The following is a 144,179-nucleotide window of genomic DNA, read 5'->3' on the forward strand; positions in this document are numbered from 1 at the left end:
GAAACAGAACTTCCTCCTTGGGGACCCCATATTGTTTTGGTAAGTGCATTGCTGTAACTGTGTCGTATAAATTGTATCATTCTTAAGTGAGGGCTTCCAATGATTACTGGCAAACTATCATACCAAAAAAGCTAAGCATTCGTGGATCTGTTTTTTTGCTGTACCAGTGTCTAATCTTATAATCTGAAGTTTGGTGTGCTTGTAAAAGTGTACGCAAGTCATCAGGTAGCTTTACTCAGTTGTGCAGAACACATGTAATGGGTTAGATTGTAGATTCAATGTGGCTAATTTATTGAGTTAACAAATGATTTAGTTCACTTATGTTGTTCTTAGTATTAATTATGTCTAATTAATTAAGGATATGTGCACCTGTGGTCTGAGCTACATTTGCAGACTGCCATTCACTTGATACGACAGTAAGAAACATAACTGATGTTTGTCCAGTTTATGTGGCAGTGTAAAGATTGTGGGGTTGAATTGTCCAAGCGATCAGAACTTCTCAAACATTACAGACTAAAACATGGTCATTTTAGGCATGGCCATCATATTAAATGCATCTATTTTGATTGTCCATGTATTTTTAAGACTTGGAATTCTCTTTTGGCACATCTGTCAAATAATTATTTTAAAACTTTAGAGCACTCCGACATATTTGCTACATTTTCCTGTTATTTGTGTGGTTGTAATGGCCTTGGAACAGCATGATTATTTTGTGCACATAAGTCAGCATTTGAAAAACAATTAGACAGTCACTTGTATGTTTAAAGGCTGTGAGTATGTGAAACGTATACACCACCTTCAAGTCACACAAAAGTCGGAAGCACAGCTTGCATACTTTGGTAGATTTTAAGGATGGTGTAGTCCAAGGAACTTTGGTAATTGATACTGAAGAGCCCAGTTTTTTAAAAAGTGTGAAATTTTGTGATGTAAATCAGTTTGGTAATCTTGACATCAGCATCTTAGACACTGCAAAGAATTAGCTAAAAAATACAGAACATAAACTTGCTGCAGCATTATTAAAGCTTAAAAATATTTTTCATGTGCCAAGTGCTGCAGTTTATGAGCTTTTGGAGGAGCTGCAGTATTTGTTGAACACAGTATCTTTGTGCAGTACAACAAAGGTAATACATGATACGCTGAATAATAATACAGAATAGTAACCTTCAAGTTGACAAGTCCGTCATCAAAAAACTTGCATCAGTTCTGGTTATTGCTAATCCTGTGTATAAATCAGTTGCTAAAGACTGCCCTTTGGCAACATCCTTTAAGCGCAAGAAGTACTACAAAGACAATTTTAAAGTTGTGGAACCCATTGAATATATATTGGATCAAAATGATAAAAGAACACCGCAGTATGTTCCAGTCCACTGAACTTGGTTTATCCTAAAGAGCTGAGATACTACTAAGAATTTATTCAAGAAGGTCTTTATGCAAATGGATGGTGACCAGTTGTCCCCCAGAGTCCTTGGAATAAAGAACAAACTTGTTTTTTTGTAGGACTACAGGAATTCTTCAGTCAGACTGCTGTGTTAAGCCAGTTGTTTCTGGCTGGGGGATGATGGGAAGCATTTGATGCACAGGAACATGCAGCTCCAGAAAATGAGAGATGTTACAAGATTTACATGCACAATAACTAATTTAAAAATGACAGTCCATCTTACATAATATATTTAGGTAAATTTAACATAGTGCCAGTTGAAATTACTAAGGAAATTAGTCTAAAATATACCCAAAATAATTTAGCTAAAATCGCCAATGCAATTCATTTAGAAATTTATTTATATTAATAAATAGTCAGCTTAAAATATATATCTGGATTTAGATAAACATGTGTGCAACCACTTACCATAAAAAAAATTAAGTAAATTCAACAAAAAAAATTGTTTTTTAGTGCAGATGACAGCAGGACACATAAGATCAGGTACAGATTCCAACAATACAGACTCATTTACACTCATTAGATGATTTAAACCCTGTGTTTTAAACTTGCTCTACTTGTACTCTTACCTGTTGAACTATCATAGTTACTGAGAGTAGTTACACATCAAACTAAACCCTTCTCATAACAGATATGGATCCACTGATCCACCTGAGCAGTCATGCTGAAGTACACACAATGTCCTAATCACACAATAAGCTCATCACTCAGGACATTCAGACTGCAGATGAACAACTTTATACCCAACACTCACTCTAATGAAGACACAAAGAGAACATTTACTCACAGAGCATCACAGGGAGAGGACTGAGATCCATCCTGTCCTTTTAATGACTGACTGACTGACAGAGCAGTGGTTTGTGTTTAAGCCCTACCACTTCCTGTGTTGCTACAGAGAGAGAGAGAGATGTGAGCTTAAACTACTTCTTTTGTAAACAGGTAATGTGCCTGTTCCTTCACATTTAGAAAATCACAGCCATACTCATAATGAGCACAACAGCACAACGTTGAGTGTGATATTGCTTTTAACCTTTCTCTTGTGTTAGGGTCAGCACCGCCCTTTTTACTTTTTAAATGCATAAAACTAATACCTAATTTTGTTTATTGCATCAAGGCTTTTTGACTTTGTCAGGAATCTGTATTTAATTAAAATAAAACAAACAAAAAAAACAATTGTACTAAATTATAAAATGCTCTGGTGAAAATGATTACCTTTGTGTTGGTAGGGTCAGTTTTGACCCAATTATAATTTAAGGTGATAAAACAATAGTTAGGGTCAAAACAAAAAATATATAAACCCACTTTGAGGGGCTTCTCTCTTTATCTGTGTGTCTCCGTACCTGAACAAACAAAAACAAACAAACAAAAAGAAAGACATGTACAGACATGTAAGGCTTGCATGAGACAAATTCAGTTTAGCATTAGTGACTTGCAGAGTCACATCTCCTGTTTGCAGCAGTCAAATATGAGAAGAAGATTTGCACTAAGCCAAGCTCTGGATCATATCTTTTCTGAAAATGAGACAGAGGACACAGAACAGCATAGTGATACAGATGAGCAGGTTTCCGAGGAGGAAGACATTGTAGAGTATCTACCAGAAGGCACAGACACATCTGATCTGATGATTCCAGGGTGGCCTTTTATTGTGGGCAGTATAAGGTACACCTGTGCACTACTCATGATGTCAGATCAGCATCTTGATGTGGCACACCTGTGAGGTGGGATGGATTATCTCAGCAAAGCAGAAGTGCTCACTATCACACATTTAGACTGATTTGTGAACAATGTTTGAAAGAAATGGTAATATTGTGTATCTGGAATGAATTTTAGATCTTTAAGTCCATTTCATGAACAATCGGAGCAGAAACAAAGGTGTTGCGTTTATATTTTTAAAGATTCAAGATTCAAATAACTTTATTAATCCCAGAGGGAAATTGCTTTTGTTGAGTGTATTAATGTTAAAGGATGCATTGAGTATTGTGTCCACATTAAATTGTCTACATTTATTGGTAAACAATGTGACCACCATTCGTTGTCTTTATTATGTAAACCCTACATAGATTTGGGCGCCTGCCCATCACATGCCCACGGCGTGACAGTGCTTCATATTATTTTCATAATGATGAAATGAGATTCTTTCAAAATGAGTGCTTTTAAATTCATAATATAAAGTTTGTTATATAGTTTTTGTAATGTCCTAACAGGGACAAAACAATGAAAGACATGGCAATGCCTCGGTTTAAATAGTCTTTAAATTAATTTCATTTCCGGATAGTAGGTTATCTGATAGTGTTAACTATGCCAATGTCCTGATTCGTGAATATGCCAACATATCTTTGTTAAAACGTGAAAATGTATCGACATTAAGCACCATCAGAAGACACAAAAAAAGAAGAAGATCTTTTTAGCTAAATATTCTTATATGCACACAAAGTGCTTCAGGCTTTTTAAAATAATAATCGTCATGCTTTTTTACTGTTTGCGTCCAGCATAGAATACTATATAAATAAATACTATATAAATACTATAGTAAAAGAAAAGACAGGAGGCAGAGTTGGAGGTTCTCCTTGGGAGTGACAAGGATGAACAGGATCAAGAATGAGTTCATCAGAGGGACAACCCATGTTAGATGTTTTTTTTTGATTGAGGTGGTTTGGACATCAGGAGAGATGGTGAATATCAAATTCAAATTCAAATTCAAATTTTATTTGTCACATGCACAATCATACAGAGTACAATATGCAGTGAAATGATTTTTTGCGACCACAGAGTCGCGACGGCAGCCACCTAACCGGCGCCATCATAGAAAATAAGGAATAAGATACATTAGGATAACGAGGGGAAAAATCCCCTCCCAGACTGTCCTTCGAAAAGGGCAGTGTGCGATCAGGGGTAAAAAAAATACCTCAGCAACAAGCACAGAAAAACATGTAAACACAAGACATAAACATTGCAACGATGAGGGTACAGGGGATAGGAAATGTCCAATGTAGGCAAACAGCTCCAGTCCCTGCAGCTAGAGAGCGCTGGTCCCGATTCCGCCTACCCACACTGAAGGGAATAAGCACACGAAGGCGTTGGATATGGGGAAGGTAGAGTGTCTATCTGTAGCTGTTCTGTGAGTGCGTGTCAGTTTGCAAGCCTGTAACATCCCGTAATAGTCTGCGCCAGGTGTCCTTGAGGGGGGGGGGGGGGGAGTAGGATTCCAGAGCGTCTTGTTATCTTGGTCTTCGGGGAGTTTGTTATGTCTCCAGCCACGGCCTTGAAATGCAGTAGCTGGAAAGAGAAAGGGCAGCCGAAAAAGAAAATCATATTTTCCAGGTTTCGATCAATATCTGCCAATTTCACAGATATTTAATGTCCATCACTGGTCTCCAGGTCTGTCCAAATCACGTTGCATAGCTGCTAGTCTCACCAAGATGTTATTCAATTTGCGGTCCAGAACCACAGTCTGATTACTGACAGCTCTCGTCACCACTATTTCCCAGCCAGCCAGTCTCTTGGGGTTGAGACTGACTGCTTTTAAGATTTTTCGATATCCAAGTATCCCACCTAATCCAATCAGCAGAATCCCAGTTATCAGAGTTCCGAATAGGTAGATATCTTCAACATCCTCCAGAGGCACACAATGCGCCACTCCTCCCAACCGTCCATCATGTATCCAGCAGCAAACGTCCCAGCAGGACAAGTAGGTTCCCCAGAACCCACATTTCTCGTCGAGAAGATCGTGTCAATTGCATTTAGAGACCACTTGATCAAATCCATATTCCTTTTTTTATTTTCAAGAGCAAGACGAGGAGACTCTCTGAATAGTATTCACTAGACAGACAAGAGAAGCAAGCGGGGAGAGATAAGGGAGGGAGAGCAGATGCGACCGCCTTCGTCAAGAGCAAGAGAGTATATCGGTAGAAGAATGCTGAGGTTGGAACTGCCAGGCAGGAGGTCTAGAGGAAGACCAAAAAGGCGATGTATGGATGCAGTGAGAGAGGACATGAAGTTAGTTGGTGTGAGAGAAGAGGATGGAGAGGATAGAGCCGAAAGACAAAAAAGAAGTCCAGCATAAAATTATTATTTCATTTATTATTTGTCATCGCGTCTCATAATAATGCATATCAAATATAATACAACTGTCCATGAATAAAAAGAAATATTTAGGCATATCGGCAAAATGTATTTCAATTAAATATTACAGATCAAAACAAGGGAAGAAGACGGGCTGAGCTTCAGTACATATACAGTATAAGCATATTTAAGCACTTTAGCAGTGAATCAGAAAGTTGGTCTGGCTTTTAGATAAAGTCCTTACATATTATGAGTGTGTCCTTTATCCATCCAATGTAATTAATACTAATATTAAAAACAATTATTTCTTTAGTAAAAATACATGTTTGAATAAAAATATTGAATAATGTCAAACAAAATATGAAATAGGCCTGGATGATTGTTAGGGATATAAGATGACATGTTTTGAGGTTGTAATATTGAAATTAAACCCAGTTATATAGCAGAAATGCATGTATGCTACATTATCTCTATTTTTATTATAAGGAATTTTATTTATTGAGTTTCTCTTTATCCTTTGCATTAGCAGTATTTGCAGGCTTTAGCTAAACAAATCCAGTCAGAATAACAAAGCAGTCTATAATATTCTGTGCCATTAAAAGCATGACATTAAAGCAACAAATAATAATAATAATAATAATAATAATAATAATATCATTATTATTATTATTATTATTATTATTATTATTATTATTATTATTATTATACTGCATAAGCAATCAAGTATCCTTAAAGAAAACACCACAGCATCTTCTTCTTATACAGAGACTCTGCTCACTCCTCCACAACTGCATTCTCACTTCTCCTTTCATCAGTTTGAGCTGTTAAAGAAAACAAAAGCACAGTTTGTCGTTGCCAAACTGCATTTAATTTCATACTTAAACAGTTTATAGGAAGTTTGTTTTAATGCTTATAAATGGCAGTGAAGCGACAAGTGCCAGTGCTTCAGGAAAAGATTGATGTTAGAAAATGAACAACATTCATTATATCATTGTCAGTAACTGCAACATATAGGTCAGAAAGATTCTTTATCAATTATTACAAACAATTTATTAGAGTGTCCTACTTGGGCAGAAACTGACTCGTGCCTCAGTGGGGGCATTATTATAACCAACTGCATGATCTCAATGTGAAATAAAGTAATAACACAAACGTCTCTTTCTAAGTAAAACATCTATTTTACATTGAAAATGTTTACACTGTGTTTTCTTAATAGAATCTTCAAGCTAGCTTAAAACACATGGCCCAGAATTTTAATCTGCACACTGAAAAATGCACAAAAAGAGTTTATAAAGTACACGCCCAGGTGTTATCGCTTACCTACCTGAAGGCATTGTGTGGCAGCAGACATTTAAAAAGAAAAACCTCTTTACCTCTAAACTCTTTAACTATATGTATCACACACCACTTCACCAATAACCCCTGAACAAAGGCATTGCTTGGTGTGTGGACCAAGGGTTTCTAAATCCTACAGAAGGAGTGACATGGTAGCTTTCCATTTAACATCATTTAACCCCAAAGGTGTTAAAGTCTGAGGATATAAGTTAAAGCAGAATAAGTGGAGACATAAAGAGAACCAGATGAGATTTACAGGACTGTTCACCACCTCCATCACTTACTGTATTCTCCTCACCATTCAGCTACATACTGTAGCTCAGAAAAAGAATTCAAGACGACTTTGAACCCTGTTAATTACACTAACTCTCAATCGCTAACTGTGAGTCACCAGCTCCACCAGTCATGGCTAGTCATGGAAGGATATGTGTTGAAGAAGCAAAATAACTGATTAAATAAACAAACAAATTATGATCTGATCATTCTGAAAAAATTCTCACCTCTGTAACATTTGAACAGCAGAATGATGGTCACCAGCAGGTATGGAGAGGCCGTCACTGCACTACTGATCAGCATGAGCACTGAGGATGGAGCTGATCCTGAATATAATAATAATAATAATAATAATACATTATGCACAAGACATTATGCTTTACAGTGTGCTATCTTCTTTACTGTTTTATCTGATTCGGCTCATGAGACAAACAGCTTTTACACACGAAGGACCTGACATTGAATAAAATAATAATTATAATATATTTAAAAAATAAAAATATATATAGTATATAAAATAATAATCATAATATGCTTAACTATGTGCATATAACAAACAGATACAAACAGTTTCTTTTTCACGCACACACACACACACAGTGGACTTTCCAATTAGAATTTATAATTCATATATTTATAATTTTACAATTATATGCTTAAATGTACATCTATATAAGTAGTGTCATGTAAATGCACTCTGTTCAACATGTTTAGAATTTAATTTTAATTAATATTTACCTGATTTCTCACCTCTGACTGAGACCCAGTTTTTCTCCGACTCTCCTCTCCCTGGGTATTTACAGTGATAGAAACCTTCATCTGACTTTGAGACCTTATGGATGATCATCTCTCCTGTAGTCTGTGTCTGGAGAACTGATCCATCTTTATAGAAATCAGCTCGGAGGATTGAGGGATTCGTGTTGCGATCTAAACAGCGTAGAGTCAGAGGATGTCCCTCAGTCACAGGATGGACAGGACTCTCCAGGATCACATTACGATCTGGATCACAAAAAATAACATGTACAGCACAAAGGATTACAACCTCAATATTTATTTATACCTGCAGTGACAATGATTTAAAATAAATATCATTATGTTGTGTACAATAGTAACTATTTAACATGTAATATAAAGTGGGCAGTAAATATTTTTTACAGACATTTTCTGAAAAGGTCTGAGTTGCAACAGAATAGAATTGGGAGTTAAAATACAAAGTTGAAAAATATTTGGGGCCTCTTTCGTGAATGACCCTGTCATTCATTGAGAACTAATGAATGCTAGGAGCACGGTGTGGGTGTGTTTTAGAACCTAAAATAAAACTGGAATGGTAACAGAGCATCTGGAATTCATGGACCACAATTGATTTTTGTTGTGACACATATTTAAGCAATAACTATTTAATCACTAGTTAACCATATGCCAAATGATGCTTCAAGAAATTAACCTTTTTTTGAACCAATAAGTTGGGAAGCCTTAATGTTTCATGAAGCCTCAATTGGGCATCACTACTTAAAAAGAAAGGTTAATGCTAACACAAGAAAACTAAACATACCAGGAAACAAGAAAGATTTTAATGAAAGCAGATGCAACAAGACCAAGACCCAACTCATCCACAGACATTATATCGACTGATTAATGAAACTAAACAATGGGCAGGTAAATATCATTACATTATGTGAAGAACAGGTGAGACGCAATTGAATCTGTACTTTACTTAAGTAGGTTTATTAGATGATACTTTTTACTTTTGCTCCGCTACATCATACAGAAATTATCTTTACTTTGTTCTTCTGTAACACAGCCTTCTGCGCGAAGCTAGGCAGCCCAGCCATGTTGCCATTCAAAGATGATGCATTACCCCTGTCCGGCAGGTTATTTAAACCCCCAGAAACCAGCACACTATGTGAGAACATTAAATAGCACCAGGTATGAGATCGTTGCTCTAGCATAGGGGAAATAAAAAAAAGTAGTGAAATAAGAAAAAGAGGAGAAAAGAGAAAACTAAAAAGAGAAGTGAGAAGAGAAATAAAAGAGAATGTAAATAAAAGAAAGGTGAAAAGATTAAGAAAAGAAAAATAAATAAAAGAGTCCTGAAAGATGAATTTTATATCTCGGAATTTTGCCACTTGTTGACTATTATGTGCAATTGTGTCATCATTTGCCTTTCCATGGAGACATGGCTAATAATGCAACAGGTGTTTTTTGTACTTTTTCTTTTCCACGTTTTATTTGAGACATGTAATAGGGCAAAATTATAGTTCCTAAAAATATATATAACATATAACAGCTCCCGTAACTTTTCAGCTCTCAATAGAGCTGGATTATGGTCCCAAGGAGGATCACGTCACGGCCCAACTGGGGAAAGACACCGGACATCTGAGAGGACTCCGTCTAAAGCCGCGTCCACGGAGAGAGCTGGGAGGGGCCGGTCCGACCATCACAGAGAGGAAAGTCAGCGTGAGCAGATTGAGGCAGTAGCTGCTGTCCACGCAGGCCCACGCTGCCACTCTGCCCACTTCCCACCGCTCACCAGCCTGTGCCCGCTTGTCAGCAGGGCATTCGCCACCAGACCTGCACGTGCCGATTCATTCCTTCCCTTCCTTTCCATCCTCCCTCCTTTACCCGTTTCCTTCCCTATTTATCCTAAATAAATTACCATTTTTTTCCCGTCAGACCTCACCTTGCGTGCGTGCTTTATGGTGCCGTCTGTGCAACATGGGTCGAACCTGTTACAATGTCATTTGTGTAGAAAATTTTTTTTCTTTTTTTCAGTAATCAGCACCCATGACCTTATACTGTACATACAGTCTTATGCAAAAGTTTAGGCACCCCTTAATAAATAACAGATTTTGGTGATTTTTTAATTAAAAAGATGTTGTTAACATGGTCTTTCTTGAAAATGGAAAGAAAATACAATATTTTCAGCAAACATTGGTCCATAGTTACTTTTTATGTCATGAATTAAACAAAGATAATAAATAAAAACATTATTGTGGCACTGTGCAAAAAATTGGGCACCCTACATAATCATATCTTGCATGCACAGCTCTTTTAAGATCTACCTACAAATTTTTAATCATGTTTAAATCAGGGGACTGTGATGGCCATTCCAAAACATAACATCTAAACATAACATCTTCAGCTTGCATCTCTTGAGGTATTCCATAGTGGATTTTGAGGTATGGATTTTGAGGCAACTTTATTAATAGATGTCACCATGGAGTAGATCTGTTAATGACTTTGTAATGTTAGCAGCAGAGCCTGATAACATACAACACTGCACATTACTATGACTTTATTAGGGACGTAGAGTGTTTTTAGAATCTCACAGTAATTGTGATGGTACAAAGGAGACTTTTAGCTTGTTAGTTTAGATGTTATGTTCTAGGTAACCATAAGTGAATGGCTTTTCCATTATGAACAGTGCAGCATATTTTTTTGTGGCTCTGCCCCTTGCAAGACCTGTTTTGTTACAGTTACTATTATTTTTGGATGGTTACTGGTTAGTGTTACTGTGTTTAGTGGTGTTTGTAAAGTTAAATAAGTGAAATGGTGAAGCTGAAGTCACTCGACAAGGAACAACTGTGACATGATCAGAGTATGTCATCACAGTATGCGTCACCTCACAGTCACTAATGGAGCAAAGGTACAGACTCAACATACAAGCACCATCTGTGACAGAGAATCGCCACCTCACAGTATCTACTATGATGTAACAGTATAGGGTCTGTGTATAAAAACGTGTGTAAGAGACTGCAGTCAGTAACATGTGAGACAGGGAAGCACATCGGCTGCTGGTCATCTCAGGGACACTGATGGTATGATAATACCGCTCTTTACTTGTACGAAGGACTGATCACTTGAATCTTGATTGAGTTACTTGGTATTTAATTAATTCACTATAGTGCTCATGACAAGGAAAAGAGTAACTTACCGTATGCTGTAATTGTTGTTTAAGTTTTAAATGTATTCACAAAAAATGTAATATGATGTTGTGTATTACATGTCCTTTAAAGGATTAATAGAATAGTATGTGTTAGTTAGTTGTGTTAGAAGCTTAGTTGAATAATTTTGTTGGTGTATTTGTTTAAATTTTATTTAATTGTTGTGTTTTAGAAGTAGTGATTTAACTGGTTTTTATCAGGAATAGTGATGTACCCTTTTTTCTGGTTTTCATTTAAGGTTATCGACCTTGCTCTCTCTCCCTCACTCAGTCAAATCTATTTTGAACAATTGTTGTGAAACCTGCAAAGCTGTCAGACACAAGAATTAAAAGTGATTCCAGAGTTGATTCCTGTGTCCCCTGTAGTTGGTTATGGCTTTTTTCGACTTTGAAGTAGAGGCTGATGTGCGAATTCCCAGATAATTCGACAGTGTTGAATTGGATGTAAAATTTTAATAAGGAATGTAAAACTGTGTGGAGCTGCATTACAGCCTTGTTTAGTGTTTTATCTCCTCTACTGTAGCTGATTCAGCTCGCTCAACTGACATTTGGTTGCTGTCTTTAGGTAATACAGTGGAACCTCGGATTACGAGTGTTCCGGAAGATGAGCAAAGATTTTTAATAAATTTTGACTTAAAAAACGAGCGTTGTCGTGGTTTACGAGCTCCGAGTGTCATGTATAACGCGTGCGCTTCTTGTTTTGACACCGAGCGTCACGTCATCACAACTGAGCCAATGGTTTTTCTCTCTCTGGCGCTGCAGGTATTCATCTCTCCTGCTGGGTCTTAGTGCTCGTCTCTTACTGGTATAATCAATCCGTGTGTGTGTGTGTGTGTGTGTGTGTTTCTTTCTCTTGGGAAATTGCACTGCAGAGTGTGTGTGTTATGTGTGTGCGCGCATAATTTGACACCGCCGGTTCACACACACGCTCTCTTTCTCTCTCGCCTTTACTGCGTGTCAGTGTTTGAGTATGTGTCTTGTGTGTGTGTGTGTGTGTGTGTGTTTCTCTTGTGCTGCAGAGTATGTGTGCGCGCATAATTTGACACCGCGCCTGTTTAAACACAAACACACACACACCTCTCTTTCTCGCCTTTACTGTGTGTCAGTGTTTAAGTGTGTGTGTGTGTGTTATGTGTGTGTGTGTGTGTGTGTTTTCCTTATCTTGCGCTGCAGAGTGTGTGTTATGTGTGCGCGCGCGTAATTTGACACCGATGCCAGTTCACTCTCTCTCTCTCTCTCTCTCTCTCTCTCTTGCTTTTAATGTGTTTGTGTGTGTGTGTGTGTGTGTGTGTGTGAGAAACCGAGAGGGGGTGCTTTACTCACACACAACCGGCACGGTGTCAAATTACGCTTGCGCACACACATAACACACACTAAGCAGCGGAGGAGAAAGAAAAACACACACACACACACACACACACACACACACACAGCGCCTGTGCGCACAAATGGAAACACTTATTGGTCTGGATTTATTTGTACTTTTTTTAAGGTAACATGCAGGTTAATTTGTTTTATTTTTACTTTATATTTTCTGTCAATTATTTTTATGTATTTATTTTTTTGAGCTGTGGAATGAATAATTTTTATTTCTATTATTTCTTATGGGAAAATGTGCTTTGATTTACGAGTGTTTTGAAATACAAGCCCACTTCCGGAACGAATTATGCTCGTAATCCGAGGTTTCACTGTATTACCATTGCAGAAGATGGAGAAATTTCAAAACATCTCTGCAAAATAACAGTTAAGTGTCTCTTGTTGAACAGTTCTCCCAGGACAACTCAGAGCTGAATATTCTGAAATGAAACATTCCCTATTCCTTTACTAATAAACAAATTCAAATTGAAATTTTATTTGTCACATACACAGTACGATATGCAGTGAAATGCTTGTCGAAAAACATGTAACATGAAGACTCACCATGCACTGTGATGTTGACAGGATTACTGTTTTCTCCAGATTCAGACTCACACCAGTAAACTCCAGTGTGAGATGTGAAGAGGGAGCTGATATTACATGTAGATCCTGTATCTGATCCCCACCATGAACAAGTTGTCAATCCTGATTCATGTGTGTGTCGTCTCACTGTCCATCCAGTAGAGTCAGTCCGGTCCACACAGGTCATTGTGAGAGAGTGACCAGTAAAGTGTTGAGTTCTGTTGGGATTGATGATCAGAGAGACTGGAGAAGATTCACCTTGAACACACATTATAATTTACATGTGTTATAATAATTATAATTATCATGAATGTGTTTTTATGGCATAACTTACTTACAAAGGTGTTGTCATTTTCCTTACCAGTGATCCATAGCGGCTATGAATTTCTGTGATCTGTCATAACCCGCTGTCCATCTCTCTGTCCTCTGCACCTATAAACGCCTGTGTGATTACGGGCAGCAGGACTGATAGTGTAGGAGCCTCCACATCCTCTCTTGCTGTCTGCGAGAAGTTTTACTTCATATCTGATATCTCCATCACTGTCTCTGTAGGTAACCTCTCTATACCAGCTGAATGTCCAGTCTGTAGAGGAATCTGTAACCTCACAGTTTAGAGTCACTGAGTCTCCTTCAGTCAGCCAGCTCTGTGGAGATACGCTCAGTACGGGCCCTATCCATGTTACACAGGAAATACACATTGTTATAAATCTTTTGGATGCTCCCATTGAGGGGTTGGACCATACAATCCACACAACAGCTTGGCACATGTTTTATGCCGGATTGCCCTTCTGGAAATCTACCACTGAGACATCAATGCTCAGTCACAGGAAATGCACAAATATACTTAAAACTGTACATTTACTTCATACATAAAAAACATCCATACCTCACATATAACACAAAAAGAAAGGAATAGTAAATCAAATACTAAATAGGGGAGAAATTAATAAAGAAAATGTTCATTAAGAGATGTCACCATGGAGTAAATTTGTTAATGGCTTTGTAATGTTAGCAGCAGAGCCTGATAACAGTAATAAATTACCGCATTTATTACACTGCAATTCCGCCTCCCTGTGTCCGTGATTTTCTAGCCCACTAAGGTGAGTTTACATTGGTGGAGAACGCGGGGTGAAAATACGGATCCAGAAGGTGGCTGCACAATGGAACAATACCTGGGACATCTCCTAGAGACCACCCTACATCAACAAACTATATTACAGCAGCTCGCGCATGGGCTGCAAACCGCCACACAAGAGCTTACGCGAATACAGCCTCGCCGGGGACGAGATGTACTCCTCCCGGACCCTAGCAAAGATGCCCAGCATCTACTACCAAAATTAACCCCACACGACGATATCGAAGCATACCTCCAAATCTTCGAACGAATGGCAGAACTGGAGGACTGGCTGAAGCAGGAATGGACCTCCATCCTTGCCCCCCTCCTAGCCAGAGAAGCGCAGAGAGCGTATTTCTCCCTCCAGGCAGAGGACACGGAGGATTACGACCTGTTGAAAACAGAGATACTCGCCCGTGGGTTATCAAACATGCAGGCGGCGCTAGAATTCCACCGCTGGACGAGCCGCAGACTTCCCCCCGTGCACAGTTGGATCGCTTATCTAAGATTGCGACCCGCTGGCTACAGCCGGAATTACTATCGGCACGAGAAGTCGTGAAGCGTGTAGTGATGGATAGAGTGATGCGAGCCTTGCCCAGAGAGGAATGATAAGCCGTGGGCATGCGGGCCCCGGCCTCCCTCCGTGGAATAACAGGAGCCGTGAAGTGTGCATTATCGACCTTGTCCTTGGGTCCAGAAAAAAAAAAGATTCACGGACCGAAGCCCTCCTAGTTACATTCCCCCATATGGACGGGAGACTCCTCCTCCTTTTTTTCCCACACCGGGACTGCCACGAGCAGAGACCCTGCAGGACGAACCAATGCCGACCGAACCGGAACTCAGCAGATCCCTTTCTTCCCGGGGGTTGTGGGCCGACAATAGGCGGTCCGAAGACAGTCTCCCGGCCCCCACTCACTGGGTTCGAGTTGGGGGTGCCCCTCTACTGGCACTGATCGACACGGGAAGTGCAGTCACCTTAGCCCGCCCCTCAATCATCCCGGCAGGAGTGCGGCCGTGCAGGCCCCTCCTGATCACTTGTGTACAGGGTGACCGACGGGAGGTGCCAACGGCCCGTTTTACCGTGGAAGATCGGTGGGGCAAAGATTCAGTGATCATAGGGGTCGTGCCTAACCTGCCCGTTCCTTTCATTCTAGGAAGAGATTGGCCCGGGAAATTACCCAGGGAAAAGGGGAAAAAACACTGGGATGAGACCCTGTCAGAAGAGGGCGACGAGATCGAAACACTCCCTGGCATCCTGGTTAGCGCAAACTGCGGAAGGAGAGGCCAATGCCGAAACAGAAGGTGAAACACCCCCTATATCTGACCCTCTTATACCTCTGTCTCAGCAGATACGGAAAGACGGCAGCTTCGCGCAGCTCCAACATGAAGTGCCTTCGACACTGCTGGAGCCAGGTACGGGAAATCGACGGCATTGCTGAAGGAGAGGAAAATGCGCGGCCGGCATCTTACTTTCTGATAAAGAACGGCTTGTTGTATTACCACGCGGACCGAAGGGGGGAGCCCCAAGACCTCTTAGTATTGCCCCAAGGGAAAGTAGACGCCGTGATGCACCTGGCTCACACTCATCCCCTCAGCGGACATCTGGGAGAGGGAAACACCATTGCCAAGGTAAGGGACAGATTCCACTGGCCGGGGCTGGAGGCAGAAGTAAGGAATTTCTGCCAAAGCTGTCCCGATTGCCAAAAAACATCACCTCAAAAACCGACTCCTGCCCCCCTGATTCCTCTTGCCATCATTGGCGTTCCGTTTAAGAGAATCGGAATAGACCTTATCAGCCCACTTCCAAAATCGCGAAAGGTCACGAATACATCCTAGTCATCGTTGATTATGCCACCAGATACCCAGAGGTGGTCCCGCTCCGAAAAGCGACTACTAAAAACATTGCGAAAGAGATAGTGTTACTTTTCAGCAGAGTGGGCTTACCGAAGGAGTTATTAATAGACCAGGGTACGCCATTCATGTCCCGGCTAATGGCCAATGTATGCCGGCAACTACAGATAAAAAGGTTGCGCACCTCTGTGTATCATCCGCAAACACACAGGCTGGTAGAAAGATTTAATCAGACCCTGGAATGCATGCTCTGGAAAGTGGTGGACGAAACCGGGAGAAACTGGGACCAGCTAATCCCCTATGCTCTATTCGCAGTGCGCGAGACTCCACAAGCCTCCACAGGATTCACGCCATTTGAACTACTGTTTGGAAGACCCGTGGGCTATTACATGTCGCGAAGGAAGTGTAGGAAGATCAACCATCTCCTTTTTGCTCACTAGTGGAATACATAAAGGACCTACAGGAGAAAATCAGAGCGCCTCCCCATAGTGAGCGAACATATGGAGAAAGCCCAAACTAAACAACGCTGCATGTATGACCGGCCTGCGTAGCCTCGCGAATTTCGCCCTGGGGATTGGGTGCTCCTCCTCCTGACACGACCTGCAAAGTCCTCGCGATGGCAGGGACCGTACACGGTCGTCGACCAGGTGGGCCAGGTGACCCTCATGCCGGAAACCAGAGAGAAAACAGCTTTCAGCACAGGACACGGCCACTGGCAGTACCGAGTCCTGCCGTTCGGGCTCCATGGAGCTCCAGCCACCTTCCAGCACCTGATAGACGTGGTATTACGGCGTCATTGCCCCTACGCAGCTGCGTATTTAAATGCTGTGATTATCCATTCTCGCAGCTGGGTGGAACACCTGCACCACCTCTCCGAAATCTTGTGATAAACTGAGGCAAGCGTGCCTGAACGGCGAATGCAAAAAAATGTTTCCTGGGATTAACAGAGGCACAATACCTGGGATATCGGATCGGCTGCGGCCTCTTAAAACCGCAAGAAAATAAAGTCAAGGCAGTGCGTAAGTACCCGCAGCCGACATAGAAAAAACAAGTACGCGCTTTCTTGGGGCTAGCCAGTTACTATAGACGATTTTTACCTAACTTCTCCATTTCAGCACCCCTCTCAAATCTACTAAAAAAGGGACAACTGGAGAAATTGCTATGGACACAGGAGACAGAAACTGAAAGCCAACGTACCAGCTCCCCCATTCTCCGAAATCCTGATTTTGACAAGCCAGTTATACTCAGACCCAGCCTACATCTGCCCCGACTGGACCGACAAACCTCACCGACCGGGCACCAAATCCCCTTCGGGCCTACTATTGACTGTGTGTTTTGCCACGCTGCACCTGATTGAGGATAACAGTAATAAATTACCGCACTTATTGCACCGTAATTCCGCCTCACTGTGTCCGTGATTTCCTAGCCCACTAAGGTGCGTTTATAAAGGGTAAAGGAAGGAAATTTGTTATGCATGATTTTTGTTAGTTAGTTTCATTGTTTTAACATTTAGTTTGATATAAGAGTTTTCTTTGCTAGCTATCTAAAAGTGGACACGTAAAGGAAGTTAATGTGTTGATCTAATATTGTTTTGCTTGTTTGGTAGTTCATTCTTTCCTCAAAACCAAGCAACTGTTGTGTGTGAAGATCAACAGTTTCTTTGAAACACCAAGGATCAACTGTAGGCGTGAATCTGGAGGTCATTGTCTGCTTCAATCAGAAGGAATAAAGCATGGAAACTTATGACCATATATATATATATATATATATATATATATATATATATATATATATATATATATATATATATATATGTGTGTATGCACTATGTGTGCATATGTGTCCTGCACAAGTCGCACTGCACTCAAAGCTCTTTGGCCGGCTCCTGGTACTTTTGCATTCCTGCGCAGAACACACAAGCCGCTCTCGCCGGCTTCCGCATTCCCGCGCTGCTCTCTCTCTCTCTGCACACTCAGCTTCCCGACACAGAGCAGCAAGCGCTCCAGCTACAAACACGTTTATAAAAACCCTGCTGCCAAGCCAGTTTCAAATTTCACATCTATCAATTCGTAACATCATAAATTCCTAGAAGTTGCTCCACTGCACTTGGATCCATCTCGACCTGCTATCCTTAATAAATGTGTATATATATTTTTTTTTTCTTTTTCAACTGCATATTGTGCAAAACCATTAATATTGTACAAATGTCCTATTCGAATTTTTGTTTGTTTGGTGAGAACTCGCAGTTTGGGAGCTCACTGAAAACCTCAGTCTGAAAGACTCTGTTTAAGACCAGAATGGGCTGAAAGGTCACAAACAGGCTTGAACTAGATCTATTTAATAACATTGAGACAATAATCAGCCTTGTACAGTGTTTTACCTGTTCTACTGCAACTGATTCAGCTCATGAGAAAAACTAGACAGAGACATTATGTTACTGCCTTCAGGTAATATTACAATTACAGAACATTCAGAAATTTTAAAACCTTACTGAAATAAACTAGTTACAGTAAGTGTCTCTTGTTGAACAGTTGTCTCATTTAAAAACTCAGAATCAAAAATATTTCATAATGGTAAAGTGCTCGCCCTATCATCCAGAGATCGCGGGGTTCGATCCCCAGGTGATGCTGTAACCTTTCACAGCCGGAGGCCTAGAGAGAGCTGATTGGCTGAGCTCTCTCACAGGGGAGGGATAAGAGTTACTTCGGGCTCCCACTTTAATGACAACTCTACAGCCAATCAGGGGCATCTGTGTGCTCACGCAAGCAATGGTGCGTAAGCAAACAGTTCGGAAAGATGCGGTCGGTCACATCACGTGGGTCGGAGGAAACACGTGATAGTCTGCGGCCCACCTGACTGAGTGGTATTAGAAGCTTAATGTGGGAGCCCCCTAGTGACGAGGAGAAATTGGATACGACTAAAAATCAGGGAGAAAATCGGGGGAAAATCCCCCCCCCAAAAAAAGAATATTCCATAATAAAACATTTAAATTCCCCTTTAACAGTAAACACACTACATGAAGACTCACCATACACTGTGATGTTGACAAGATCACTGTTTTCTCCAGATTCAGACTCACACCAGTAAACTCCAGTGTGGTATTTGGAGAGGGAGCTGATTTCACATGTAGATGTAGATCCTGTAAATGATCCCCACCGTGAACAATCTGACACACTGTTACTGTTTGTGTATCGTCTCACTGTCCATCCAGTAGAGTTACTCTGGTCCTCACAGCTCAGTGTGAGAGAGTCACCAGTAAAGTGTTGAGTTCTGTTGGGATTGATGATCAGAGAGACTGGGGGAGATTTACCTTAAACATAAGTCACAAAACTGTTTATTTATGCAGTAATAAACAGTGCTATGTGAATGAGAATAATCCTCTACTAGTGCTTAGGGCTATTCAACTGCCCTAAACATTCCTCACTCAGGAGGGAGAATATAAAGATTTTTACATGAAACATTAGACACAGATATGATTCTGCATGAATTAAATTAATGCTGTGCAAATGTTTAGATTTTATTTACGCATCTACATTGAACACTCCAACACACAGGTGTTTCATTTTTCCTCACCAGTGATCCATAGTGGCTGTGGAAGACTGTGATCTGTCTGAACCTGCTGTTCATTTCTCTCTGCACTGCACCTATAAACCTCTGTGTGATTACGAGTGGCAGGACTGATAGTGTAGTAGCCTCGAGATCCTCTGCTGCTGTCTGAGAGGAGTTCCACTTTATACCTAATATGTCCATAAATGTCTCTGTAGGGAACATGTCTGTACCAGCTGAATGTCCAGTCTGGAGAGGAGTCTGTAACCTTACAGCTTAGAGTCACTGAGTCTCCTTCAGTCAGCCAGCTCTGTGGAGATACACTCAGTACTGGACGTGGTCTTTCTGTTACACAGGGAAGACACAAATATACCTAAATCTATATATTTGCTTCATACACAACACTCATTCCATACTCAAAGATCAGATAAAAAGCAATACATTTCCGATATAACAGTATCTCCGTTAATGTGTGTGCACACACATTACACACACACACACACACACACACACACACACACACACACACAGCGCCTGCGTGCACAAACAGAAACACTTATCTGTCAGGATTTATTTTTACTTTTTTTTAAAGGTAAAGTGCAGGTTAATTTGCCTTATTTTTACTTTATATTTTAGATACATTTTTTTATGTATTTCTTTTTTGGGCTGTAGAACAAATAATTTGAGTTTCCATTATTTCTTATGGGAGAATTAAATTTGATTTATGAGTCTTTTGGAATACGAACCCACTTCTGGAACAAATTATGGTCGTAATTCAAGGTCTCACTGTATAAGCATTATTAGAGCCATTTGGCAGATGCTCTTATAAATGTTACTTTTATTTAAACATCAATCTATTTCAGGACACTGAGACAATAGTTAGTGTTACTGGGTTTAGTGGGCAGCACATAAAGTAGTGGTTAGCACTGTAGCCTTGGACATCCAGGGGACGGGTTTGATTCCCGGCCAGGCTCGATACCCTTCTCTGTGTGCATGGAGTTGGCATGTTCTCCCCGTGCTTGGTGGGTTTCTCCATAGGTTCTCCGGTTTCCTCCCACAGTCCAAAGACATGTAGGTTAGACTAATTGACATTTCCATAGTGTGTGTGTGTGTGTGTGTGTCTGTGTGTGCCCTGCGATGGATTGGCACTCTGTCCAGGTTGTAGCCCACCTTGTGCATGAAGGCTCCCCTGTGACCCTAAATATGAGGATTATGTGTTATAGATAGTGAGTGAGTGAGGGTTTAGTGGTGTTGAATTGGATGAAAATTCTTCAGATAAGGATGTATAGCTCATGAGAGACACTCAACTGACATTCCGCTGCTGGCTTCTGATAATATTACAGTTAAAGAACATGTTAAAAAAATTTCTGAGATGTACCAGTTAAGGGTCACTTATTGAACAGTTCCCTAAGTAAAAACCCCTGAGTCTTTAATATTATCTCACTCATGACTCACCATGAACTGTGATGTTGACAGGATTACTAGTTTCTCCAGATTCAGACTCACACCAGTAAACTCCAGTGTGTGATGTGTATAGGGAGCTGATTTTACATGTAGATCCGGTAAATGATCCCCACCGTGAACAATATGACACTCCCTCACTCTGTCTGTATCGTCTCACTGTCCGTCCAGTAGAGTTACTCCGGTCCTCACAGCTGAGTGAGAGAATGTGTTTAGTAAAGTGTTGAGTTCTGTTGGGATTGATGATCAGAGAGACTGGAGAAGATTCACCTTGAACATAAAACATCACACATATTATAACTTTATTTAGGGAATAATTTACTCTGAACACATTCAAACCCCATTTAATTAAACAGTGTTGTACGAAAGAGAATAATCTTCTACCAGTGCTTAGGGCTATTCAACTGCCTTAAACATTCCTCACTCAGGAGGCTGAATATAAAGAGTTTTACATGAAACATTAAATCAATGCTGTGCAAATGTTTAGATTTTATTTACGCATCTACATTGAACACTCCAGCACACGGGTGTTGTCATTTTTCCTCACCAGTGATCCATAGTGGCTGTGGACGACTGCGATCTGTCTGAACCTGCTGTCTGTCTCTCTCTCCCCTGCACATATAAACTCCTGTGTGATTACGAGTGACAGGACTGATAGTGTAGGAGCCTCGAGATCCTCTGCTGCTGTCTGAGAGGAGTTCCTCTTTATACCCGATATCTCCATAACTGTTTTTGTAGGTAAAATGTCTGTACCAGCTGAATGTCCAGTCTGTAGAGGAGTCTGTAACCTCACAGCTTAGAGTCACTGAGTCTCCTTCAGTCACCCAGCTCTGTGGAGATACACTCAGTACTGGGTGTGGTCTTTCTGTTACACAGGAAATAATAAAAAATACACTTAATTCTATACATTAACTTCATACACAAAGTCCATACACTAAAAAGTGAGGAATAGTCAATAATAGTACTAAATGAGGATAAAAAAGGATTTGAATAAGGCATTAGACTTTCATTTGTTCTCCTTGACCTCATTAATGTGTGGTTTATTTTTGCTGAATTACTCAGATCACCTGTATGCACTGGTCTGTGTGTCACACATGAGAAATCTCCCTGATAAACACACATCTGTTTTACATTTGACGTCTCATCTTCTACTGATATCAAATTATTTTCATTGAATTATATATTATAATCCTTATTTTAGACTTATAGAAGAAGAATGAACAGTTATGTTATACTGTATATTTATTAAGATTCCTCACATTATTTCAATTGAGTTTTATTTTAAATGAGATGCTAAGAACAGTTTTCTCAGGTCTGAAAGTTATAAGTGTAAAGACACTCATACTCATACAAGCTAATACAAGTTCCTTTAAACACACTTAGCACTACTTTACTTTATAATATGCAGATAGAAAAGAGCAAAGAAAATTAGGGTTTGGGTGGAAATTAAACCTGCCCCTTACACATGGCAGGTGAGAAACCTACTGAGCCACCAATACCCCAATAATACAGTGTAGTACGGATATATCAAAATTATAATTAAATACTGTAATTGCAATGAAATATTTGTATTTGTGTTTACATTTCCTAAATGAAATGTGTAGTTTTACCCTGATACATTTGCCCCAAGCATCTTCATTATTTATTGCAGTTTCAGTTAGTGATATACAGTGGAACCTCGAATTATGAGCATAATTTATTACGGAAGTGAACGAAACACTCAAACCGCGTTACTCGCAATCCGAGGTTTCACTGTAATGCCTGTTTTCTGCTAAGCACCAAGCTCAGAAGGTCTGTCATTATTATAGTACAATCAATGAGGACTGATGATAAGTACCTGCTGCAGGCTCTGGTGCTGACGTTACCACTCCATTAAGAGATGTGACCATGAAGTTGTTCTGTTAACGGCTTTGTAATGTTAGCAGCAGAGCCTGATAACATACAACACTGCACATTACTATGCCTTAATCAGGCATGTGATGTGTTTTAAGAATCTCACAGTAATTGTGACGAAACAACTGACACATGCTTTTGGTATGTAGTTTGTTTTTTATACTTAGTCATAATTGATGAAAGACTTTTTTTTTTGTTGGTTACCTAGAAGTGGACATGTAAAGGAAGAATATCTGTTGGTCTGATGTTGTTTGTTTAAATATTTTCTTTCTTTCTTTCTTTCTTTCTTTCTTTCTTTCTTTCTTTCTTTCTTTCTTTTTACTTTGAATCCCAGAGAGTGTTGAGTGATGATAAACAGTGTCTAAAATAATAGGGAAACCTGTTTAATTTACCACCAAGGGCCACCTGTAGGATCATGTCAGTGCCTGCTTAAATCAGGAGGACCTTATATACAGTGTGTGTGTATATATATATCATCATATGGAGCTCACAGTCCAGGAGAACACTGAAAACCTGAGTTTGAAAAACAGGGTTCATAACTGTTTAAATCCATCACTGACTGAAAAGCTGCAAATCTTACACTTATTTGAACAAAATCTATTTCATGAAACTGACACAATAATTAGTGTAACTGTGTTTAGTTGTAAGGTTTTATAATATTGTAAGATACTGTAATCTAATAAGAAGATTCCTGTGCCTTGAGAACAGACCCCTCACTGTGCTTCCTGATGCCTTCTGTGGTAACACCTTCTCTATCCTGTATCCAGACCAGTGGTGGTTTTAGGCATGGGCATTTTTTTTTATAACACGTGGGGAGCGGAACACGAACTTGAAGGAAAAAATAATAATCTGTGCCGCTAGGTGGTTTTCTATTATCTGTGATGCCTGTGCCGCACCTGCTGCTGAAGGAGCCTCACAGTAACTGAGCGAACGGAAAGGAGAGGGGATGTGCAGAGTACAGTTCACCTCTCCCAAATGAAGCGGACAAGGAGGGGGGCTAAATTATGTCAGTGACACCTGACTTTCTTTAAAAAAACTATGCGCATTTCATTCAAAAGATTATAAACACAGACCAATAATTTGCATTTTTTAAATGTATTTAATTGTGTGAAATGGCTAATAAACATAGGTAATAAAAACGATTATGATGTAGAGGTGAATTGGTTTAGTCTTGACTTCTGGTCGTGAGTGACAGCGTTGGGGGAAATCTGTTGATTGTTGAATCGTCGATTACAAAGTAAACATAGCGATGAAGAGAAAAAGGCCTAAGCTGTCAGGTGCCCAATTTAGGAACAAAAAGAAAAGGAGATGAGGAGAAACGGGCAAAAGATTAAGGTATGCAACAATGTTCTCTCTGTATGATTAAGGTATTTATGTCATTATGTTCATTAGTGGTATAACGTTAACTCTTAGGCCCCGAGGAAAACGAGCCGGTGTCAGGAACAGGCTGAGAGCCCGTGCACACCGCACAGCTCTGCCTAGCATTCTGCTCGCCAACGTCCAGTCACTGGAAAACAAGCTCGATGACCTCAGGGCCAGGATAAAGTTCCAGAGAGACGTACGGGACTGCAATCTCCTCTGCTTCACCGAGACATGGCTGAACCCAGCGGTGCCGGACCACGCCATCCAGCCTGCCGAGTTCTTCTCGGTTCACCGCATGGATAGGACATGGGACTCGGGGAAGTCAAGGGGAGGCGGCGTGTGTTTAATGGTGAACAGCAGCTGGTGCAACAGCGCGAGCATTGTTCCTCTCACACGCTCCTGCACACCAAACCTGGAACTACTGTCCATCAAGTGTCGTCCTTTTTACCTTCCTCGGGAGTTTACATCGGTCATAATCAGTGCCGTTTATATTTCACCACAAGCGGACACGGACACTGCCTTATGCGAGCTGCATGAAGCACTCACACAGCACCAAACACAACACTGGGGCGCAGCGCCGAACTTTTATCAGCACATCACCTGCCCCACCAGGGGCGAAAGGACACTGGACCACTGCTATACAATGGTCAAGGACGGCTACAAGGCACAATCTCGTCCACCGTTTGGTAAATCCGACCACGCCGCCATCCTCCTTATGCCAAAATACAAACAAAGGCTGAAACAGGAAGTTCCGGTTCAGAGGGGGGTCGCGCGCTGGACGGACCAATTGGTGGCCGCGTTACAGGACGCACTCGATGACACAGACTGGGACATGTTCAGAAACAGCTCCGATGACGTCAGCGTGTTTACGGAAGCGGTTGTGGGATTCATCGGGAAACTAGCGGATGATACCGTGGAAAAAAAGACTATTAGAACGTTTCCCAACCAGAAGCCGTGGGTGGATGAAACCATCCGCGACGCTCTGAAATCTCGCACCGCTGCCTACAACACGGGACTCGCGTCGGGGGACATGGAACCGTACAAGGCTGCGTCATACAGCGTCCGGAAGGCGGTGAAAAAGGCGAAGCAGCACTACAGGAAGAAACTAGAGTCACAGCTCCAACAGAGTGACTCTAGGAGCCTGTGGCAGGGATTAAGGACAATTACTGATTATAAAGCAACTACATCCAGTATGACGAACGCAGACGTGACTCTGGCAGATGAGCTGAACACTTTCTATGCTCGCTTTGAGGCTGCAGCTAAAGATGCTAGCAATGCTAATACTAGCGGCGCTAACGGCTGCAGACAGGAAGTCACTGCCAGCACCAGAAGCGCGTTCATCATCACCGAGCATGACGTGAGGAGAGCCTTCAAGAGAGTGAACACCAGGAAAGCAGCAGGACCAGACGGCATCTCAGGCCGTATCCTCTGAGCCTGCGCAGACCAGCTAGCACCTGTGTTCACTGAGATATTCAACATCTCTTTATCTCAATCGGTGATCCCCACATGCTTCAAAGAGTCCATTATTGTTCCTGTCCCAAAGAAACCACATCCTGCTTCTCTCAACGACTATCGCCCTGTAGACCTCACTTCAGTAGTGATGAAGTGCTTTGAACGCCTGGTTAGAGACTTCATCATTTCTTCACTACCAGACACACTGGACCCACTACAGTTTGCATACCGTCCAAACCGTTCCACGGACGATGCAATCTCACATCTCCTCCATACATCTCTCACTCACCTGGAAATTATGTGAAAATGCTCTTCATCGACTACAGCTCTGCATTTAATACCATAATTCACTCCACACTCACCACCAAGCTGGAGCACCTGGGACTCAGCTCATCCATGTGTCAGTGGATCCCCAATTTTCTGACTGGCAGACCACAGGCAGTAAGGATGGGCGGACATGTCTCAGCCTCCATCACTCTCAGTACTGGAGCGCCCCAGGGTTGTGTTCTGAGCCCCCTGCAGTACTCTCTGTACACCTCTGACTGCGTGGCCACTACCAACTCCACCACCGTAATCAAGTTTGCTGACGACACTGTCGTGGTGGGCCTGATCACCAACAACGATGAGACGGCCTACCTGGAGGAGGTTAAAAATCTGGAGAACTGGTGCCAGAGAAACAATCTCCTCCTGAACGTCAGCAAGACAAAGGAGCTGATAGTGGACTTCAGTACAAAGCAGGTGAGGAACTACCAGACCCCCATCATCAACAGGAGCCCAGTGGAGAGAGTGGACAGCTTCAGATACCTCGGTGTTCACATCACGCAGGACCTGACATGGTCCTGTCACATCAACACCGTGGTAAAAAAGGCCCGGCAGCGTCTGTACCACCTCAGACGCTTGAGAGACTTTAGACTGCCCTCCAAGGTGCTCAGGAATTTCTACTCCTGCACCATAGAGAGCATCCTGACGGGAAACATCACGACCTGGTTTGGGAACAGCACCATGCAGGACAGACGAGCTCTACAGAGGGTGGTGCGATCAGCTTAGCGCATCATCCGCACCGAGCTCCCTGACCTGCACTCAATCTACACCAAGCGGTGCTGGACCAAGGCCGGGAAGGTCGTGAAGGACCTCAGCCACCCCAACAATGGACTGTTCACTCTGTTGCGGTCTGGGAAGCGTTTCCGCTCCCTGAGGGCCAACACAGAGAGACTGAGGAGGAGCTCCTTCCCGCAATCGATAAGGTCTCTCAACCACACCACTATGCAAAACTAACACAATATTTTCACAATTCTCACAATCAATCAATCAATCTTTATACATCCATGGACACTATGGACAACTCCACGCACATCACATCTACACTACATGTTTACGTTTACATTCTGGACCATTGCACAAAGACACTTTAATAACCATTGCACAAAGTCACTTTTTCTATGCATATTTGCACACCATTATAGTTCTATGTGTACAGTATATTTCTATTTTCAGGTTCTATTTTTTTCTAGTTAAATTTTATTAAAATTTTTTTATTTAAATTTTCTATTAGTCTCGCCTGGGGTGTAGATCCGCCACTGATCCAGATGAATATACATCCAAATGGCTTTTGTCTGCTAGAACCCTTTTGTTTAATCAGGAGAATGTAAATGTATCTCCTCTCTCCTGTCTGTCTCCGGGTCCCTCTATGACTGACATGTTAATAACTGGTTATTTTGATGTTTAGGACATTTACATTTACATTTAGGCATTTGGCAGACACTCTTATCCAGAGCGACTTACAAAAAGTGCTTTAATGTTTACATCATTGGATACATACTTACACCGGGTTAACTAGGTTAATAACTAAGTGCCATTAGTCCAACACAACTGGAAAGAGGTTTTTTTTTTTGTTTTGTTTTGTTTTGGGGGGGTGGGGGTTAGTCCAAGTACTGGAGAAACAGATGCATCTTGAGTCGTCGTTTAGGACATACTGTAGCACTGTTTAAATGAGCTCTCTTTGCTAAAAATAAACAAAGATCTTCAGACATCATGCCTGCGTGTTTGTGTGTGGTTTTCTCTCCCAGTCGATCGGGCCCGGACCGGTAAGCGCATCAAGGTGCGGCAGACACAACAAGCTAAAGCGTTTCTTCTCTTAGCTTAAAACTTAGCTCGGACACACTTCTTTATTTAAAGCTAACATTAGTGGTGTTGAATTGGGTGTAAAATTTTTAGATAAGGGATGTAAAACTAGAGCTCTGTAGAGCTGCATTACAGCCTTATTCAGTGTTTTACCTGCTGTACACAATCAGCGCATGAGAGCAATCCAACTGTGATATTACACACAGTAATATTACATTAACAGACATTTAGACCTTTAAACATTACTGAGAGAAACTAGTTAAGTGTCTCTTAATAAACAGTTGTAAACCAAATCTTCTGTATTAAACATTTCCCTTTAACACTAAACACACTACATGAAGACTCACCATGCACTGTGATGTTGACAGGATTACTGTTTTCTCCAGATTCAGACTCACACCAGTAAACTCCAGTGTAGGATGTGGAGAGGGAGCTGATTTTACATGTAGATCCTGTAACTGATCCCCACTTTGAACAATCTGAAACTACTTCAATTTGTGTGTATCTTCTCACTGACCATCCAGTAGAGTGACGCTGGTCCTCACAGCTCAGTGAGAGAGACTCACCAGTAAAGTGTTGAGTTCCATTGGGATTGATGATCAGAGAGACTGGAGGAGATTCACCTTTAACATACAACATTATAATTCACATGTGTTATTATGATTGTGTTTTTATGGCATAATTTACTCTGAACACATTCAAACCTCTTTTGATTAAACAGTGCTTTATAAATGAGAATAATCCTCTACTAGTGCTTAGGGCTATTCAACTGCTTTAAACATTCCTCACTCAGGAGGCTGAATATAAAGAGTTTTACAAGAAACATTAGACACAGATATGATTCTGCATGAATTAAATTAATGTCAATAATTGGATTTTATTCACACATCTATATTTAACACTCCAACACACAGGTGTTTCATTTTTCCTCACCAGTGATCCATAGTGGCTGTGGAAGACTGTGATCTGTCTGAACCTTCTGTCCGTCTCTCTCAGCACTGCACATATAAACTCCTGTGTGATTATGAGTGACAGGACTGAAAGTGTAGGAGCCTCGAGATCCTCTGCTGCTGTCTGAGAGGAGTTCCACTTTATACCTAATATGTCCATAACTGTCTCTGTAGGTGACATGTCTGTACCAGCTGAATGTCCAGTCTGTAAAGCAGTCTGTAACCTCACAGATTAGAGTCACTGAGTCTCCTTCAGTCAGCCAGCTCTGTGAAGATACACTCAGTACTGGGCGTGGTCTTTCTGTTACACAGAAAATATACTTAAACCTATACATTTACATTCGTAAACACATTAATGATTCCATATCTCAAAGATTAGGCAAAAATGCAGAATCAGTTAAAAAAAATTAAATATGTTGAAATTAACTAAGGCATTAGAAATGCATTTGTTCTCCTTAACCTCATTAATGTAGATAGAAAAGAGCAAATAAAATAAAGAATAAGCCACTGCATCTAGTGGTTAGGGGTTGGGTAAGAATCAATACAGGGCCTTAAACATGGCAGGTGAGAAACCTCCCACTGAGCCACTAATGTCCCAATAACACAGTGAAGTACAGATATATCAAAATTAAAATAAAATACTGTAATTGTAATGAAATATTTGTGTTTGTGTTTACATTTCCTAAATGAACGTTGTACTTTTAAACTAATACATTTGCCCTAAGCATCTTTGTTATTTATTACACTTTAAGTTAGTAATATAATGCCTGTCTTCTGCCAAGCACCAAGCTCAGAAAATCTGTGTCGTCATCACAGAATAATCAGCGAGGACTGATGCCACCATGTAAGTACCTGCTGCAGGCTCTGCTGCTGACGTTACAACTCCATTAAGAGATGTGACCATGGAGTAGATCTGTTATATCTGTTACATTCTTTATTCATTCATATATAGTAGACACACTCTTACAAATGTGTGTGTATGTGTATATTACATGTATGCATATGTGTGGATATACAGTATGTATGCATGTATGCATGTATGTATGTATGCGTATGTATATATATATATATATTGTGGCGTGGGCGGGGCGGCGGCTGACGACCAGCATGCTTTGCGGGAATGTCGGTGTGTTCACCATGATGGGGAAAGGTGTTTGGGTTAGTGACTTCGGCCCTGTTGTGTGTGTGTTGAGGTGTGTGACGTGTGAAATGTGCTCCAGTTCAAGCTAGTGCTGAATTGAATGTAGGCTCCTGAGTGAAGGTGCTGCTCATGCCTTACATGCTGTGTGCTTAATAAAGTACTCCCAGCCATTGCATTGGGTAGCAAATAAGCTCACTCGTCTCTCCAGCATTCTTCCCGGCGTAAAAACGCTACATTGGTGTCAGAAGTGGGATGGAGAGTAACGGGTTCGAGCGGACAACGGAAGACCTACTGAAAATCCAAGCGGGCCGCCGAGTAGCGGAGCGACTACTCGCGAAGAAGAAGCGCTTTCCCGACGGCGCTAAAGCGAGCACACCACGGCAACCAACGCGGAGCGGTGAGGTGAAAATCCCGGCGCTGGATCTCGGGGCGGAGGCTGGCGCAGCGCAAGCGCCGGAGCAAGAGACAGCTCCGCGCGCCGTTAGCCGGCAAAGCGACCTGCCGCTGCGCGAGGCCGAGCGCGCTGAGCCCATATCGGCGGTACATCACGGCGGAAGAGCCGAGCAACCGCCTGCAGCTCAGTGGCGCTCCGTTCGTGAACCTAGCCGGGGACAGGGCTACCCGTCGCGGCTAGGCAACGAGCAACTCCCCGACGTTTCGCGGCGAGGCCGAGGCACGGGACAGCGTACACCAGCAGCCGCTAGACTAGCGCTGGGAGGACGCGTGGTAAGCCGCGCGGGGCTTTACATCGACTTTGTGCTGGATGGCGTCTTACTGCGGGCGCTCGTGGACACCGGCTCCACTGTTTCGCTACTGCGCTCTGGATTACTGGGGCAAAGCAAGCGTGTTTGCGGACGGCCTGATCCTGCCTTCAGCATCTGCACCGTTGCTGGGGGCTACGTGAAGGTAAGGGCGTGTCGCACAGTGCGAGTCCAGGTGGGTGGACGAACTTATTCCCACGGGTTCGTTGTGGGGGACGTCGAGGAGGACTGCGTTTTGGGGTTGGATATTTTGGAGAGATGGGGTGCGCTGCTGAATTTGTCCAGCGGAACTCTGCGTGGTAACTTCGGGGTAGCCAGGTTGCTCGGACCCAAACCACAGCCGGACAGGTTAGCAGCACACACCCGGGGGGCGGAACTTCCGGTAGCAGACCGAGCGGAAAATCTGCGCGCTAACACCGGCGCTTTACCTCGCCGGACGGGCAGCAAAGCGCGTGGCCGGTACTGCGAGCAAGTGGAGCGCCGTCGCGACGTAGAACCCTCGACGCAGGACGTTCCCCCCGTGCAGTCCTCCAGGTCCTCCGGTGGTGATCAGCCGTCCAAGCCAGCATGCAGCCGTCTTACTGCGTCTCCCAGAGCGTCACCCGCAGTCGCTCCGCCGGTCTCGCCGGTCTCACAGCTGAACTTTGAACCGCTCATCGCCAGGCAGAAGGGCCCCACCCAGCGCTCGCGGGCACCGCTGCAAGACTTTCAGGTGGGGGCACCTATGGGGCAAATGGGCGTGGACACTCACAGCCAGGGGCGAGATTTTGCTGCTGGCGAGCAGGTGTGGGTGTGTTCCTCCGGAAGGAGAAGGAGGGGGCTCTCGGCCGGGCGTGTGTCTCACTGGGTGGGCCCCTGTGCGGTAATAGCTCGGCTCTCCGATGTCATCTACCGGGTGCGGTTGGCGGGGCGGGTACGAGTTTTGCTCCACCAGGACCGTCTTGCGCCTTACCAGCCGCACGCCGATGAAACATCGAACTCTGTGGAGGCCGGACCGCCTCAGGACTATGTTCGCGTTCATCCCTCGCCTGCCAAAGGACGCCGGCGTTCCCACCGCCAGCGCCGACCGCCTCCACGCCTCCAAAACAAACTTCGTCATGGTGACCAGGGACGGTCACAGCTCGGGTGGGGGCAGTGTGGCGTGGGCGGGGCGGCGGCTGACGACCAGCATGCTTTGCGGGAATGTCGGTGTGTTCACCATGATGGGGAAAGGTGTTTGGGTTAGTGACTTCGGCCCTGTTGTGTGTGTGTTGAGGTGTGTGACGTGTGAAATGTGCTCCAGTTCAAGCTAGTGCTGAATTGGATGTAGGCTCCTGAGTGAAGGTGCTGCTCATGCCTTACATGCTGTGTGCTTAATAAAGTACTCCCAGCCATTGCATTGGGTAGCAAGTAAGCTCACTCGTCTCTCCAGCATTCTTCCCGGCGTAAAAACGCTACAATATATATATATATATATATATATATATATATATATATATATATATATATATATATATATATATATATATATATATATATATTTTTTTTTTTTTTTACATTCATTGAATTCATCCTTACAAATTATTATTATTATTATTATTATTATTATTATTATTTTTAATATATACTTGCACACTATTACTGTACTTATTCAAATGCATATTTATTTTCATGCATATATATATATATGCATGAAAATAAATATGCATTTGAATAAGTACAGTAATGAGCATGTGAGTGTATATAATTATGTGCAGTGCGATGGCTTGGCACCCTCTCCAGGGTGTACTCCACCTCATGCTCTAAATTTCCTGGACACTCACATGCTCATTAACACACTACAGGCAAGTTAGAAATGCCAATCGGCCTTAGCAGCATGTCTTTAGATTTCAGGCCCCCCATGGTGCTGTATACAGGGTAAAGCGTAACACATGATGAGTGAGTAAAATTTTAGGCCCATATTTAAGTAAAGTTTTGCTGTGACTAAGTTCATTATTAAGTTTGCAAATAAACTTGAATGAAAACAATTTGTAAGGTTACAGAAATACACATTGTAATTTGAAACTTTAAAATTTGAAATTTTATATATATATATATATATATATAATTAAAATAATAATGTACAAGCATTGCTTCAGCCCGCATTTAAATTAGAAATGCACATATTAATAAACAAATTAATGTAAAATAAAACTATATACAGTATAATTATTACCTTGAGCATGTTGCACTGGAAGAAGTAAAATCAGCACTAAAACAGAACAGAAACAATGAACATGACGTAAATTAAAGAAATATAATGTATTCCATGGTCTGTAAAGTGTTTCTAGATAATGTATGGGACTCTACTGTCAGCTATATGTAACGGTACGCCAAGTCACGCCCTCTGCTCAAGCCAAGCCATGATCTCCAGCGACTCCTTTCCACACTACTATTCCGTTGCTTCCGTTTTGCCGCCTTGGTCATTCATGCTCAAGCACACCTGCACCTTAACTCATTCATCACTTTCACTCTATATAACTCTTCCTCAGACAGCGAACTCTTGCCAAATTATTGCGTGCTCATAGCCCAGTTTTCTCGTGCCTCACGTTAAGTTTGTTCTCGTCTTAACGCTGCTGAATTCTTGTGTGCTCCAAGCCAAGTGTTTTTGTGTCTAATGTTAATAATAACAATAATACTTTTTGGCTCTCACGTTGCTGACCCTTTTTCCCCTTGAGTTACGTCTTCTGCTTCACAAATCTGAATTTTTTGCTACGTTGACTGATAACCCGGCTTTGAACCTTAGCTTCCACTTTCGACGCATACTCTGTCTATATCCGTAGGATCACTACTACTCTGATCCCACTCTGCCGCCGCTTCGTCTTCCCACACAGCTGCAACTCTTACTCAACCTGCACGTTTTCACCTGCACTCACTCTGTTGGCCAACGCGCGCGCTCTGTTACTCGTCCTTAACTCCGGTCTACAGCCACTGCCAAGCCACGCCACTGCCCACTCCAACCTGCCTCACACGGACCAGCCGTGACACTATAATGATTAAGAGAGTGGTAGAAAATAATTTGCAAAACATTTACCATGTGTTACAACCTGCTGGGGGCAGGTTGTTTTTGTTGTGTGTATATATGTATTGTCTCATGTGTGCAGGTCAGTCCCTTCCTGATTCCAGTCCAGGACTTGCAACTCTCCTCCTCGGCTCGTGTGATTGTCTCCGCCCCGATGACATCATCATTGGCCGACAGTATTTAACCACCCCAGAAGCCAGTGCTGGGGTGGCTTTTGACTGCTCAGCATATTCTATGTTTGATTGTATTTGCTATTTCTGGTGGTTGATGTGTGGATTTTTGGTTCATTTATTTGGTCTATGGGTCTGCCCTTGTGGTTTAGTCAGTCTGTGAAACTTAGTATCTTTTGTATGTAAGTAAATGTCTAGTCTCTGTGTAAAGTGTTAGTGTTTTCATGTATATATTTCTTCTTTTTTTTCACCGGTTGTAGGGGTGTGGCTGCCATTTTTGTTGGGTGTGGGAGGAGGTTTTTCTTAACTGTTTATGGATAGGGAGTTAGGTTAGCAAATTGTGTTTTATTTCTGTTTTCTTTTGTAGGGAAGTTAGAGCTTTCCTTAATCAGTTCTTCTGTTTGTTGTTTTGGCCTTGGTCCACCCTGAAGTTCACACCGGTTATTTTGTATAGTACCTTTTCCAATATATAATTTTCAATCCATTATGTGCGTTTCATTTTTTAATTGAAACAGTACCACACTCCTCCTTTAGCTTACCGTTATTTATTCACCTTTAATATCGCTGTGCGGCCCAACCATAGACTGGGTCGTAACACATGAAACACTTTTAAACCACTTAACAAAGACAGAGAAGTTAGCATCCTCATGGAATAACATCAACAATAAAGGTTACACTTAAGGTCCATGTAGTTCTTAGTGAACATTGAGGATAATCTACAACATAATATTGACAGTTAGGAAATAAAGTTTAATATACTGTACAGTATTTCAACCTGTATTTGTGATTCGCATGGGAAGATGGAAGGAGTACTTAAAGGAGTTGATGAATGGGGAAAACCAAAGAGAACAAAGAGTAGAAAAGGTGACTGTTGTGGAGCAGGAAGTAGCAAATATTAGTAGAAGTGAGATGAGAAGAGTGTTGAAGAGGATGAAGAGTGGAAAGGCTGTTGGTCCGGATGACATACCTGTGGAGGTATGGAAGTGCTTAGGAGAGGTGGCAGTAGAGTTTCTAACTAGTTTGTTTAACAAGATCCTGGAGAGTGAGAGGATTCCAGAAGAATGGAGGAGAAGTGTATTGGTGCCGATTTTTAAGAACAAGGGAGATGTGCAGAGCTGTGGCAATTACAGAGGCATAAAGCTAATGAGCCATACAAGTAGTGGGAGCTAGGTTAAGAGCAGAGGTGAGCATTTGTGAGAAGCAATATGGTTTCATGCCTAGAAAGAGTACATCAGATGAAGTATTTGCTTTGAGGATGCTGGCAGGGCAGGTGATAGAGTTGCATTGTGCCTTTGTAGATTTAAAGAAGGCCTACGACAGGGTGCCGAGAGAGGAGCTGTGGTGTTGAATGAGGAAGTCTGGAGTGGCAGAGAAGTATGTTAGAGTGGTGCAGGACATGGATGAGAGCTGCAGGACATGGATGAGAGCTGTAAGACAGTGGTAAGATGTGCTGTAGGTGTGACAGAAAAGTTCAAGGTGGAGGTGGGTCTGTTTGCTCTGGTGATGGACAGGATGACAGATGAGGTTAGACAGGAGTCTCCATGAACTATGATGTTTGCAGATGACATTGTGCTTTGTAGTGAGAGCAGGGAACAGGTGGAAGAAAATTTGGAGAGGTGGAGGTATGCTCTGGAAAGCAGAGGAATGAAGGTTAGCCGCAGTAAGACGGAGTACATGTGTGTAAATGAGAGGAACCCAAGAGGAACGTTGGTACTGGCAGGTTGGAATGGGTGGAGAAACGTTTCAGGTGTGTTGAGCGATAAAAGAGTATCAGCGAGAATGAAAGAAAAGGGGTACAGGACAGTGGCGAGACCTGCGATGCTCTACGGCATAGAGACAGTGGCACTGAAAAAAAGACAGGAAGCAGAGTTGGAGGTAGCAGAGCTGAAGATGTTAAGGTTCTCCTTGGGAGTGACAAGGATGGATAGGATCAAGAATGTTTGAAACTGCCAGGCAGGAGGTCTAGAGGAAGACCAAAGAGGAGATTTATGGATGCAGTGAGAGAGGACATGAAGTTAGTTGGTGTAATAGAAGAGGATGCAGAGGATAGGGTTAGAAGGAGGCAGATGATTCGATGTGGCACCCCTGAAAGGGAACATCCGAAAGACAAAGAAAATACAGTATTCCAACCTGTATAATATGATGTTAAATAAAAATTCTATGTGATTAAGGTGCATAAAACCAGTTAACATGTTGATTGAGAGATGCACATAGGCGTGGGGATGCTTGTTGAATTTGTCCTTGTATTCCTGCATGTTTTCTGGACTCTTCTTCAGTCTATGTTCTTTGGAGTTAGCTTTCTTTTCACAAATCTATTGTCTCCTCAATTCTGATCTTTCTTTCTTTTCCTTCATGTCTCCAAGCACCAACCAAACAAGATGCTACAGAAAATAAAACACAAAGTGACAGAAGACTATACTAAAAAAAACCTGATTCCAAAACAGGACTACAGTACATACATTGTGAGTATATAAATTAGATGTGTAAAATTATTCTATTCAATTTAATTTATATAGTGCTTTTAACAATGGTCATCAATTATGTGCAAACATTGGATGACATTACATAAAAAGAAAACAAAAGGCATAAATAAAGATTAACTAGTACACAGTTCAAAAGTAGATAAAATGCAAAAAGAATTTATTCATCTTCTATACCCTTTATCCTGTACAGGGTCATAGGGCCTTGGAGCTTATTACAGGATACTTTGGCCACGAGGCAGGGTATACCCTGGACAGGGTGCCAATCTATCACAATGCACACACACTTTTACACACTACAAGCACTTCAGGAAGGTCAATCAGCATAACCGGCATGTTACACAGTGGGAGGAAATCGGTGTACCCAGATCAAACCCACCAAGCACAGGGAAAACATGCACAAAGACCCGAGGCGGGAATCAAACCTTCAATGCTGGAGGTGTGAGGTTACAGTGCTAATCACTACACCACCTGTGCAAGAAGATATTGCACTATAGTACTGGCAATCATTAAAGAGAAATGTAAACATTAATATGCATTCTTTTTAACAGTAATTAGTGCAGGTGATGGTTACTGTACAAAACTTTTGGTCATTTATCATCAATTGGCAGCAGTTTAACAGAATTGTGCTTTACACTGTGTGTGTTTGTGTTTGTTGGTTACACAGTTGTGTAGAACCAAATGCTTTGGGTTTCTTACAGATGGGCTTCTACAGGACAGCGTGACAAATAAAATTTGAATTTGAATTTAAATATAGAGTTTTCCTTACATTAGCACCTCTGTGGTAACCCATGGTTTCTGTTTGGGCCTTGTGGTGTTTGACTTGGAAACATGTCATCATTGCAATTGCTGATTTACCTGGTCACAGATGCACTTTATCCCTCCATATTGGTGGATGGTGATCGGATTGGTTGCAGGCTCCCTAAACATGTGCCAGTCTGTCTGCTCAAAAAAATCCTGTAGTGCAGAAAAGACTTCTGCTGGCCAGGTTTTCACATGCCTGAGCACTAGGGATGTGGGCTGAGAAGAAGCTATGATGGAGTGGGTCTCTACATGGTATGCAGCAGAAATGTTTGTGTAAACAAAATTCAGCACATTCCATTCGCTCCTCTTGTTACATTCCTCTTGTAGTCCACATGTAAATAAATTTAAGAAGCAATATTAGCACATATATCCTCAATATCTGCTCTAGGGTCTTGCGGTTCGAGATATCACAATTCCCAAACCAGACAGTGATGCAGCTGCTCAGGATGCTCTAGATAGTTCTTCTATAGGAACTATACTACGTTCTTGTGCAAAGAGCTAGTGTTAAGAGACCAGGTGAGATTCTACACCAGGTGTCCACAAAGGAATTTGGTGCTGCTGACAATCTCCACAGACGAGCCATTAACCCTTAGGAGTCTGACTTTCCGCCGGCGGAAAAAGTGCATTTTTTTCTGGTAACCGTGAAAAGAGTTTAAAATGCTCCGTCATGATTAATCATACACATTAGTGTAGTACATCATTTGAATCTGTAAAGGGTCTACTTTTTTCATGTATTATTTCAATAACCACAAAACAATGTGCTTTTGTAAAATAAAGAAAATAAACAGGGTGCGCTTTCAGTCGTCTCAGTCTCCGCGAAAATCTTTTTGAAACACGTCACTAAAATGAACTGAAACTCCGCAAATACTGCACACACAGACATGAGAAATATATCTATAGAAAGCTTAAAGGGTCTACTTTTAAATGATGCAATTCACATTGAAAGCAAATATTCTCAGTTTATGTCATCCGTATAAAACCAAGGAGAGGCACTGAATTTCTGTCGCACTTCATTATCTGCTAATGACCCGCGGCAGGACACGCCCACACGCCATTCACACGGAAAACAGTCCCGGAGTGATCTACATACGAGGCCACGCCCCCCGGGCAACGGCACGAAAACACACACAGACAGGCTTGAAAACACTCAGATTCAGTGAGTTTTCTGTACAATTGGAAGATGGCACGCGCTGTACAGCCGAGGAAGCTCTTCAGATGATTTTGGACGGTGAGGAGGAGTTTACATTTACCTCAGGAGAAGACTGTGTGACTCTGACGACGAACGGGAGCATTTTGAGGAAAGAACAGATCCAGCAGAGGACATTGAAGCAAGCTGCTATGTCAGTGTTTAAGTTATTAAGTCTTATATAACTCTTATTCTGATAATATTAAACTAATATTAGTAAATATTTCCCTCACTTCAGCTAGCTCTTGTCAGTTTATGTGACACATTGGCTTTCAATGCCATTTATATAGTTTAGTGTAGCATGTAGATAACACTGCTAACAGGCTGCCTTATAGAGCAAACACATGAAGCTGTCCACTCTTTCCACTGGGCTCCTGTTGATGCCTTTCCAATCTCCTCTAGGTAGGCCACCTCGTCGTTGTTCGTGATCAGGACAACCATGATGGTGTCAGCAAACTTGATGTAGTGCCCATGCAGTCGTAGGTGTACAAAGAGTACATCAGGGGCTTAGAACACAACCCTAGGGGCTCCAGTGCTGGGAGTGAGGAAGGCTGAGACATGTCCGCCCAACCTTACTGCCTGTGAGGTGCCAGTTAGGAAGTTAGGGATCCACTGACACATAGATGAGCTGAGTCTCAGGTGCTCCAGCTTGGTGGTGAGTGTGGAGGGAATTATGGTATTTAATGCTGAGCTGTAGTCGATGAAGTACATTTTAACATATTTTCTTCTTCGAGTGTCCAGGTAAATGAGTGATGTGTGGAGAAAATGGGAGATTGCATCATCTGTGGAGCGGTTTCGGTGGTATGCAAACTGTAGAGGGTCCGGTGTGTTGGGTAGTAAAGAAATGATAAGATTTCTAACCAGGCGCTCAAAGCACTTCACCACTTCTGAGGTAAGGGCTACAGGGCGATAGTCATTAAGGGAAGGAGGATGAGGTTTCTTCGGGACAGGAACAATGAACTTTATCACTGACTGAGATAAAGAGAGGTTGAATATCTCTGTGAACACAGGTGCAAGCTGGTCTGTGCAGGCTCTAATGGTATGGCCTGAGATGCTGTCTGGTCATGCTGCTTTTCTGGTGTTCACTCTCTTAAAGGCTCTCCTCACGTCATGCTCGGACCTGTCTGCAGCCTTAGCACTGCTAGCATAGGCATCGCTAGCATCTTTAACTGCAGCCTTGAAGCGAACATAGAATGTGGTCAGCTCATCTGCCAGAGTCGTGTCTGCGTTCGTCATACCGGTTTTTGGTGTTTTATAGTCCATTATTGTTCTAAGTCCCTGCCACAGTCTCCTAGAGTCATTCTGTTGGAGCTGTGACTCTAGTTTCCTCCTGTAGCACTAGTTTGCCTTTTTCACCGCCTTTCGCATGTTATATGACACAGCCTTGTACAGTCCCATGTCCCCCGACGCAAGTCCCGCGTTGTAGGCAGCAGTGCAAGATCTCAGAGCGTCACGAATGGTTTTATTCACCCACAGCTTCTGGTTGGGAAATGTTTTGATAGTACAATAAAATGTACACATGATTGTATTATCTGCCCAGAAACAGTCACACCCTGTGTGATGCATATACTTGTTTGTACTACTCTATATATACCCCTGCCTGTGCATTAAAATGTTTGGATATCCCTCAAAGCTCTCCCTCCTCTTGTTTTGTAAGATCTCTCCGTACAATTAGCTTTAGAACAAGCCTGGTGATAGCTAGTTGGTATAAGGGGCATGGTTAATCCCATAATCCTAACAACCTCACTGATTAAATTATATATAAAGATATAAGGGAATCCTTATAAAAACTCTTTACCCATTAACAACACATACTTACTCTTAGTCATGAATAAAATTATGAGCCCTACTAAAGAAGTGTTTTTTTAAGATAGTTTCGAGTCACTATAAGAACACATTCACACCTCATTACATTCTTTGCAAATGAATGTCTCGGGTTACTTTGCTGTAACCTGAAAAAGTGGGAACGAGATGCTGCATGAAAACACTATGGAAACATCCTTTTGTGTTGCCGGTTGTGAAGCATGTGTGTATCAAACATGCCAAATTTTGGGCTTATATAATCTCGGTCAGGTGATGTCATTTGATGAAGTGCACCTGCAGGTTATAAATACGAGTGAACCAGAAATATTTCGCAGATCAATTTTGTCTAAAAGGATGTCCAGTCACGCAAGCAGTGCGGCATTGGATCACAGCATCTTGTTCCCGCTTTTTCAGGGAACAGGGTTACAGCAAAATAACCCAAGATGTTCCCTTTCAAAAGCTACACTCGATGCTGCGTGAAAAAACTATGTGAACAAGAATACCAATGCCGCCGCACTGCAAGTGTCTGGACCCGCAGGGTAGTGTTGTGTGTGCTCACAATAGCCGAGGAGGTCTCAGACCTAGCTCTGGGAGGCTGACTCAAGGACCTGTAAGCCCGGAGTAGCATGAACATCCAAACTATAGAATCTAACATATGTGTGCAAAGAGGACCAACCTGCCGCATAACACACTTCCTGCAAGGGGACACTTGCAGCGCAATAGATAAGGAGATTCCCCTGGTCGAATGAGCCCTGATTCCTAGAGGCAAAGTGTGGCCACTCGTAGCATCTCTCACCCAATGTGACAGCTTTTGGCATAAAAAATGCTGCTCTGACTTACGCCACTGGCTAGTGTGATGGATGTAAATCTGAAGGGTGCATACTGAAGACAGTAAGTAAAACTTTTTTTCTGCTCTGGATCTGTAAAAGGCGAAGGACAGAGGCTTCGAGGAAGACTGGGTGCATGGTCAAGAATGAAAATAGTTCGGGTGAGGATGCAGAATAGCTCTGATTAGCCCAGGGGCAAAGTCTAGGCAGGACAGAAAGTCTGCAGATCTTCAATTCTTTAAAAAAAGTAACTATAGAAAAAAACATCTGAAGGGTCAGAAGCCAGACAGGCGCTGGTTTGGAAGGTGTGTCAACCAGACCCCATCAGTCAGAACATGACAAGCCGAAATAGCGGCTACGTACATTCTGAGGGTACTAGGGCATGAGGACATCCTGAAGAACTTCAGCACTGAAACAGCAGTGGACTGGGTCTACATGTTTTGCCATGCACCACTTTCAAATACCCTCACCTTGAGGGCATAAGTTCTTCTAGTGTGAGAAGGCTCCAGGGCTCCCAACTTCATATGCCCTGGAATGAAAATCACCTAGAGGGACAGCAACTCCTCCTGTGCCCAAAGCAGAACCCGTATTACAATCGAATCCTATGTGAAACCCTAATATGTTTTGTTTTGAGCAGGAAAAAGAACGTTTTTATGGCGTTGAGTCTCAATCCTAAAGAATCAAGATGAGCTAGGACGACATGCCTATGTCGGAGTGCTAGCCTCTGCAACTGAGCCAGAATCAGCCAGTCGCCTATGTCATATAAAATTTGGATGCCCTCGAGTCAAAAGGAGCCAGGAACTGCATCCATGCATTTTTTTATATGTGAGGGTGACAGAGCTAGGCCAAATAGAAGGACGTGATAATGATAAGCTTCGCCCCCGAAATCGAACCTCAGGAACTTCCTTTGCTGTGGCAATATGTCTGTGTAAAAATATATGCATCCTTCAGCTCAATTGCCACAAACCAAGGGCAATGCAAGAACTGGATCCTGTAGCCTCTCTCTCCAGTGCTTAGTACCCAAGGAAAAATACTTGGCAGTAGCTTTTACGCTGTCAGTTTCTCTAAAAGGGGTAAAATTCTTAGCGGCTTGGTAAGATGGTGGTGGTGGTGGTGGTGGTGGTGGTGGTGGGGGGGGGGTGTTAGATGTTCGGCGTCCTGAAACATGGCAGGAAAAGACAGAAGAACTAACATAACATATCAAAAGACAGAAGAAACACCAGTGGTGGCGGAGCATTACCACTGATCTCCTGGGGGTGCCAGGAAGAACACTTCATCCTTGAAAGAAATTCTACTCGTTCTGCTTGTTCATATAATTTCGCCCCCCGAACCTAGGACAGAGTTAACGGCATCTCCAAACCAGCTGATAGCACGGGTCATCTGCTTTGTTGCACCAAGAACCAAGAGACAGGATTGTGGCTCGGCGTAATTCCAGGAACGCCTTATCATGAAGAGCCCCGCCAGTGCTCAAGTCTTTCAGCAGGTCAGCCTGGTAAGCCTGCAAAAAACGCCATGGTGTGCAGTAGAGCACCAGCGTGATCAGCTGCCTGAAAGCTTTTCCCCACCAGGGAAGATGTGAGTCTACGTGGTTTGTTGGGGTGTGTATGCTTTTTCAGGAAGGATGATGTCCCAGGAGAAAGATAGCCTGCAAGTTTCTCTACTATCTGTGACATCATCAACCCTGCGCCTTCGCATTAGTATTATTCGAATTTTCACGGGATGAATAAGGCTTATTTCATGAAAGAGTTAACTCGTCATAAAGTTTACCAAAAAACAGGGGGAGAAGGGCAGAGAGAGAGTGTTACTGAGGCTCCTTCCCCTGGCCACTCGACAGAAACCTGTCATCTAAATTTTGAGCGCTTGGGGAAATATCCCGCTTCTGCGGCCAGATACTATATGCAATCGCTTGATCGCATGCATCACTTACCCGCGGAAGCTAGAGTAGGTCTCTTCTGTCTATTCACAAGAAACGCAGATGCGCATTTGAGAAGTGGATGGAAAACTTCCTGATCCGGCGAGACTGCGAGAGAAAGGGGGAATTCCGTCCTGTGCGAGCCTGCCAGATTGCACTGTTTAACCTCAAAGCACTTGAAAAAAAGGTGTGGAGATAGCGCTCCCAAAGAGATGAATAGTGCGGAAGTACGGATCTCCAAACAAACTCCACCATATCGGTGAGTTAAATCTTTTGAACTTGCCTGCACACATTGTACACAAACACTAAACAGTCCTGAAGACAAAAAGATCTGAGGAAATGATACCGGTTTACTCCTATTTAAAACCTGCAGGTACACTTCATCACCTGACCAAGGTTATATAAGCCAAAAATTTGGCGTGTTTGATACACACATGTTTCACAATCGGCAACACAAAAAGATGATCCCATAGCGTTTTCGCACAGCATCGAGTGTAGCTTTTGAAAGTGAACTCAAACTAGCTTTTAAATACAACAGCCAAGAATCTGTCACTGATCTCAGGCTTCCACAAGTAATAAATAAGCAAGTATGAAGTATTTGTGTGGGAGTAGTATATGATGTATGGTATTAATATGTATTAGAGTGAGCTGACTGCTTTAAGATGGTTCTCTGTATAGATCATTATAATAACAATACTGGGCATTTGCTCAGTTAGAGTTGTTAATGCTTACAGGGTTTTGTTAAGGCCTTTCTGCACTGGATTTGCAAAATAGCAGCTGGAGATATTTCAGTTAGTCACAACCATGGCTTCCATTTTTTAAAAGTACATACACCATCCAGTCATTTTCTTAAATTAAATCAAATGATCATGAGAGGTTGTCACTAAGCAGCAGATGACAGCAGGACACAGAATATTAGGTACAGAGTCCAACAATACAGACTCATTTACACTCATTAGATTATTTAAACCCTGCGTTTTAAACTCGCTCTACTTGTACTCTTACCTGTTGAACTATCATAGTTACTGAGAGTAGTTACACATCAAACTAAACCCTTCTCATAACAGATATGGATCCACTGATCCACCTGAGCAGTCATGCTGAAGTACACACAATGTCCTAATCACACAATAAGCTCATCACTCAGGACATTCAGACTTCAGATGAACAACTTTATACCCAATACTCACTCTAATGAAGACACAAAGAGAACATTTACTCACAGAGCATCACAGGGAGAGGACTGAGCTCCATCCTGTCTCTAGAATGACCCACTCACTGACTGACTGAATGACTAAGTAAAAAGAGCAGTCACTTGTGTTAAAGCCTTACCACTTACTGTGTTCCTACAGAGAGAGAAAGAGAGAGAGAGAGAGAGAGATGTATGCTTAAACTTCTTCTTTTGTACACACTTGATGTGCCTGTTCTTCCCCTTTCTAGGAGAATTATTTTCTGGTTGAGGTCAACTGATGTAATTATGATTTGTTTGGTGGTTTCACAGGCAGCACAGTGATATAGTGATTAGCACTGTCACCTTGCACCTCTAGGGTCCCTTTCCAGGGTGTACCCTGCTTTGTGCCCTAAGTCTCCTGGGATAGGCTTGTAGCGAATAAAAAAAAAAGTCCAACCAGATGGGCCCCACGTGACAGCCAAAACACCGGGCTAATGTATGCACGAAAGGAGGAACCTAAAACTGAACCCTGTGAAAAACCAAACTCCACTAGAGAACATTCAAAATAATCACCATTAAAGTCTACATATCGATACCGATCGGTCAAATAGGATCTGAGCCAGGAGAGGGCTGTACCCTTAATTTCTACTACATTTTCTATTCTGTGGAGAAGAATACTATGATAAATGGTGTCAAAAGATGCACTGAGGTCTAGTAATACAAGCATGGTTACACAACCCTGATCAGAGGCCAATAGGAGGTCATTTACTACTTTAACGAGTGCTGTCTCTGTGCTGTAATGAAGCCTAAATCCTGACTGATCGAGTTCATGTATGCAATTTGTATGTAGATATGAGCATAGCTGCTCTGCTACTATCTTTTCCAGGATCTTAGAGATAAAGGGGAGGTTTGATATTGACCTGTAATTGGACAGCTGACACGGGTCAAGGTCAGGTTTCTTTATAATCGGTTTAATAACTGCTAATTTAAAAGATTTTGGAACATACCCAATGCTGAGTGAATAATTAATTATTCTCTCAATCTGTTTAAGAAAATGTGTCAGTACAAGATCTAATGTACAGGTTGATGAATTTGCAGAAGAGATGAGTGAAATTAGTTCATTCTCTTTAAGGGGAGTAAAGAATTCTAAGTTCCAATCTGACATGGCTAGTTTACCATCTGCATAACTAACATTGTTTGGTTTCAAAGCCTGAATTTATGCCTAATATTTACAATTTTATTATTAAAAAGTTCATGAAGTCCTTACTATTACACAAAGTTGTTGTGGAGATTTCTGCAGTGGTCTTATTTCTGATTATTTGGCTATGGTATTAAATAAGAATCTAGAATTATTTTTGTTATTTTCTATAAGAGTGGAGAGATATGTTGATCTACCTACACTAAGAGCTTTTCTATAGTTCAGGATGCTCTCCTTCCATGCTATTTAAAATACTAACAATTTAGTTTGATGCCATTTACGTTCTAATTTCCGAGCGGTCTGTTTTAAAGGGTGTGTATGATCGTTATACCAGGGAGAGAGTTTCTTATCTTTAATAATTTTTCTTTTAACTGGAGCTACATTATCTAAGGTATAACGGAACATCGACTCTAAATATTCAGTCGCCTGATCGAGTTCTGTGGGGTCAGACGGTGATCTAATCAAAGTTGATAACTCTGGGAGATTACTGATAAAACTCTGTGTGGTAGTTCATGTGAATGTACGTTTAGTACAGTAGCTTCAGACAATGGACTTGTAAATAAATTTCTTATACTCAATGCGAAGAATATTATTAAATCTAAAGTGTGACCTGCTTTATGTGTGGGTCCTACTACACACTGATTTACTCCTACTGAGTCCAGCATAGACATAAATGCTTTATGCACAGGGTCTTCTGGATTCTCAAAATGAATATTAAAATCTCCAGCAATTAACACCTTGTCTACAGAAACGACTAGGTTTGAGAGGAAATCTGCAAATTCACTAAGAAATTCAGAGTACGGCCCTGGAGGTCTGTAAATGACAATTAGTGAAATCGACTGAGCTGAGTTAATATTTGTAGCTACACTTGTTATTTTACTATAGAGAACTTAAAATGAATTAAATTTGTGTCCATGTTTTTGTATAATAGTCAAATTATCATTGTGAATAACTGCGACACCTCCTTCACTACCAGTTAACCGAGGCTGGTGTATGTAGCTGTATCCAGGAGGACTAGCTTCATTTAGAGCTACATACTCGTCCTTTAAGCAAAAATACAACACGTATTCACCTGTTTTTGCAAATTACTATTTTACCTTTGACTAGCTTTGGAAGAGTAAAATTAAATTTTAAAGTCATGTGTGCGTGTTTTAATTTTTGGGGGATTGTTTAGGTATTTAAAAATACATTTACTTGAGCCGACTACTTCAATGGGCAAAAACGGGAGACAACGTTTTTTTTAAATACTCAAAGAGTTGGGCTAATAATAATAATTATTATTATTAATAGTAAAACAACAGTTACACACTTGATCATATGTATCTGTGCTAGTTTGTGTTTGTGATTATGTGACCCATAATCATTTTTTTTTAGTATAAATAATTTTGGGGGTTTTAAGAACTCCATCAAAAGAGCAAAGACAAACTTTGAGTGGGAGGTGAGAAACCTCAATGGAGAATATTGACTTTGACATGGTGCTAATTGCTCTGTGTGTGTGTGTGTGTTTTTGGTGGGGGGAGGGGTTCTTTAGACTTACTTGTCTGTGCGCAAATGTGTTTGTGTTAAAGCCAACGGAGAAATGCAGGAGCGCACACACACACCTCTCATCCACAAACGCTTTAACTGTTGTCTTGTAAATCGTTGATTAAACCTATGAACACAGCTGTTCAGCATCAGTCCTAAACACAAGCGCAGGGTCTGTTTTTGTCCTTAATTAAAAGACATCAATACGTTAATAATTTACACAACGATAACATTGTTTATTTTGCGGTTTTAAGGAAATAAGCTATATTTAAAATAAAACAAACCAGAAAGTAAGTGTTTTATATATTAAAGTGCTGTGTATAACCAAGTGCCCTAACAGACATAGCAACAGTGTACAGAGTATGTGCGCTGTGGGGGTTGGAAGGCGAATGAGGATAATCATTTATAAGACAAAAGACCTTCAGAGGTGTGTTATGCCCCAAAACGTCCCCCTGCCACGGATTGCACCCCATTACGCAATCGCTATCTTCAAAGAAAAGCCGCCGCCCCTTTTCATTCAAACGCGTTAGCGAGTGTTTTTCTTTCCCTACGCTCGGTTTTGTGAACACAGTTGCGTTCAGTAACAGCAGCAACAACAACCATTATGATCACACTTTTTAAATTTTATATTGCTTTAATATTTCGCAGCTGTGTCCTCTTTGCATTGCAACGAGGTTTATTTACTTCCTTTTCCCATTGCATATACACTACCGTTCAAAAGTTTTAGAACACTTTCCAACTCCATGATGGTTCCTGATTTTTATTTCTTTTTACATTGTAAAGGAATGCTGAAGGCGTCCAAAAAATGCATTACTCTTCTTTGAACAGCTAATGGTAAGATGTTTCTGCTACTTCTGCTCTGTAAAGACTTCATAACACCTCTAATCTGAGGTGCTGTTAATTGGTCATTTTTTAGGCTGATAACTCTTCTCTTCTGAACTTCTCGTCTGTGGCAGAGGTAGGTTTTGGTCTCGCCCTCCTGGGACGGCCTTCATGAGAGCCAGTTTCATTATGGTGTGTGACAGATTTTGCAAATGCACTTGACAATACTGTTCTTGCAAGAACTATTACAGGAAGGCTGACCTCTGTGTCTTATAATAACATCTAACTGTTGTTTTTCTTGTTGTTAAATAATTACCTAATCCCATATGTGTTATTTTATAAAAATATTGTGGCGTGGGCGGGGTTTTGATTGGCTACCATCATGCTTTGCGGGAGGGATTGTTTTGTGTTCACCCTCTTGGAAAAGGTGTTTGGGTTAGTGGCTTCGGCCAGGGGTGTGTGTGTGTGTGTGTCAGCTGTGTGTTTTTAAGGAGATTGAATGTGCCAGTATTGTGATTTCGTGCTACTACAAAATAACTACTATAATTTATGAATTACACTCGAAAAATATCAAATCCAACTATGAAGATGAACCGAGCGGGTGATGGAGCTCTGATTAGACTACGTAGGAAATTATCTTAACATCCCGGAGAGCAAACCTTATTTAAATTACATTTTTAAGTTAACAAATATTGTAAATAAACAACATAGCACAAGTTTAGAAAAAAATATTTCGACTATAAACATATGTGGGCAACCTTTTTAGGTGTGCCAGCTTGCACTGTTCTTATCTTGCCCTTTGTCAGGGTAAATTTCCATGTACAGTAAAACAGATACATCTCTATAAATAAACTGAGATGCGTGTTTCTTAGCCTCACCTCCGAATTTAGGAAAAGGCTTCCCTGTGGACCACTGAGCTTCTATGGATTCTAAAATTGATGTTACTGGGTTTTTTTTAAATTCCTGCAGTGGAAGTGTCTGAGAATTTATTTACCATAACCTTTGTTTTATTGTTTTTAATTACTCTATACACAACCTATGATTTCTTTTTGCTATTTTACAAATAAAATATATATTTTTTTATGTTACACTCTAAAAACTGCTGAGTTAAATGTTTAGGTGCTGGATTGTTTCATTTGACCCAACCATTGGGTACATTAACACTCCTGCTGGGCTGACACATTTCACCTTATTAATTGGATAGAACCATTTTTCTTTTAAAAAAATCCCAAAAAGTCACATAAGGGATTCTGCATGCTAATGAGTTGTATTCAGTAAGTAGCATATATTTTTGTGTTTGTTGCATTTCTGGGGAAGTATGTCTGCAGTTTTATCGATAAATCTTCTTCTATCTGAAGCTGCATTTATTAGCCTTTTAATCAAAAAGCCGCACGCGCATCTCACTTTCCTTTTGCAAAAGGCAGCGTTTTTTGTTTAGTGTATATTTAAAGCACATAAAAAGAAAAAAAACTCTAATGTTTTAGGTTAACATGTCATATATTTTTGTATTCTTTGTTGTAATTTGTCTTTTTGTACACATGTGGGTGCATTACAATAAGAATAATATATATATATATATATATATATATATATATATATATATATATATATATATATATATATATATATTATACTTATTGTAATAAGTATATATACACTATATAATATATACCTTTACAGTCTGTACCCTGTGACACTATATATATATATATATATATATATATATATATATTTATTGTAATATACTTATTGTAATGCACCCACATGTGTACAAAAAGACAAATTACAAAGAATACAAAAATGTATAATGTGTGTATGTATATATACATATAATTATTATTATTATTATTATACTTATTGTAAAACAGGAAGTCATTACTTAGCATGAGACAAATCAGGATGTGCTTCCTCTCCCTCTTTCTTTCTCTCTCTGTTCATGTGCTGGGTGTGAGGAGAGCTCGTGGAAATCTGTTTTGTGTTCTGCTAGTATTTGACTGCTGTTTCCCCCCACTTTATTATTTTATTTAGTTTTGCTAAAACTTAAAGGTTTTGAGTCAGAGAGTGAGCGAGGCACCAGGGCCCCTGAGGCTGGTGTGAAGACTCTGTCTCCCCGACATGGCACCAGGTGTGTGCCAGAGAACGGTATACTGGTGGAAGATGTACTGTTAGCAGTGTAAGCTGGAAAGATTAGCCAACTGCTAACACTAGCTATGCAGAGTATGTTTTATGTGAAGTGTTTTGTGGTTAAATTAGAAATGAAGAATAAAGAAAGGTAAAATATTGTTGGAGCAATAATAAAATAAAAATTAAATAGAATTTGTAAATCAATGGCATCCATAGACCACAAGTTTTACACCTTGAGGTAACTATTACTAAATACATTAAGACCATTATTTAAAAATCCCATGTAAGGTTTTCTGATATTGGGTGAACATTCCCATGACTTTATGACCATTAAGCAACCTCCTGATTGAACTTCCTCTTTCATTATTACGTAGCACTCCTTATAGCCTGTGTCCTGGTGAATATACTGTACATGCAAATACATCGCTAAACGCTTTTCTCTAACCAGAAAATCCTAATGCATTTCCCATCATCTATCCTCTGTTTCTGGTTCTCCAAATGATTTAAACATTAATAAATATCCTTCTCTCTTTTATGTAACACAGGAAACCTGACCGACAGCTTGAATATGCTCTCTGAATAAACACAGAACTGTTTCTCTTCCCCTAAGTATATTGCAGTGCATCAGACGCATTAAGTAAGTATCCTTCCTCTTTTAAATCATCTTAAAACTTTATCTTAAAAACCAATTTGGTGGTTATAGATTATTTTCAACAATTCCACAACAAACATACAGTGCATATTCACAGTATTATAAATGAACTGTATTTCTGTAAAAAGGTAGATGTGCACATTTGTTCCTGCTGCGGAGACCTGAGGTGATGTCCACTAGCTCCCTCCTCATCTCATACTTCTGAGTGAAAGACCTTTACAGTCTGTACCCTGTGACACTCACAAACTAGGAACATGATAAATTGACTCACTCTGTGTCAGAAAGAATGTGATGTAAAAATGAGCGATAGGAAACTGATCATGCATATTATCACTTCATCATAATGTTAGCAGTCTGCAGTTTTATATATACTCAACAAAAAAAGAAAGGTCCTCTGACTTTCAACTGTTTTTCCTTTCAGTAAACTTAATGTGTAAATATTTGTATGAACACTAAAAGAGTCAACACCATAAGACATAAACTAAAAATGTTTCACAATGTGTCCCTGAATGAAGGGAGGCTCAAAATCAAAAGTACCAGTCAGTATCTGGTGTGGCCACCAGCTGCTTGAAGTACTGCAGTGCATCTCCTCCTCATGGACTGCCTATTGCGGACAGTCTGAGCACTGATGGAGGGATTGTGTGTTCCTGGTGTGACTCGGGCAGTTGTTGTGGCCATCCTGTACCTGTCACGCAGGTGTGATATTCGGATGTACCGATCCTGTGCAGGTGTTGTTACACATGGTTTTCCACTGCGAGGATGATCAGCCGTCCTTCCTGTCTCCCTGTAGCGCTGTCTTGGGCGTCTCACAGTGCGGACATGGCAATTTATTGCCCTAGCCACATCAGCAGTCCTCATGCCTCCCTGCAGCATGCCTAATGCACGTTCACGCAGATGAGCAGGGACCCTGGGCATCTTTCTTTGGGTGTTTTTTACAGTCGGTATTGTGTTGGTCCCCTTCCTTGAACTAAATCTGGTAATGTGTATCTGCTAACCCTGATGTGTGCTGCCACTAGATATCCTGAAGCCATAGCTCTGCCTAGCATTAAATCTCAATGCACTAGAAAAAAATTTTTTTGCCTGCCTGTTACATGTACTAAAATGTAATATGTGTTTTGTATATAATAATTTCATGTTTCCAAGATGAACATGAAGAAATTATGTTGTATTTGCATGAAATTCAACAACTTAACATGTAATAGATTCAATCATGTTGAGATAAACCAAAGAGATCTTGTCAGTATGAAAACCGGAAATATCGTGAGAAGATATCGCGAGAAGAGAACACAGTTTGTTGAGAAGACAAACGTTTGGCAGGCGTGTGAAAAAGGTAAGCAGGAATTAATTCCTATCTTTCTAAATAGAAACGAAATACTGAACATAAATGTCACCTGCTGTTTAGCGATGTTTAGTCACGTCAATGATGGTTATACAGTATGCGCGAGATTAATCTGCGGTTCGATTCTGGTTTCAGTCTGTTCTCATGAGTTGTGAAGCGAGTGGAACAAAGTATAAATATTGTTCATTTGCTAAATTAAGTATCATGAATTTTAATTGAATCTATCTCTATATTTTTTCACAGCAGTTTGTGACTGAAAAGTGTCCTGTCTGCATCTGACTTCAGGAGTTTCCTGACCAACCATATCTAACGGTCATAAAGTACAAAACATTTCTGTTGGCGTTTTATTTTTTGTCTATGATTAATACTTATTTGTGGTGTTTTATGTTTTGTACATCTTTTTAAATTGAGACCTCATTTGTAAGTTGCTGCTGGTGTAAAACAGGGTTTTTATTAAATATAAAATAAAAATATCAGTTTTATCCCGTTTGTCTTATGTTTCCTTCCTTCACAGAATTCTGTTGACCAGGGCTTGAAATTTACTTGGGTTGTACCAACCCTATTTATGTTAACAGTTTTAAATAAAACCAACCCTATTTATTTATGTTAACAGTTTTAAATTATCTTGGACGCAGCTGTAGTAAATAAGTTAAATAAACCTAATAAAATTAATTTGGCTTGATTTTTTAATTAAAATTACATTAAACATTTGAATAATGTAAGCACTAAGAAATTGTTAGAGTTTTCAACGATAATGGAGTATCATAGACATAATTCAATTACATTACAATTGCACAATCAATTGCTATTACAGTAAATGATAAAGATTATGTTAAGTCAACATGATTCTTTCACACAAGTTTAAAATGAATGAAATACTTTGGTTTAGCAGGCAACAATTGTGTAATTTGGCCATATTTTGATGATGTGGGACGGATGTACACATTAAAACCAAGTAAATTTAAAGGATTATTTTATTCAGTGTGTCATGATTATAATTGTGAACAGGATGTTCACTCTTAATGGGGGGGGGGGTGTTATGATATTGAATTTATTTGTTTTTCGTGTGTCTGGTTATGCTTGCTTTGTCTCTGATATGTCTCTGCTGGTGGTGGGATAGAGTGTGTCTTTCCTTGTTGTTTCAGGTTCCATCCCTCTTCAGTGTGCCATTGCCTGAAATCTATTGGTTGCTGCTCTGCCTTTCCTTGGTTGGTCCCGCCTCCTCCCAGATGATTGGTTCTACAGGAGACCCAGAGGCCTACTTAAGGCCTTCAGACCACAGTGCTCCAGACCGTGTTTTTGCTTACTGTTTATCCTATGCTTGATCCTGAACGTTATTCTGTGTATGACCCCCTTGCTACGTTCCTGGCTACGCTTAGACTTTCCCCTTTTGATGATTGCTTGGTTTTTGTCCACCTATTTTGTGTATGACTTTTAAGCTTGTTTTGACTTTACTTTTGTGTTTGCCCGTCTTAGTTTTGTTGGTTTGGATTGTGTATATGTTTGTATTTAATTCTTTATTTAGTGGCTTAGTAAGAAGTTGATGCCATGTTGTTTGCACTTTGTTTTTTCTCGGTTTGTGGTTAGCAAGGGAGTAAAAGAAGAATTTTGTATTTCTGTTTCTTTAGTTCTTGGTGCAGGTAAGTTGTTTTACTTTGGTAATCGGTAGAGGGAATTTTGTTTGTTTTGCCCTTGTTGGCTTCTGAAGCTTAAAGCCACCTTTTGGGAATTTGCTTATTCACCTTTTGTAAATAAACACTAAGGTAACGCACTTTTGGTCTCACCCCCTGTTTTTCTTTTCATTTAGGTTATGGCCCGACCTAGACCGTGGCGTAACAAAGCTATCTTGTCTGTCTGAGAACTTGTTAATTTTAAGAGACGATTCTTCCTCCCTCCCTCTCTCTCTTTTATTTTGCTAGTTGTATGTTTTATCTTACAGTAAATTATATTTTCTAATCTTGTAGAGCTGTGAGCTAAAGATGGTGGCAGTGCGACGTGTTGGGGCTGGTTTTCCTTGTTTTGTGTGCATGTTGGTCACCCCTTCGTGCTAATTGTCACAGAGAATTGTATGTGGGTATAGTTCACGTGTGTTGGGGGTGATTCTTGCTGGGATATTAACCCCCCCAAAAACTTTATTCCAAAAACTGCATACTTTGCAAAATCGTTAATATTGTCCGGATGTATTTTTAAAGTTAAAATATGTTACTGGCTTATTTGGATGAATTTTAGTTTGTTTGGTGGAAGCTCACAGAAGACTGAAAACATCTGAAAAAAGAAAAGTCTGAAAGACATTAATAGCTATTAATAACTGTTTAAAACCAAAAGTGACAAAAAGCTGCAAAGCTTACACTTGTTAGAACAAAATCTACTGTATTTAATGACATTGTAAGATTCATGCTGTGTGTAGTAGTGTTAAACTGGATGTAAATTATTTGGATAGGGAATAAAAATAAAGTTGTTATTAGTTACATAACAGCCTCATTCAATATCTTATCTCCTCTACTGTAGCTGATTCAGTTGATGAAAGAAACTAAACTGACATTCTGTTGCTGGCTTCTGGTAATATTACAATTAAAGAATATGTTTAATTCCTGCGATAAACCAGTTAAGTGTATCTAGGTGAACATTTCACCCAGTTGGAAATGCAAAATCCTTAATATTTTGTAATAAAACTCTTAAAAATAAACGCACTACATGAAGACTCACCATCCACTGTGATGTTGACAGGATTACTGTTTCTTCCAAATTAAGTCTCACACCAGTAAACTCCAGTGTCAGATGGGGAGAGGGAGCTAATTTCACATTTAGTTCCTGTATCTGATCCCCACCATGAACAAGTTGTCAATCCCAATTCTTGTGTATGTTGTCTTACTGTCTATCCAGTAAAGTTACTCTGGTCCTCACAGCTTAGTGTAAGAGAGTCACCAGTAAAGTGTTGAGTTCTGTTGGGATTGATGATCAGAGATACTGGAGGAGATTCACCTTAAACACATAACATTAAATGTTACATGTGGTATGATTGTGTTTTTATGGCATAACTTACTTACAAAAGGTGTTGTCATTTTCCTCACCAATGATCCATAGTGGCTGTGGAAGACTGAGATCTGTCTGAACCTGCAGTCCGTCTCTCTCTGCACTGCACATATAAACTCCTGTGTGTTTAAGAGCAGCAGGACTGATAGTGTAGGAGCCTCGAGATCCTCTGCTGCTGTCTGAGAGAAGTTCCAATTCATAAGTGATATCCACATAAACATCTCTGTAGGGAACATCTCTGTACCAGCTAAAGGTCCAGTCTGTATAGGAGTATGCAACCTCACAACTTAGAGTCACTGGGTCTCCTTCAGTCAGCCAGCTCTGTGGAGAGACACTCAGTACAGGCCCTCTCTCTGTTACACAAGAAAAAACACATGATGTTATTCTTTCAGCAACTCCTGTTGAGGTGTAGCCACAGCGGACCATACAATCCGCACAACAGCTTGGCACAGGATTTACGCTGGATTGCCCTTCTAGAAACCACTGAGACATCAATGCCCATTCACAGGAAATGCACAAATATACTTAAATCTGTACATTTACTTCATACATAAAAAATCATTCCATACCTCACATATAACACAAAAAAAAAGAAATAGTAAAAGAAATTACTAAACAGGGAAGAAATTAATGAAAAAAAACTTATAATTCCATTAAGAGATGCCACCATGGAGTAGATCTGTTAACGGCTTTGTAATGTTATTAGCAGAGCCTGATAACATACAACACTGCACATTACTATGCCTTTATCAGGGGCGTGGAGTTTATTTACAATCTCACAGTAATTGTGATGGTACATGCATGGAAAACATTGTTTAAACCCTTTACAATGAAGATCTGTAAAGTTATTTGGATTTTTACATTATTGTTGAAATAGACAGTCCTGAAAAAGGGGCGTTTCTTTTTTTGCTGAGTATATATGATAGGGTATAAAAAAAATAAATTAATAAAAAATAATATTAATAAAATAAAATAAATAAATAAAAACATAGACGGCAGGTTCTGTCGGGTGGCCGGGGGGCGGAGCCTCAACGACGCTCTCTCCCCTTTTCTTAGCAATCTCCATATAAGTTAACCCTTTCATGGAGTAAGCTGTATTCATCCCGTGTTTTCCTGCCATCAACTTATTTATTTATTTAAATATAGTTGAGGGTTATATGATGACACCCAGATAGAAGAGACGCTTCTAGGCTATCTCTCTCCTGGGACATCATCCTTCCTGAAAAGCTATTACTTCCTTTCAAGCTGTGTAGACTTTTTATCTTCCCTGGAGGGAAAAGCTTTTCAGGCAGCAGGTCAGGTTGGTGCTCCATTGCACACCATGGCGGTTTTGCACGCCTACCAGGCTGACCTGCTGCGAGACTTGAGTACTGGCGGGGCTGTTCAAGGTAGGGCGTATTGGACTTACACCAGGCCACAGACTAGCTCGTGCTATCGGCCGTTTTATGGCTGCGATGGTTTTCGCGGAGAGGCACTTGTGGTTGAATCTCAGGGGCATCAAGGAGAAGGATCGTGTATTTCTCCTCGATGCCCCATCCCGCCTCCCGGCCTACTTGGCGATGTCGTTAACTCGGTCGCCACTAGGTTCATGAGGCGAGGTTATATAACAAGCCTTCGGAAAATTCCTTCCCCGCCGTGCTCAAGAGTCGGGACTGTCGGCCAGCCAGTCTCGACCGGGTCTGACTGTTGCGAAGGCGTGAAACACACAAGGAGAGTGTTTTTGAGCTGGGCACCCCCTCGCAAGATTGGGGTGCGTCACGCAATCTGCCTCAAAAGAGGTCAGACTGGCATATTGTCTTCACAAAGAAGCCCTGAGGTTCATGTGCCCAGGACCATGGGGGGTGGCCCCCCAATGGGGAGAGGCACGCAGAATTCCTTTCAAAGAATGAAGTGTTCTACCTGACACTCCCAGGAGGTTGGTGTTCTTGCTCCACCACCACTGGTGTTTCGGGCAACTCCAGTCTCCAATAAAATGTTAGTTCTTCGTTTTTTTTTCCTGCCATGTTTCAGAATGCCAAACATCTAACAACCCCCCTCCCCGTTTATCCAAGCCGCCGAGACTTTGCCCCTTTCTGAGAAACTGGCAGCGTGGAAGCTACTGCCAAGTATATCTCCTTGGGTACTAAGCACTGTAGAAAGAAACTACAGGATTCAGTTCTCACATCACCCTCCGCATTTCAATGGCGTGGTCTCCACTTCCATGAAACCGAAAAGTGCACATCTGCTGACAGAAGTTGCTGGGAAATGGGGCCATGTAACATGTTCCCCTACCAGACAGAAAGTCAGGCTACTACATTCGGTATTTTTTGGTTCCCAAGAGGAACGGGGGGCTGCGTCCAATTTTTTAGATTTTGCTTTACCGCTATCTAAAAATAAATTAATAGAAATATTGCCACAACACAGGAGGTTCCTGAGGTTCGCTTTCGGGGGTGAAGCTTACCAGTATCGGGTCCTTCCATTTGGTCTAGCTTTTTCACCCGCACATACACAAAATACATGGATGTAGTTCTGGTTCTTACGACTCCAGAGCATCCGTATTTTAATTACATGACTGGCTGGCCCAGTCTCAGTAGCTAGCGCTTCAACATCAGCATGTTGTCCTAGCTAATCTTTGTTTCTTAGGATTGAGATCCAATGCCATGAAAGCATGCTCTTTCCTGTTTAGAGGACAACATTTTTGGGTGTCACATGGAATTTGAGCGTAAGCGGGCACAGCTGTCTCCCGCTCGTGTCGAATCCATTCTCAAGACTGTCAAGGAAATCAAGCTAGACCAGAAAGTGACCATCACTTTCAGAGATCTTAGCTCTCATGGCAGCTGTATCTACGGTGACACCTCTGGGCCTTCTGCACATGAGAGCATATCAGTTGTCGCTAAGAACCAGGGGATTTCACTCTAGGGCCAATCCCCAATAAAGGCTACGCGCCAGGTGCTTCGTACCCTTCCCATGTGGTTCAGACCCCGGTTTCTGACTCTGGGTCCCACTCTAAGTTCGTCTTGTCGTCGCAGATGCTAACGACAGACACTTCACTTCAGACATCTTAGATGACCGTCCAGCCTAAGGGAGCTGGAGAGGCCATCTTTTTGCGCGGCACATCAATTGCCTTAAAATGATGGCTCTATTTCGGGCCCTAAAGCACTTTCTCCAGCAGTTAAGACTATCATGTCCTAGTGCGGGTGGACAACACTATGGCAGTCTCATATATTAATCGCCAGGGCGGACTGTTCTCGCACCGCTAAATAGCTAGCGCACCAGCTTCCTGTCCCTCAGGGCGATTTACATTCTGGGAAGCGGTGCGGAGGTGGACCTCTTTGCCTCGCAAGATCAGCAAATGTCCCCTTTACTACTCTCTGACTTCCAGCCCCTGCGTCTGGACGCCTTGGCGGTCCCTGAACAGGACCAACTAATTCAAGCTGGTCTTCCAGCCAGCGTACTTAAAACTATTCTAAGTGCTAGGGCTGCCTCCCCTAGAAGAGCTTATGCCCTCAAATGGAATGTATTTGAAAGTTGGTGCAAGACGAAGCAGGTAGACCCAGTCCACTGCCGAATTGTTTCAGTGCTGGAGTTTCTGCAGGAAAATTTGTCCTCGGGCTTGTGCCCCTTTGTTAAACCACTAGAGTCAGTGCCTCAGGTTTCTGCCCCTCAAGATGGTTTTTCTAAATGGTGTTACCTCTCTAAGAGGATCGGAGATCTGTCAGTCTTCCCATCCTGCCTAAACTTTGCCCCTGGGCTAGTCAGGGCCATTTTGCATCCTCACTAACTATCTTCCAAAAGTTCCATTCCCAACATGCACCGTATTGTTTTTGAAGCCTTCTGTCCTCCGCCTTTAAAGCTTCGGAGCAGGAGAGACTTCACTTACTGTGTCCAGTATGTGCTCTTTAGATTTACGTCCACCGCATTAGCCAGTGGCGTAAGTCAGAGCAGCTTTTACATGTTTTGAAGCCGCAAGCTGCGTGAGAGATGCTATTGCCCTCTCCTATGAGGCGCGTGGGCTCACCTCGCCTCTAGGAATCAGGGCTCATTAAAACAGGGGAATCACCTCATCTATTGCACTAGCAAGAGGTATTCCCTTGCAGCAAGTGTGTGACGCGGAGGGTTGGTCCTCTCTGCACACATTTGCCAAAATATATATCCTATTGTTTTGAAGCCTTCTGTCCTTCGCCTTTACGGCTTCGGAGCAGGAGCGACTTCACTTACTGTGTCCAATACGTGCTCTTCAGATTTATGTCCACCGCATTAGCCAGTGGCGTAAGTCAGAGCAGCTTTTACATGGTCTGGGGCCGCAACCGAGGGGTAGCCCTCACTACACTGGGCTATTGCCCCCTCCTATGAGGCGCGTGGGCTCACTTCGCCTCTGGGAATCAGGGCTTATTCAACCAGGGGGATAGCCTCATCTATTGCACTAGCAAGAGGTATTTCCCGGCAGCAAGTGTGTGACACAGAGGGGTGTCCTCTCCGCACACATTTATTACATTTATAGTCTGGATGTTCATGCTACTCCGGGCTCACAGGTCCTCGAGTCAGCTACCCAGACATAGTTCTGAGACCTTCTCAGCCTTGTGCGCACACGCTACACAACCTTGGAGTCCAGACACTTGCAGTGCGGCGGCGTTGGCACTCTCGTTCCTATAGCGTTTTCACGCAGCATCGAGTGTAGCCTTTAAAAGAGAACGTCTCAGGTTACTTTGCTGTAACCCTGTTCCCTGAAAAGGCGGGAACGAGATGCTGCGTCCCAATGCTGCACTGCCTACAAGACCGGACGTCCATTCAGACAAATCAATCTGAGGAATGTTTCCGGTTCACTCCTATTTATAACCTGCAGGTGCATCTTATCAGATGACGTCACCCACCGAGGTTATAAAAGGGAGACACCTTTGTTTTAAATAGTCAAAGAGCTGGGCTAATAATAATAATTATTATTATTAATAATATTATTACTGGTCATAGAAACAAATGAAAACAGTTAAACACTTGATCATATGTATCTGTGCTAGTTTGTGTTTGTGATTATGTGACCCATAATAATTTTTTTCTCAGTATAAATAAACTTTTGGGTTTTAAAAACTCCATCAAAAAAACTAAGACAAACTTAGAAGGAGTGGATGGTGAGAAACCTCAGTGGAGAATACTGACTATGACATGGTGAGAACTGCTCTGTGTTTGTTTGTTTGTTTTTTGGTGGGGTAAGGGGTTCTTTAGACCTGTCTGCGCAAATGTGTTTGTGTTAAAGCTAACGGACAAATGCAGGAGCGCACACAGACACACCTCTCATTCACAAATGCTTTAACTGTCATCTTGTAAATCGTTGATTAAACCTATGAACACAGCTGTTCAGCATCAGTCCTAAACACAAGTGCAGGGTCTGTTTTTGTCCTTAATTAAAAGACAGCAATACGTTAATCATTTACACAATGAGAACATTGTTTATTTTGCTGAATAAGCTAATAAGCTAAATTTAAAATAAAACAAACCAGGAAAACCAATGTTTCATACATTAAAGTGCTGTGTATAACCAAGTGCCCTAACAAACATAGCAACAGTGTACAGAGTGTGTGTGCTGGGGGGGATTGGAAGGTGAATGAGGATACTCATTTACAAGACAAAAGACGGTCTGAGGTGTGAATGCGCATCTCCGGTTTGCTCTTCGGTGTGTGTGTGTGTGTGTGTGTGTGTGTGTATGTGTATGTGTGTGTTAGGTTACTAAGGGTGCATTCTTAAATTCAGTCTGTCTGAATCTTCATAAACGCCAAGTTGGAAAATCATGTTTGAGAAAATGACAACAACAAGTGTATTATGAGTGTGTTCTTTATTCATCAAATGTAAGTAATACTAATATTAAAAACAATAAATGTTTTAGTAAAAATACATGTTTGAATAAAAATATTAAATAATGTCAAACAAAATATAAAACAGGCCTTTCAAGATTCTCAACAGTGAACAAAAGATAATTGTTAGGGAAATGTTTACGATTGTAATATTGAAATTAAGCCAACTTATATAGCAGAAGTGTATGTGTGTTACATTATCTCTCTTATTATTATTAAGAATTTTATTCATTTAGTTTCTCTTGCTCCTTTGCATTACCAGTATTTGCAGGCTTTACCTAAACAAATCCAGTCAGAATAAAGCAGTCAATAATATTCTGTGCCATTAAAAGCATGACATTAAAGCAACAATTATTATTATTATTATTATTATTATTATTATTATTATTATTATTACACTGTACAAGTAATCAGTTATCCTTAAAGAAAACACCATAGCATCCTCTTCTTCTTCAGGGACTCTACTGCTTGCTCACTCCTCCACAACTGCATTCTCAATTCTCTCTTCATCAGTTTGAGCTGTTAAAGAAAACAAAAGCACAGTGTGTTGTTGCCAAACTGCATTTAATTTCATCCTAAAACAGTTTATAGGGAGTTCGTTGTAATGCTTATCAATGGCAATGAAGCAACGAGTGCCAGTGCTTCAGGAAAAGATTAATGTTAGAAAATAAACAACATTCACTAAATCATCGTCAGTAACTGCAACATTTAGGTCAGAAAGATTCTTTATCAATTATTATAAACAATTTATTAGAGTGTCATGTTACTGTATTAAATACTACTTCTGTTAACTTGGGAAGAGACTGACTCGTGCCTCAGTGGGGGCATTATTATAACCAACTGCATGATCTCAATGTGAAATAAAATAATTACACCAAAGTTTCTTTTTTAAGTAAAACAACTATTTTACATTGAAAATGTTTACATTGTGTTTTTTCAATAGAATCTTCAAGCTTGATATACAGCATTTTATAACACATGGCACAGAATTTTAAACTGAATAATGCACAAAAAGAGTTTATAAAGTAGACATCCAGGTGTTACCTGCTTACCTGCCTGAGGGCATTCTGTGGCAGCAGACATTTAAAAAGAAAAACCTCTTTACCTCTAAACTCCTTAACTATATGTATCACACACCGCTTCACCAATAACCCCTGAACAAAGGCATTGCTTGGTGTGTGGAGCAAGGGATACCAAATCCCACAGAAGGAGTGCACTACAGTAGCTTTCTATTTAACACTATTTAGGATTTAACCTCAAAGGTGTTGATGTCTGAGGATAAAAGCTAAAGCAGAATAAGTGGAGACATAAAGAGAACCAGATTAGATTTACAGGACTGTTCACCACCATCATCACTTACTGTATTCTCCTCACTATTCAGCTACATACTGTAGTACAGAAAAAGAATTCAGGACAACTTTGAACCCTGTTAATTACACTAACTCATAATTGCTAACTGTGAGTTACCAGCTCCACCAGTCATGGCTAGTCATGGAAGGATATGTGTTGGAGAAGCAAAATAACTAAACAAACAAATTATGATCTGAACATTCTGAAAGAGTTCTCACCTCGAGCTCTGTAACATTTGATCAGCAGAATGATGGTCACCAGCAGGTATGGAGAGGCCGTCACTACACTACTGATCAGCATGAGCACTGAGGATGGAGCTGATCCTGAATATAATAATAATAATAATAATAATACATTATGCACAAGACATTATGCCTTACAGACTCAGCATGTTATCTTCTTTATTTTTAACAGCTTTTACACATAACGGAAATAATAATAATAATAATAAGCATAATATATTTACACAATAAAAAAATACATATAATATATAAAATAATAATCATGATATGCTAAACTATGTGCATATAAAAAACAGATACAAACGCAGTGCAAACAGTTTCTTTTTCACTAGCACATGGGCACACAGGCACACACACACACACACACACAGTGGACAGAATGGGAACACATGTTGCAATTATAATTTATAATTCATATATTTATAATTTTACAAATATATGCTTATGTGTACATTAATGTAAGTAATGTCATGTAAATGCACTGTGTTCAACATGGAAGTCAGAGTTTTATTAAAATTATATTTAATATTTTTTTACCTTTGACTGAGACCCATCTTTTTGGTGACTCTCCTCTCTGTGAGTATTTACAGTGATAGAAACCTTCATCTGACTTTGAGACCTTATGGATGATCATCTCTCCTGTAGTCTGTTTCTGAAGTACTGATCCATCTTTATAGAAATCAGCTCGGAGGTTTGAGGGCTTTGTGTTGTGATATAAACAGCGTAGAGTCAAAGGATGTCCCTCAGTCACAGGAAGGACAGGAGTCTCCAGGATCACATCACCATCTAGATCACAAAAATAACATGTACAGATTAAAACCTAAATATTTATTTAAAAATGCAGTGACAATTATTTAAATTATAGTATCATTAGAGTATGTTGTGTACAATAGTAACTATTTAACAGGTAATATAAAACCAGTGGCAGCCAAGTCATATATTTCTCTAAACAATATAGACCAAAAATATACACATAGTATTTTTGCAATGTTCTTGTTAAACTTTAATTGTTGTGCCTATTACAAACATACATATTTTAACAACCTTTTTCTCAATAAGGTCACTACAGAATAGAAGTGGGAATTTAAATACCAAGTTAAATTTCATCCAGTCCATTTTTTTTTCTCTATCATCTTTAAAATGGTGGATTTAAAATAATTTGTCTTCTCTTATGTATGACTTAATGGTTAGTTAATGGTTGTCATGTAATGATGATAAATATTATGTGCATTATTGTTAATTTTGCAGTTATTATTATTATTATTATTATTATTATTATTATTTATTTATTTATTTATTTATTTATTTTAAAGTAAAGTGTTTATTTTGCCTGAATGAGTTTTCAAATGAAGTTGCATTAAGTGGACACTTATTTGGCTGAGACAAATATTGTAAAAATAGGGGATCCACAGCATTACCGCAGACAACAGTATCCTGGCCTTTACCAGCTGGCACTGGAACTTCCAGATACTCACCTCTGTGTGAGATCATGTAGTTCAGGGCTGTTAAGGTTGGTGAAAAACTGTCTCACCCCAACCACAGCTGTGAAGATTTTTTAAAAAATAAAATATTTTTTTTCTTTGAATGTGCTTCTTAGTGTATGGAGATCCAAACATGTTGGAAAGCTCCTCAGTTGGACCGATAGCGTAGGTGCCAGACAGCTGTACCCCTTTACCATATCTCTTCACTTGTCACGTGACTGCTTATCAGGATGGTATTTATAGTGCAAACCTACTCGGTCACCAATTTGTTTAAACAATGTCAGAGTTTGGCAACAGGGTAATTTTATAAAGACTTTGGCCACCATGGTGTCTGGATCTGACACCACCAGACGACTTCTTTTGGGGTATGATCAAAGGAACAGTCTAGTGAAACAAGCCTCAGACTTAGGAAGAAAAAAAATCAGGAACATGAATAGTTGCGTCGATGTGTGTCTGGCAGAGAATAGAGATCACTTCCAGCATCGCACATAATGCAACTGATGTACATTCAGTACATCAAGGTATGTAGACTTTTTTTTTTTTATTGTTTCAGATTGTTTCTTCTTACCAAGAGTTATTACAAAATATCTGGGGCCTCTTTTGTAAATCACCCTGTAATTAATTGAATACCAATTAATGCAAGGAGCATGGTGTGCGTGTGTTTTAAAACCTACATAAAACTAGAATGGTAAACTGCTCTACATAAAAAGAGCATCTGGTATATTATATATACCAGATGTGGTATTTATGGACCACAATTGACTTTTGCTGTGACATATATTTGAGCAATAAGGGTCACTAGTAAAGCACATGCCAAATGATGCTTCAAGAAATTAACCTTTTTTGAACCAATCGGTTAGAAAGATTTGATGTTTCTTGAAGCCTCATTTGGGCATCACTACTGGAAACTAAAGGTTAATGCTAACACAAGAAAACAGATAAAAAAAAAAGCTAAAAATATCAGGATATAAGAAATTTTCAACGAAAAACCCCCAACATGTTGCCAATTATAGAAGACGCACTACACCTGTCCGGCAGGTTATTTAAACCCACAGAAACTAGCACACTTTGTGCGAACATTAAATAGCACCAGGAGAGCGTTGCTTTAGTATAGGATAGTAAACAGACAAATTACAAAATAAAGACAGGAGAAAAGAGAAAACTAAAAAGAGAAATGAGAAGAGAACGAAAAGAGAATGTGGAAAACTAAGAAAGGTGAAAAGATTATCAAAAGTAAAAAAAAAATGAAAAGAGGCCTGAAAGATAAATATTATATCTCAGGAATTTCACCACGTGTTGGCAAAATTGGCTTGATGTGCAATTGTGTCATTTGCCTTTCCTTGAAGACATGGCTAATAATGCAACAGGTGTTTGTTGTACATTTTCTTTTCCACATTTTATTTAGGAAATGTAATGTAATGGCAAAATTATAGTTGCTATAAATATAAATATATATTACATATTACTGTTGTAGCAAAAGACAGGGCTCCCACAGAGAGAGCAATCAAAGGATCACAGTCCAGACCCTCTCCCAGCATGCATGGCGCCATCCCGATAATCATATCTGAAAACCAAGGGTGTAAATTGGCGATCCAGTAAACAAAGCAGACAGTTTTACAGCTTCACCCCGAGCTGGGGAAGAACCTATCACACCTGGACACTCTCTTGACCTCCGGAAGACATGCCTTTCAATGAAAGCATGAAGGCATACGGCATGGACACTATTTTAAACATCTTTAAAGTGTGCCAGTAGGGCAATACTTATTTACATATACTTACTCAGTATCTTTCATTCCTGTGTATATGTTTGATTATTCTGCATAACTTTAAAGTTGTAATCAGCATTTACAAACCTTTTTATTAGATATAATAAGTAAGGTGTGTTTGATGTCAATCTAAAGCTGGCTTTATTCCAAGAATGTTGGTGAACATGGGAAATTGGTAGCATGAACAGAGCTCATGCAAAATTCACAACTGCAACCAACATCATTCAAGCGCAACCAACATCATTCAAGCAGCTCGGGCTTCCGCCCTTGCGGGCGCTGCGCCGCCACTGCTGACGTCAAGAACTCTCAACGAGACTTTGTGCCAGGACTCCAAAATCAGGCAACGAAGAAACCCGCAGGAGAAGTTTCAGAGCGCAGCCATCGGTAACCAGGCAACCAACGCCTCACCGAAGGGCTTTCCCGAAAGACGTCATCTTTACAACAGCGCACAACCAATCAGCAATGCCATGATTTCCTTTGCTGGAGGCGAACCAACGGATGAGAACGAAACATGACGCAAGTAAATAAACAAAGCTGCATACCTTGCTGAAGTTGGTGCTCGTTTCATAACTAAACCGTAAGATTAAACCCAAGATTCTGCTCTTGTGACTTTCGTTGATCTAGTAAACAGTAATAGAATAACTTTATTGTTTGTATGCGTGTCTGTTTGTATGTATGTGTGTGTGTGTGTGTGTCTGTGTGTGTGTGTGTGTGCGTGCATTCAAGTAGTGTAGTTTCATGTATCGTAGATTAGTCAAATAAATTCTTGTTTCTTTATAAAGTACGTCTCGGGTTACTTTGCTGTAACCCTGTTCCCTGAAAAGGCGGGAACGAGATGCTGCGTGAAAACGCTATGAGAACATCTTGTCATGTTGCCGGTTGTGAAGCATGTTTGTATCAAACAAGCCAAATTTTTGGCTTTTATAACCTCGGTCAGGTGATGTCATCTGATAGGACGCACCTGCAGGTTATAAATAGGAGTGAACCGGAAACATTCCTCTGATTGATTTGTCTGAACGGACATCCAGTCACGTAGGCAGTGCGGCATTGGGACGCAGCATCTCGTTCCCGCCTTTTCAGGGAACAGGGTTACAGCAAAGTAACCCGAGATGTTCCCTTTCAAAGGCTACACTCGATGCTGCGTGAAAACGCTATGGGAACGAGAGAGCCAACGCCGCCGCACTGTAAGTTTCTGGACTCCAAGGTTGTGTAGCGTGTGCGCACAAGGCCGAGAAGGTCTCAGAACTATGTCTAGGTAGCTGACTCGAGGACCCGTGGGCCCGGAGTAGCATAAACATCCAGACTATAAATGTAATAAATGTGTGCGGAGAGGACAACCCTCCGTGTCCCACACTTGCTGCAGGGGAATACCTCTTGCTAGTGCAATTGATGAGGCGATTCCCCTGGTTGAATGTACCCTGATTCCTAGAGGCGAAGTGAGCCCACGCACCTCATAGGAGAGGGCAATAGCATCTCTCACGCAGCTTGCGGCTTCAACACATGTAAAAGCTGCCACTGGCTGACACGGTGGACATAAATCTGAATAGCGTACTGGACACAGTGAGTGAAGTCTCTCCTGCTCCGAAGCTGTAAAGGACAGCCCTAGCACTTAGAATAGTCTTAATTACGCTGGCTGGAAGACCAGCTTGACTTAGTTGGTCCTGTTCAGGGACCGCCAAGGCATCCAGACGCAGGGGCTGGAAGTCAGAGAGTAGTAAAGGGGACATTTGCTGATCTTGCGAGGCAAAGAGGTCCACCTCCGCTACATGAAATTTTCCCAGAATGTAAATCGCTCTGAGGGACAGGAACCTGGTGCGCTAGCTATTTAGCGGCGCAAGCACAGTCTGCCCTGGCGATTAATATATGAGACTGCCATAGTGTTGTAGTTAATCGGTGACAATCCAGAGCCCAGGCCAGGGAGCAGACAGACAGGCTAAACCAACCGTCTGCTAGCTGCATAGAGTCGTCACTCAGGGTTCACTCTATTGAGACTGTGTCTGTTCCCCGAGCTAAAATCAAGTTTAGAAAGACTCAGAAAGTCTGTTTTAGTAATTTAATTAGCATAAAGACCACAAACTTGGATCAGACTGAATGCGCAGCCGGCACCTCTGATCTGAAGCTAGGACTGTTAAATATTAGATCTCTCGCATCTAAAGCAGTTATAGTTAATGAAATTATCACAGATCAGGAGTTTGATATACTCTGTTTAACAGAAACCTGGATTAAACAGGACGAGTATGTAGCTCTAAATGAAGCTAGTCCTCCTGGATACAGCTACATACACCAGCCTCGGTTAACTGGTAGAGGAGGAGGCGTCGCAGTTATTCACAATGATAATTTGACTATTGTACAAAAACACGGACACAAATTTAATTCATTTGAAATTCTTTATAGTAACATAAGTGTATTTAACTATATTAAGTCAGCTCAGTCGATCCCGCTAATTGTCATTTACAGACCTCCAGGGCCGTACTCGGAATTTCTTAGTGAATTTGCAGATTTCCTCTCAAACCTAGTCGTTTCTGTAGACAAAGTGTTAATTGCTGGAGATTTTAATATTCATTTTGAAAACCCAGAAGACCCTCTGAGAACTGCATTTATGTCTATACTGGACTTGGTAGGAGTAAATCAGTGTGTAGTAGGACCCACTCATAAAGCAGGTCACACTTTAGATTTAATAATATTATTTGGATTAAGTATAAGAAATTTATTCACAATACCACTATCTGAAGTTATCTCAGATCACTATCTTGTCTCAATTCAAGTGTGTCACAATAATAATGTACACACAGCGCCGCGCTACCGTATGAAACGTACATTCACATCAACTACCAAACAGAGTTTTATCAGTAATCTCCCAGAGTTCCCAACTTCGATTAGATCACCGTCTGACCCCACAGAACTCGATCAGGCGACTGAATATTTAGAGTCGACATTTCGCTATACCCTAGATAATGTAGCTCCAGTCAAAAGAAAAATTATTAGAGATAAAAAACTTGCTCCCTGGTGTAACGATCACACGCGCACTTTAAAACAGACCGCTCGGAAATTAGAACGTAAATGGCGTCAAACTAAATTACTAGTATTTCGAATAGCATGGAAGGAGAGCATCCTGAACTATAGAAAAGCTCTTAGTGTAGCTAGATCAACATATCTCTCCACTCTTATAGAAAATAACAAAAATAATCCTAGATTCTTATTTAATGCTGTAGCCAAATTAACCACGAATAAGACCACTGCAGAAATCTCCACAACAACATCATGCAATAGTGAGGACTTCATGAACTTTTTTAATAATAAAATTGTAAATATTAGGCATAAAATTGAGGTTTTGAAACCGAACAATGTAATTGATGCAGATGTTAATCTAGCCATGTCAGACCAGAACCTAGAATACTTTACTCCCCTTGAAGAGAATGAACTAATTTCACTCATCTCTTCTTCAAATTCATCAACCTGTATATTAGATCCTGTACCGACACATTTTCTTAAACAGATAGTACCAGCAATAATAGAACCCCTGTTGAGAATAATTAATTCTTCACTCAGCATTGGATATGTTCCAAAATCTTTTAAATTAGCAGTTATCAAACCAATAATTAAGAAACCTGACCTCGACCCCTGTCAGCTGTCCAGTTACAGACCAATATCAAACCTCCCCTTTATCTCTAAGATCCTGGAAAAGATAGTAGCGGAGCAGCTATGCTCATATATACATAGAAATGGCATACATGAACTGTATCAGTCAGGATTTAGGCCTCATCACAGTACAGAGACAGCGCTCGTTAAAGTAGTAAATGACATTCTATTGGCCTCTGATCAGGGTTGTGTAACTATGCTTGTATTACTTGACCTCAGTGCAGCTTTTGACACTGTTGATCACGCTATTCTTCTTCACAGATTAGAAAATGTAGTGGGAATTAAGGGTACAGCCCTCTCCTGGCTCAGATCCTATCTGACCCATCGTTATCAGTATGTAGACTTAAATGGTGATTATTCTGCATGTTCTCTAGTGGAGTTTGGCGTTCCGCAGGGTTCAGTTTTAGGTCCACTGCTTTTTTCCCTTTACATGCTTCCTCTGGGCAACATAATCCGTAAGCATGGTATTAGTTTTCATTGTTATGCTGACGATACACAGTTATATGTCTCAGCAAAACCTGATGAGAAAAAACAGCTTACTAAAATTGAGCAATGTGTGCAGGACATAAGAAATTGGATGCTAATTAACTTCCTTCTGCTAAATCCGGATAAGACAGAAGTTCTAGTCATAGGACCGCATACAGCTAGGAGTAAAATTTTAGATCACACCGTAACTTTAGATGGCCTTTCTGTTCCATCAAATGCAACAGTGAAAGACCTTGGTGTGATTATTGATTCCAGCCTTTCATTTGAAGCACATGTAGATAATATTACCAGGATAGCATTCTTTCACCTCAGAAATATTGCCAGAATAAGAAATTTATTGTCGCTAAACGACGCAGAAAAACTAGTTCATGCTTTTATCACCTCTAGGTTGGACTATTGTAATGCCTTACTGTCTGGTTGTTCAGCTAGATGCATAAATAAGCTTCAGCTAGTCCAGAATGCAGCAGCGAGAGTCCTCACCAGAACCAGAAGATATGAGCACATCACCCCTATCTTATCTTCACTCCATTGGCTCCCTGTGAAATTTCGCATTGATTTTAAAATACTACTCTTGACATATAAAGCATTAAATGGTCTCGCGCCGCAGTACCTGAGCGAACTGCTAGTGTCTTACGATCCGCCACGCCTACTTCGATCAAAGGATGCAGGCTGCTTGTCAGTACCGCGTATTATGAAAAATACAGCTGGGGGCAGAGCTTTTTCTTACAAAGCCCCAAAGTTATGGAATAGTCTTCCAAATAGTGTTCGGGACTCAGACACAGTCTCAGTGTTTAAGTCCAGGCTAAAAACCTATTTATTTAGCCAAGCATTTTTATAAATAGATTTGCCATAGGTAAAGGAGCAGATCTGGGGGACTCATGGACGTAGAGTATTATGGTGAACTGGTATGTTTGGATGCTGTCTTCCTCACTCTCATTGATCACTCAGGTTTGCTGACGGTGAGGTGATTGTTTGCTTTGCATGTCAGGAAGCCCTCATGTTTGTGTTTCCTTCTGGCTCTCCCTTTTAGTTATGCTGTCATAGTTAGTTCTGCCGGAGTCTCTGCTTGCACTCTACAGTTAATATACATTCACATTATACATTGTGTGACTGTGACCATACCTAACTGCCATCTCTCCTCTTCTTCTCTTTCCCCCCCTCTTTCTTTTTCCTCTCTCCTCCTGTCCCCCCTTTCACTCTTTCTCTCTCTCTCTGTCGAGCTACACATGTCATTCCTGAGCTGCCAGTGATCCAGACTCCCTCTGCCCTCCGGACCTGTCTGACCCATCCTGGTGCCCCGCTTCTGGCTGAAGATCTCGTCACATGGATGCCCCGTGTGTCTCTCTGAGATGCGTCTGGTGTCTGGGAATGATTCTCTCTACCTAGAAAATGGTTCTGGCCTTGACTGGTGTTGGCAACTGTTTCTCTGGGGACTTGACAGTTCGATAGTTCATGACTGGAACTTCTTACAAGTCTACCTGGGTCTTCAATAACTACCTGGACTCCATATTAACATCAATTAACATCAGCTATTATAGCTGAACTGCCTCCCACCCTACACACTGTATTAATGCAGATCATTTACTGCTTTCTGTTTCACCCAAATGAGGATGGGTTCCCTGTTGAGTCTGGTTCCTCTCAAGGTTTCTTCCTATTACCATCTCAGGGAGTTTTTCCTTGCTACTGTCGCCCTCGGCTTGCTCACCAGGGACAAACTGACCATTTTGATTCATACAAATTCACATTTCATACAAACCTAAATAATTCTTTTGACTATGTAAAGCTGCTTTGCGGCAATGAAAATAGCTAAAAGCGCTATACAAATAAAATTGAATTGAATTGAATTGAATTGTCCACCCGCAATAGGACATGGTAGTCTCAACTGCTGGAGGAAGTGCTTTAGGGCCTAAAATAGAGCCATGATTTTGAGGCAATTGATGTGCCGCGCAAAAAGATGGCCTCTCCAGCTCCCTTGGGCTGGACGGTCATCTAAGACCGCACCCCAGTTCATGAGGGAAGCGTCTGTCGTTAGCATCTGCGACAACAAGACGAACTTAGAGTGGGACCCAGGGTCAGAACCCGGGGTCTGAACCACAAAGGAAGGGTGCGAAGCACCTGGCATGTAGCCCTTATTGGGGATTGGCCCTAGAGTAAAATCCCCTGGTTCTTAGCCACAACTGAAATGCTCTCATGTGCAGAAGGCCCAAAGGTGTCACCGTGGATACAGCTGCCATGAGAGGTAAGATCTCTGAAAGTGATGGTCACTTTCTGGTCTAGCTTGATTTCCTTGACGGTGTTGAGAATGGATTCGACACGAGCGGGAGACAGCTGTGCCCGCTTACGCTCAAATTCCATGTGACACCCAAAAATGTTGTCTTCTAAACAGGAAAGAGCAGGCTTTCATGGCATTGGATCTCAATCCTAGTAAACAAAGATTAGCTAGAACGACATGCTGATGTCGAAGCGCTAGCCACTGAGACTGGGCCAGCCAGTCGTGTAATTTAATACGGATGCTCTGGAGTCGTAAGAGCCAGAACTACATCCATGTATTTTGTGTATGTGCGGGTGAAAAAGCTAGACCAAATGGAAGGACCCGATACTGGTAAGCTTTTCCCTCGAAAGCGAACCTCAGGAACCTTCTGTGTTGTGGCAATATTTCTATTGATTCATTTTTAGATAGCGGTAAAGCCCGCAAAATCTAAAAAATTGGACGCAGCCCCCCGTTTCTCTTGGGAACAAAAAAATACCGAATGTAGTAGCCTGACTCTCTGACTGGTAGGGGAACATGTTACATGGCCCCATTTCCCAGCACTTTCTGTGAGGGGGTGCCCAGCTCAAAAACACTCTCCTTGTGTGTTTCACGCCTCGCAACAGTCAGACCTGGTCGAGACTGGGTGGCCGACAGTCCTGACTCTTGAGCAAGGCGGGGAAGGAATTTCCCGAAGGCTTGTTATATAAGTTCGCCTCATGAACCTAGTGATGACCGAGTTAACGACATCGCCAAGTAGGCCGAGAGGCGAGATGGGGCATCGAGGAGGAATACACAATCCTTCTCCTTGATGCCCCTGAGATTCAACCACAAGTGCCTCTCCGCGAAGACCATAGCAGCCATAAAACGGCCGATAGCACGAGCCGTCTGCTTTGTTGCATGAAGAGACAAGTCTGTAGCCCAGCATAAGTCCAATACGCCTTACCTTGCAGCCAGTACTCAAGTCTCTCAGCAGGTCAGCCTGGTAGGCGTGCAAAACCGCCATGGTGTGCAATGGAGCACCAACCTGACCTGCTGCCTGAAAAGCTTTTCCCTCCAGGAAAGATAAAAAGTCTACACAGCTTGAAAGGAAGTAATAGCTTTTCAGGAAGGATGATGTCCCAGAATAGAGATAGCCTGGAAGCGTCTCTTCTATCTGGGTGTCATCATATTACTCCGTGTTTCTACCTCAACTATATTTAAATAAATAAATAAGTTGATGGCAGGAAAACACGGGATGAATACAGCTTACTCCATGAAAGGGTTAACTCATATGGAGATTGCTAAGAAAAGGGTAGAGAGCGTCGTTGAGGCTCTGCCCCCCGGCCACCCGACAGAACCTGCCGTCTATGTTTTTATTTATTTATTTTAATTTATTTATTTTTAAGTGCTTAGAGGCTATTACCATCTCCGCGGAAGCAAGAGAGGATGTTTATCCTTGCCCATTCACAAGAAGCGCCAGGGCGCGCTTGAGAGCGGATAGAGGAATTTCCCGATCCGATGACAATGCGAAAGAAATGCGTCTCTCACTGCTCTGCCGGATACATGAGTTCAAGCCCCAGGAATGCGCGGCGGCGTGGCTTCTCAAGGAATGCGAGGCGCGCGTAGCACTTAATCAAAGCAGTAAAGTGTAGAGATCGCCCTCCGATATAGATTATACACACGGAGGGACATCTCGTTTAAAAGTCTGCCATTAACGGTGAGTTAAACCCTTATTTTGCTGGTTAGACACAACACGTTCACAACTAGGTGAAGACAAGAATCTGAGGAATGTTTCCGGTTCACTCCTATTTATAACCTGCAGGTGCGTCCTATCAGATGACGTCACCTGACCGAGGTTATAAAAGCCAAAAATTTGGCGTGTTTGGTACACACATGCTTCACAACCGGCAACATGACAAAATGTTCCCATAGCGTTTTCACGCAGCATCGAGTGTAGCCTTTGAAAGGGAACTGTTGTCTTGATCATGTATTTTAAAGTCTAAGCATTTACCCAGATCTTGTTACCTTGCTCATAATTGCTAAATAATAGATTTTGTGTTATCGTTGTTGGCCACGTGATAAGCAGAACTGGTAAGATACACAAAATTGTGCTAAACGGTAAATGGGTAGTCAATAAACTGTACATTATAAATTTAGTTTTAGTTAATCAAATTAACTCAAATTGTTAAAAATTCTATACAACTCTGACCCAGAGCTAAACATTACATCTTATTGATGAAGGATTACTAGGTGGCCTCACCTTCTGCAGGTGAGCTATTTTCGTTAATAATCCCGGGCTTCTCCCCGCGCTATAAAAGGCCGCAAAGAGGATCATGTCACGGGTCCTGTTCCCAGCTGGAGAAAGTGGCTCAGCCACCGGACCTCAGAGAGGATTCCCGTCTGAGGCTGCACCCACAGAGAGAGATGGGAGGGTCCCGCAATCACAGAGATGAGATTCAGGGCTAGCGGATTGAGGCAGGAGCTTCTGTCCACGCGAGCCCACGCTGCCACTTTGTCCACCACTCAGCAGCCTGTGCCCGCATGCCAGCGAGGCACTGCCCACCAGACCTGCATGTGCACATTCATTCCTTCTGTTCTTTTCGTCCTCCCTACTTTAACCCTTTCCTTCCCTTTTTATCCTAAATAAATTGCCTTTTTTCCCGTAAAACCTTACCTCGTGTCCGTGCTTTATGGTGCCACCTGTGCAACATGGGTCGAACCTGTTAAAATGTCATTCGTGTAGGAAAATAGCAAAGGGTTCTTATCTAGTAAGCAGCAGCCATGACCTTATACTGTATATACAGTCTTATGCAAAAGTTAAGGCTCCCCTTGATTTGTGATTCTTTTTTTTTTTTGAAAAGATGTTAACACAGTCTCTCTTGGAAATGGAAAAAATGCATAATATTTTTAGCAAACATTGGTGCATAGTTACGTTTTATGTCATGAATTAAACAAAGATAAAAGCATTATTGTGGGACCGTGCAAAAGTTTGGGCACCCTACATAATCAGTACTTAGTAACACCTTCTCTTGCAGATATCACAGTCACAGCATACAAACGCTTTTTATAGCCAGCTAAAAGTCTTTTAATTCTTGTACTTGGAATTTTTTCCCATTCTTCCTTGCAAAAGGCTTCAAGTTCTGTAATATTTTTTGGTCGTCTTGCATGCACAGCTCTTTTAAGATATTTTAATAATAGCCATTCCAAAACCTTCAGCTTGCGTCTCGAGGTATTCTATAGTGGATTTTGGGGTATGTTTAGGATAATTGTCCTATTCCACATGCCATCCTCTTTTCAGCTTCAGCTTTTTTTCTTACAGATGGTGTGAGGTTTACTTCCAGAATTTGCTAGTATTTAGTGGAATCCATTCTTCCCTACACCCGTGCAATGTTTTCTGTGCCACTGGCTGCTACACAACCCCAAAGCATTAAAGATCTACCGTGATGCTTAATAGTTGACAAGGTGTTCTTTTCATGAAATGCTGCTCTTTTTTTCTCCAAACATGCCTTTGCTGATTGTCACCAAAGAATTCTATTTTAACTTTATCAGTCCACAGCACTTGTTTCCAAAATGCATCAAGCTTCTGTAGATGTTCTGTTGCATACCTCTGGCGTTTGATTTTATTATGGGGACGCAGGTAAGGTTTTCTTCTGCTGACTCTTCCATAAAGGTCTTGTCTGTGTGAGCATCCCTGCACAGTGGAACGGTGCACCATCACTCGTGAGTCTACTAAATCTTCTGCAGGTTTTTTGCAGGCAAATGAGGGTTTTGAGTTGTCTTTTTGACCAGCTTGCGAATTGTTCTTTCCGAGAGATTTTTTTTGTCTTCCAGATATTATCTTGACCTCAACAGATCTCCTGAACTGCCATCTCGTAATTACATTTCTCACTGTGGATACTGCGAGCTGACAATGCTTAGCTATCTTCTTGTAGCCTTCCCCTGCATTGTGGTCATCAATAACTTTCATTTTCAGAGTCTTACACAGATGCTTAGTATGTAAATGTAAAATGTAAATGCTTAGAGGAACCCATGGTTGTTGCGTATCCGCAAGTGTGTGAACAAGGTTTGAAGAGTCAAAGTATTTGTAAAGCTTGATAATTGGCTTTTACAAATAACAGCTGCTGCCATGCATCAGAACTAACTGGATGATTGAGGGCTGAAACCTTGTAAAAAGAATCTGAGACTCTGAAACCCTTAGGGTGCCCAAGCTTTTGCACAGTTCATATAAAAACATAATAATGTTTTTATTTTTATTTTTTCAATTTATGGTATAAGAAGTAACTATGCATCAATGTTATGCATTTGTTCCATTTCCAAGAGATAATGTGTGACCAAAATCAGTTTTTTCTATCATGGGGTGTCATTTTGCATGAGATTTTTTTTTTTCCTTTTCCATTTCAAAAACTGTATATTTTGCAAAATCATTAATATTGTCCAGATGCCCTATAGTTAAAATATGTTACTGGCTCATTTGGATGAATTTTAGTTTGTTTGGTGGGAGCTCACAGTTTTGGTGCACACTGAAAAGCAAGGGTCTAAAAGACATTTATAAATATTAGTCACTGTTTAAAACCAAAAGTGATGGAAAGCTTCAAAGCTTACACTTATTAGAACTAAATCTATCTGATGGCATTGTAAGACTCATTAGTCTTACTTTGTTTAGTAGTGCTGAATTGGATGTTAACTATTTAGATAGGGAGTATAAAACTAAAGTTGTTAATAGTTACATTACAGCCTCATTCAGTATCTTGTCTCCTCTACTGTAGATGATTCAGCTGATGAAAAAAATAAAATAAACAGACATTCGGTTGCTGGCTTCTGGTAATATTACAATTAAAGAACATTCCTGCGATAAACCAGACAAGTGTCTCTAGTTGAACAGTTCACCCAGTTGGAAATGCAAAATCCTGAATATTCCATAATAAAAGAACTCACCATGCACTGTGATGTTGACAGGATTACTGTTTTCTCCAGATTCAGATTCACACCAGTAAACTCCAGTGTAGAATGTGGAGAGGGAGCTAATTTTACATGTATATCCTGTAACTGATGCACACCATGAACAAGCCGTTAATCCCCATCGGTGTGTATATCGTCTCACTGTCCATCCAGTAGAGTGACTCTGGCCCTCACAGCTCAGTGAGAGAGAGTCACCAGTAAAGTGTTGAGTTCTGTTGGGATTGATGATCAAAGAGACTGGGAGAGATTCACCTAAAACACAAATCATAATTCACATGTTATTATGATGGTATTGTTATGGCATAATTTACACTGAACACATTCATACCTCATTTCATTACACAGTGCTTTGTGAATGAGCATAATCCTCTACCAGCTAAGCACTTTCAACTGCATTGAACATTCCCCACTCAGGAGGGAGAATATAGAACATTTGCACATGATTCTGCATTTATTAAATCAATGCTGTGCAAATGTATAGATTTTATTTACACATCTAGATTCAATACTCCAGCACACAAGTGGTTCATTTTTCCTCACCAGTGATCCATAGTAGCTGTGGAAGACTGCGATATGTTTGAACCTGCTGTCTGTCTCTCTTTGCACTGCACATATAAACTCCTGTGTGATTACGAGTGGCAGGACTGATAGTGTAGGAGCCTCGAGATCCTCTGCTGCTGTCTGAGAAGAGTTCCTCTTTATATCTGATATCTCCATCACTGTCTCTGTATGAAACATCTCTGTACCAGCTGAATGTCCAGTCTGTAGAGGAGTCTGTAACCTCACAGTTTAGAGTCACTGAGTCTCCTTCAGTCACCCAGCTCTGTGGAGATACACTCAGTACTGCCTGTGGTCTCTCTGTTACACATGGATTAAAAAAAATAATAATAATAATTCTATACATTCACTTCATACACAATAATGATTGCATACCTCAAACATCACAGAAAAAGCAGAGAATAGTAAAAAAAAATTCTAAATGAGGATGAAAAAAGTATTTGAATAAGGCATAAGAAATGTATTTGTTCTCCTTGACCTTATTAATGGCTGATTTAGTTTTGCTGAATACTGTAAGTCAGATCACACAACTATTTTAAATTCGACATTTGACCATCTACTACATCTATAATTTTTAATTATATATAATTAAAGATTATAGATGTAGTAGATGGTCAAATGTCGAATTTAAAACAGTTGTTTTTTACAGAAAAAGGATAAACAGTTATGTCATATTTATTAAAATCCTCAGATTATTTTAATTTACTTTAGTTGGTAAGAACAGTTATGAACATTTGATAATTGAAAGTTATTAGTGTAAAGACGCTCATACTCATACAAGCTAATACAAGTTCCTTTAAACACACTTAGCACTACTTTACTCTATAATATGCAGATGGAAAAAAACAAATAAACTAAAGAATACGCCACTGTATCCAGTGGTTAGTGTTTGGGTGGGAATCAAACCGGGACCTTAAACATGGCAGGTGAAAAACCATCTACTGAGCCACCAATACCCCAATAATACAGTGAATTACACTCTCACTCACTCATTGTCTATACCGCTTTATCCTGTATTCACGGTTGCAGGGGGGCCTGAGCTTATCCCAGGAGACTTAAAGCACGAGGCGAGGTACATCCTGGATGTGGGTGCCTATCCATTGCAGGACACACTCACACACTACGAGCAATTTGGGAATGCCAATTATCCTAATCTGCAGATTTTTGGAATGTGGGAGGAAACCCACCAAGCACCAAGCCTGGCCGGGAATCTAACCCGGAACCTGGAGGTGCAAGCGACAGTGCTAACCACTACACCACCATATGCCATTTGTGCTCAATTGCAAATATATCAAAAATATAATTAAATACTGTAGTTCTATTAAAGTATTTGTATTTACATTTACATTACCTAAATAAAATGCTTTACACTGATACATTTGCCCTAAGCATCTTCGTTATTCAGTTAAGTTTTAGTTAGTGATATAATGCCTGTTTTCTGCCAAGCACGAAGCTCAGAAGGTCTGTGTCGTCATCACATGATAATCAACAAGAAGTGATGCCACCATGTAAGTACCTGCTGCAGGCTCAGCTGCTGATGTTACAACTTCATTAATAGACGTCACCATGGAGTAGATCTGTTAACGGCTTTGTAATGTTAGCAGCAGAGCCTGATAACATACAACACTGCACATTACTATGCCTTTATCAGGGACATGGAGTTCATTCAGAATCTCACAGTAATTTTGATGGTACAAAGGAGACTTTTTTTTGCTTGTTTGTTAGTTTAGATTTTTTGTTTATAGTTAGCTGTTTGATGTACGACATTTCAGTGCTCTGTAACCAGAAGTAAATTGGCTTTTCCATTCTGAACAGTGCAATGTATTTTTTGTGGCTCTGCCCCTTGTGAGACCTGTTTTGTTACAGTAACTTTTTTTTTCATGTATTCTAGTTTGTTTGGTGGAAGCTCAGTTTTGGAGCTCACTAAAAACCCAAGTCTGAAAGAAAGAGTTCAATACTGTTTAAAACCAACACTGATTAAAAGCTGCAAAACTTACACTTATTTGTGTAAGTTTGGCAGCTTTAAACTTAATCTATTTGACATTTTGAGACTCATTAGTGTTACTCTGTTTAGTGGTGTTGACTTGGATGTCAAATTTAGATAAGGGATGTAAAACTGGAACCGTGTAGAGCTACATTACAGCCTTGTTTAGTGTTTTATCTGCTCTACTGTAGCTGAAAAAAAAAAACAAATTTAGAAAGACTCTAAGAAAAAAGTCTGTTTTAATAATTTAATTACCATAGATATTACAAACTCAGATCATACTGAATGCGCAGCTGGCACCTCTGATCTGAAGCTAGGACTGTTAAATATTAGATCTCTCGCATCTAAAGCAGTTATTATTAACGAAACTATCACAGACCAGGAGTTTGATATATTATGTTTAACTGAAACCTGGATTAAACAGGACGAGTATGTAGCTCTAAATGAAGCTAGTCCTTCTGGATACAGCTACATACACCAGCCTCGGTTAACTGGTAGAGGAGGAGGTGTCGCAGTTATTTACAACAATAATCTGGCTATCGTACAAAAACACAAATTTAATGCATTTAAAATTCTCTATAGTAACATAAAGTCAGCTCAGACGATTCCGCTAATCATCATTTACAGACCTCCAGGGCCGTACTCTGAATTTCTCTGTGAATTTGCAGATTTCCTTTCAAACCTTGTCGTTTCCGTAGACAAAGTGTTAATTGCTGGAGATTTTAATATTCATTTTAAGAATCCAGAAGACCCTCTGAGAACAGCATTTATGTCCATACTGGACTCAGTAGGAGTAAATCAGTGTGTAGTAGGACCCACTCATAAAGCAGGTCACACTTTGGACTTATTATTATCCTTCGGATTAAGTATAAGAAACATAATTACAATTCCACAGTCTGAAGTTATATCAGATCACTGTCTTGTCTCGATTAAAGTGTGTCATAGTAATAATGTACGCACAGTACCGCGCTACCACCTTAAACGTACATTCACATCAAATACCACACAGAGCTTTATCGATAATCTTCCAGAGTTATCAACTTTGATTGGATCGTCATTTGATTCCACAGAACTCGATCAAGCGACTGAATATCTAAAGTCAACACTTCGTTATAGCTTAGATAATGTAGCTCCAGTTAAAAGAAAAATGATTAGAGATAAGAAACTCGCTCCTTGGTATAACGATCACACACGCACTCTAAAACAAACCGCTCGGAAATTAGAACGCAAATGGCGTCAAACTAAATTGTTAGTTTTCCAAATAGCATGGAAGGAGAGCATCCTGAGCTATAGAAGAGCTCTCAGTGCTGCTAGGTCAATGTATCTCTCCACTCTTATAGAAAATAACAAAAATAATCCTAGATTTTTATTTAATACCATAGCTAAATTAACTAAAAACAAGACCACTGCAGAAATCTCCACAACAACATAAAGTAGTGAGGATTTCATGAACTTTTTCAATAACAAAATCATAAATATTAGGCAAAAAATTCAGGCTTCAAAACCAGACAATTTAAGTGATACAGATGATAAATTAATCACATCACATCAGAACCTAGAATACTTTACTCCCCTTGAAGCGAGTGAACTAATTTCACTCATCTCCTCTTCAAAATCGTCAACCTGTAAATTAGATCCTATACCGACACATTTTCTCAAGCAGATAGTTCCAGCAGTTACAGAACCCCTGTTAAAAGTAATTAACTGTTCACTCAACAGTGGGTATGTTCCTAAATCCCTTAAATTAGCAGTTATTAAACCACTAATCAAAAAACCTGACCTTGACCCCTGTCAGCTTTCCAATTACAGGCCGATATCAAACCTCCCGTTTATCTCTAAAATTCTGGAAAAGGTAGTATCACAACAGCTATGTTCATATCTACATAGGAATAGCATACATGAACTGTATTAGTCAGGATTTAGGCCTCATCACAGCACAGAGACAGCACTCGTTAAAGTAGTAAATGACCTCCTAGTGGCCTCTGATCAGGGTTGTGTCACTATACTTGTGTTACTCGACCTTAGTGCAGCTTTTGACACTATTGATCATGGTATTCTCCTTCACAGATTAGAAAATGTAGTAGGAATTAAGGGAACGGCCCTCTTATGGCTCAGATCCTATTTGACTGATCGTTATCAGTTTGTAGATTTAGATGGTGACCATTCCTCATGTTCTCAAGTTGAGTTTGGTGTTCCACAGGGTTCTGTTTTAGGCCCACTGCTTTTTTCCCTTTACATGCTTCCTCTAGGTAACATAATTCGTAAACATGGTATTAGTTTTCATTGTTATGCTGATGACACACAAGTATACGTTTCAGCAAAACCAGATGAGAAAAACCAGCTTACTAAAGTTGAGCAATGTGTGCAGGACATAAGAGATTGGATGTTAATTAATTTCCTTCTGCTTAATCCTGAAAAAACAGAAGTTCTAGTCATAGGACCACAAGCAGCTAGAAGTAAGCTCACACTGTGATTTTAAATGGCCTTTCTGTTCCATCAAGTGCAACAGTAAAAGACCTCGGTGTGATTATAGATTCAAGCCTTTTATTTGAAGCACATGTAGATAATATTACCAGGATACCATTCTTTCACCTCAGAAATATTGCCAAGATAAGAAATATATTGTCACTAAATGATGCAGAAAAACTAGTTCATGCTTTTATCACGTCTAGGTTGGATTATTGTAACTTCTTACTGTCTGGTTGTTCAACTAGGTGCTTAAAGAAGCTTAATTAGTCCAGAATGCAGCAGCGAGAGTCCTCACTCGAACCAGAAGATATGAGCACATCACCCCTATCTTATGCACATTGCATTGGCTTCCTGTGAAATTTCGCATCGATTTTAAAATACTACTCTTGACGTATAAAGCATTAAATAGTCTCGCGCTGCAGTATCTGAGTAAAATGCTAGTGTCTTACAATCCGCCACACCTACTTCGATCAAAGGATGCAGGCTGCTTGTCAGTACCGCGTATTATTAAAACTACAGCAGGGGGCAGAGCTTTTTCTTACAAAGCCCCAAAGTTATGGAATAGTCTTCCAAATAGTGTTCGGGACTCAGACACAGTCTCAGTGTTTAAGTCCAGTCTAAAAACCTATTTATTTAGCCAAGAATTTTTATAAATAGATTTGCCTTAAATAAAGGAGCAGATCTGGGGGACTCATGGACGTAGAGTATTAGGTGAACTGGTATGTTTGGATGCTGTCTTCCCCACTCTCATTGATCACTCAGGTTTGTTGACGGTGGGGTGATTGGTTGCCTTACATCTCTGGAAGCCCTCATGTTTGTGTTTCCTTCTGGCTCTCTCTTTTTAGTTATGCTGTCATAGTTAGTCCTGCCGGAGTCTCTGCTTGCACTCTGCACTAAATATACATTCACTTTTTACATTGTTCGGCTGTGACCATACCTAACTGTTATTTCTCCATCTCTTTGCTCTCTCCTTTTTTGCTCTCTCCTCTCTGTCTCTCTCCCTCTCTCCTATTTCCTCTACCTATCTCTTTGTCGAGCTATACATGTCGCTACTGAGCTGCCAGTGATTCAGACCCCCTCTGCCCGCTGGACCTTTCTAACTCATCCTGGAGTCCTGCTTCTGGTTGGAGATCTCATCACATGGATGCCCCCGTGTGGTCTGCCTGGAATGCGTGTGGTGACTGGGGTTGGTTCCACTTTTCCATGAAGGTGGTCCTGTCCTCGACTGATGCAGACAGCTGTTCTCTGAGGACCTGTGACTTCAGTCGCTCAATAGTTCAGGACTGGAATTTCTCACAGTCTACCTGAGCCTCCAGGAACAAACTGGACTTTAATCTTACACATCTCCTCTTATACTGAACTTCCAGTCTCGCATATTATTATGCACATCAATCCCTGCTATCTGTTTTCACCCAGATAAGGATGGGTTCCCTGTTGAGTCTGGTTCCTCTTAAGGTTTCTTCCTATTACCATCTCAGGGAGTTTTTCCTTGCCACTGTCGCCGTCGTCCTAGGCTTGCTCATCAGGGACAATCATATAATTTTGATTCATACACATTCACATTTTATACAAACTTAATTCTTTTGATTGTGTAAAGCTGCTTTGTGATGATGTAAATAGGTAAAAGCGCTATACAAATAAAATTGAATTGAATTGAATTGAATTGAATTGATTTGGCTTATGAGAGAAACTCAACTGACATTTGGTTATATTACAATTACAGAACAGGCAGAAATTTAAAAACATTATTGCAAAATAACAGTTCAGTGTCTCTTGTTGAGCACTTCTCCCAGGTGGAAACTTAGAGTTGAATATTCTGTAATGAAAAACATTTCCCTTTTCTTTACCAATAAACATGTAACATGAAGACTCACCATGCACTGTGATGTTGACAGGATTACTGTTTTCTCCAGATTCAAACTCACACCAGTAAACTCCGGTGTGGGATGTGGAGAGGGAGCTGATTTTACATGTAGATCCTGTAACTGATCCCCATAGTGAACAAGTTGTCAATCCCCATCCATCCGTGTGTCTCACTGTCCATCCAGTAGAGTTACTCTGGTCCACACAGGTCATTGTGAGAGAGTGACCAGTAAAGTGTTGGGTTCTGTTGGAATTGATGATCAGAGAGACTGGAGGAGATTCACCTTGAACACACATTATAATTTATATGTGTTATTATTATTGTGTTTTTATGGCATAACTTACTTACAAAGGTGTTGTCATTTTCCTTACCAGTGATCCATAGTGCCTGTGAATTGCTGTAATATGTCTGAACCTGCTGTCCGTCTCTCTGTCCTCTGCACGTATAAACTCCTGTGTGATTACGGGCAGCAGGGCTGATAGTGTAGGAGCCTCCACATCCTCTCCTGCTGTCTGAGAGGAGTTCTGCTTTATATACGATATGCCCATAACCGTCTCTGTAGGTAAACTCTCTGTACCAGCTGAATGTCCAGTCTGTAGAGGAGTCTGTAACCTTACAGTTTAGAGTCACTGAGTCTCCTTCAGTCAGCCAGCTTTGTGGAGATGCCACACTCAGTACGGGCCCTATCCATGTTACACAGGAAATACACATCTTGTTAATGTTTTGGCTGCTCCCGTTGAGGTGTTGCCACTGCGGACCATACAATCCGCACAACAGCTTGGCACAGGATTTACACCAGATTGCCCTTCTTACAAATATACTTAAATCTATAAATTTACTTCATACATAAAAATCACTCCATACCTCACAGATAACACAAAAAGAAAGGAATAGTAAAAAAAAAAAGAATATGTAAGAAATTAATGAAGAAAACATTAAAACTCCATTAAGTGATGTCACCATGGAGTATATTTGTTAACGGCTTCATAATGTAGGCAAGAGAGCCTGATAACATACAACACTGCACATTATTGTGCCTTCATCAGAGACATGGAGTTAATGTGGAATCTCACAGTAATTGTGAAAGTACAAAAATTTGAATATTATTGTGTGACGCGGAGTCAGCGTGAATAGGATCCATATGCAACTTTTAAACTTTTTGTGAGTTAAACTCACAAACAAACAGATCAGGGTCAAACAGGAGCAATATGGGCATTGTAGACAAGCCAGAGTCAGAGTGCAGGCAAGAGAATCATGGCAAGCGGCGGTCCAATAGAGTAAATCCAATAAACAAAGCGAGGGTCGAAAGGAAGACGGCAGGCAGGCAGACAGAGTACAATGACAATCGGGTTGGCAACGAGCGATAAAACAGAAATAAATGCTAAGAAGTGTCAGCAGCAGCAAAAACTATGCAAGACTTCGCAAAGTGGTGAGAGTAAGCGTGCACTTTGAAGTCTGTGAGTAATGGCTGACACCTGTGCCGATGATGAGCGGGGTTGTGGTTAATGAAGTCCGAATTGAGACTAGTACTCCGGTGATGATTCTCTCTGGTGGTAATACTCCGGCGGTGATCGGAGGGAGCCACAGAGGCTGAATTTGTGACATATTGCTTGTTTGTTTATTTTGATTGTTTATTTATAGTTAGTTATGTTTAATGTAAGAAATTTCTTTGCTAGGTAACCAGAAGTAAATGGGTAAAGGAAGGGAATCTGTTATGCATGTTTTTTGTTAGTTATATTGTTTTAACAGTTAGTTATGCTTGATATGAGAGTTTTCTTTGCTAGCTATCCAGAAGTGGACAAGCAAAGGAAGGTAATCTGTTGATCATATATTGTTTTTTTTTTGTTTGTTTGTTTTTTCTTTAAAACCAAACAACTGCTGTGCATGAAGATCAAGTTTCTTTTAAACACCAAGGATCACCTGTAGTTCTAAATCTGGGAGTCATTGCCTGCTTCATTCAGGAGGAATAAATTATGGATTTTTAGTTTTCCAGGACACAACACTCATGACCTTATACAGTATATATCACAATAAGTTGTGATATATAAATATTGTTATTTACATGAGTGCTTTTACCATTTGCTCTGAATTTAAATGAAATAAGTAAAAGTTCCCTTTGATTTTACTAATATGTATGAGAAGAAACACCATTTTCATTAGTTTAATATTTATTACCCCAGAAATTTAGACAATAAAAGGGATTAGCCCCAAATAACAAAAATTGACAATTTTAGTAGCGGGTGTTTCCACCATTTGCCGCAGTGACAGCCTGACAGCAACGTCTTATGCTCCTCACTAGCCTTATGATGTTGTTCTAAGGCAATGCGTTCCACTCTTCCACAAGTGCAACACGCAGTTCTGCCAGGTCATGTGGGGGTGGGGTACGATCATCCAGTCTCTGCTTCGACTGGTCCCAGACCTGCTCTATGGGGTTCAGGTCAGGGGACATTGATGGCCCGTACCATATGAGACACTCCAACTTCCTGAAGTCGAGCTATGACAATTCTGCCACGATGTGGTGGAGCATTATCATCCATGAACAGAAAGTTGGGGGTGTGCTGGCAGAATTGGGGGATGATGATGGGTTCTATGATGTCTCTGAGCAGTGACTGAGCCATCTACAATAACTAAATCTGTTTTGGTGACTGCTGATGACTGGTGATGCCTGCCCGGGCAGTTGCACCTCCTCCAAAGCAAACCCTAAGGACCATGTTGACCTCAGCATATCACTCACCTTGCCTTCTCCTGTGCAAGGTTACGGCACACTCATCAGTGAACAGGACGGTAGACTACTGCTTGAGAGACTTCACAGAACTTTTACTCCTGCACCATAGAGAGCATCCTGACGGGAAACATCTCAACCTGGTTCGGGAACAGCACCATGCAGGACAGACGAGCTCTACAGAGGGTGGTGCAATCAGCCGAGCGCATGATCCGCACCGAGCTCCCTGACCTGCACTCAATCTACAGCAAGTGGTGCTGGACCCAAGGCCAGGAAGAATGTAAAGGACCTCAGACACCCCAGCAATGGACTGTTCTCTCTGTTGAGGTCAAGAAAGAGATTCCGCTTCCTGAAAACCAACACAGAGAGACTGAGGAGGAGCTTCTTCCCGCAGGCGATACGATCTCTTAATTAGTACACCACACAGTACTGATCCATTTTTGCACATACACACATATGGTTTTTGCACTCACTGTGGACATTCACTTACACTAGTGGCCACTGCACAACTAGACATTTGTGAACATTAGTTAAATTACCCAATTACCCTATAACAAGTCACTTTAAATATGTCACTTTAAAGCATATTTGCACACCGCCTGGACATTCTGTTACCCGGATGAACAAGACATTTTAAACACTTTAAATACAGTTGTCGCCATTAAGACTGCGCATGTTTTCCCGCGAGATGCCGCAACTTAGCGCGCTGCTTGCCGCGACTTGCCGTAAGCAACATTTGGGAATTTAAATAAATGTTTTGTGCTTCACTGAATATCTGCCAGATGGCGCATGGAAGGACTTTATCTAAAAGCCGGACCAAGTGCAACAATGAATTGTGTATAATTCGGTAGCCTTAAACAATATTGTTTCTAATGCTGAAGCAAACATGAATTTTATTTTGTTTTACAACAGATCTTTCATGATGAATGTGTGTATATGTGCTATATATTATTTTTATAATGATGTAATGAGATGCCCAAATTCGTGCTTTAAAAGTTTTTTATATAGTTTTTGTAATGTCTTAACAGGGACAAAACAATGAAAGACATGACAATGCCTCGGTTTAAATCAGTGATTCTCAAAGTGTGGGGCGCGCCCCACTAGTGGGGAATACAGACATGACAGGTAGGGCGCAATGAATGGGAGGGAATTAGTGGAATTTATAATTTCACATCTAATTTATGCTTTTCTTTATTGACAATAAAGATCGGACACTTGAAACTAAACAATCACACGCAAATTAATGGATCATTAATACAAGTAAATTAAAATAACATCATAGAAAAAGTGGAACCATAGTGCAACAACCATGGTTTAACGTCGGCATGTTAATTGCAGAGGAACAATATATAAGAAAACATTTGGTATTATATATGTCATTTCATTTATTTCAATGTGTATATAAAAATTAATATTTTATCAGGCAGTTCTAGTCTGGCATTTTTAATTTCCAGTGTGGCAACAAAGTTGCTTTTTAATCCTTCAGGCGCTGAACAGATATATAACATAAAATATAATATTTTATTTTGCAGGGGTTTGTCAATGTACAAATTATTTATCACAAATTACACTAAATAAATATTGTTTGTGGTGAAAAATTACAGGAAACGATTTTTTTATTATAAAATAAGCAATATAAAAATAGACATGTTGTATATGAAAAAAATATATAATTTATATTTTTCCCCTATACAATTTTTTTATATTGCTTATTTTATAATTAAATTCATTTGTTATAATTTGTCATTTGTAAACCATAAACCTATGAATTTATGTTCTAATATATTATTTGAAAGAGATTAGGTGTGTGTGTTGGGGGGGGGGGGCAATCTGTGGCAGGGGGGCGGCATTTTAGACCATAACACCACCTGGTCAGTAGCGTACTGTATGTAGTGAGCATAATAACATCAATAGATACATTTGTTACATGGACCACAAAAAAGCAGGTGATTCAGCACTATCAGCCTAATCAACCAAAAAGCCAGCCGAAAGGAAAACATAATGAAGCCTATATTGCGTTTGGATTCATGGTGGGGATGGTGGGCCAGAGGAGAAACCCGTGTGTGTTTTGTGTCTTAAACGGCTGGCAGCAGACAGCATGAGACCCAACAAAGTAGGAAGACACTTAGAGACAACACACCCCAGTCACGTTAATAAGCCACTCGACTTTTTGGAAAGAAAGCTCTAGATAAGTGACAAAGTAAGTTTGTTATAACAATAGCATGTGTATTTTATCTGTTTTGAACTTGGTGTTATTTGATCTTATTGGTTTAGAAATAAATAATTTAGATATTTCAATAAATATCACACTTGGCCGTTTTCGTTATCATTTTGTTGACCAGTGGGTCCTAAAAATTTGCCCACCTCCTTAAGTGGGGAATGACAGAAAGTGTTTGAGAACCACTGGTTTAAATGGTCTTGAAATTAATTTAATTTCGTGATATCTGATGGTGTTAACTATCCAAATGTCCTGATTTATAAATATGCCAACATATCTTATTTAAAATGTAAAAATGTGTCGCCATCATCAGAAATGAACAATATATATATATATTATATATATATATATATATATATATATATATATATATATATATATATATATTTATTTATTTATTGAATTAAATAATTGAATAATGTGGATTGGAATGTGATTGTGTATATATGACTGAAATAATGCTGTTTGTCGCCGTGCGGAAACCTGAGGCTTATACTTTCACTTTTTTTTATCAAAAGGCTGATAAGCGCGTGTTGTACAGTATATACAATGTGACAGCGCGCTCAGTTACTTTAAATGACCTTTCTGTTCCATCAAGTGCAACAGTAAAAGACCTCGGTGTGATTATAGGTTCAAGCCTTTCATTTGAACCACATGTAGATAATATTACCAGGATAGCATTCTTTCACCTCAGAAATATTGCCAAGATAAGAAATATATTGTCACCAAATGATGCAGAAAAACTAGTTCATGCTTTTATCACGTCTAGGTTGGATTATTGTAACTGTCTGGTTGTTTAACAAGGTGCTTAAACAAGCTTCAATTAGTCCAAAATAAACTGGACTTTAATCTTACACATCTCCTCTTGCATATTATTATGCACATCAATCCCTGCTATCTGTTTCACCCAGATGAGGATAGGTTCGCTGTTGAGTCTGGTTCCTCTCAAGGTTTCTTCCTATTACCATCTCAGGGAGTTTTTTCCTTGCCACTGTCGCCGTCGTCCTAGGCTTGCTCATCAGGGACAATCATATAATTTTGATTCATACACATTCACATTTCATACAAACTTAATTCTTTTGATTGTGTAAAGCTGCTTTGTGATGATGTAAATCGTTAAAAGCGCTATACAAATAAAATTGAATTGAATTGATTACATGGATGAGCTAGACAATGCTACCAACTTGAGGAGAATTGCCTCAAAACTGCCCTACAAATTGAGTGAAAAATGGAGAAGCCACGTATACGAGTACGAGGAGCGCAATCAGAAAAGAGCTAAGTTTGTGCAGCTGATGAAATTCGTAGAACGAGAAGCAAAGGTAATGTCCAACCCACTTTTTGGAGACCTGAACATTTCGACTAGTGATAAAAAACACCGCAACAAATCCCCTCCAGGATTCAAGCAAAAAAGGAAAGGAAAAAGGGGTAGCAGCTTTGCAACCGGTTGGTGAAAATCACAAAGACTTAACTACAGTAAAGAGTAGTAGTGCATTAGTTATCAGTGCCTTCACTAAACCTTACCAGTTAAAACACTGCCTGTCACAGTGAGTCATGAAACGAGCGCGTGTTCTGGGGCTGGAGATGACTGTATTCTCTCCATAGTACCTGTTAAAATAAAGTCCAAGAAAGGTAATAAGACAGTAGAAGTGTACGCCTTTATGGACCCAGGTAGTTCTGCTACTTTTTGTACAGAGTCATTAGCAAGGCGATTGAACGTACAAGATAAAAAAGTTTACATCATCTTAAGCACCATGAATGTGAGGAAACAAGTAGAAAGTTACGTGCTTACTGACTTAGAGGTTAGTGGTCTAAAAGAAAACACCTTTGTTGAACTCCCAAAGTGTTCACACAAAAGAGTATCCCAGTCCCAGTGGAAAACATTCCACAACAGCACGACATTGATAAGTGGCCATACCTCAGCAAAGTAAAATTGCCTCAGATTAATGCTAGAGTTGAAATTCTCATAGGTAACAACGAGCATAGGCTCCTAGAACCATGGCGAGTAATCAACAGCAGGCACAATGGGCCATATGCAGTAAAGACCGTTCTCGGATGGACCATAAATGGACCTCTTCAAGAGTCGGTCGAGGAAGGCACGTGTGACAATGAGCAAGCGAGCGTTGCAGTCAACAGAGCTTCTATCGAAAGTGTAGAACAAATGCTGATACAACAGTACAACCACGATTTTCCTGAACGGAACTGTGATGACAAAGCTGAGTTGTCACAAGTGGACTATCAGTTTTTAGACTATGTAACTAACTCCCTGCAGTTCACTGACAATCACTTCTACATTGGCCTACCATTTAAAAAAGCAGCTATTCAAATGCCCAATAACCAAAGTGCAGCCATGCAGCGCGCACTAAACCTCAAACGGAAGTTTAAAAATAACCGCTCCTTTCATGAAGAGTATTCAAACTTCATGAACGACATGTTTAAAAAGGGTCATGCAGTCAAGGTCCCCACACCACACCTAAGTCGACAAGAAGGGCAAGTGTGGTATATACCTCACAATGGTGTATACAATGCATCTGCCAAGGCAGTCAACACAGTACTTAAAAACTTTTATGTAGACGACTGCTTGAAGTCTGTCTCTAGTCATAGTCAAGCAGTTGCGCTATATAGTAATCTCACCAAACTGTGCGCAAGTGGAGGGTTTCACCTCACCAAGTGGGCAAGTACTAGTCGTACATTACTAACTTCCATCCCTGAGAGTGAAAGAATCAAATACATGAGGGACTTACAGTAGATTTGAGTAAAGACGCACTCCCCGTTGAGAGAGCTCTAGGGGTGTTGGGTATTAATTCAGACACGCTCAAGTTTAAGATTAGTTTAGAAGAGCGGCCTGTGACTAGAAGAGGAATCTTGTCAGTCACTAGTTCAATTTATGACCCCTTAGGCTTCCTTGCACCAGTCATACTGCCAGCTAAGATCTTAATGCAGCAGTTATGTAAAGAGAGACTCGCTTGGGACGATGACATTCCCGAACAATTTATAAAAAGATGGAGGGCCTGGCTACAAGAGTTGCATCAATTGTCTGAGTTTAGTGTAGCAAGATGCATAAAACCATTTGACTTTGTAGTTACAACTACAGCACAACTGCACCACTTCTCAGATGCAAGTGAAATGGAATATAGAGTTGTCTCATATATTGGGTTAGTACATGCTGATGGACTCACACACTGTGCATTCATGACGGGGAATTCTCGTGTAGCGCCCTTAAAACAAACTACTATCCCCCGAATGGAATTGACAGCGGCAGTGGTTGCTGTAAACAACGACAAAATGTCGAAAGGTCAACTGGAAATAGAACTGCTGGACTATGTGTTTTGGACCGACAGCACAACTGTCTTGAGATACATTGTTAATGAAAAACTTCGCTTTAAAACCTTTGTCGCTAACAGAATCTCCATCATATGAGAGTCAACCAAGCCACAGCAGTGGAGGTACGTCAACACTTCAAAAAACCCAGCTGACGCTGCTTCCAGAGGAGTTTCCTGTGAAAAATTCATGAAAAACAACAACTGGATCCACGGTCCCCCCTTTCTTAAAAAAAACAGAGAGTAAATGGCCTGTCATTAAGTTCGTTCAAAACCAAAAATTCAAAGACGAAATTTCCATGTTACAAAAGGGTAATTCATCCGTAAAAATAACAGTTGTCTCTTCAAACTAGATCCAGTACTGCAGGACAGAGTGCTAAAAGTTGGAGGACGTCTTGGTAGGTCTGCAATGCCTGAGCATGCAAAACACCCTGTCATTATACAGTACCCAAAGACTCACACATTACAACTTTAATTTTAAGAGACATTCACGAACAGGTCGGACATTGTGGGAGGAATTATATGCTTTCAAAATTGCGGCAGAAATACTGGATTCCGACTGCAAATTCCCTTGTGAGAAAGTTTCTGTCCAGTTGTATGACATGCAGAAAGATCAGAGCAAAGAATAGTGAACAAAAAATGTCAGAACTGCCATGTGATAAAATAACACCAGATCACCCATCGTTCACTATCATAGGGGTTGACTATTTTGGACCCTTCAAGGTCAAACGGGGTAGAAGTAATGTTAAAAGATATGGCGTATTGTTTACTTGTCTGACAACAAGAGCCGTGCACATTGAAGTCACGCAGTCATTAGATACAGACTCCTGCTTAAATACTATTCGACGCTTCATGTGCAGAAGAGGCCAGGTGTCAGTTATGAGAAGTGATAATGGAACAAACTTTATAGGTGCTGAGACTGAATTGCGTAAAGCTATCCAACAGTGGAATCAGTCAAAAATCGAAGGTGTCCTCATGCAAAAGGGGATACAATGGATATTTAATCCTCCTGCTGGGTCTCATTTTGGTGGAATATGGGAAAGGCAGATAAGATCATTTAAAAAAATCTTGAGGTCTGTACTAAAAGAACAAACACTAAACAATGAGAGCTTGCACACATTCCTGTGTGAGGTGAAAGCTATAATGAATGACCGTCCCCTTACCACCGCTACAGACGATCCCACAGACCTGGAGCCCCTGACACCTAACCACCTGCTGCTAATGAAAAAACAGCCAAACTTGCCTCCTGGACTTTTCAAAAAAGAGGACATTTACGCACGTCGCAAGTGGAAGCAAATTCAGTACCTTGCCGACCTCGTCTGGAAGCGATGGGTGTGTGAATACTTGCCCTTGCTTCAGGAGCGGCAAAAATGGTCTCAGGTGAGAAAAAAACTCACGATCGTAGTTCTAATATATGATAAGTCTTCTCCAAGAAATTCATGGGTCGTCGGACGGATCACGAAAGTGTTCCCTGATAAAAAAGGACTTGTGAGACGTGTGCTGGTCAAAACTAAAACCAGTACACTGGAAAGACCCATCGATAAGCTGTGCCTGATATGTGAAATGAACTGTTAATTACCTTATAAAGTAGTTATGTTCCTTTCATTTGGTACACAGCGATATGAATACCTTAAGTTAAACCGTTAACAAATGTTTAAAGTGTTAAGAAAGCTGATTCAAATTTTAATCCAATAGTAAATGTTGTGGCCCAATTGTAAAAAAAAAAAAAAGAAAAAACAACAAAACAAAAAATGTGTGTAATTGTCAGTCTTCCTGCCTGTCAATTAAGGGCTGGAAATGTAAGGGCCATGTTTCATTCTTGTGATTTGTTGTTATGTTTATCTTATTTCAGTTTATTAGTTAAGCATTAAGCATTAGGTATCATATTCATAATTTGTATTGTGACATCATTTCATGAGTTGTTCTGTGACATCATCACACAGTTATGCAGTTTCATGTCTATCACGCACGTCAGTTGTTAGTTGTTGTTAAGACATGAAAGGATACAGAAAGGTGTGGAGCACACAAGCTTTTGACCGTGAGACAGTAAGCTAAAAGGAATACAGTAAAATAAGTTGTAGTAACTGTAATCTATCGAAGCTACAGAACACAGCAAGCGACTTGTCGTGACTACAGTGGATTTTTGCAAGAAACTGTAACAACCGTTGTACTTTGATGTTGAAAATAAACAAGAGACAAAGAAATCAAAGAAACGTCTGAAGTCGTGAGTGACACTGTGTAACAAAAGACACGCGTCAGAACTTGTGAATAACATGCACGTACAGATGTCTTGAAACATAATGCAGTAACTCTTTATTCATTTGAACACGGTAAAGGTGTCAATGTTCCGGAAGTGATAGTAAATAAGGAGAATGCACAATTTTGTTTTAATACAGTTGAGTTACAGTTTTATTAAATATAGAATATTTTTATGTTTTGCTGGCGAAATTCATTTTAGGCAGAGACGTCTGCTCGTTTTGTTTGAGTCTGAAGCTGGAAATTGAAGGGATAATGTTCAATGTTGTTAGTGGTTATGCCCCACAGGTAGGATGTGAGTTAAAAGATAAGGAGAAATTCTGGAGTGAGTTAGATGAAGTGATGCAGAGCATACCCAGAGGGGAGAGAGTGGTGATTGGTGCAGACTTCAATGGACATGTTGGGGAAGGGAACAGAGGTGATGAAAATGTGATGGGCAGGTTTGGTTTTCAGGACAGGAATGTAGAAGGACAGATGGTGGTGGACTTTGCAAAGAGGATGGAAATGGCAGTGGTAAATACTTTCTTCCAGAAGAGGCAGGAACATTGGGTGACATATAAGAGTGGAGGCAGAAGCACTCAGGTCGACTACATCTTGTGTCGACGTTGTAACCTGAAAGAGATCAGTGACTGCAAAGTGTTGGTAGGGGAGAGTGTAGCCAGACAACACAGAATGGTTGTGTGTAAAATAACCCTGGTGGTGAGGAAGGCGAAGAGGACAAAGGCAGAGCAGAGGACAAAGTGGTGGAAGCTGAGAAAGGAAGAATGTTGTGTAGTCTTCAGGGAGGAGTTGAGACAGGCTATGGGTGGTCAGGAGGTGCTTTCAGTTGACTGGACAACTACAGCCAATGTGATCAGGGAGACAGGTAGGAGGGTACTTGGTGTATCATCAGGTAAGGGGAAAGTGGACAAGGAGACTTGGTGGTGGAATGAGGAAGTCCAGGAGTGTATACAGGGAAAGAGGCTAGCTAAGAAGAAGTGGGACACTGAGAGGACTGAAGAGAGTAGACAGGAGTACAGGGAGATGCAGAGTAAGGTGAAGGTAGAGGTGGCAAAGGCCAAACAAAGAGCATATGAGGACTTGTATGCTAGGCTAGACAGTAAGAAGGGAGAGGGGGATCTGTACAGGTTGGCAAGGCAGAGAGATAGAGATGGGAAGGATGTGCAGCAGGTTAGAGTGATTAAAGATAGAGATGGAAATGTACTGACAGATGCCAGGAGGGTGATGGGAAGATGGAAGGAGTACTTTAAGGAGTTGATGAATGAGGAAAACGAAAGAGAACAAAGAGTAGAAGAGGTGACTGTTGTGGAACAGGAAGTAGCAAATATTGGTAGAAGTGAGGTGAGAAGGGCGTTGAAGAGGATGAAGAGTGGAAAGGCTGTTGGTCCTGATGACATACCTGTGGAGGTATGGAAGTGCTTAGGAGAGGTGGCAGTAGAGTTTTTGACAAGTTTGTTTAACAAGATCTTGGAGAGTGAGAGGATTCCAGAGGAATGGAGGAGAAGTGTATTAGTGCCAATTTTTAAGAACAAGGGAGATGTGCAAAGCTGTGGCAATTATAGAGGTATAAAGCTAATGAGCCAGACAATGAAGCTGTGGGAAAGAGTAGTGGAAGCTAGGTTAAGGGCAGAGGTGAACATTTGTGAGCAGCAATATGGTTTTATGCCTAGAAAGAGTACATCAGATGCAGTATTTGCTTTGAGGATGCTGGCGGAGAAGTACAGAGAAGGTAACAGGGAGTTGCATTGTGTCTTTTTAGATTTAGAGAAAGCGTATGACAGGGTGCCAAGAGAGGAGCTGTGGTATTGTATGAGGAAGTCTGGAGTGGCAGAGAAGTATGTTAGAGTGGTGCAGGACATGTATGAGAGCTGTAAGACAGTGGTAAGATGTGCTGTAGGTGTGACAGAAGAGTTTAAGGTGGAGGTGGGTCTGCATCAAGGATCAGCTCTAAGCCCCTTTTTGTTTGCTCTGGTGATGGACAGGATGACAGATGAGGTAAGACAGGAGTCCCCATGGACTATGATGTTTGCAGATGACATTGTGCTCTGTAGCGAGAGCAGGGAACAGGTGGAGGAAAATTTGGAGAGGTGGAGGTATGCTCTGGAAAGCAGAGGAATGAAGGTTAGCCGCAGCAAGACGGAATACATGTGTGTAAATGAGAGGGACTCAGGAGGATCGGTGAGGCTACAGGGAGCAGAGGTAAAGAAGGTGCAGGATTTTAAGTACTTGGGGTCAACGGTCCAGAGCAACGGAGAGTGTGGAAAGGAGGTGAAGAGGCGGGTACAGGCAGGTTGGAATGGGTGGAGAAAAGTGTCAGGTGTGTTGTGCGATAAGAGAGTATCAGCGAGAATGAAAGGAAAGGTGTATAGGACAGTGGTGAGACCAGCGATGCTCTACGGCTTAGAGACAGTGGCGCTGAAGAAAAGACAGGAGGCAGAGTTGGAGGTAGCAGAGCTGAAGATGTTGAGGTTCTCTTTGGGAGTGACAAGGATGGATAGGATTAAGAATGAGTTTATCAGAGGGACAACCCACGTTAGATGTTTTGGAGATAAAGTCAGAGAGGCCAGATTGAGGTGGTTTGGACATGTTCAGAGGAGAGATTGTGAATATATCGGTAGAAGGATGCTGAGGTTGGAACTGCCAGGCAGGAGGTCTAGAGGAAGACCAAAGAGGAGATTTATGGATGCAGTGAGAGAGGACATGAAGTTAGTTGGTGTGAGAGAAGAGGATGCAGAGGATAGGGTAAGATGGAGGCAGATGATTCGCTGTGGCGACCCCTGAAAGGGAACAGCCGAAAGACAAAGAAGAAGTCTGCTCGTTTTGTTAAATCGTTTTAAACCCCATATTTCTGCGAATTCCCCCATAAGCGAAACCGGTTTGATAACTTCACACCTATCGTGAATGAAATGTGAGAAGGGGGATTACATTTACATTTAGGCATTTGGCAGACGCTCTTATCCAGAGCGACTTACATTTTTTTTGTTTTTATCTTATTACACATCTGAGCAGTTGAGGGTTAAGGGCCTTGCTCAAGGGCCCAACAGTGGCAACTTGGTGGTTGTGGGGTTTGAACCTGGGATCTTCCGAACTGTAGTCCAATGCCTTAACCACTGAGCTACCCCTGGCCCACATTAAAGTACAGGATTACAGTAACTGGGGGTCACCTCGGAGCGCGCTGTCGCGTTGTATTCAGAGGATAGACTAAAACAAAATCATGTTTGCTTCAGTATTAGAAACAATATTGTATTAGGCTAAGTTTATTAAAGATTATTCCCTTTTGTATTCTTTGTATTCGTCTTTTTGCACAAACACGCAGGCATCTTTAAATTTAAACAGAAAATAATAGTGGGATGGTAGGAACGTTTTTTATCATATGACTTAAACGACGGCTAAATGAAGTTAAATATAAACAATAAATTAATAATTGCGTTTGCTTTATATTTAAGCACTTATGTGTAGATATGTGTTTTATTGTATATATACTACCATATCATATATTTGTGTCTAATACTGTTTTATTTATATTTTACATTACATGCATTTTGTAATTTACTTGCAATTGTACTTTTAAAAAGTAACCTACGTATCTACAGTATAAGCATATTTAACTACTTTAGCAGTGAATGAGAAATTTGGTCGGTCTGGCTTTTAGATAAGGTTCTAATTTGATATAATTTTATTATTTAATGAATTATTTTATTATATATATATGATTCTTATCCTCTATATTCTTGTCGAGTATAGTCCTTCAGAGCAAGCACTGTGTCAGAAGATTCTGCGGAATCTTTTCTCACCTTTCATTCACGATAGGAGTGAACTTATCAAACTGTGTGCACTGTTGGCAAATACTGTAGTTTTTTTTTTAGATGAATTAAGAAGACGTAGCAGACATCTCTGCCTAAAATAGATAAAAAATAAATAAATAAAAATGGTTAATGATAGCAATTGAATCAGACTTAATAGTTGGATTTGATACTTTTCTTGTTATTTACTGTATGGACAGTCGTATTATGCTTTCTTTATTATGTTATTAATCTCTTTATATATTGTCTAATTATGACTTGAATAAATCGGCTCACATCGGAGCACGCTGGCGTGTTGGAAAAGCCAGCGTTTATCTATCGAGTAGCCTATATATTTGTGTTTGTTGTTTTTCTGGGGGTTGGGGGGGGGGGGGGGGGTGATGTCTTCATTTTTATCGATAAATCGCACATTTATTATCCTTTTGATCAAAACATTGCCTTTTGTTAAGTGAAAGTGCGAGCCTCGGGTTTATATGCATTGATGAATGAATTTTAGATGGATTTTAAAGCATATTTTTTATGCACGGTGTATCTGCACTGAGAGATTGTGTGTGTGTGTGTGTCTGCACGGAGAGTTTGTGTGTGTCCGCGCGCGTGTCTCAAACTGTACTGTGTGTATGCATGTAGAGTTTGTGTGTGTGTGTTTGTGGCCAAACTCAGAAGAATATGTGTCAAAGCTGATAACTGCCCATTTAAACTGCTGGTTACGGCGGGGCGTCGACTGTTGATCAGTGTATAGTACCCTGTAAAAGCCAAGCTCTTCCCCCCAAAATAATGTAAATGTCTGCAACAATTACTAACCATTAAAATGTTAAGAATTTAAACACAAATATATAAATTAGATTTTCTTTATACATAATATTTTCATAATATATAAACTTATGCTAGGGTACTTTTACTACGCTTAAGTACCATTTAAAGCTATTTATTCATTTCTCTTTTATTTGCTTACTTACTTACTTACTAACTAGTATAACTAAATAAGTGTTTCCGTTTGTGCACGCAGGCGCTGTGTATGTGTGTGCGTGTGTGTAAGGCTAGAGTAAGTGGAGACTCTTGCTTTCAACCCTTCCTGTCTCCCCCTCCCCATCTTACGCATTAAAACCACATTTCTCATCTCGTTTAAACACACTCACATTAACGGAAAGACTGTTGTTCTCATCTAAATGATTAAAGCTTCTCTGCTTTTTTTAATGTTGCTTGCGACAGTGTAATAGCTCGTTAATTTATGCTTGTGTAATAATGAGATGGACAAACTGGTCGATGCGTGTTCTTTTATTTTCTGCATTGTCAGGTTATAGTACAAACTTTTGAGTGAAAACTACTGAAGAACAAAACTCAGGCTCTAAATCCCAGCTTACATCTTGCATTCACGTTTACACACACACACACACACACACGCAAACACACCAGACTGCATTACCCACAATGCATCTCCCGCACTGGACTACACTTCCGTAAACAGTGGTCATACATCAACCTCTCTCTCCCGCTACACCGTTTTATCTGAAAATTAGTAATAAACATCGCTAATGACACTCAAGTAAGCGCAAACTAATAAAATCACTAAAGTAAAGTAAAAAAAAATAAAAAATCTGTAAAGTAAAACAAACAAACAAACAAATGAACCAGCAACATCTAAAAAGAATAGCGACAAATTTTTTTCAGAGAGCAGAGTGTGTGTCTCGCCTTCATTTCTGTGCGTGTGTGTGTGTGTGTGTTTGTGAATGGGGGTTTCACACACACACACACACTCATAGCCGGCACAGGGTCAAATTACGCTCGTGCACGTGCACACACACACACACACAAATATGTTTTACACACAGACAGAGTCACAGTGTTATAGTAAACAGTACACGCGTGCATGGATGTTTGTTATACCAGTAAAAGACAAGCACTAAAACCCAGCATGGGAGACAATTTCGCAGCGCAAGGGAGAGAAAAAAACGTTGGCTCAGTTCTGATATCATGACGCTCGGCGTCAAAACAAGAAGCGCATGCATGAAACATGATACTCAGTACTCGTAAACCAAGACAATGCTCGTTTTTCAATTAAAAATTTATTAAAAATCATTGCTCGTCTTGCGAAACACTCGTAAACCACGTTACTCGTAATCTGAGGTTCCACTTTGTGTATATATATATATATATATATATATATATATATATATATATATATATATATATATATGTATAAAATATCTGCTCTACTGTAACTGATTCAGCTCATGATAAAAACTAGACAGAGACGTGGTAATATTACAATTAGAGAACATTCAGAAGTTTCAAAACCTTACTGAAATAAACAGTTACAGGTGTCTCTTGTTAAACAGTTCTACTATTTAAAACACAGAATCATGAATATTCCATAATAAAACATTTCCATTCGCCTTTAAACAATAAACACACTACATGAAGACTCACCATACACTGTGATGTTGACAGGATTACTGTTTTCTCCAGATTCAGACTCACACCAGTAAACTCCAGTGTGATATGTGTGGAGCGAGCTGATTTCACATGTAGATCCTGTAACTGATCCCCACCGTGAACAATCTGACACTTTCTCTCTCTCTGTGAATCGTCTCACTGTCCATCCAGTAGAGTTACTCTGGTCCTCACAGCTCAGTGTGAGAGAGTCACCAGTAAAGTGTTGAGTTCTGTTAGGATTGATGATCAGAGAGACTGGAGGAGATTCACCTTAAACATAAGTCACACAACTGTTTATTTATGGAATTAGCACTGAAGAAAGTCACACACCATTTACTGAAACAGTGCTATGTGAATGAGAATAATCCTCTACCAGTGCTTAGAGCTATTTACCTGCCTTAAACATTCCTCACTCAGGAGCGAGAATATAAAGAGTTTTATACCAAACATTAGACACAGATATTCTGCATATGTTAAATTAATGCTGTGCAAATGTTTAGATTTTATTTACACATCTATATTCAACACTCCAGCACACGGGTGTTTCATTTTTCCTCACCAGTGATCCATAGTGTCTGTGAATCGCTGTGATCTGTCTGAACCTGCTGTCCATCGGTCTCAGCACTACACACATAAACTCCTGTGTGATTACGAGTGACAGGACTGATAGTGTAGAAGCCTTCACATCCTCTGCTGCTGTCTGAGAGGAGTTTCACTTTATATCTGATATCCCAATCACTGTATTTGTGGGGAACCTCTCTGTACCAGCTGAATGTCCAGTCTGTAGAGGAGTCTGTAACCTCACAGCTTAGAGTCACTGAGTCTCCTTCAGTCACCCAGCTCTGTGGAGATACACTCAGTACTGGGCGTGGTCTCTCTGTTACACAGAAAATATACAAATTCATACACAAAAATCATTCCATACACAAAGATCACATAAAAAGCAAGTTAAAGTAAAAAAGTAATACTAAATAATGATGAAAAATTATTTGATAAGGCATTACAAATGTATTTGTTCACCTTGACCTCATTAATAAATGATTTAATTATTGCTGAATAAGTCAGATCACACAGGTTTGTGTGTCACATAATAGACTGAATCTCCCAGACATAACTGTTTTTACTGTAAATTTAACATTTCACCTTCTACAGATGACAAGTAATTTTCATTGAATTATATATTATGAACAGTTATGTAATATATATATATATATATATATATATATATATATATATATATATATATATATATATATATATATATATATTTATTTATTAAGAATCCTCACATTGTTTTAATTTACTTGAGTTGGTAAGAACAGTTTTCTCAGGTCTGAACATTTAATAAATGAAAGTTATAAGTGTAAAGACACTCAAACTCATACAAGTCAATACAAGTTCCTTTAAACACACTTAGCACTACTTTACTCTATAATATGCAGATAGAAAAGAGCAAATAAAATAAAGAATAAGCCACTGTATCCAGTGGTTAGGGTTTGGATGGGAATCAAACCCGGGCCTTAAACATGGCACATGAGAAACATCCCACTGAGTCACCATAGTCCCAATCACACAGTGTAGTACAGATATATCGAAATTATAATTAAATACTGTAATTGTAATGAAGTATTACACTGTACACTGATACATTCTTCTCAAGCATCTTTGTTATTAATTACAGTTTCAGTTGGTGATATAATGCCTGTCTTCTGCCAAACACCAAGCTTAGAAGGTCTGTGTCGTCATCACATGATAATCAATGAGGACTGATGCCACCATTATAAGTACCTGCTGCAGGCTCTGCTGCTGATGTTACAACTCCATTAAGAGATGTGACCATGGAGTAGATCTGTTAACGGCTTTGTAATGTTAGCAGCAGAGCCTGATAACATACAACACTGCACATTACTATGCCTTTATCAGGGACGTGGAATTTATTTAAAATCTCACTAATTGTGATGGCACAATTGACACATGTTTTTTGCTATGTAGTTTGTTTTTATACTTAAATATAGTTACATCTGTTTTTTTTTTTTTTGCTAGCTAACTAGAAGTGGACATATACAGTAAATGACAGAAATCTGTTGGTCTGATGTTTTGTTTGTTTGTTTGTTTCCTGAAATCCCAGGAACTGATGTGTGTAATGGTAATAAGAAAAGCTGTTGGATTTAAACAGCAAGGATCACCTGTAGGATCATGTCAGTGACCGCTTAATTGAGGAGGAATAAGGCATGGATTTTTTTCTTTTCCAGGAAACAGCACCCATGACCTTATATACAGATAAGGCTTAAGATGTATTTGTTCCTACAGTATTTGGACTAAACTTTACCCCCCCCCCCCCCCTATTTATAAAAAAGTAGTAGTAATAATAATAATGATTTCCATTCCCCACTGTATTTGAATGATGGAACCTAGTATCCCAGTGTAAGTAACTAACCAATGATAAAAACTTTTTTGCGTCGAAAAGGAGTTTTTGTAATTCGCTCTGAATAAGTGCGTCTGCAAAATGCTTAAATGTATGTATCTGTACTGTATATATTCTAAATGATAGACTTTAAAACAGTTTGAAACCAACACTGAAAGTTGCAAATCTTATTTGCACCTTTACTATACACTTATTTAAAGAAAATCTATTTCAAGACACTCTGAGACCATAATTAGTGTTTACTGTGTTTAATAGTGTTGAATTGTATGAAAACTTTTCTAATAAAGAGTGTAAACTAGAGTCAGTAACTCAACTCACATTCAGCTGCTAATAAGGTAACATTACACTTAAAGGACATGTTCAAAACATTTTTGAGATAAACCAGCTAGAGTAAGTGTCTCTTATTGAACAGTTCCCCTAGTAAAAAAAAAAAAAACTCAGTCTTTAATATTTTCTAATGAAATATTTCCATGTCCTTTAAACAATATACACATTACACTAGACTCACCATACACTGTGATGTTGACAGGATTACTTTTTTTTCCAGATTCAGACTCACACCAGTAAACTCCAGTGTAATATGTGGAGAGGGAGCTGATATTACATGTAGATCCTGTAACTGATCCCCACCATGAGTGTGAACAATCTGACACTCCTCCACTGTGTGTGTATCGTCTCACTGTCCATCCAGTAGAGTCTCTCTGGTCCTCACAGCTCAGTGAGAGAGATTGACCAGTAAAGTGTTGAGTTCTGCTGGGATTGATGATCAGAGAGACTGGAGGAGATTCACCTTAAACACACAACATTATAATTCACATGTGTTATTATGATTGTGTTTTCATGGCATAATTTACACTGAACACATTCTTACTTCATTTTATTCAACAGTCCTATATGAATGAGAACAATTATCTACCAGTCAAGCATTTCAACTGCCTTAAACATTCCTCACTCAGGAAAGAGGATATTAAGAGTTTTACACCAAACATTACCACAGATATGATTCTGCATATACTGTATTAAATCAATGCTGTGCAAATTTTTAGATTTTATTTACACATCTAAATATTCAACACTCCAGCACACGGGTGTTTCATTTTTCCTCACCAGTGATCCATAGTAACTGTGAATTGCTGTGATCTGTCTGAACCTGCTGTCTGTCTCTCTCTCCTCTGCAGATATAAACTCCTGTGTGATTACGAGTGGCAGGACTGATAGTGTAGGAGCCTCGAGATCCTCTGCTGCTGTCTGAGAGGAGTTCCACTTTATACCTGATATCTCCATCACTGTCTCTGTATGAAACCTCAATGTACCAGTTGAATGTCCAGTCTGTATAGGAGTCTGTAACCTCACAGATTAGAGTCACTGAGTCTCCTTCAGTCAGCCAGCTCTGTGGAGATACACTCAGTACTGGGCGTGGTCTTTCTGTTACACATGGAATATAAAAATACACTTAATTCCATACATTTACTCCATACACAACAATCATTCCATACCTCAAAGATCACATAAAAATTAAGGAATAGTAAAAAATAAGGATGAAAAAACGTATTTGAATGAGGCATTGAAATGTATTTCTTCTCCTTGACCTTAATAGGTGATTTATTTTAACTGAATGAGTCAGATCACCTGTATGGTTTGTGTGTCACATAATAGACTGATTTCCCTGATAAGCACACAACTGTTTTAATGTTTGAGAAAAATTAACAGTTATGTTATATATATATTAAGAATCCTCACATTATTTTCATTTACTTGAGTTGTTAAGAACAGTTTTCTCAGGTCTGAACATTTAATAAATGAAAGTTATAAGTGTAAAGACGCTCATACTCATACAAGCTAATACAAGTTCCTTACTACACACTTAGCACTACTTTAGTTACTTTTATTCCTTGCCCCTGTTCCCTCGGCTTGCTCACCAGGGACTATCTGACCATTTTGATTCATACACATTCACATTCCATACAAATTTAAATTATTCTTTTGATTGTGTAAAGCTGCTTTGCGACAATGAAAATTGTTAAAAGCGCTATACAAATAAAACTGAATTGAATTGAATTTGGACGGAGTCCACAGTTTAGGAGCACACTGAAAACCTGAGTCTAAAAGACAGAGTTTATATGTTTACATCAAAAACTGACTGAAACCTGAACATCTTACACTTATTTGAACAAAAAATCTATTTCATGACACTGAGACAATAATTACTGTGACTGTGTTTATTGGTGTTGAATTGGACATAGACTCTTTAGATAAGGGATGTAAAACTAGAGCTGTGTAGAGCTGCAATACAGCCTCATTCGGTGTTTTACCTGCTGTACAAAATCAGCGCATGAGAGAAACTCAACTGTGACGTTCGGTTGCTGCCTTCAGGTAATATTACAATTACAGACATTTAGACCTTTAAACATCACTGAGATAAACCAGTTAAATGTCTCTTATTGAACAGTTCTTCTAGTTTAATAGAGTCTTTAATATTTTGTAATTAAATTTTCTCACCTTTAACACTAAACACACTAGATGAAGACTCACCATGCACTGTGATGTTGACAGGATTACTGTTTTCTTCAGATTCAGACTCACACCAGTAAACTCCAGTGTAGAATGTGTCGAGGGAGCTGATTTCACATGTAGATCCTGTAAATGATCCCCACCATGAGTGTGAACAATCTGACACTCCTCCACTGTGTATATATCGTCTCACTGTCCATCCAGTAGAGTGTCTCTGGTCCTCACAGCTCAGTGTGAGAAACTCACCAGTAAAGTGTTGAGTTCTGTTGGGATTGATGATCAGAGAGACTGGAGGAGATTTACCTTAAACATAAAACATTACAAAATTCACACATATTATAAATGTTTATTTATGGAATAATTTACTCTGAACACATTCAAACCTCATTTGATTAAACAGTGTTGTACGAATGAGAATAATCCTCTACCAGTGCTTAGAGCTCTTTAACTGCCTTAAACATTCCTCACTCAGGAAGGAGAATATAAAGACTTTTACACCAAACATTAGCACAGATATTCTGCATATGTTAATTCAATGCTGTGTAAATGTTTAGATTTAATTCACGCATGTGTATTCAACACTGCAAAACACAGGTGTTGTCATTTTTCCTCACCAGTGATCCATAGTGGCTGTGAATCGCTGCGATCTGTCTGAACCTGCTGTCCGTCTCTCTCAGCACTGCACATATAAACTCCTGTGTGATTACGAGTGGCAGGACTGATAGTGTAGGAGCCTCGAGATCCTCTGCTGCTGTCTGAGAGGAGTTCCACTTCATACCCACTATACCAATCACTGTATCTGTAGGGAACATCTTTGTACCAGCTGAATGTCCAGCCTGTAGAGGAGTCTGTAACCTCACAGATTAGAGTCACTGAGTCTCCTTCAGTCATCCAGCTCTGTGGAGATACACTCAGTACTGGGCGTGGTCTCTCTGGTAAACAAGGAATAATAAAAATACACTTAATTCTATACTTCATTTCATACACAACAATGATTCCATACCTCAAAGATCACAGAAAAAGCAGGGAATAGTAAAAATAATAATAAATGAGGATTAAAAAAATTTATTTGAATAAGGCATTTAAAATGTTTTTATTCTCCTTGTGCTTATTAATAACTGATTTATTTTTGCTGAATAACTCAGATCACCTGTATACACTAGTCTGTGTGTCACACATGAGAGGGAATGTCCCTGATAAACACACAATCGCTTAAATTTGACATCTCACCTTCTACAGATTTTAAAGTCTTTTCATTTACTTATATACAGGTCCTTTTCAAAAAATTAGCACATTGTGATAAAGTTCATTATTTTCTGTAATGTACTGATAAACATTAGACTTTCATATATTTTAGATTGATTACACACAACTGAAGTAGTTCAAGCCTTTTATTGTTTTAATATTGATAATTTTGGCATACAGCTCATGAAAACCCAAAATTCCTCAATTATCTAAAAAAATTAGCATATCATGAAAAGGTTCTCTAAACGAGCTATTAACCTAATCATCTGAAATAACTAATTAACTCTACACCTGCAAAAGATTCCTGAGGCTTTTAAAAACTCCTGGCCTGGTTCATTACTTAAAACCGCAATCATGGGTAAGACTGCTGACCTGACTGCTGTCCAGAAGGCCATCATTGACACCCTCAAGCAAGAGGGTAAGACACAGAAAGAAATTTCTGAATGATGTTTCCAGAATGCTGTATCAAGGCACCTCAGTGGGAAGTCTGTGGGGAGGAAAAAGTGTGGCAGAAAACGCTACACAACGAGAAGAGGTGACCGGACCCTGAGAAAGATTGTGGAGAAGGACCGATTCCAGACCTTGGGGGACCTGCGGAAGCAGTGGACTGAGTCTGGAGTAGAAACATCCAGAGCCACCGTGTACAGGCGTGTGCAGGAAATGGGCTACAGGTGCCGCATTCCCCAGGTCAAGTCACTTTTGAATCAGAAACAGCGGCAGAAGCGCCTGACCTGGGCTACAGAGAAGCAGCACTGGACTGTTGCTCAGTGGTCCAAAGTACTTTTTTCGGATGAACGCAAATTTTGCATGTCATTCGGAAACCAAGGTGCCAGAGTCTGGAGGAAGACTGGGGAGAGGGAAATGCCAAAATGCCTGAAGTCCAGTGTCAAGTACCCACAGTCAGTGATGGTCTGGGGTGCCATGTCAGCGGCTGGTGTTGGTCCACTGTGTTTTATCAAGGGCAGGGTCAATGCAGCTAGCTATCAGGAGATTTTGGAGCACTTCATGCTTCCATCTGCTGAAAAGCTTTATGGAGATGTGCATTTCATTTTTCAGCACGACTTGGCGCCTGCTCACAATGCCAAAACCACTGGTAAATGGTTTACTGACCATGGTATTACTGTGCTTAATTGGCCTGCCAAATCTCCTGACCTGAACCCCATAGAGAATCTGTGGGATATTGCGAAGAGAAAGTTGAGAGACGCAAGACCCAACACTCTGGATGAGCTTAAGGCCCCTATGGAAGCATCCTGAGCCTCCATAACACCTCAGCAGTGCCACAGGCTGATTGCTTCCATGCCACGCCGCATTGAAGCAGTCATTTCTGCAAAAGGATTCCCGACCAAGTATTGAGTGCATAACTAAACATAATTATTTGAAGGTTGACCTTCTTTGTATTAAAAACACATTTCTTTCATTGGTTGGATGAAATATGCTATTTGTTTTAGATAGGAATTTTGGGTTTTCATGAGCTGTATGCCAAAATCATCAATATTAAAACAATTAAAAGGCTTAAACTACTTTAGTTGTGTGTAATGGATCTGAAATATATGAAAGTTTAATGTTTATCAGTACTTTACAGAAAATAATGAACTTTATCACAATATGCTAATTTTTTCAAAAGGACTTGTATATATATATATATATATATATATATATATATATATATATATATACACATTCATACAGTGGTGTGAAAAACTATTTGCCCCCTTCCTGATTTCTTATTCTTTTGCATGTTTGTCACACTTAAATGTTTCTGCCCATCAAAAACCGTTAACTATAAGTCAAAGATAACATAATTGAACACAAAATGCAGTTTTTAAATGAAGGTTTACGTTATTAAGGGAGAAAAAAAACTCCAAATCTACATGGCCCTGTGTGAAAAAGTGATTGCCCCCTTGTTAAAAACTTATAACTTAACCATAGTTTATCACACCTGAGTTCAATTTCTGTAGTCACCCCCAGGCCTGATTACTGCCACACCTGTTTCAATCAAGAAATCACTTAAATAGGAGCTACCTGACACAGAGAAGTAGACCAAAAGCACCTCAAAAGCTAGACATCATGCCAAGATCCAAAGAAATTCAGGAACAAATGAGAACAAAAGTAATTTAGATCTATCAGTCTGGTAAAGGTTATAAAGCCCTTTCTAAAGCTTTGGGACTCCAGCGAACCACAGTGAGAGCCATTATCCACAAATGGCAAAAACATGGAACAGTGGTGAACCTTCCCAGGAGTGGCCGGCTGACCAAAATTACCCAAAAAGCGCAGAGGCAACTCATCCGAGAGGCCACAAAAGACCCCAGGACAACATCTAAAGAACTGCAGGCCTCACTTGCCTCAATTAAGGTCAGTGTTCACGACTCCACCATAAGAAAGAGACTGGGTAAAAACGGCCTGCATGGCAGATTTCCAAAGCGCAAACCACTTTTAAGCAAAAAGAACATTAAGGCTCGTCTCAATTTTGCTAAAAAACATTTCAATGATTGCCAATACTTTTGGAAAAAATATTGTGGACCAACGAGACAAAAGTTGAACTTTTTGGAAGGTGCGTGTCCCATTACATCTGGCGTAAAAGTAACACAGCATTTCAGAAAAAGAACATCATACCAACAGTAAAATATGTTGGTGGTAGTGTAATGGTCTGGGGTTGTTTTGCTGCTTCAGGACCTGGAAGGCTTGCTGTGATAGATGGAACCATGAATTCTACTGTCTACCAAAAAATCCTGAAGGAGAATGTCCGGCCATCTGTTCGTCAACTCAAGCTGAAGCGATCTTGGGTGCTGCAGCAGGACAATGACCCAAAACACACCAGCAAATCCACCTCTGAATGGCTGAAGAAAAACAAAATGAAGACTTTGGAGTGGCCTACTCAAAGTCCTGACCTGAATCCTATTGAGATGTTGTGGCATGACCTTAAAAAGGCGGTTCATGCTAGAAAACCCCTTAAATAAAGCTGAATTACAACAATTTTACAAAGAGGATTGGGCCAAAATTCCTCCAGAGCGCTGTAAAAGACTTGTTGCAAGTTATCGCAAATGCTTGATTGCAGTTATTGCTGCTAAGGGTGGCCCAACCAGTTATTAGGTTCAGGGGGCAATTACTTTTTCACACAGGGCCATGTAGGTTTGGATTTTTTTTCTCCCTAAATAATAAAAACCATCATTTAAAAACTGCATTTTGTGTTTACTTGTGTTATCTTTGACTAATAGTTAAATGTGTTTGATGATCAGAAACATTTTGTGTGACAAACATGCAAAAGAATTAGAAATCAGGAAGGGGGCAAATAGTTTTTTACACCATTGTATATAATCTTTATTTTTTACAGAAGAAGGATAAAAGTTATGTAATATATTTAATAAAAATCCTCACATTATTTTAATTTACTTCAGTTGTTAAGGACAGTTATGGGCCATTGATAATTGAAAGTTATAAGTGTAAAGACGCTGAAACTCAGACAAGCTAATACAAGTTCCTTTAAACACACTCAGCACTACTTTACTCCATAATATGCAGATAGAAAAGAGCAAATAAAATAAAGAATATGCCACTGTATCCAGTGGTTACGGTTTGCGTGGGCCTTACTACATGAAGACTCACCATGCACTGTGATGTTGACAGGATTACTGTTTACTCCAGATTCAGACTCACACCAGTAAACTCCAGTGTAGGATGTGGAGAGGTAGCTGATTTCACATGTAGATCCTGTGACTGATCCCCACCATGAACAATCTGACACTCTTTTACTGTGTGTGTAATGTCTCACTGTCCATGAGTTACTCTGGTCCTCACAGCTCAGTGTGAGAGAGTCACCAGTAAAGTGTTGAGTTCTGTTCGGATTGATAATCAGAGAGACTGGAGGAGATTCACCTTAAACACACAACATTATAATTCACATGGTTTATTATAATTGTGTTTTTATGGAATAATTTATTCTAAAATCATTCAAACCTTATTTGATTAAACAGTGTTATATGAATGACAATAATCCTCTACCAGTGTTTAGGGCTATTCAACTGCCTTTAACATTCCTCAGTCAGGAGGGAGAATATAAAGAGTTTTACAACAAACATTTGCACAGCTATTCTGCATATGTTAAATTAATGCTGTGTAAATGTTTAGAAATTATTTATGCATTTATATTTAATACTCCTACACACAGGTGTTGTCATTTTTCCTCACCAGTGATCCAAAGTAGTTGTGAATTGCTGTGATCTGTCTGAACCTGCTGTCCGTCTCTCTCTCCTCTGCACATATAAACTCCTGTGTGATTACGAGTGGCAGGACTGATAGTGTAGAAGCCTCGAGATCCTCTGTTGCTGTCTGAGAGGAGTTCCACTTTATGTCTGAGATATCCATCACTGTCTTTGTAGTGATTCTCTCTGTACCACCTGAATGTCCAGTTAAATGTCCAGTTTTTAGAGCAATCTGTAACCTCACAGTTTAGAGTCACTGAATCTCCTTCTCTCAGCCAGCTCTGTGGAAATACACTCAGTACTGGACCTGCTTTTACTGTTAGACAGGAAATACACAAATATACTTAAACCTAGACATTAACATTTATAAACACAACAATGATTCCATAACTCAAACATCACCCAAAAAGACAGAAGTAGTAAAAAAAAAACGAAATAGGTTGAAATTAACTAAGGCATTAGAAATGTATTTGTTCTCCTTGACTTAATTAATGTCTGATTTATTTTTGCTGAATAAGTCAGATCACCTGTATGCACTGGTCTGTGTCACTCACGAGAGACTGAATCTCACTGATAAATACACAACTGTTTTACATTTGACATCTCAACTTCTAAAGATGTCAAAATATTTTCATTTATAATAATTTTTTTTTTTTTTACATAAGAAGGATGAACAGTTATGTAATATATTTATTAAAAAATCCCACATTATTTTAATTTACTTCAGTTGCTAAAAACAGTTATGGGCATTTGATAATTGGAAGTTATAAGTGTAGACACTTACTGTATACTCATACAAGCAAATACAAGTCCCATTAAACACACTTAGCACTACTTTACTCTATAATATGCAGATAGAAAAGAGCAAATAAACCAATAATAATAAATTAGCCACTGTATCTAGTGGTTACGGTTTGGGTGGGAATCAAACCTGGGCCTTACACATGGCAGGTGACACCTAAGCATCTTTGTTATTGTTTCAGTTAGTGATATAATGCCTGTCTTCTGCCAAGCACCAAGCTCATAAGGTCTGTGTTGTCATGACAGGACAATCAACGAGAAAGTCTCGGGTTACTTTGCTGTAACCCTGGTCCCTAAAAAGGCGGATACGAGATGCTTCGTGAAAACGCTATGGGAACATCTTGTCATGTTGCCGGTTGTGAAGCATGTGTGTATCAAACACGCCAAATTTTGGCTTTTATAACCTCGGTCGGGTGACGTCATCTAATGAGACGCACCTGCGGGTTATAAATAGAAGTGAACCAGAAACACTCCTCAGATTGACTTGTCTGAACGGACATCCGGTCACGTAGGCAGTGCAGCATTGGGATGTGGCATCTCGTTCCCGCCTTTTCAGGTAACAGGGTGACAGTAAAGTAACCCGAGACATTCCCTTTCAAAGGCTACACTCGATGCTGCGTGAAAATGCTATGGAAACGAGAGTACCAACGTCGCCGCACTGCAAGTGTCTGGACCCCAAGGTTGTGTAACATGTGCGCACAAGGCAGAGAAAGTCTCAGAACTATGCCTAGGCAGCTAACTCGAGGACCCGTGGGCCCGGAGTAGCATGAACATCCAGACTATAAATGTAACAAATGTGTGCGGACAGGACCAACCCTCCATGTCACACACTTGCTGCAGGGGAATACCTCTTGCTAGTGGAATATATGAGGCAATCCCCCTGGTTGAATGAGCCCTGATTCCTAGAGGTGAAGTGAGCCCACGCGCCTCATAGGAGAGGGCAATAGCATCTCTCACCCAGTGTAGTGGCGGGCGTCCCCCGGTTGCGGCCCCAAAACATGTAAAGGCTGTTTTGACTTATGCCACTAGCGGATGTGGTGGACGTAAATCTGAAGAGCACGTACTGGACACAGTAAGTGAAGTCTCTCCCGCTTTGAAGCTGTAAAGGCGGAGGACAGAAGGCTTCAAAAACAATAGAGTACTAGGGCACAAGGCCGAGGACAACTTTTCCTGCAGAAACTCCAGCACTGAGACAATTTGGCAGTGGACTGGGTCTACCTGCTTCGCACACAGTTGCTGCAGGGGAATACCACTTGCTAGTGCAATAGATAAGGCGATCCCCCTGGTTGAATGAGCCCTGATTCCTAGAGGCGAAGTGAGCCCACACGCCTCATAGGAGAGGGCAATAGCATCTCTCACCCAGTGTAGTGGCGGCCGCCCCCCTGTTGTGGCCCCAAAACATGTAAAAACTGCTCTGATTCATGCCACTGGTTGATGCGGTGGACGTAAATCTGAAGAGCACGTACTGGATACAGTAAATGAAGTCTCTCCTGCTCCAAACCTGTAAAAGGTGGGGGACAGAAGGCTTCAAAAACAATAGGGTGCATGTTGAGAATGGAACTTTCGGAAGATAGTCAGTTAGGATGCAAAATGGCCCTGACTAGCCCAGGGGCAAAGGGGCCGCCCCCCTGTTGTGGCCCCAAAACATGTAAAAACTGCTCTGATTCATGCCACTGGTTGATGCGGTGGACGTAAATCTGAAGAGCACGTACTGGATACAGTAAATGAAGTCTCTCCTGCTCCAAACCTGTAAAAGGTGGGGGACAGAAGGCTTCAAAAACAATAGGGTGCATGTTGAGAATGGAACTTTCGGAAGATAGTCAGTTAGGATGCAAAATGGCCCTGACTAGCCCAGGGGCAAAGTCTAGGCAAGATGGGGAGACTGACAGATGTCCAGTCCTCTTAGAGAGGTAACGGCCATTAGAAAAACCATCTTAAGGGTCAGAAACCTGAGGCGCTGACTCTAGTTGTTCAAAGGGGGGGTGTCAACTGGACCTTTAAGCATGATAGATAAAACCCACAAAGGGGGCCCCAACTTTCAAATACATTCCTTTTGAGGAATTCCTCTTCTAGGGGAGGGAGCCCTAGCACTTAGAATAGTCTTAATTATGCTGGCTGGAAGACCAGCTTGACTTAATTGGTCTCATTCAGGGACCAAAAGTGAAGGTTCCAAAGCTCGGGCCGGGGATGAAATATTGTCCCCTGCACCTAAGACTCGGCCAACAGGGCGCTATCAATAAGAGGCGCAAACGCTGTTGACGGACCCTCGCCAGGGTGGGGTTTCCATTCCCCATGTGTCAGAATTGACTGGACAGTACAACTGCTCCCACATTCATACACCATGGAATGTAAATTGCCCTGAGAGAGAGGAACATGGTGCACTAGCTATTTAGTAGCGCAAGCACAGTCCGCCCTGGCGATTAATATATCAGACTGCCATAGTGTTTTCCACCCGCACTAAGACATGGTAGCCTGCTGGAGGAAGTGCTTTAGGGTCAGAAATAGAGCCATCATTTCACCAAATTGATGTGCCACGCGAGAAGAAGGCCTCTTCAGTTCCCCTGTGCTGGACATTCATCTAGGACTGCACTCCAGCCCGTGGGGGAAGCGTCTGTCGTTAGCATCTGCGATGACAAGACGAACTTAGAGTGGGACCCAGAGTAAGAAACCAGGGTCTGAACCACATAGGAAGGGTACGAAGCACCTGGCACGTAACCCTTATTGGGGATTGGCCCTAGAGTGAAATCCCCTGTCTTAGCCACAACTGAGATGCTCTCATGTGCAAAAGGCCCAAAGTTGTCACCGTGGATACAGCTGCCATAAGAGCTAAGATCTCTGAAAGTGATGGTCACTTTTTGGTCTAGCTTGATTTCCTTGAGGGTGTTGAGAATGGATTCGACTTTTGGGTCTCAATCCTAGAGACAAAGATGAGCTAGGACGACATGCTGATGTCGAAGTGCTAACTACTGAGACTGGCCAGCCAGTCGTCTATGTAATTTAAATACGGATGCCCTGGAGTTGTAAGAGCCAAAACTACATCCATGCATTTTATATATGTGCGGGTGAGAGAGCTAGACCAAATGGAAGAACCCGATACTGGTAAGCTTCGCCCCCGAAAGCGAACCTCAGGAACCTCCTGTGTTGTGGCAATATTTCTATATGAAAATAAGCGTCCTTCAATTGATTGTCACAAATCATTTGCTTGGTAGGGTTTGAGAGCAATCACTTTGACAGTCAACATTTAAGGCTGTATTTATTTATTTTAGATAGCGGTACAGCCCGCAAAATCTAAAAATTGGACGCAGCCCCCCATTCCTCTTGGGAACCAAGAAATACCTACTGTAGTAGCCTGACTTACTGTCTGGTAGGGGAACATGTTCCATGGCCCCTTTCCCCAGAAACTTCGGTCAGCAGATGCGCACTTTCCGGTTTCATGGAAGTGGAGACCACGCCATTGAAACAAAAAGGGTGATGTGAGAACTGAATCCTGTAGTTTCTCTATACAGTGCTTAGTACCCAAGGAGATATACTCGGCAGTAGCTTCCACGCTGCCAGTTTCTTGGGCAAAAGTCCAGCGGCTTGGTTAAATGGGTGGGGGGGGGTATGTTCTGCATCCTGAAACATGGCAGGAAAAAAATTTATTGTAGACTGGTGTTGCCCGAAACACCAGTGGTCGCGGAGCAAAAACACTGACCTCATGGGGGTGTCAGGGAGAACACTTGGGGGGCCACCCTTATGGTTCTCAGGGCTTCTTTGTGAAGGAGACAATATACCAGTCTGACCTCTTTTGAGGCAGATTGCGAGGCGCGTCGCACCCCAATATTTACGAGGGGGTGGCCGGCTCAAAAACACTCTCCATGTATTTTACGCCTCGCAAGAGTCAGACCCGGTCGAGACTGGGTGGCCGACAGTTCCGACTCTTGAGCACGGCGGTGAAGGAATTTCCCGAGAGCTTGTTCATATAACTTTATGAACCTAGTGGCGACCGAGTTAACGATATCGCCAAACAGGCCGGAAGGCGGGATAGGGGCATCTAGGAGGAATGCACGATTTTTATTCTTGGTGCGCCTAAGATAAGTGCCTCCCCGCGAAAACCATCACAGCCATCACTTCTGCTTTGTTGCACACAGAGACAAGTCTGTGGCCGGGTGTAATTCCAATACGCCTTATTTATTTATTGATTTTTTGAAGAGCCCCGCCAGTGCTCAAGTCTCTCAGCTGGTCAGCGTGGTAGGCCTGGAAGACCGCCATGGTGTGCCATGGAGCACCAACCTGACCTGCTGCCTGAAAAGCTTTTTCCTCCAGGGAAGATGAAAGTCTACACAGCTTAAAAGGAAGTATTAGCTTTTCAGGAAGGGTGATGTCCCAGGAGAGAGAGAGCCTGGAAGTGTCTCTTCTATCTGGGCGTCATCATATAACTCTGTGCTTCCACATCAAGTTTATTTAAACAAATAAATAATTCAATGGCAGGGGAAACACGGGATAATACAGCTTTCTCCATGAAAGGGTTAATTCATATGGAGATAGCTAAGAGGGGGGAGAGAGCGTTGTTGAGGCTCCGCCCCCCGGCCACCCGACAGAAACTGCCATCTAATGCTTTTTTTTTTTTTTTTCCAAGTGCTTGGAGGCTATTTCCATCTTCGTGGAAGCAAGAGAGAATGTTTATCCTTGCCCATTCACAAGAAGCGCAGGGCGCGCTTGAGAGCAGACAGAGGGATTTTCCGATCCAACAAGGAAGTAAGAGATAGGAGTTTCAATTCCGTCTCTCACAGCTCTGCCGGATACAGTTTTAAGCTCCAGAAATGCGCGTGGCCCGAAGCTTCTCAAGGAATGAGCACTTTAATCAAAGCAGTAAAGTGTAGAGATAGCCCTCCGATATGGATTATCACACACGGAGGGACATCTCGTTTAAAACTCCATATCGGTGAGTTAAACACTTCTTATTTTGCTGGTTAAACACAGACACGCAATCACAACTAGGTCAGCGAAGACAAAAATCTGAGGAATGTTTCTGGTTCCCTCCTATTTATACCCCCCGGGGGTGCCTCACATCAAATGACGTCACCCGACCGAGGTTATAAAAGCCAAAATTTGGCGTGTTTGATACACACATGCTTCACAACCGGCAACATGACAAGATGTTTCCCATAGTGTTTTCACGCAGCATCGAGTGTAGCCTTTGAAAGGGAACTAATGCCACCATGTAAGTACCTGCTGCTCTGCTGCTGACGTTAAAAAGCCATAAAGAGACGTCACCATGGAGTAGATCTGTTAATGGCTTTGTAATGTTAGCAGCAGAGCCTGATAACATAAAACACTGCACATTACTATGCCTTTATCAGGGACGTGGAGTTTATTTAGAATCTCACAGTAATCAGGATGCTTTAATTGACACATGTTTTTTACTATTTAGTTTGTTTTTATACTTAGTTATATTTGATGAGAGACTTTTTTTGCTTGCTAACTAGAAGTTGATATATACAGTAAATGACGGAAATCTGTTTGTCTGATATTGTTTTGCTTGTTTGTTTGTTTTATTGTTTCTTTCAAAGAAAGAAAGAAAGGAAGTTACATGAACAGTTCCATTATATATTTGTTAAGAATACTCCCATTATTTTAATATTTTTAGCTCTGACTAGGTGATAAGATAAAGTTATAAGTTTAATGATGCTCATACACAACTTACTTTAAACACAACTACTTGAAACTATAGTATGAAGTTAGAGAGGAGTAAATTAAATACAGTGGAACCTTGGTTCATGAATGCCCCCGAGTATGAACAAATCGATTGATGACTCAAAGATTTGCCTAAAATTTGTCCCTGTTCACAAACACAACCAAGAAACCCCCCAAAAAAAGGCATGAGGGCATCGTCCAGCATCAATTTACTCAGTTTGTGTTCGCGGATCATGCAGAATTTGACCTCCAAGCCATTCCCTTGAAGTATCATCCGAATAAAGCGTATTAAATTTTTTGTAAATATTGCTGGTCAAGAAATAATTTAAAATCCTTTTTTGATGTAAACAAATCAAATTAAATGTTAAATTTAATTTATAGCAAACAAATGCACATGGTGGCTTAGTACCACCTCCAGGGTTGAGTTTGATTCTCATATGAGTTCGATTCTGTGTGCATGGAGTTTGCATGTTCTCCCTGTGCTTGATGGGTTTCCTCCAGGTACTCTGGTTTCCTCCCACAGTCATGCAGTTTAGGCAGATTGGCGTTCCCAAATTGCCTGTGATGTGTGTATGAGCATGTGAGTGTATGTATGTGTGTGCAGTGCGATAGATTGGCATCCCGTTCAGGGTGTACGTGCGTATTTTATGGCAAGATTATTATAATCGTGACATAAAATAGTTATAGGTTCATTGCTAAAAGCAGTTTGCAAATGAAATTGAATTTAAAAAGTTGAAACAACACTGTCATGTTTAATTACATGTAAACTCATTTTGCTTTGTTTTTGTTTTTTGGGTTGTTTGTTATTGTTTTTTTTATATCATAGTGTTATTGCTGAAAAAGAACTATTAGTACTTTTTATTACTATTAGTACTATTTATTTTGCCTCAATTGCTTAAGAAAAATTTCAGAAAAGCATCAGCCATACAATGTGTGAGAATTCAGAAGAATTTTTAACAAATGGGAACATGAGTAAACATAGTTTGAGAGAAAATAATAAAAATAACTTATTTAAAGTTCTTTTCTTTATACTTCAAATATATATGTATATATATAAAACAAATTGACCGACTTTAAATAAGAATGTTCAAACACTGTGTCCGCTCCTATTGAAATCATATATGCACATTATTAATAAACAAATAAATGTAAAATAAAACTCTATGTAATTACCTTGAGCATGTTGCACTGGAAGAAGTAAAATCAGAACTAAAACAGAAACAGAGAACATTATGTAATTGTAGGAGATTCAATGTATAGTCAAAGCACATTAGATACACATTAGATGAACTCATTTTTAAGGAAAACAATATGCTGAGCTGTATCATATACTGTACTTGTAGGGGTTTTTACATAATGTAAACATTTTAATTCAGACAAAATACCCAATGCATTTTCCACCATTAATATGCAGGCTTTACAATAAAGTAGACCATGAATGACTGCTCCATTCGTAACCTCCATTATGTAGTGTTTTAGCTCTGGGTCAGAGGTATATCAAATCTTTAACGATTCGGGTTGAATTTTGTTAAACTGAATAAAAAATTATAGCGTACACTTTATCAACTAGCGTTTAGTATGATTTAATGTATCTTACCAATTTTGTTTATTTCTGTGGCTGACGATGATAATACAAAATCTGGTATTTACCAAATTATGAGGCAAACTGGGCAAACGATTAAACTTAGACTAAAATACATGAGCAAAACAACAGTTTTTTAAGAAATAAAGAATTTATTTGAACTAATCTAATGATACATGAAACTATACTACTTGAACACATGCATACACACACACACACACACACACACGCACGTACACAAATATACCAACAGTTTGGAGGGTGAAGTTAATGAAAATTTTCTTGTACTGTTTACTGGATCAAAGAAAGTCACAAGAGCAGGGTCTTGGGTTAAATCTTACGGTTTAATTATAAAACGCACCATTTTTCAGCAAGGTATGTAGCTTTGTTTGTTTACTTGCGTTACATATTTTGGGAAAGCCCTTCAGTGAGGCTTGGTTGCCTGGTTACTGGTGGCAGCGCTCTGGAACTTCTTCTAAGGGTTTCTTCATTGCAGGACTTTGGAGTTCTGGCACGAAGTCTCGATAAAAGTTCTCAAAGAGCAGATGACGTCAGCAAAGGTGGAAGCCTGAGCTGATTGGAAGAGGTTATTGAGGTTATTTTTACGATGACAAAGGTGTGCGCCTGCAACTGTGAAAGTATGAGTAGCGAGAGTGGACGAGCCGCTTCCTTCAGATGACCATAACGAAGAACCGACGATTCGACCTTGGACATGCTCGAACACTGAGTTTTGACGCTTTGTGTGAGTCCGTTCCACGGTTGATTGGTCAAATCGGATTTGGTTGCAGGGCTTAGCCACGCCTCATGTTGTTCCTCCTTTTGTAATTACATTAATTCAATTCAATTCAATTCAATTCAATTTTATTTGTATAGCGCTTTTAGCAATTTTCATTGCCGCAAAGCAGCTTTACACAGTCAAAAGAATTATTTAAGTTTGTATGAAATGTGAATTTGTATGAATCAAAATGGTCAGTTTGTCCCTGGTGAGCAAGCCGAGGGCGACAGTGGCAAGGAAAAACTCCCTGAGATGGTAATAGGAAGAAACCTTGAGAGGAACCAGACTCAACAGGGAACCCATCCTCATTTGGGTGAAACAGAAAGCAGTAAATGATCTGCATTTATACAGTGTGTAGGGTGGGAGGCAGCTCAGCTATAATAGCTGATGTTAATTGATGTTAATATGGAGTCCAGGTAGTTATTGAAGAAGGCCGGGGTTCGGCTGTCACATGGAGCCCATCCGATTATTTTTAATACCTTTTATAAGGTAAATTTTTCATGAACTCAAGCAACTGCTACCAATTTTCTGTGTACACCACTGTTATTTAAATGAAATAAGCTCTCGATTGATATCTGACATCCCGTATCTTACACACTCATTCATGCCTTCATTTAATAAAAAAGGTTTGTAAATGCTAATAATACCTTTAAAGTTATGCAGAATAATTAAACATAACACATAGACATAAAACATACTGAATATACACTACCGTTCAAAAGTTTTAGATCACTTGCAAATTTCTTTTTTTTTTTTGTTTAGTGATTTATTTTCTACATTCTACAACAATACTGGGGATTTCAAAACTATAAAATAACATATACAGTATGGAATTAGGTAAGTACGTAACAACAACAAAAACAACAGTTAGTTGTTATTTTAAGACACAGAGGTCAGCCTTTCTGGAATAGTTCTTGCAAGAACAGTATTGTCAAGTGCATTTGCAAAATCCGTCAAGCACCATAATGAAACTGGCTCTCATGAAGGCCATCCCAGGAGGGCGAGACCAAAACCTACCTCTGCCGCAGACGAGAAGTTCATTTAGAGTTATCAGCCTGAAAAATGACCAATTAACAGCACGTGAGATTAGAGGCGTTATGAAGTCTTTACAGAGCAGAAGTAGCAGAAACATCTCAATATCAACTGTTCAAGGAGATTAATGCATTTTTTGGACGCCTTCAGCATTCCTTTACAGTGTAATAAGAAAGTAAGAAATAAAAATCAGTAACGATCATGGAGTTAGAAAGTGATCTAAAACTTTTGAATGGTAGTGTACTGTACACTTCATACTGTATACACGTTACCTTGTCCCTACATACTGTATACATGTAAACCAACTAAAGTAAATTCCATGGTCTACAAAGCGCTTCTAGAGAACGTATGGGACTCTACTGTCAATTATATTGATGATGAGAGAGATCATTTCCAAAACATTTAATTTACCATGGAATACTTTTATTAATCATTTATTTTGTATACCCCTTATCCTGTACAGGGTCATAGGGGCCTTGGAGCTCATCCCAGGAGACTTTGGGTATGAGGCACGGTACACCCTGGACAGGGTGCCAATCTATCACAGGGCACACACACTTTTACACAGTATGAGCAATTCGGGAACGTCAATCAGCATAACCTGCATGTCGTTAGACTGTGGGAGGAAATCAGAGTACCCATGTCAAACCCACCAAGCACAGAGAAAACATAATTCCATTCACACAGGCAGGAGACCCAAGGCGGGAGTAAAACCTTCAATGGTGAGGTGCGAGGTCACAGTGCTAATCACTAACACCACCGTGCCACCTGTGCAAGAACATATTGTACTATAGTACTGGCAATCATTAAAGAGAAGTGTAAACATAAATTTTTTATTTATTTAAAAAAACAAAACAAATATTTTTAACAGTGAATAAGGCAGGTGATGTGTACTGTGCAGTATTTTTGTTATTTATGGTCAATTGGCAGAAATGCAAAGGAAAATTGTGCGTGTGTGTGTATGTGTGTGTGTGTGTGTGTGTGTGTGTGTGTGTATGTTGGTTGCACAATCTTATTGTGTAGACCCAAATGCTTTGGGATTCTTACAGATGGGAGGGTGAAGGGTGTGTGAGTGGTTTGTTAATTGTCCACAATGCTGGTGGGTTTTCAGATGCAATGTGTGTCGTGAATGTAACAAAAATCAGGCAGTGATGATTTTAGTAATAAGTAAGAATAATAGGTGGGAGATGAGTAACTATTAAAGGCATTGTTTCTGTAGAGGAAGTTTTATTTTCATTTTGTTTGTGTGGAACTTGGGCCAGGTTTTATGTTCAATGTGATTTAACCAAGTGACAATGGGAAAGTAATGGTTTCTTTATGAACTGTAATTATCTATTGATGAAAAGTCCCATGATGGGGCGGAGACTGGCCTATAAAAAAGGAGACCAGACAAAATAATTGCTTGTTAACCAAGTCAAAGCGAGAGTGCAAAAGTGGTGCCTTGAGCTATTTTTCTATTGGTATATTGTGGATAAACGATGTATATCTGGCATACGCGTAACTCATCCCATAACCTCATACTCCAGTACACCTATCCTGAATGGCAACCATGCTAATTCTCTCCATCTTTTCTGTATTTTTCCACCCATCCCGAGGCATCTGGAGATTGTGCCAGCTTTAGTAGACAAAGGCCAACCCTGCGAGGTTTCTGAGGCATCCAGAGAAGGACCAGCTCCAGCTGGATTCTGCTTTATGATGGTTGGAGCTACCATCCTGCTCCTGTGCTTCCAGTGACCCAGACCCCATCTGCCCTCTGCACCTACTGACTCCCTGTGCTGAACTGGACTTCATGTTGATCTACACAACTTCTGTTATATTAAACTCTTACCTGCACAAAACACATGATGTTATTTCTATCTGTTATCACACAGATGAGGATGGGTTCCCTGTTGAGGAATTTCATTCATCTATTTATTATCTAGACCACACATTTTTCTCACACATACACACTTCCAAATTTTTTCTTTTCTTTTCTTAAAAAAAAAAAATAATAATCTTTAATTTTTGTGAAGCTGCTTTGTGACGATGACCATTGTTGAAAGCGCTATATAAATAAAATTAAATTGAATTAAATTGAATTGTACATCATTTTTTGATTTGTTTCTCCCTTTATTTTGCTGTTTGTCTTTGGTTCCCCCCTCCCTTGTTTTGTCTTTTCATCTGTAAATATACTGTTACTGTGAAATGTACATTTTCCTGCCCACGGTAAATAAATTTCACTTTGCCCTGAAGCGCTATTGCGGGTGAAGCCATAATTTTTACCACCTTTTACGAACATTTACCATGTCCATAAGCAAGTGGTGGTTCTCGCTTTACCACAAAGAGCAGTTCAGGTTCTTTGTCAGGTGCTTTTGACAGTCTCCATAGAGGAGCTGTTGATGTTCAGCAGCGAGTAGTAGTGCTCTCCTGATGCCAACAACCATCTGTTTTGTTCCGTCCATGCTCAGATAAAGATTGCTGGTTCTTTTCCTCTGTATGCTGACCCACCATTCTTGTTGATGAGACCCCAATCTTATTTTTGGTGAACTTAATGATATGACATCCTTAGGTCGATTCCCATGCTGGGTCTGTATGCATGGAGCTTCCCTTTTCTCTCTGTGCTTGGTGGGTTTCCTTCATGTTCTCTGGTTTCCTCCCACAGTCCAAAGACATACAAATTAGGCTAATTGGCATTCTTAAATTGCTCATAATGTGTATGAAGGTGAGTGTAAATGTTGCCTGGATTTCCTACTATGGGTACACTGAAAAACGTGAAACTGCCGTGTCATTGATACAAAGTATGTTCCTACATTGATCTGATGGAAATTTTTAATTTCCTATACGAAACTGATATTTTTACGTTGCTTAAAAGCAAACACTGAAGCCCTTGTTTAAACTTAAATGTATCCGTTCACTCAAAGGACATTTCTGCTTCAGACCAAAAGTTTGCCGTGTCACGTGACCTCATGACGTAGTATTATCGCGGACTGAATCACGTTTGCTGGCGGCTATAGTTTTTCAAAGAAAACAACAGGTAAGAAAGCAAACTCATGTCATTTTTATTTTAAATGTTTCTCTTCCATGAGCACATTTATGATTTATGTCAGGAACAACTACTTTGTAGATTGAGTTTTGCGTCTGTGTTTACTAGATTGCATTTTGTGTCCGTGTTTACTAGCTAAAAACTCCTATATAACCTACAGTAGCATTAGCGAACTAACGCGGTTATTTTCAAAAACACCGGAGTTTCACGCTAAATCGGCCATGCCGAATAACATGAAATTAATTATATTTAAATACCATGAGAAATTAATAGGAAAGTGACCTAAACACAGAACAGCCAGTGTGAAGTGAGTGCTGTTTGTAGTGTACTTATAGTTATGTCTAAAACCTTCTGGACTTGCTGACGTGTAAGTAATGTAATCTTGCTAAAACTATATTCCCTCGTATGAATTGGGGCATTAGCACATGTCCCTGACATACTGGCAACACTTTATTACACGTTTTTAAGGTTATCAGTATATAAACACTGGCAGCAATTTTTGACACGTTGATTTAACGTTACTACAAATACAACAGGCCAACCGATTAAATTAACCATGTAAATTAAATGTGAAATAAAACTCAAAACAGTTAATTCATTTATATATACAATTATATAAAAACTTCCAATTTGCTTGGTAGTATTAGGTTGGATTAATGGGCAGAGCACTGTCACACTGTCCACTAGTGTTTACACAGAACAACAAGCTGAGGTTAGACATTACTGTGTCATGAAGTTTAAAAGTAAACATGAAATCTTTATTCACTTTTGTGTTTACTGTTTTTTTAGCTTTTCTGAAAGGGCGTTACTTTACCCATACTGCAGAAATTAAGTCCTAAAATGCACAAATAAAAATGTAAAAAAAAATTTAAATGGAAATGATACAATAGCATTGCTGTGAATTTAGTAAATGTCAGTGTAATCTAAATATCCTAAAATAAACTCTCTGAAAATGACGAAGCACTGAAAATTAGTTGTTGAATTATCTGATAATATCAGAGAATAATTTCAATTATCCTGCGAAACTGAATTATGTTCATGGGTTTATTGTATTATCAGTAGTAAGCACAAAGCAACAGAATGCAGTTATTTTAAAGGTGTGTGTGGGGTGGTGATTCTTTCTATACCTACTGTAATTAAGATTTGCTATTTTTTTTTTGTTCATTTTTTTTTTTTTTTAATCGCTAATGAGTTTCTGAAAATTATAACTGCTCCACTTCAAGCAAAATTGCTGGTTTCCTCGAACAAGCAACACTAAAAACTCATTGAGATCATCAGAAACAAGGAAGGAATGGTCAGAGAGAAGACCAAAGATATAATCTTCATCTTCAAGTTCTTGATCTGGTATGTACTTGCTCAAAAAAGCAGAAATTAGCTTGGTGTCAAATTATATATATATATTAATATTGTGAATGGAAGCCACAGGAGCTGAGCAAGGCATCCAAATCAAGTTGGCTGTGATGCACTAAATTACTAGCAGAATAAAACATTTTAGTTTAAGTTGTTCACAGGTTAGTGTATGCTGTCTGAATACAGGTTTCAATGTCTGCCATGTTCATTTTATCACGCTTCACAAGCCTAACATAACCAACAATACTATGTTTGTTTTTACATGCCTAGAGCCTGGAGGTGAATGTATGTAGAGAGTATCTCCTGAAATGTCTTATGGTGTATTTAGGTGAAGATGTGGACCAACTGTTTAAACACTGGTAAGCGTTTTTCATAAGGTATTTCAATCTTAGAACTGAAAAATATTACTGAATTGATAAATTAGCCTTGCTCTAAGGTCCAGGTGGCAGCTTTGGTGGTACTCAGGTTTGAACCTGTGAGCTTCCAATCAGTATACTTTTTACAATCAGTAGTTTTTTTGCACTTATATGGAGCATTAATTTATTTTTACATGCATACATCAGACACTGTTTTGCCAAGTAGAGCAACTTGTTGAACAAATCTCCTTTCTTTTATTAGGTTGTTCAGAAAGATGAAGCTCAGGCTGAACTTGTGAGGTGCACGATGGCCCTGTTTGTCCTCAGGGAGGAAGAAGACTGTCTTCAGCCACCACATGAAATCGGGATTGTGACTTATTGAGTTTCTTTCAGTCGCACATGAATGTTCCATGTTGTTTGGCCTCATCTATGCGCTAAACTTAAGCTATCTTGGTAAACTCAAACACACTTTTGTGGCCCTGTAGAAAATATTTAGGGAACGTATAGCTTATTGACAGTAAAATATAAACTTTTTGGTCACTTCATTTGTTAAACAATTGTCAGATTTTTACATGGTTGGCAAATAGGTTTATACAGTTCTTAAGATTAAGTTATTAAAAATACATTGTTTTATTTATTTTATTTTTGTTTTCTGTCTTTTAATTGGAGAAATAATAGTACAACAAAAAGAAAAGGTATTGTATCGTTTCAAGGATGGTAATAAATGTTTTTGGAGGGGAACTTGTGTGTTCATTATCTTCATTTTTAAATGTTTTTTTTTTTTTTTTAAGGTTGCTTACTTCATTTATAAATGTAACTTCTCTACATAAATTAACTTTTTTGATTTAGAGATAATTTAAAAAAATTATTTCAGAAAAAGTATATATTGTATAATTCATAAAATTAGGTTTGTACGTAATCATATTTTTAACTTGAGAATAATGAAAAAGATTACTACTATAATTTACTCCTATAACTTTATACTACATGAATGTAAGATGTTTCTTTCAAGGTAAACACTAAACTTAAATATAATGGTAAATCTTAGGTTTTTCTGAAGTAATATAATCAAATTGTTAGAAAGTAGAAAAGTAAGTTTGACTGGCCTAAGGCATTGTAATACCTTTTGTTTCTGATTTGGATGGATGCATTTCTTTTGCTTTGGGAAAACTTAAAAATCTATTCATATTTAGTCAAAATTAAACCTTAAATAATATTCTAATGTTTGATTTGAGAGAAAAAAAAATTGCTTGTAACAACTTGAAATTTCCTTTTTAAGTTAATCCAAAGTATCATTTTTTTCAGTGTACTTAAAATTTTAAATGTTTCTAAAGTTAAAATCAAGTTGTTACAAAGTCGGAAAATTATTTTTACTGGCCTAAGGCGTTGTAACAACTTTTGTTTTTGATTTGGATGAATTTATTTTTGCTTTGGGAAAACTTAAAAAATATATTAATATCAAATAAAAATTAAACCTCAAATAAACTTATGACAGTTTGATTTGAGAGAAAGTAAAAAAAAAATGCTTGTAACAAATTGAAGCAATTTTTTAATGTTGATCCAAAGTGTCATTTTTTTCAGTGTATACAAAATGGTCATAATTGGCCTATATAGTGCCTAGCTGGAATACAGAGGCTCCTAGATGGATGGATGATGATGCAATGTTAGTTGTGCATTGCTGCACAGTTGTAAATGTAACCAGGAGTGGGCTGAGCACACAGCCAGGGGACCTAGTGTTCAATGTGGTGGTGCTGGAGATGCCATTTCAATTCAGATTGACTTAGTCAGGAAGTCTAAAATTTATATGCAGTGGGAGTCGATTAGGCCCAGCAGGCTCAGCCTTCCAAGTCCTTAGGAATGATTTTGATGAACACTGCACTAGACTATGCCCAGCACTGGAACATATGTGTCTATACATATGTGTCAGCTTTCCAAATGCTGCCGCTGGGTAGAGTTTTACTCCCATCAGCATCTCTGTAGTCATCCATGGATTCTGTTCTGTTTGGGCCTTGGGGTGTTTGTCTTGGAGACAGTGATGTCATCAGTGCAATTGCTGATTTAACTGGTCACTGATGCTCTTTATCCCTCTATGTTAGGTATGGTGATCGGATTGGTTGCAGGCTCCCTAAACATGTGCCAGTCTGTCTGCTCAAAACAGTCCTGTAGTGCAAAGATGGCTTCTGCTTCTTCACTTGCCTCAGAACCAGTTAGGAGGACTAGGGATGTAGGCTGAGATGCTATGATGGGGACAGTCTCCACATTGTATGCAACGGAAAGGGTTGTGTAAACAAGATTCAGCACATTCCATTCATTCCTCTTGTTACATTCCTCTTGTAGTCCACATGTTGAAAATTTAAGAAGCAATATTAGCACTGCGTGGAATATATACTACAGAAATATATCACTGAACCACGTCTCAGTGAAAATAAAGATGCAACAGTCTGTAGACTCATGATGCATAGGCCGCTGGAGTGAGATGTAGTCCAGTTTATTTTCCAGGGAGTAGACATTGGAGATCATGATGATTGGCAGAGCTGGTTGGCTAGCATTAGCTTTCTGCCTAGCACAAACCCCCACTTGCCACATTTCTGCTTCCTCAATTACATGCAGCAATGCACCCATCATCCATAGTGTCCACTTTATAAACCCTTGGAGTCAGATTTATGATCTAGCATTGCTTCAGTTGGTCTAGACAAAATGTGGCAATAAAATCAAGCCTGCTAACAACATATGTTATCCCATTACAAATAACCTGGCACAGCCATATTCCATGGCAACAATGCATAGGTTCAGCAGGTTTAAAACATAAAAAAAGTGATTCTAGGGGCATAAAGAATCATTTTTTATAGACGAATTGTCAACCACATCGTCTTGACCTTAACCCCCTATATAAATTATAACAAGCCCACTTGTTGGGTTCATTTTGGCTAACAAGTAAAAATATATACAGTGGTGTGAAAAACTATTTGCCCCCTTCCTGATTTCTTAGTCTTTTGCATGTTTGTCACACAAAATGTTTCTGATCATCAAACACATTTAACTATTAGTCAAAGATAACATAATTGAACACAAAATGCAGTTTTTAAATAAAGGTTTACGTTATTAAGGGAGAAAAAAAACTCCAAATCTACATGGCCCTGTGTGAAAAAGTGATTGCCCCCCTTGTTAAAAAATAACTTAACTGTGGTTTATCACACCTGAGTTCAATTTCTGTAGTCACCCCGAGGCCTGATTACTGCCACACCTGTTTCAATCAAGAAATCACTTAAATAGGAGCTACCTGACACAGAGAAGTAGACCAAAAGCACCTCAAAAGCTAGACATCATGCCAAGATCCAAAGAACTTCAGGAACAAATGAGAACAAAAGTAATTAAGATCTATCAGTCTGGTAAAGGTTATAAAGCCATTTCTAAAGCTTTGGGACTCCAGCGAACCACAGTGAGAGTCATTATCCACAAATGGCAAAAACATGGAACAGTGGTGAACCTTCCCAGGAGTGGCCAGCCGACCAAAATTACCCCAAGAGCGCAGAGACAACTCATCCGAGAGGCCACAAAAGACCCCAGGACAACATCTAAAGAACTGCAGGCCTCACTTGCCTCAATTAAGGTCAGTGTTCACGACTCCATCATAAGAAAGAGACTGGGCAAAAACGGCCTGCATGGCAGATTTCCAAGGTGCAAACCACTTTTAAGCAAAAGAACACTAAGGCTCGTCTCAATTTTGCTAAAAAACATCTCAATGATTGCCAAGACTTTTGGGAAAATACCTTGTGGGCTGACCAGACAAAGGTTGAACTTTTTGGAAGGTGCGTGTCCCGTTAAATCTGCCGTAAAAGTAACACAGCATTTCAGAAAAAGAACATCATACCAACAGTAAAATATGGTGGTGGTAGTATGATGGTCTGGGGTTGTTTTGCTGCTTCAGGACCTGGAAGGCTTGCTGTGATAGATGGAACCATGAATTCTACTGTCTACCAAAAAATCCTGAAGGAGAATGTCTGGCCATCTGTTCGTCAACTCAAGCTGAAGTGATCTTGGGTGCTGCAGCAGGACAATGACCCCAAACACACCAGCAAATCCACCTCTGAATGGCTGAAGAAAAACAAAATAAAGACTTTCGAGTGGCCTAGTCAAAGTCCTGACCTGAATCCTATTGAGATGTTGTGGCATGACCTTAAAAAGGCGGTTCATGCTAGAAAACCCTCAAATAAAGCTGAATTACAACAATTTTGCAAAGATGAGTGGGCCAAAATTCCTCCAGAGCGCTGTAAAAGACTCGTTGCAAGTTATCGCAAACGCTTGATTGCAGTTATTGCTGCTTAGGGTGGCCCAACCAGTTATTAGGTTCAGGTGGCAATTACTTTTTCACACAGGGCCATGTAGGTGTGGATTTTTTTTCTCCGTAAATAATAATAACCATCATTTAAAAACTGCATTTTGTGTTTACTTGTGTTATCTTTGACTAATAGTTAAATGTGTTTGATGATCAGAAACATTTTGTGTGACAAACATGCAAAAGAATAAGAAATCAGGAAGGGGGCAAATAGTTTTTCACACCACTGTATATTGTGCCCGACTGGGTTCATTTTATCCCATTAAAAATTCACAATAATACATACATTATGACTTAAAGTTGTAATAGATTTTTTTTATATATTTTTTTAAATCAACTTCAGCCCTTGTTGTTTTGAACTTGCATTTGCTATGTTTGGGTTCCAGGCATGTTTCAGGTATAACATGTTTTTGTATCACATGTTGCTCATATCAATACATCCACACACACCCACATAGGCTTCAATATTCACCGGGTCTACCTCCTTCCAGGTGTTTACATAACGCTTCTCCCCGGCAGATGTGTCATGTTCATGACAATGGTTATAATAGTCTATGAGAAAAAGTTTAAAACAGGATGTCATTCACTCAGGATATGGCATATCGTGTTGGTCATAGGGTCATAATGATGACATCTTCTCTCAGGTGGGGATAACATCCAGGAAAAAAAAAAATTGGGATTAAAAGGAGAAGACCACAACTTCAGTTGGGTCTTCTTTTTCATCAGCATCAGAGTCTTCCTCTGGGTTATACTTTGTGTCATCCTCAACCTTTGACACTTTCTCCTGTAAAGCCTTCTTGCTGTCAACCTAACTTCTTTGCTCCTGAACTCTGTCATTGTCAAATATGAGTTCCAGAGCTTCACATGCAGTATATATATATATTTTTTTTAACATATAAAGTACATTACTTTATATATGAAGTAAATTTTACATATTTGAAAATATGTAAAATTTACTTCATGTGTTCAAATGCCATGTGTAAACAAAATCATGGAACCTCATGACAAAAAAAAAAAAAAAAAAGGTCAGTTTTGAAACTACAGATTTGTCAGATTTGACAAGAACATAACAGGATGACTGGAGGATTTTTTATTTCTTTTTTTTTATTCTAATTTTAATGCTTAAATGAAAACAACACTGGCTAATTTTGACCAAAAATAAGTAACTATATAAATGAAGGAGAGGTTTTGTCTGTACTGTACATTGGTCAGAACTTTTTCAATGATATATTTATGTTCTATACATTAGAGGACCAGAAACAAGTCTCAAGTCAAGTCTTGTTGTATGTCTCAAGTCAAGTCAAGTAGGCTTTCATTGTCATTTCAACCATATGCAGTTCAGTACACATTGGAATGAAACAGCGTTCCTTCACGACCAAGGTGCTAAATGCAACATGAATAAACAACATAAATGAACAGAAACTAACTAGCTAACCTAACACCTTATTAGCTGACTAAGACAAACCAAATTGACACCATAAATTGATTTTGATCTAAGTACTACTGTAAACAAAACGCAAAAAATGATAATGATTGATAAAAAATATATAGGAAATAGGAAAGAGTACTTTTTAGCAGCTAATAATATAATTACTGAGCAAAATTTCTGGTTTACTGTTTACTCTGTGTGTGTGTGTGTGTGTGTGTGTGTGTGTATCAGACCAATTCTTTATTATTAAGGAGACATATGGCAGTGTGTTACACAGTCTGGATGTGAGGGCCTGAATGCTTCAGTACCTTTTACCAGATTGTAGGAGGATGAAGAGTGAATGTGATGGGTGTGTCCAAACAGCAAAAATCAGTCTAATCATCTCATATGATGGCTTTGTGGATGTGGTATAGATGTCTGTGATAGAGAAGGGAGAAACCCCAATGATCTTCTCAGCTGTCCTCAATATCTGCTGTAGGGTCTTGCAGTCCAAGATGGCACAATTCCCAAACCAGACAGTGATGCAGTTGCTCCGTGTCAGGAACTAACTAGAGCTGAACAGAAGACGTAGCGATTAGCAGTTAGTACGTTGTGGCGTGGATGGTAAACCGAAACGCGGAAGTGACACGAATAGGCAGGATAACCATGCTTGTTATTTTTAGGACTCTCCCGGATAGAGAGCAAGGGAAAACACAAATTAACCTGCGTCCTAGTGACACACACTCTTTGGAGGCCGGCAGGTCCATAATAAAATCGACACCATGTGCGTCCAGGGTCCGTGGGGAACAGAAAGTGGTTGAAGTTCTCCTGGTGTTGGTTGATTAATATTCTTGGCCCTGGCGCACACTGAGCATGGCTGAACGAACTCTTGGATGTCCTTCACCATGGAGGGCCACCAGAAGGCTCGTCGTATGAACTGTAGGGTGCGGCGAGTACCGGAATGTCCTGCGATGGACAAGGAATGTCCCCAATGGATAACCTTGGCCCTTAGCGTCCGTGGCACGTAGAGTCGTCAGGCTTGTGCCTGGCGAACACTTGTCTCCAAGTTCCATTGAAGTGGTGCCAGAATCCGGGATGGTGGGAGGACAGGCACGGGGTCCGCCCAGGCGGGCTCCTCTTCATGTTGTCTCGAGAGAGCGTCTGCCTTGGTTTTTAAGATCCCGGGCAGTAGGACAGGAGAAAGTCATATTGTTCGAAAAACAGAGCCCAACGCGCCTGCCTCGGGTTAAGCTGTTTTAAATTCCATATGGTTATTTAATTCTGATGGTCGGTCCAGACAATGAAGGGCTCGCTGGCGCCCTGGAGTCAGTATCGCCATTCCTCCAATGCCCACTTTATGGCCAGCAGTTCACGGTCCCTTATCCCATAACGCTGCTAAATGGGGTAAAAATTTTTGAAGTAGAAGCTACAAGGATGTAGCATCTGGGTGGGGAAGGATGGGAGCAGTAGTGAAGTGGTGGCAGAATTCTCTGAAGGATAAGATGGCAGTGGAGTTGAGTTTAAACGGGTGAGTTGAAGGTCGAGTCAGGGTGGTCAGAGGGGCCGCAACTGTACTGTAGTCCCGGATAAAGCGACCGGATATTCGCAAACCCGAGAAAATGCTAAAGTTGATTTAGGGTCTTGGGTAGGGGCCAATGACGCACAACTTCCAGCTTCTGCTGGTCAATGGCCACACCCTGGGACGAGATGACAAAACCCAGGAATGTGGTGGAGTGCTGGTGAAAAGCACATTTTTCCAACTTACAGTACAGTTGGTGGGCAAGTAATCTCTTTAAGACCGCCCTGACATGTGTTTTTCTATTGTTCGTGAGTAGATTAGAATGTCATCTAGATAGACAAACACCCAGCGACCTAACATGTCCCTTAAGACGTCATTGATGAACTGTTGAAATGATGCTGGTGCGTTACAAAGTCAAAAAGGGATTACTAGGCTTTCGTAGTGTCCGGTAGGTGTGATAAATGCCGTCTTTCACTCATCGCCCTCTCTGATGCGCACCAAGTTGTAGGCACTTCTGAGGTCCAAGTTAGAGAAAATTGTGGCACCGGAGAGGGCGTCCAGGGCGAAGTTGCTCAATGGCAACGGGTGTCGGTTCTTTATTGTGATGATGTTGAGCCCCCGATAGTCGACACAAGGGCAAAGTTCCCCGCCTTTTTTCTTTACAAAGAAAAACCCTGCGGCCGCAGATGAGGAGGGTTGAATGGTCCCTTGGCTGACGGCATTAGAGTCGTATTCTTCCATGGCTTTGGTCTCTGTAGTTGACAGCGAGTATAAATGGCCGCGGGGGCAGGGGGGAGAGATGGAGCCTGGTTGGAGATTGATAGCGAGGTCATATGGGCGATGTGAAGAAAGGTGGGTAGCTCGCTGTTTACAAAAGACTTCAGCCAGGTCCCGATATGCCTCTGGGATGGCGTTGGTGTCGACGTCGGAGGCCTCGGACTACTTGAAACATGTCCCAGCCTGAGCCCATAGGCATAGTTCGTTACAGGTCGGGCCCCATTGTAGTATCCGATTCTGAGTCCAGGATATGAGTAGGTCGTGTTGGAATAGCCAAGGGTAACCAAGTATGATGGGAGGTGATGAGATGAAGGTAAGGTAGAATTTAAGCTGTTCATGATGTTGGTCTATGATGAGAGCGATGGGCTGGGTTTGATTGGTGATGGGGCTGGTAGTTAGAGGCTGACCGTCCACAGATGTGATTTTACCAGGCTGGCATAACGGCTCGACTTTTACCCCCAATTTCTAAGTTGTAAGTTGTGTCAATTAAGTTACCTGTGGTACTGGAATCGATAAACGCAGTACTTCTGACTAGCCTGTGGCCAATTTGGAGGATTACCTGAACTGTGAGACGAGAAGAGATGTTGGTGGTCGTGGAGGAGAGTTGGATGGTCCCCGGTGAGTTGTTCTCCCCACTCACCAAGTTTCGGTGTTTCCCAGACAGATACCTGTAGGACAGTTTGCATTGTGTTGTGCCGACCCACAGTATACGCACAGACCTTCTCTAAAAGGGCGAGATCCAACATTTCCAGTGACTTAGGTGGTAGAAGGTATCGGGGTACAAGGTGCAGTGTAGGAAAACGTGGGTGATGGCGGCAGAATCCGTGGGGCTGGCTTTGGATGAAATAAAAGGCGTTGGTCGATACGGAGGGCTAGCTGTATTAATCCCACCAGAGTGGCTGGAAGTTCTCGTCCGGCGAGCTCATCTCTAAACCGTGAAGCCAATCCCTCATATTATTCTTGATAAGAATGTGCTTAATCAGAGTCAGCATGAAGGACTGCCGTGGCCCACTCAGCTGCCTACCCAGTAAGCAACGAAACTAGAAGAGCAAAGCACACCCAAATGGTGGAGTATTTGGTGGCATTAAACTCAAACACCAGATCTAGGGCTGTTAGAAAAACACTGCATCTCCCGTTCGTGCCATCCCATTTGTCAGGTAATGAAAGAAAAACATCAGAAGGGGGGGGCCGCGCTAGCAACAGTCGCGCAGAGCTCCGCGTTCTCCTGCCGGAGCTCCGCAACCTCGCGGCGCAAGGCTGCGACGTCTTGGACGCTCTGGCGCAGAGTAGCAATCTTTCTGGTTAGCTTATTGATAACCTATGGCATGCTGGTCCACCACATCGCAGAGGTGCGCATGATCCGCTGGGTTTACCATGGAAGGCTCAGTCATTCTGTCAGGAACTAACCGGAGCTGAACAGATCATGTAGCGATTAGCAGTTAGCTTTTTGTGGCGTAGATGGTAAACCCAAACGCGGAAGTGACACGAATAGGCAGGATAACCATGCTTGTTATTTTTAGGACTCTCCCGGATAGAGAGCAAGGGAAAACACAAATTAACCTGCGTCCTAGTAACACACATTTAATCAAGAAGATGACCAAATAAAGTATTCACAGATTAGCTGATGTAGCTCGTAAAACGACATGAACGAACTCAATGACTGAGCCATGTGCCACGACTTGTTTACTCCTCTTATACTTCCTGGTTCACAACCACAATACTTCCAGGTCCTAGTGCCAGTCGCGGATTGAGTGTGCATAACACTCAGGATGCTTTCAATAGTTCCTCTATAGGAAGAAAAAATGCTGCTGGGCTTTCTTGTGCGTTTCTTGTGTGTTTCTAGCGCGTTTATTTTATTATGTGTATGGATATCGTCGCAACTGGTGTCCGTACATACAACAGCCAGACACTTTTCAACCTAAATAACCCGGTTAATGTTATCCGCGATGAGCTGCGGGAAAAGCTACGCGACCTCGGCTTGCTGCGTGAACCAGGCCTCGAAGCCTCAGCGTTGCCTGATGCAGGAGGCCGGAGGAAGGGTCATCGGAAGCGGTGCGCGAGGAAGCGGAAGCGCGGCAAGCGGGCGGGAGTCTGTGCTAGGCTAAAAACAAACCCTAGCCGGCCGGCTCTCCCGTCCATCATCTTATCCAACGTCTGCTCTCTGGACAATAAACTGGACTACATCCGACTCCAGCAGGCTACACAGCGTGAGGTTAGAGACTGCTGTGTCTTTGTTTTCACGGAGACATGGCTCAGCGACAGAGTACCGGACGCCGCTATTCAGCTAGACGGGCTAGCCTCGTTTCGCGCCGACAGGAATACAGCTCTGTGCGGTAAGACTCGCGGTGGCGGCTTATGTGTTTACATCAACACGAAATGGTGCAAGAACTCTGTGCTAGTTTCTAGTTATTGCTCATTGCTAGTGGAGTTTGTGATTGTTAGATGCAGACCTTTTTATTTACCACGAGAATTCACCACTGTTTTCATTATCGGAGTGTACATTCCACCTAGCGCTAATGCTAAGGAAGCGCTATGGGAATTGTATACTAAGATCAGTGAACTGCAAAATACACACCCGGATGGACTGTTTATTGTTGCTGGAGATTTCAACCATGCAAATCTCAAGTCAGTGCTTCCTAGATTTCATCAGTATGTGGACTTTGCAACGAGAGGGAAAAACACGCTGGATCTTGTTTACACAAACATCCCCGGCGCATATCGGGCAGAGCCCCGCCCCCACCTCGGCTACTCAGACCACATCTCTGTTATGCTAATTCCAGCATACAGACCACTCGTCAGGCGCTCAAAACCGGTTCTGAAGCAGGTGAAATCCTGGCCAGCAGGAGCCATCTCTGCTCTTCAGGACTGTTTCGAGAGCACTGACTGGAACATGTTTAGGGAGGCTGCAACTTACGGCGACTTCACTGACTTGGAGGAGTACACGTCATCAGTGACCAGCTACATCAACAAGTGCACCGATGACGTCACTGTCTCCAAGAGCATCATCTCACGACCCAACCAGAAACCGTGGATTACTGCGGAAGTGCGTGCACTTCTGAGGACCAGAGACTCTGCCTTCAAAGCGGGAAACAAGGTGGCCCTCAGAACAGCAAGGGCCAAACTTTCTCGGGCCATCAGAGAGGCAAAGCGCGCACACGCCCAGAAAATCCACAATCACTTCAGGGACAGCGGTGACACACGGCGCATGTGGCAGGGCTTACAAGCCATCACAAACTACAGGGCGACATCACCTGCCTGTGACAGTGACGGCTCCCTCCCGGATGCGCTGAACAACTTTTATGCTCGGTTTGACAGGCAGAACAACGTAGCGGCGAGGAAGACCACCCCTCCTCCGAACGACCAGGTGCTGTGTCTCACTATAGCTGAGGTGAGGAAAACTCTACGCAGAGTCAACCCACGTAAAGCTGCTGGACCAGACAACATCCCAGGCAGAGTGCTCAGAGAATGTGCTGAACAGCTGGCAGATGTTCTCACCGACATCTTTAACATCTCTCTGAGCAGCGCCGTCGTTCCCACGTGCTTCAAGGCCACCACCATCGTCCCCGTGCCCAAGAAGTCTACTGTGTCCTGTCTCAATGACTACCGTCCCGTTGCACTCACACCCACCATCATGAAGTGCTTCGAGCGGCTCGTCATGAGACACATAAAGACCCTGCTGCCCTCCTCACTGGACCCACTGCAATTTGCGTACCGTCCTAACCGCTCAACGGACGACGCCATCTCCACTACACTCCATCTTGCCCTCACACACCTTGACAAGAAGGACACATATGTTCGAATGCTGTACATAGATTTCAGCTCAGCATTCAACACTATCATCCCCCAACAACTAATTGGGAAGCTGAACCTGTTGGGCCTGAACACCTCCCTCTGCAACTGGATCCTGGACTTTCTGACCGGTAGGCCTCAGTCAGTACGGATCGGGAACTGCACCTCCAGCACCACCACACTGAGCACTGGGGCCCCACAAGGCTGTGTGCTCAGTCCCCTGCTGTTCACACTGCTGACTCACGACTGTGTAGCAACACACAGTTCGAACCACATCATTAAGTTCGCTGATGACACGACCGTGGTGGGTCTCATTAGCAAGAACGACGAGTCAGCGTACAGAGAGGAAGTGCAGAGGCTAACAGACTGGTGTAAAGACAACAACCTGTCTCTAAATGTTGACAAGACAAAGGAGATGGTTGTTGACTTTAGGAGGACACGAGGCGACCATTCTCCGCTGAGCATCAATGGCTCCTCTGTGGGAATCGTCGAAAGCACCAAATTCCTGGGTGTCCACCTAGAGAAGGACCTCAGCTGGTCCCTCAACACCAGCTCCCTACAGAAGAAAGCCCAACAGCGTCTCTTCTTTCTGAGAAGACTGAGGAAGGCCCAGCTTCCACCACCGATCCTGACCACCTTCTATAGAGGAACTATCGAGAGCATCCTGAGCGGCTGCATCACTGTCTGGTTTGGGAATTGTGCCATATCGGATCGCAAAACCCTACAACGGATAGTGAGGACAGCGGAGAAGATCATCGGGGCCTCTCTCCCCTCTATTGAAGACATCTACACCACACGCTGCATCCGCAAAGCCACCAGCATTGTGGCTGATCGGACACACCCCTCTCACACACACTTTACACTCCTGCCATCTGGAAAAAGGTACCGAAGCATTCGGGCACACACATCCAGACTGTGCAACAGCTTTTTTCCACAAGCCATCCGTCTCCTCAACAAAAAGGGACTGGACTGATAAACACAAACACACTCACACACACACAAACACAAACATTATCACACAGCTTAACTCAACTACCTCAAAATATTGAGACTGGACTGACTAATCAACACAAGTGCAGACACACTGACCTACACCACCAAATTATCGTACACACCAACCTGTAAATGCTTCACTGTTTTTAACAATCTTTTTGCACAATGACCATTACTGGACTACATTTTTGCACTAATTCCTCAAATCTTGCTGCTGTTTTAAGGAATGTTTGTTTACCCACTACCTCAACACCATATTTTATGTTCTGTTATGTCGTGGTTGCGCACTGTCACTTTGTTGTTGCTCTTGTTTGCACATTTGCACGTGCACTTTATGTTGTCTGTAAAAATGTTACTTAGCTAGTTAGTTTTTGTTAATTTATGTTGTAATTTATGTTAGGTCTTTCTGTCCTGTCTCTGCTAGCCAGTTAACTAGGCCTCTTGGTTAGCTAGTTTAGTGTCTCTGTTAATGTATGTTGTAAGTTTATGTTGCATGTAGCACCTTGGTCCTGGAGGAACGTTGTTTCGTTTCACTGTGTACTAACTGTATATGGTTGTAATGACAATAAAGCCCACTTGAACTTGAACTTGAACTTGTGCAAGAGCTGGTGTTGACAGACCAGGTAAGATTATCTGTTGACGATCTCCACAGAGAAGCCATTGATGTTCAGTGAAGAGTGGTTGCTCTGTGTCCTCCTTAAGTCAATCATTTTGTTTTATCAATGTTCAGAGACAGGTTATTTTAACACCCATCCATTAGCCTCTGTACTTCCACTCTGTATTCTGACTCGTCATTGTTAATAAGACCAACCACAGTCGTGTCATTAGCAAACTTAATGTGGTTGTTTGTGTCTGTCTCATCACTCGAAAATGCCTGGACAGAATTTAATGAAATTTTGCCAGTCCTTTGGTTTTTGCCTGTAGGAATGTCATAAATTAAATCAAAATGTTGTAAGAGGGATCCATCTTTTTCAGACAGATAGTGTTTTTTCCCTTGATGTGAGCATGGCTATATGGGTCACTTAGCAGAGCCAATCAACATGATAGTTAACCATAAATACAGAGTGTGCAGAACACACAGAAACTACTGTAATGCATGGACAAAGCATAAAACAAAAATAAACACCCGACACAGCATATCTTACTAAAAATGTATGCAACTTTTGAATCTGAATCTTCAAATATGTATGAACAGATCCATTGTAGGTTTAGTCTTTCAGTGGGAAGTTTAAACCCAGTTTGTCTCATATGTTCCAAACTGTGGTGGTAATTAAAATAGTAATGTAGAGGGCCATTATGAGATAAAACACAGATTGTTAGAGGAAACATATCCACAGCAGTCTGAGGTAAGAGCATGTAAAATACCTGAACTGACATTGTTAATCAAATTTTGAAGTCTTTTAATAATGGTAAACACAAAAGTATAAATAAAGACACAAACAAAGGAACAACCAAACTCAAACAATACTTAACTTTGTGCTAACAGGGGCTCTCTGACAGGACACAGACAGAAGGACGGATACCACATGTCCTGTGGCGTGACACAGGCAGAGGGATGGATACCACACGTCCTGTGGCGAGACACAGGCAGAAGGAGGACAAACAGGTAAAAGGACGCACAAACTATGTGTGGAGCTGAAACTGGACACCAGGGGCCGACACACAGACGGGACCAGGGGCCGACACACAGACGGGACCAGGGGCCGACACACAGACGGGACCAGGGGCCGACACACAGACGGGACCAGGGGCCGACACACAGACGGGACCAGGGGCCGACACACAGACGGGACCAGGGGCCGACACACAGACGGGACCAGGGGCCGACACACAGACGGGACCAGGGGCCGACACACAGACGGGACCAGGGGCCGACACACAGACGGGACCAGGGGCCGACACACAGACGGGACCAGGGGCCGACACACAGACGGGACCAGGGGCCGACACACAGACGGGACCAGGGGCTAAAGACATGGCAATCAGCTAGGCATGGCTTTTAGCTAAACATGGTTTAGATTACTTTTAACCATGGCAGTCAGCTACACATTCACCTAGCTAAGCATGTCTTTAGCCTGACATGCACTAAGCTACACTTACCTAATAGCTCACCACACACTAGGGAATTGGGGCACAGAAACACAGAGACGGAGGATACCCAGTGGCTAGGCTAGGCGGCACTCCAAGGCTAAGAGAGGTGGCACTAAAAAACTAGGCGGCACTCCCAAGCTAGGAGAGGCGGCACTCTAAAGCTAGGCACACTGGGACACTAGGGTTAGGAAACACTGAATAGCTAGAGACACAAAGGGGCTATGGCTAGAAGCATGCTAGTTAGCTCAACATAGATTTTAGCTAAACACACTCCTAGCCAAACACACACCTAGCTACTAACCTGTTCTAGCTAAACACACATGAACACAAGGGGACAAGAACCACAGTACATACATACACAGATGACATGACGGAATCAGCTCCACACACACAGAACATCTACAGAGAAACATTGCCAAACTGAGAGCCCAAGTCAACACAACTTAAATCAAAATATAAACTAAACATAAAACAAAACATAACAAAACAAAACAAAATGCCCACACAAATGACAGTGGTTAAATAAAAAATGCTCGACCCAGTTTCCCAGAATAAACAGCTATTTATAGATGGATTAATTGCTACCTTGGCTCAGGTGTGCACTCGCATCACCTGACCGAGGTGTCTTGTGGGAAACTGAGTCAGCCAACAAAAACTACAAATAAATAACAGCGACCTCTGGTGGTGGCCCCTTACATTAATAAGTTAGACAGTGAGTTCTGCTATACAGGAAGACAGGTAGACATGTCTGTGGGCTTCAACCTGAAATAACCTCACTGATTACATTAAAGCAACTCAAATTATTTTTAACTGTATCCTTATAAAAACTCTTTACCATCAAAGCACATAATAACTTTAGTCATGAATAAAATGATGAGCCCTACGGAAGACGTGTTTATTTAAGATAGTTTCAAGTCACTAACAACACATTCACACCTCATTACATTCTTTGCAGCTGAACTCACGCCAGATCTTAAAATAAAATAAAACAGCCAAGAGTGTATCATTGATCTCAGGTCTCCACCATCACCAAGTATGAAGTATTTGTGTGAGTAGTATATGATGTATGGTATTAATGTTTATTAGAGTGAGCTGATTGCTCGAAGATGTTTCCCTGTACAGATCATCATAATAACAATGTCATAGCATTTTCTCAGTTAGATTAGTTTATGCTAACAGGGTTTTCTGCACTGGAGTTGCAAAACAGCAGCTTGAGATATTTCAGTTAGTCACAACCATGAATTCCACTATTAAAAGTACAAACACCTTCTAGTCATTTTCTTTAATTAAATAAAATAATGATGTTGGTTGTCACTGAGCAGCAGATGACAGCAGGACACAGAAGATCAGGTACAGAATCCAACAATACAGACTCATTTACACTCATTAGATTATTTAAACCCTGTGTTTTAAACTCGCTCTACTTGTACTCTTACCTGTTGAACTATTATAGTTACTGAGAGTAGTTACACATCAAACTAAACCCTTCTCATAACAGATATGGATCCACTGATCCACCTGAGCGGTCATGATGAAGTACACACAATGTCCTAATCACACAATAAGCTCATCACTCAGGACATTCAGACTGCAGATGAACAACTTTATACCCAACACTCACTCTAATGAAGACACAAAGAGAACATTTACTCACAGAACATCACAGGGAGAGGACTGAGCTCCATCCTGTCTCTATAATGACTCACTGAACGACTGAATAAAAGACTGAATGACAGAAAGAGTTGTGGCTTGTGTTAAAGCCTTACCACTTCCTGTGTTCTTACAGAGAGAGAGAGTGTGAGAGAGAAAGAGAGAGAGAGATGCGTGCTTAAATTTCTTCTTTTGTAAACACTTGATTAGCATGTTCTTCCCAGTGATACCGTGGTTAGCATGGTCGCCTTGCACCACTTGGGGCTGGGTTCGATTCCCGGCCAGGTTTGATTTCCGTTTCTGTGTCTATAGAGTTTTATATTTTTGTTATAAAAAGTGTTATATATTTGTTATATATTTTGTTAAAAGTGGGTAAAAATTAATTTACTGTAAAAGTTTTTGTATTGTGAACAGTTTGTGAAATTTTATATTATAGATGGAAAATTGTATTTTATATACTTTCAAAAAAACTTATTTTATGAAAGGGTTTTCAGCTAATATTTAGCTATTTAGCTAAAATATTTGTTTATTGTAAACCTAAAATATGTATTTTTACAGAATATTTAACTGCTATCTAACGCAGTGTTCAAACATATGCATTTGATATATTTCATAGTCTCTGATAATAAATTGATTGAATGCATTCAATATGAAAATGACTTTTATATTTCCTAAAACCATTAAGGTACCAAAAGGGGTGTCACTGGGGTGATAGATTGATGTGACAAGATGTGTAACTTAGATTAAGGTACCAGCAAGTTTATAAAACAAAAGGTGTATATATATATATATATATATATATATATATATATATATCAAATTCAATATTTCAAAATAAAACATTATGATTGATGAGTTTGGAGAGATTCCTTAATTAATAACTGATACATTCTTCCTGGGTTTTCCCTATTGTATAATAAACTATTGTTTATAAACTGTTAAATGTGATTGTGTCCAACAATAATACATTATATATATATATTTTTTTTAAGCCAAGCAATAAGTACCAGTAAGATTATATTTAGACAACAGTTTCCAGTCAATAAAAACACATTCACACTTCCTCCTCTTTACAGATATTGACACTTATTAAAAAAGTGACAATAAAGAACAAGCAAAACCATGACAAGAAGACAAGAAACAGCCTACTTCTTTTCTTAGGCCAAAGAAAGATCTCTAAAGATCACTAAAGATCTCACTAAATGCTTTAGCTAATTATAATAATAATAATTATTATTATTATTATTATTGTTGAAAAATATTTGAAAAAAACCCATCTTGCAAAAAACAGTACTCATCAAAACCAATACCCCCTTACACACACACACACACACACACAATCCCAAACATGGGAAATTATTTGTGTGTGTGTGTGTGTACTCTTCATTATAACACACGTGTGTGCACGCGTGTAAAGCAAAAGAGAGTCTTATTAGAAAGATTAAAGATCATTAGTCTGTATGAGCCTGCATGTTGGGTGCGCGTGCATCATTTGACAGCGTGCACTTTCACACACACACACACACACACCCCACCCCTGTCCCCTTCATACACACACACACCTCTCCTTCTCTTGTCTTCCCGCACACACACATAGACTTTTTTGTCTCGTCTTCGCGCACACGCACATACCCATCCTTTTTTTCATCTTTGCACGCACACACACACACACACACACACACTTTCTCTGCTCTACACAGAAACACTGCTCTGTCGCAGAACAGAAAAAGATTTTTTTCAAAGGTAAAGCTCAGGTTAATTTGTTTTATTTTTACTTTACAACAGTGATTCCATTAGTGTGTCGCTCAATCGAGTGTCATTAGAGAGATTTCTTGTTTATTTTTCCGATAAAACAGTGTTTCCGTTGTGTGTGCGTGTGTGCGTGTGTGTGTTGTAAAACTCAAATAAAAGAGGAGGAAGTTTAACTGTTTAAAGGGGTCATACAGGCCTACATGCACTTTTTTAAGCTGTTTGGACTGAACTGTGTGTTAGGAGAGTGCGTACACAACCACTCTACGATGATAAAGAGCCGCCCAGTGGTTTTCTTTTCGTTTATTACAGTAACATCCCCCTTCTGAAATCAGGCCAATCGCAAATGCCTGTCGATGTGACGCCACACCACAAGAGGCCGCTCCTACACTAGTTGATTGACACCGATGTTTTAGCAAAGACCCGCCCCGAGTGAGAAGAAGCTGTCGGCCATTGTTGTTTCGCCGCTGGAGCAAAATGCCGCCTAAGCGATTGTGGTGTACAGTTGTTGGGTGTAATGGCGAACACAGCAGTCGTCATTTACTAACTAGGGTTAGTGACCTAG

The 144,179-nt window shown here is 40.7% G+C and overlaps 2 protein-coding genes across 2 annotated transcripts; both read right to left on the minus strand.

Annotated features, from left to right (window-relative positions):
• Positions 1–13,366: 13,366 nt before the first annotated feature.
• Positions 13,367–22,850, minus strand: LOC128515051 (Fc receptor-like protein 5). Its single transcript, XM_053489102.1, has 6 exons — positions 22,799–22,850; positions 21,509–21,826; positions 20,956–21,231; positions 19,528–19,845; positions 18,983–19,264; positions 13,367–13,659 (listed from the first exon to the last, which is right to left on the minus strand). The coding sequence occupies exons 1-6, from the start codon at positions 22,848–22,850 to the stop codon at positions 13,367–13,369; spliced, it is 1,539 nt and encodes a 512-aa protein (XP_053345077.1).
• A 31,718-nt stretch (positions 22,851–54,568) lies between these two features.
• On the minus strand, positions 54,569–106,155 carry LOC128515135 (B-cell receptor CD22-like). Its single transcript, XM_053489220.1, has 8 exons — positions 105,879–106,155; positions 105,286–105,309; positions 103,861–104,178; positions 103,262–103,543; positions 62,681–62,929; positions 62,120–62,224; positions 54,765–55,079; positions 54,569–54,675 (listed from the first exon to the last, which is right to left on the minus strand). Exons 1-8 carry the CDS (start codon positions 106,153–106,155, stop codon positions 54,569–54,571), a joined length of 1,677 nt encoding a protein of 558 aa, XP_053345195.1.
• Positions 106,156–144,179: the final 38,024 nt, after the last annotated feature.

The sequence above is a fragment of the Clarias gariepinus genome, chromosome 1 (genome assembly GCF_024256425.1).
Source record: "Clarias gariepinus isolate MV-2021 ecotype Netherlands chromosome 1, CGAR_prim_01v2, whole genome shotgun sequence".
Taxonomy (NCBI): Eukaryota; Metazoa; Chordata; class Actinopteri; order Siluriformes; family Clariidae; genus Clarias; species Clarias gariepinus.

Coding starts and splice junctions, on each gene's coding strand:
- LOC128515135 (XM_053489220.1), bottom strand. CDS start 106,155: ATGACTGAAGGAGACTCAGTGACTCTAATCTGTGAGGTTACAGACTCC. Junction 104,179..105,285: donor TGTCAACATCACAGTGCATG/GTGAGTCTTCAT, acceptor CATGTGTAACAG/AAAGACCACGCCCAGTACTG. Junction 54,676..54,764: donor ACAGCCACTATGGATCATTG/GTGAGGAAAATG, acceptor TATGTGTTTAAG/GTGAATCTCCTCCAGTATCT.
- LOC128515051 (XM_053489102.1), bottom strand. CDS start 22,850: ATGGTCACATCTCTTAATGGAGTGGTAACGTCAGCACCAGAGCCTGCA. Junction 21,827..22,798: donor AGCACCAGAGCCTGCAGCAG/GTACTTATCATC, acceptor CCTGTGTAACAG/AAAGACCACACCCAGTACTG. Junction 13,660..18,982: donor TGTCAACATCACAGTGTATG/GTGAGTCTTCAT, acceptor TAACATGGATAG/GGCCCGTACTGAGCGTATCT.